The sequence below is a fragment of the Vigna unguiculata genome, chromosome 1 (assembly GCF_004118075.2).
Source record: "Vigna unguiculata cultivar IT97K-499-35 chromosome 1, ASM411807v1, whole genome shotgun sequence".
Taxonomy (NCBI): Eukaryota; Viridiplantae; Streptophyta; class Magnoliopsida; order Fabales; family Fabaceae; genus Vigna; species Vigna unguiculata.
Genome location: NC_040279.1, coordinates 25,557,084 through 25,701,262, shown reverse-complemented (window position 1 = coordinate 25,701,262; position 144,179 = coordinate 25,557,084). Strand labels below are relative to the sequence as shown.

At 30.5% G+C, this 144,179-nt stretch overlaps 9 protein-coding genes and 1 long non-coding RNA gene across 16 annotated transcripts; 4 read left to right on the top strand and 6 right to left on the bottom strand.

Moving 5' to 3' along the window:
* Nucleotides 1–29,806: 29,806 nt before the first annotated feature.
* LOC114195150 lies at nucleotides 29,807–31,005 on the bottom strand. The gene is made up of 3 exons (XM_028085543.1): nucleotides 30,768–31,005; nucleotides 30,619–30,671; nucleotides 29,807–30,259 (listed from the first exon to the last, which is right to left on the bottom strand). The coding sequence occupies exons 1-3, from the start codon at nucleotides 30,850–30,852 to the stop codon at nucleotides 30,116–30,118; spliced, it is 282 nt and encodes a 93-aa protein (XP_027941344.1). The 5' UTR covers nucleotides 30,853–31,005; the 3' UTR covers nucleotides 29,807–30,115.
* Nucleotides 31,006–44,483: 13,478 nt separating this feature from the next.
* On the top strand, nucleotides 44,484–45,534 carry LOC114194441. The gene is made up of 3 exons (XM_028084648.1): nucleotides 44,484–44,684; nucleotides 44,777–44,844; nucleotides 45,167–45,534. The coding sequence occupies exons 1-3, from the start codon at nucleotides 44,594–44,596 to the stop codon at nucleotides 45,314–45,316; spliced, it is 309 nt and encodes a 102-aa protein (XP_027940449.1). The 5' UTR covers nucleotides 44,484–44,593; the 3' UTR covers nucleotides 45,317–45,534.
* Nucleotides 45,535–50,596: 5,062 nt separating this feature from the next.
* Nucleotides 50,597–54,523, bottom strand: LOC114194935. 3 transcript variants are annotated; one of them, XM_028085349.1, is made up of 6 exons: nucleotides 54,497–54,523; nucleotides 53,655–53,857; nucleotides 53,388–53,507; nucleotides 52,310–52,402; nucleotides 51,712–51,765; nucleotides 50,597–50,928 (listed from the first exon to the last, which is right to left on the bottom strand). In XM_028085349.1, the coding sequence occupies exons 2-6, from the start codon at nucleotides 53,841–53,843 to the stop codon at nucleotides 50,893–50,895; spliced, it is 492 nt and encodes a 163-aa protein (XP_027941150.1). In that variant the 5' UTR covers nucleotides 53,844–53,857; nucleotides 54,497–54,523; the 3' UTR covers nucleotides 50,597–50,892. The 3 variants fall into 3 exon arrangements, with proteins under 3 accessions (XP_027941150.1, XP_027941146.1, XP_027941140.1); XM_028085345.1 differs by lacking the exon at nucleotides 54,497–54,523 and adding an exon at nucleotides 53,930–54,153; XM_028085339.1 differs by lacking the exon at nucleotides 54,497–54,523 and adding an exon at nucleotides 54,015–54,152.
* Nucleotides 54,524–57,589: 3,066 nt separating this feature from the next.
* LOC114194456 (transcription factor IIIB 90 kDa subunit) lies at nucleotides 57,590–74,889 on the bottom strand. Of its 4 annotated transcripts, XM_028084711.1 has the most exons (20): nucleotides 74,703–74,889; nucleotides 70,916–70,993; nucleotides 70,649–70,730; nucleotides 70,088–70,163; nucleotides 69,565–69,647; nucleotides 69,380–69,456; nucleotides 68,576–68,632; nucleotides 68,327–68,439; nucleotides 67,516–67,595; nucleotides 67,318–67,404; nucleotides 62,540–62,620; nucleotides 62,246–62,410; nucleotides 62,039–62,155; nucleotides 61,198–61,258; nucleotides 60,931–61,109; nucleotides 60,584–60,721; nucleotides 59,112–59,201; nucleotides 58,388–58,450; nucleotides 57,829–57,897; nucleotides 57,590–57,798 (listed from the first exon to the last, which is right to left on the bottom strand). In XM_028084711.1, the coding sequence occupies exons 2-20, from the start codon at nucleotides 70,975–70,977 to the stop codon at nucleotides 57,637–57,639; spliced, it is 1,842 nt and encodes a 613-aa protein (XP_027940512.1). In that variant the 5' UTR covers nucleotides 70,978–70,993; nucleotides 74,703–74,889; the 3' UTR covers nucleotides 57,590–57,636. The 4 variants fall into 4 exon arrangements, with proteins under 4 accessions (XP_027940512.1, XP_027940485.1, XP_027940494.1 ...); XM_028084684.1 differs by having other exon boundaries at nucleotides 57,590–57,897; XM_028084693.1 differs by lacking the exon at nucleotides 74,703–74,889 and adding an exon at nucleotides 71,651–72,074 and having other exon boundaries at nucleotides 57,590–57,897.
* A 5,645-nt stretch (nucleotides 74,890–80,534) lies between these two features.
* On the bottom strand, nucleotides 80,535–82,895 carry LOC114164679. 2 transcript variants are annotated; one of them, XR_003599682.1, is made up of 5 exons: nucleotides 82,741–82,895; nucleotides 82,569–82,590; nucleotides 82,407–82,467; nucleotides 81,157–81,208; nucleotides 80,535–80,942 (listed from the first exon to the last, which is right to left on the bottom strand). It is a non-coding gene; the product is annotated as an uncharacterized LOC114164679 (long non-coding RNA). The 2 variants fall into 2 exon arrangements; XR_003599694.1 differs by lacking the exon at nucleotides 82,569–82,590.
* A 2,961-nt stretch (nucleotides 82,896–85,856) lies between these two features.
* LOC114173539 (beta-glucuronosyltransferase GlcAT14A) lies at nucleotides 85,857–88,714 on the bottom strand. Its single transcript, XM_028058009.1, has 4 exons — nucleotides 88,228–88,714; nucleotides 87,992–88,067; nucleotides 87,776–87,891; nucleotides 85,857–86,461 (listed from the first exon to the last, which is right to left on the bottom strand). Exons 1-4 carry the CDS (start codon nucleotides 88,712–88,714, stop codon nucleotides 85,947–85,949), a joined length of 1,194 nt encoding a protein of 397 aa, XP_027913810.1. The 3' UTR covers nucleotides 85,857–85,946.
* Nucleotides 88,715–99,016: 10,302 nt separating this feature from the next.
* Nucleotides 99,017–101,295, top strand: LOC114177590. Its single transcript, XM_028062998.1, has 3 exons — nucleotides 99,017–99,509; nucleotides 99,757–100,905; nucleotides 100,989–101,295. Exons 1-3 carry the CDS (start codon nucleotides 99,408–99,410, stop codon nucleotides 101,151–101,153), a joined length of 1,416 nt encoding a protein of 471 aa, XP_027918799.1. The 5' UTR covers nucleotides 99,017–99,407; the 3' UTR covers nucleotides 101,154–101,295.
* Nucleotides 101,296–101,743: 448 nt separating this feature from the next.
* On the bottom strand, nucleotides 101,744–105,599 carry LOC114176159. Its single transcript, XM_028061104.1, has 3 exons — nucleotides 105,310–105,599; nucleotides 102,766–103,027; nucleotides 101,744–102,117 (listed from the first exon to the last, which is right to left on the bottom strand). The coding sequence occupies exons 1-3, from the start codon at nucleotides 105,493–105,495 to the stop codon at nucleotides 102,050–102,052; spliced, it is 516 nt and encodes a 171-aa protein (XP_027916905.1). The 5' UTR covers nucleotides 105,496–105,599; the 3' UTR covers nucleotides 101,744–102,049.
* Nucleotides 105,600–130,204: 24,605 nt separating this feature from the next.
* LOC114190257 lies at nucleotides 130,205–130,695 on the top strand. Its single transcript, XM_028079072.1, has 3 exons — nucleotides 130,205–130,354; nucleotides 130,456–130,617; nucleotides 130,672–130,695. Exons 1-3 carry the CDS (start codon nucleotides 130,205–130,207, stop codon nucleotides 130,693–130,695), a joined length of 336 nt encoding a protein of 111 aa, XP_027934873.1.
* A 4,369-nt stretch (nucleotides 130,696–135,064) lies between these two features.
* On the top strand, nucleotides 135,065–137,385 carry LOC114185496 (cation/calcium exchanger 2). The gene has a single exon (XM_028073247.1). It carries the CDS (start codon nucleotides 135,395–135,397, stop codon nucleotides 137,159–137,161), a length of 1,767 nt encoding a protein of 588 aa, XP_027929048.1. The 5' UTR covers nucleotides 135,065–135,394; the 3' UTR covers nucleotides 137,162–137,385.
* Nucleotides 137,386–144,179: the final 6,794 nt, after the last annotated feature.

The window sequence follows — 144,179 nt, the reverse complement described above, 5'->3', positions numbered from 1 at the left end:
CAATTTAAATCTTCATTTAATACTAAAACTAGTATATTGCAATTTTATTTATTAATTATTTAATTACTCATCCTATTGCGAAAATATATCATAGTTCAATTCACCATTCCTTTTGAACTCAACCCATCATTCTAAAAATTAATGTATTTTAAAATAAAAAGTGCTTGAAGAAGCATTTAAAGGTTAACCTTGTAATGAGCTTTTCATTTCATTAGCGTTTGTCGTTTAATGAATAAAATTACACTACAATATAATATTTGGGTATAAGGATAATGAATTGTCATTAAGTACTATATTCAATTGAAAAACTATTAGTAATATACTAATTATTAAAATAACAAATTATTGATAATTAACTCATTTATGTATGAAACAAAATATATGTCTTTTATAGTCACTCATATATATATATATATATATATATATATATATATATATATATATATATATATATATATATATATATATATATGCACACTTAGGTCTCAATCTTAGTGTTACTAGACTTTTGAATGGATTTAGACTCAAAAAATCCACAAGCACTAGTATAGTTTTTGGATTTAAAATCGCTTTATATATTTTGGTTCTTGCGGAAACGAAGCATATAAGGACACGATGATATTTTTGCAATTTTTGCAAACTTTTCTGACTCAGTTGCCAATATAACCGAAGCAGAACATGGTTTTTTGTCTCGGTTCCTAACGAATCAAGGCTTATAACCCTTTATGCTTCAATTTTAAAGGACTCGGGGTCTATAAGTTTATTCAAATTCCACGAAAATTGAAGCCAAAAGCCCTTTTATGCTTTGGGTTGTCTAAATCGAAGCCTAAAATTTGTTTAATATTTCAAAATTGTCACTGGCATCATCGTGTTTGACCTTGGTTACCAATTGAACCAAGTCAGATTATGCTTTCAGATTCAGTTAAAAATTGAACCAGGGCCATAGGCTTTTTTAGGGTTCAAAAAGTTAATTGTAGAGGCGTGGGCATTGTTCTTCTTCCTCAAAAACTCGTTTTCTTTTCCTCTCGCTTCCATTGTCTCTCCTTCCACGACCAACCACCTATGCGCTTCTTGCCCCCGCCAACCAGCTGCCATCGCATCGCCACCCTCCTCGCCTCGTGTGTGAGTTCAATAACACGTGTGTATGGGTTGAAAAATGCTGCTAGTTTCCTTTCTTTTGCGTTTTTTTTTTTGTGCAATTTGGGTGCTTTTTGTTTAAGTTTTTTATTGTTTTGGTTTGTTTTTGCTATTTTTTATGGTGTTTTTCTTTGTTGTGGTTACTTTTTTTTAGGTACTGTTGTAGTGTGGTGGGACTATTGCATCCTCTTCCATTGTCATTCGCTTTTGACGCTCCCAGGTTCCTATTTCTAATATGAGCCTATGATTTTATAGTATGTTGTTATTGGTTTTATGTTAGACATATGCGATTAATTATTTGCTTAAATATATTGTTTGATTTTCTTACATTGAGTTAGTCCTAGTTTCCCGTTTGAGATTCAATATGAAAATTATGCATTGTCTCCAAGCTTTGCTTTTGAAGTTGTATTTTGTAAAAATTAATATAAGAGGAGACAATACTAATAATTTATATGTATTGAATCTTGAATTGTTCGATTAAACAGTTTAAGAAGATTAATCACTTTTTCGTAGCTTATTAGTGCATGTATATTTTAATATACATATCTTAAAATTCATGAATATTTGTTAACTGTGTTTTGTATTGATCTTTGGGTGCTTATTTGATTGTGGTTGATAATCAATTTCATCTCGTATAACTTGAAGATCAATGCGAAATGCTGGAAAAATTTCATGAAATTTAAGATATGTCTTTTAAAACTAGTATGTACAAATAAAGAAAGAGTGAATCTTCTTAAATTGGATAGGGTCACACCTTAAATACAAAAGCGACATGATCGTTAATTCAGAGATTACTAAAATTGTGCACACAATTTTAGTATATATATATATATATATATATATATATATATATATATATATATATATATATATATATGTATTGAGATTTAATTCATTTACCATGCATCAGTGATGAGTATGAGAAAGGAGTTGAAGAATTTATACAATTTGTGCAACGTAATGAGAGTAAAAGTGATGATGAGGTGAAATTTAGATGTCCTTGTGTTAATTGTTTGAATGGGAGAATGTTGAATGCAAATGAAGTTAGGGAATATCTTATTTGTGATGGTTTTCATAGAAGTTATATAACATGGACATGGTACGATGAATTACTAGACTTCTCAATTGTTTCTCGAACTAAACATGTTGTCGATTCCACCAAGGAAGACCGACTAGAAGAAGACAAATTATTCCTCATTGTTCGTGCTCGTATTACAACTAGTTGGAAAGCAGTAATATATATTTGCATTGAAACAAATATTTTGCAACTTTGTCTTTCTATATACTAATTGAATTTAATTTAATTTTTTGTAGAAATTCAAGAATAGTGCACCAATTCCCGATAAGTCCATAACGTATGGTAGGATAACTTCTGCAAAATTTATAATTCAAATGTACAATAATATATACAATATTTACTTGTTGTAAGAGAAGACTTATAGTTGTATTTGGATTCTAGATGATTTTGGATTTCATAAAATGTATTATGTTGTTTTTGTTCTAGTTTGAAAATATGTGCAGGTTTAAAATGTGAGAGATCAAACCAAAACAGAAAAGGTATTTAAAAAAAGAATCCCACATTTGGCTTCAGTTGCTACATTAACCAAAGCATAAAATGAAACTTTGCCTCGGTCCATGTTACAACTGAAGCCAAATATCCCATCTTAATTTAAATTATTTATTTATTTTACTGATATATAGGTTCGATTTGTGCAACAATCGAAGCCAAATAGTGTTTTTTATTTGAATTGATTATTTAATTTTGAGGCCGTATAGACTTGGTTGAAAAGCAAATTAAGATAAATTTTAAGGCCCTATAGTCTCGTTTGTTTGTTGAACTGATAATTATCTAATATTAGTTAAATTGCATATTATTTAGATACTTATCTTGCATTAATTCAATGTAAAAATCATTAAAATAACCTTAATTTCATATAAATACAGAATGAGGAGAATATAAGTCATAAGTTGAATTTAATATATTTGTGCTATTTTTGTAGGTAAAATGAAGGAAATTGAGAAGTTTGAGCTAAACCCCAAAATTTGTAACTCTACTAGAAAGATGAATTGAGAAAATTCAAATTTGAAGTCTACGACTGAGCGACGACATTGGGACTAAGCCACATTTTAAGAAACATTTACTACAAGAAAACCCAAAGCTCCAGAATTGAAGCTTAGCATCAAGAGAAAACCTCCATGAGATGGAAAGTTCTATTACTGATCACCAAGGTGATTGCCCAAGTTTAGGACCAAACCCACTCATGAAGGAAACCTCCATGGATGATCTTCAAGGATGAAGCAACAATAGAAATTATATAAATATAAGGCATGTCTCTGTTATTTTCATGTTGATTTTGTAAATCATTTTAGAGAGAAACTCCATAGTTAGATTTGTTCTCATTGTACATCTTTTAAAACTATGGAGGGAGGAAGGCTACTCCATGTTCTCATTGTATATATCATCATGAGTAGTTAACTTCTTCTCTAGTTGAGATCAGGTGTAACTTCTAAACTCTTTGTACTGCACTTGATTATATATTTATTATGTTCTTGTTTTAGGTGTTGGTTACTTGATTTGTATTAATTGCTTTGGTGACTTGGCCAATCGTCATACCTCATCAGCACTAGATGTAAAGACATCTAGTCTAGTGTTTAGATCCAATCAAGTCTCCTAATGTTTGGCATATACCATACATGGATATGTGACTTTAGTTGGTTTAAAGAATCTTGTTCTTAATGCAAGGGTTCCTCCACATGGATGGGGACATCCTGCATCTGACACCCATAGGTTCTAACTCTCATGCATGAGGTTATATCTACAGCGTACTTCCAAGAACACTAAAATAAAGAACATAATTTATAGATAATTAAGGGCGGTGTAGTTGAGTAAAAGAAGCCAAGTTCAATCACAACGTCTTTAATCAACATCACTTCTCTCAATTTTCAAATATGTTTTTAAGTTATTAAACCAAACCTTTGCTATTATTTCATTGACAAACTTGAAGTAAATTATAGATTATTAATTTATTTATCAAATTGTTGTGGATACGACCTTGTTGTGCTACAATTGACCCAATACACTTGCTGGATAAGTTAAACCCTCAACTAGGCAACAACAAATTTTTGGCGCCATTGTTAGGGAGTTGTGCTAAGTAATCACCTTGAGTTTGTTGTATATTTTTGTAAACTTTCGCAGTAGTTAGTTATTTAATTCTATTTTGAAATATCACTTTGCTATGCTCACGTGATCTTGAGCTATTTTACATGCCAAGAAGAGAACAAAAAGAAATTCTGCTGTTTTGTCCAGAAATAAAGAAAATGGCAAGGAGAAAAACAACAAAAATAGAAAGAAGAAGTAGGCACAACTCGAGTAGCAACAACAACATATTGAAGAAAATTCACCTTCTTCTAACTTAATTCAGTATAATCAAGAGGAACAAAAGGCAGGACATACTGAACAAAGTAGATTATTCAGAAATTATGTGTAGCAGCAAGGGCCAAGGAGGTTTTCAAGCATAGTTAAACCTACCAAGGGTGTGGAAATGAAACCTACCTTGTTGTCACTTATAACAACATTCTATGAATTGTATGGCACCATGAGAATATTAGGAGAGAATGAGGAGGCACTTTATCTTAGATTGTTTCCCTTTCCTTAACTAGAAAAGCAAAAATTTGGTTGCAATCTCAACCAAAACAAAGTTTGGTGAACTAGAAAGATGTGGAAATGAAGTTCTTGACCAAATTTTTCCCACCATCAAGATAAGTAGGTAGGTGCTAAGTCAGCAATCACAACTTTTGCACAACTAATGGATGTGCCCTTATATGAATCATGGGAGATATACAAATCTCTTCTCAAAAAATGCTTTTGGATGCTTCTACAAGAGGATCTATGATGACTAAAGATGTGGTTGAAGCAACTGCAATCATAGAGTCCTTGTCAACTAGTGACCACCAAGTGCAACATGATAGGAGCCAACCAAATAAGAGAGTAATTATGGAATTAGACACATAAAGCGTAATCTTAGCCCATAACAAGTTGATTTCACAACAAATGGAAGAAATTAAAAAGCAAATGACTAATATGTAGGTTGGAACAAAAATTGGCACATCTCAGCAAGTTCTGAGGTGTGATTTTTGTACTGCTGATCACCCTAATGGCCAATGTTCAACAACAAAGTTGATTCAAGAATAGCAGGTCAATTTCATGAGTGGCTAAAAAAAACCAAAATTTTTTAACTTCCACACCAGAATTCAAATTGGAGGAATAATCAATACCATAATTCTGGATGGAAGCAAGAGGATAGAAATCCACAAAGACATAATCAACAAGCACCTTACCAAACCCAACAACCAGGACAAATTGGACGATGCTCTAACTCAATTAAACACAAGTGGTGCTATAAACACAAGCGGTGCTAGTGTTGTGTACGATGTTTTATAATCCATCTAATTGATGAATTGAAGGGATGTGTTTTGACCTTTTTGTGGTGGGTTACATTCAGTTCACTTATAGATCACTCTAAAAAAGAAGACTTTTGAAACCAATTTGTTGGTAAAGGCACGTTAATTTCACATGAAAAAAGATGGTAATTTTATTTTATAATAATTTGTTTTAAATAAAAATCTTGAACAAAAACAAAATAACAAATTGTAACCAAAACAAAATACCAAACTTCTTAAAAATTAGCACGAACTGGGTAATTAAAATAAATAATTTCTCAAAAACTAAATTAAATAGCAGGAAAAAAAATTGTTAAGCAAATTGATTGTCGATGCAAATTCATGCACATGTTTAACATATATCACTACTAGAAATTCTCATATTACATGAATTTTTTCTTGTAAATTTGTTAAAAAAAAAAAATTGTAAGAAAAGACTTTTTCTTCTACTATTTGTTCTAAGAGTATTAATTGGTAGGTAATTTCTTCATGAGTAATTATTTCCTACAAAATTATAAAATTTGCAAGTATTTTCTATAAAATTTGTTGCGAAAAGTGTTTTATATAAAATATTTTACAAAAAATTGATAATAATTTTTTGCAAATTTTTTTTTACAACAAAATTTGTAAGATTTCTTACGAAAAAATTTTCAAAATAAAATTAATAAAAAATATAATTTTTTTTAGTAGTGTATGAATCTTAATTATACTCGTGGGCTTGCTTTTCATTATATTTTTTACTACTACGAAATTTGACGAAACCGCGTAATAAAGATTATATAATACATTTTAGTGTCTATAGTTTTAACGGCTCGATTTTAGTCGATATTTAAAAAGTAAGAAATATTAATTAATTTTCCTTTTTTTTTAATAAATTCTGTTATGTAGCATCTAAAAAGTTAGGACATTTGTTATTCAGTTGAAAAGATTCTAAACTCCAATTGAATTCAATTGACTGAGATACGATCTTTAAGTTGAACTAGAAGTTTGACTATTTTAATTTAAAAACAAACATTTTTATCAATTTGTTTTGGATAGTGCTTTCTATATTTTGACATTATTTTTAATTTATTTAATAATAATTTATCTAATGTTTAATATTAAATTATTACATTTGTAAACATCGAATAATTGATCTGGCATATGGATGTTTGTGTGAGTTTATTATATGATCACATATATTAAAAATTTAGATGATAAACCGATGATATGGCTCGTTCTGATTCAAAACCGGACGATGAAAATTATTTGAACACAAATTATTCATTTTTTAAAATATACAAACTGAATTCCAGCCATTAAAATAATGAGAAGAAAAATTACTTGTCCATTAAGTTAAAGGAATCAAAAAGTACAATTGGACCCTAGCAAACTCAAATTAGAAGTTCCATATTTAAAGTATGCTTCATTAAATAAAAAAGTTATATACACAAACAAATTTAAAAACAAAAGGAAAATGAATCATTGTGAAAGTTGGTCCCCTGTACCTGAGTTAGAAACAGGCTTTTAAAAAATATAAAAAAGCCATGAGGAGGTTGGGTCCATCTACCCTTTTCAATGGTATAAACAATGACATTTGGGTGAATAATTTAGGAGAAATGGAATTTTTCTAAATAAAGAGTTGGTGATGGGTAAAAAAAATCAATTTTAAGTTCATCAAGTATATGTCTCAACACCTAAAAGTCTAAAGAAAAATTGAGAAAACAAAATAGATAATATTATTTCTTTTATAGTAGTATTTTATAAAATAATGAAGAAAGAAGTTCTTATACTTGTATTTATGAGGTGAAAAATAGTTTTACACTAACCTTTATTTTCTTAGTAAGAATTAATACGTGAGTAAATAATATTAATAATGTGAAGAAATATATTTATCTTGAGACAAATGAAGGATAAAATACAAGAGGTGATTTGGAAAATGTATAAGCATCACTAAATTGGTCATCAAATATTGAAAAAATAAAAAATAAAAATAGTCATTATAAATGGCGTTTCTTCAAACTCATAAGCTACCACTTATTTAGCATCTTGAGTACCTTGGCATGTGAATTTGAACCCTGTCCATTCCTCTTTTCATCTCCTTTCCATCCTCTTTGTCTTTTTCTAATACTTTATTCTCTTAATCATTTATCAAATTTTCACTTCCTTTTCTACTTCAATACATATATGTAATACAAAAGAAAAAGTTAAATTGTAATTTTTAGATTTTTGTAAATTATTTTCTTAAAAACAAAATGATGATATATTAAAATAGTTTTTTAAAGAGGGATAACAAAGTCAATGGACATAATATCATTATTGAATGGGGTAAATTTTTTAAAAATCTGTAATAGTGTATTTGGATGAGAAAATTTAAGAGACTAATTCATTTATTTGAAGAACTTGAAAATCTTTTAAGGAAAATGACATGTTTGGATGAAGAAATTAAAAAAAAATGAAATTGAGAAATTCTAAGAAGATACTTCAAAAACTAAAACAGTAAAATTTGAAAATCACCAAAAATTAAGTTCGAATCGGCTTGAGTCGACTTGAAGCAAAAATAAGACGAGTTGTACCAAATTGAAGGCCGAATTAAGTTAAGTTAGACTCAAAGGTAGAGTTGAGTTCGCGTAAAATATAAATTAAATTGTTTTATCCAAATGAGAAGATTGAAATATAAGATATTCAACTACTTCATCCAAACTAATTATTTAAGAAATGAAGATAATTCAATTATAACTATTTCAATTTCTTGAAATTTTTGAAATCCTTCATCCAAACACAAGGTAAATGTAAGAATATAAGGTTGGAAATTTTTTGAAAAATAAAAATAAAGATTGAAAGAGATAGTAAAAATGAAGTAACAAAAGTCTCCACTCTATAATCATAATTTTATGTTTATCAAATATTTATAGCAAATGACAAAATAGGGTATTAAAGGATTATAACGTTGATATTAAAGGTAGAGTGTCATCAAGGATTAGGAGAATTTATGTAGATGAAGTTGGAAGATTAAAAAAAAGAAGGCATGTGACATTGTCTCATGGAGGTTCCTATTATCTAGAAGGGTTGAGATTTCATGAAAGATGGGTGAATTGGATCAAAGAACATATAGGCTCATATTCTATATCTATTTATGTAGATGGAAGTTCTATAAGGATTTTAGGGTGTAGAAAGGAGTAAGACTAGAGATCTGCTAGCACATTTCTTATCATAACTGAAATAAAAGGATTTAGTGAAATGATGACAAGAGCAAGCAAAAAAGAGTTATACAAGAGTTAGAACATAAGTTATGGTAATGATAGATTTGATTTACCTCAATTCATTGATGATATAATAATTTTAGGCAAGACTTCCTCCAATAATACATTGGTTAGTAAAGGTATTTTGAGAAACTTTGAGCAAGCTTTGGCCTTAAAGTTAATTTTTCAAAAGTAGGTGTGAAGTTGTTGGGGGTGAAGAAATCATAATTAGTAACAATGGCCAGATCATTAAACTATAAGATGCTATTTATTTCCTTTGTGTATTTGTGAATACCTAATGAAAGTGATAAGTGTCAAGAATAAGTAAATTTTTTATTTGAAATTGACACTTATCATGTATCAAATGGTGCTATTTGTGTATAAAACAAACCTCTTTAGCTTAAGATACATAATGAGGTATTTAGAGTTGGAGTTTTATGAATTATAATGATATTTTACTGTTTTGCAGTGAATATAAAAGAAAGTATCAAGTATGCAGCTAAGCCACAATACAAGAGCTAAGCCATGGAAGTAGAAAAGACAAGACAACATATTTTGACTTTATGGCTAAGCACAACAAATGGAGTTGAGCCTCGTGAGGAAACCTTCTTTGCAAGGAAACCTGGAGCCCATATCCATGAAGTTGAGTAGCCAAGAAAACCATTCTAAGAAGGAAAGGTCAAGTGCTAAGCACCAGGACAAGAGGTTGAGCTGAGAAGGAAACCCATTTGTGAAGAAACTCTTATGGCTACCAAAAGTTGGGTTGAGCATCGCTCAAAATTTCCTATAAATAAAGACCTCATGTCTTCATTCTAGGCATTGAGTGGTGTAAGAAATGTAGCAGTAAGAGAGAATAGGGCCTATGAGGCACTAGGGAGATGCTCTTAGTGTAAATCTTATGTGTAGATGTTGTTGGAATTGCATTGTAATATTCTATGAGTAGTTGAACTCTCTCGTGTCCAGGTTTGATGTAATCAACTCTTGTTCTATTCATTTCTACTTCTTGGATATTTATCTTTTCTTTCATTCAATTGTTTGTGGTTTGATTTATGCTTAATGATGATTTGATCACTCATTTATTTAACTGGTTTGGATTGGGTTGGAAAAGCAGTCTCAAACTGTGGTCCAATCAAATCATCATACCTATATTATTGCTTATTTAAGTAGCTAGAGGGTATGCTAGATGAAAGGGTCCTACTCATGGCATATATTCATTTAACAAGTATTGCACATTAAAGCAAGAATTCATTCTACCAAGAGTTGAGGAATCACACTAGTTTGAAGTCCTTAGGTTCTAGTGTATCAAACTACCAATATACTTGATAAATCTTTGTGGATACGACATTTGTTGATACTGCAATGCACCAATGCACTTGTTGGGAAAAAATTGTCATGAAACAGTCATCAGGAAGCAACTCCATGGTGACTTGACAAAATCCACGCGAAGCCTCCAGATCTTCGATCCTTCAAAAAGGGTCAATGAATGCAGCGAAAAATATGAATCTCTCAGGGGAGGAAATGAGTCTCTCTTGTGTTCCAACAAAGGAACCTCACACTCACACAATTTCGGAAACCTTAGGAGATGAAAACCTTAACTATCAAGTGAGCTTTGAGAAAAGGGGATAAACCTCTCAATATATTCATCAAAGCTGAAATTATAGAAATGGCTTGCTTCTTTATATAGAAGTAGAAGCAACCTTTAATAAGGAAAACATGAATTAAGCCTAACAAGGGTGAATCCTCGTGTAAGAAATGAAAACCTTAACTTGTGGATTGTGGTTGAGCACCTAAGGGTCGAAGATGGTGTCAAGCTGCATGTATGAATCAATGAAAGGAACCCTAGTTGAGCTTTGCGCTCCTTCACATAATCATGTGGTGTGGGATGCTACAAAACAGGGTCCAAGACTTGTGTTGTTGGGCTGGACTTGAAATGTTGGTGCTTGTAGCCCAAAAAGAAATACAAGAAAAACATGGGCTTAATTCAATCCCAAGGAAAATGCTAATTACACCACACAAAAACACAACACCTATACACTTATTCTCTTAGGGTGATTTCCATCATGGTGGCACACAACATTAATGGACATCAATAAAACAAGAGGTTTCACATGGTCTCTTGGGTAAACTTAAGCAATGCATGCACTATAAGTTCATGTCTTCTTATTATAAGAAACTTTTATTGAAACTCCAATAGTTTCAACAAAGGGATTAAATGTTTTAAATGTTTGAGTTATGGACACATGGTTTAAAATATTCAATGAAAATAACTTTGATTCTTAAGGAAGGTGGACAAACGAAAAATGGTCATTTTAATCCTCCATACCCTCCCAGTTCATCTTCTTCATCCCCTTTCTTTCGTGGTAATGAAAATGAAGCCTTATGAAGATGATTTATTGATAGTTAGGAGCTTGCTTGGTCAAATCCAAAATAATTTATATGTTTCTCAAAGGGAAAACATTGTTTTCATACTAATAAAGACCCATTTTAGAGTTTAGCATTATATGGTGTTTTGGTGATTAAGAAAACCATGAAGATTTCCACTGGAAATTAAGATAGCAATGTTATCTGGTATGAAGGTGCACTTCAAGGAGCTTTAGAGAAGAAGAGAAGTTCAATTACCCAAGAATTATAAACAAGAAACAAAAACATAGTATATGCCGAATTGAAAGTGCATCAAAAGAGAAGAAAAGATGAACAAAAGATGGAAGTGAAGAAAGGGGGAAGGGAGCTCAAGGATGGCATGCCACTTACTTAGGGTTTAAGGCCTCCATTTTAGTCATGCTTCTTGTAACTCCCCTTACAAGGTCCTTTATGGCTTCGTGGCGAGTCATGGATTCATCACATACAATATGCTAATTTAATGAAAAATTATGCTATTGACGAAGGAAATCGTACTTATATGGTTAACATTAAAGTGATAGAAAAAATTGGTTTTTCTACTGTTCAACTTGCTAAGCCATATAAGTTACGATGGTTGTTTAAGGATGGAAAATATATGTAAACACAAGTTCTCATATTTCCAATAGCAAGTGAAAGGATGAGGTTGATAAGACACATGAAGTTGATATCAGTACTTGACATATTAGTTGTGCTATGAGCAAATAAGTCATTAGTATGAGTAATGACATTTTCCAATTATTACCAAATTGATCGACTAAGTGTTCGACTCATTTGGATTCATTAACCAAGTTGAGATTCAAGTTGGAAATTAATCATTGGTTTTAGTCAAACTCAACACGAGGTCCAAAAAATAATGGAATTACCGATGGAATTTTTCCAACGGATATATTTTAGTTGTTAAATTTGAATTATCGACAGATTTTACCGACCGATTTTCATATTTTAATTGTTGACAAAAAAATTCGTCAGTAACAGATTTCATTTATTGACAAAAAAATTCGTCGGTAATCTAAATTTTTTTACTGACGAATTTATCAATAGATAAATTCATCGGTAAAATTCGTCAGTACTTACATAACTTAAAATTCGTCAGTAAAATTTGTTGATAATTTAATTTTTTTTTATCAAAATCCGTCGGTAAATGAGTGGGAAATTTCCTGCCAAAGCTCACCTTAAAAGAAGATGAGAAGAAAGAGAAGGATAAAAAAGAAGAAGAAGAAGAAGAAGGAGAAGAAGGTGAAGAAAAAGGAGAAGAAGAAGAAGAAAGAGAAGAAGAAGGAGAAGGAGGAGAAGAAGAAGAAGAAGAGGAAAAAGAAGGAGAAGAAGAAAAAAGAGGAGAAGGGAGAAGAAGATGAAGACGACGATGGCAACAATGATGATGAAGAAGAAGACCAAAAAAATGAAAGAGGGAGGAGATGAACAGTGCACGTTATTTATCGATGAATTTTTTGGTAATAACCGACGAATTTTTTGATAATTACTGACAAAACATGATTTCCGTCGGTAAAATTTTATCGACAGATTTTTGATCGTCGATAATTATAGTTTAGCGACAAATTTTAACCATTACCGACAGAGTTTGATCGCTGGTAATATCAATTTTTCTTGTAGTGTTGACAAATTCAATTCTTCAAATTTGTGCCATCGGTCAAGATTTCTTCTATAGTTAATTTTGTTGCTAGCTCCATTACATGTGTTTTTGAATGAAGTTGTTAGAGTAATAACATCAATCAAAATGGTATCACTAGAGGGAGACTTTTAACTTATGTGTATAACATTTATTTGCTTCTTTGAAATTGGCCTTGACAATGACAATAATTATTAACGATGGAAAATTTCATCGTCATGTGAGATATGTAAACCATAACTATTAAGTTTACAAGTGCCAACTTAAATTAAAATATTTAAAATATATACGACCATGAAATTTTGACATGCTTCACTTGAATTATAGGTTGTTAGAAGATATATGAATCCTCTGGTTGATATTACCTACAAACTCGAGCAAATGTTTCCTATATGGCTCAACAAGTTTCATGGCATGTTAGGTTTTCCTTATCTCTTGTACCAAACACAACTATTTCTTACTTTATGTTATGTTTACTTTAAACAATTTAACACCAACTTGTGTTTGCTTGAGGAATTCTACAGCATGAATAGAGTGGTCAAAATCACGTTTCATCATGGTCATTACAGTGTATAATATAATATTTTGTATAAAAAATAGTTTATAATAATTTTTTATCTAATTGAATAAGAGAAAATAATAGTTAAAACATAAAAAAGCTGGGTGACAACGGATAAGTCAACAAATGTTTTTGCTCTCTTCTCTGCAAATCTTATACCTTCTTTCTATTTTCATGGATTCATGAAATTATATATAGTTATCACATTCAACATGTGGTGTTTGCTTTTCTTTCTGTTTTCTTCATTTGTTTTTAGTGTCAAAGATATGATGAACCTTATCTTATCTGTCTAACACACAGAATGAAAATAATGTTAGAATATACAACAACACATTTCTGTCTTCCCTTCAATCATAGTATGAGATAGATTTGTGTCCAACTTTATCAGCTTTCTATTATTGTTTTAAGAGATTGATTTAATTTAGGTAAAATTGATAAAAATCCAATAATAATTTTTAACTCGATATTTACAATGCATGAAAAACACTAGAAACTAGTTTTTTTTTTTTTTTAAACATGCGCATCAAATTTTTTTTATTAAAAGCATAAATTAAGAAATTTATATCATCATATATCTGCACCTTGTCCTTGTTGTGTAGATTGACTTCGGCATATTGTATTAGAAATGTATAATTGTACTGACATTTTTTATTGCTTACTATTAACATACTGATGCAATTTTTAAAGTACATGTGTTGATAGTATTTTAAAAAAATTAATTAATATCTTTTAGGATAAAAATGGTTTTTATGTATTTTTAAAAATTTTAAACTTTCATTTTGGTCTCTTTAAAAATAATATTTATTTTTCCCTAATTTTGGAATAAACTACTTTTTAGAGGTGAAACGGTATTAGATATGACCATTGATTCATAGAACTTTTGGATATAAAAGATGCATTTCAAAGTTGAAGATAAGAGAAAATCGACAAATTTATCACAAGCATATTTTTAATATTTAAACTAAAGCTTGCAAAATCTCTTTTCTCGTTCGTTTTTTTTTTCTTTTCAAAATCTTTTAACAAAACATACGCATTTTCTTGTTAAATTTTCCCAAAAATAACACAATAGGAATAAATTTTTATTGTATTATTTTATTTTTAAATTTACAATAACAGTGTTTTTAAACATTTATTTAGAATAAATCTAGTTTTTATTTTTCACAGATAAAACTAGTTTTGCCACAAAAAATTCTCAAAAGAAAAAAAACGAAACCAACATTTTTGGAGGGTTTAGTCACAATTGGAAAGGGTAACTTCTTCCTGTACTTTCATAATTTCAGCTTGTAATTCCATAAACTTTTTGTATTTTGAATTATAAATTTGAAATATAAATTTTATACTTCAGAACGTATAATACAAAATATACTTTTTATATATTTCAAAATAATAACACAAAATACAAAAACTATATTATAAATTGTACATCCAAAATATAAATATATTAAGAATTATACAATCTAAATGAGTTTTTTATTTCAGATTTCAGAATATACAATTTGAAATACAAAAAATTATATCCTAAATTTTGTATTTCGAAATAAAAAAATTTATAGGAATACAAATTGAAATATAGGAAGAAGCTATCATGGGAGAGACGCCCAAAGCAGCGCTCAGTCAACAATATCTTCAAGCCCAAAACAAAAGCAAAACGGCCCGTTTACTGAAGAAAATGACGATAACTATTCCTATGCATTATTTTCGCTAATTCTATTGTAGTTTTCTTTTTTTAACTTAACTATATTGAAACAAAAAGAAATCTATAATTTTTTATTCCAAATTTTTAATTTGAAAAATATACTAAATACCCGTTTAAAATTTATTTATAAAATCCACCGTTCTACAAATTACTTTCCTGTTATATATATATATATATATATATATATATATATATATATATATATATATATATATATATATATATATATATATATATATATATATATATATATATATATTAAAACTGTATTTGCAAATCAATCTTAGAAATTTAATTTCTAAGAGTAATATGTAGTTTGCTTTCAAGATTAAACAGAAATGATTTTGTAAACTCACTAAAGTCAATCTAGTGAAGACTTTGTAGAGATAAAGTCTCAGGCATAAAATATATTTTTAATGTTTGTATTTTATGCAAAAGTAGTTGAATAATAGTAAATAAAACAAATGGATAATGTTACAGAAAATACTTAGTTACATACATACACGCATATATTATATATATATATTATAGTTATATTTATTTTTACTACATCCCAAAATTACATCAGAGGGATATATTTTGTTTCCTTTCTTGAAATTTAAATAAAGGGTGGAAGGTATGGGTAGTGGGACAATTAACATGTTGGTATAACTGCTGTTGCACATGTTCTGATAACAAGGATGATATGAACTGTTGCAAAGGTAAAACCATGAATGACTAAAAGAAATAATATAATTGAAGAAAAGAAAATTTTTTATATTTCTTCTGGGTCAGAATCTATTTTTGTTTTCTTGCACATGCAGTGCTCAGATCTTCAAATGTGCAATATAAATTTACATGAAGCTAACTGAATAATAATAAACACACACGTGCGTGCAGAATCTGTCAGTATTATTTAATTTATTGGTTAAGTAAAACTCTGCTCCAAATAATCTTGATTTGTTTTTAAATTTAAGTTTTATATTGTTAAATCAGCCACCACATTGGTCATGCTAAATTAGTAAGAAGTGTAAACCTTGGAACATTTAAGCTTTATTTAACAAACTTCATACTAATTTCAATATCACATTTTTCTTAGACACTTATACATACCTGAAATCCTTGTGAAAAAAACTTTCGATACAATAATCATATTATACTTATTTAAGTTAGTTTTAACCATCGATTTTGATACCATTTGTTAGGATCGAACGTTTACCACTAGGTCAAAAGCTATACTCTTTAATCAGGGTACAACTTTTTTTACTTAAGAGTGTAACAGCAGCCCAAGTGCCACGATTGTGACTCAGCCCACTTGCCTCTGCCATGAGACAATTGATGTCACCTGCAACAACTTCCCCTTCAGCAATTGTGCTACTAGGAATACCACTCTTGGATTGTGACTTGGCCCACCTAGTCTCCGTCACGGGGCTATTGTGCAACCCTCAACAATTGTCCACAAGGAATTGAACTCGTGACTTTGGTTATGATACCACTATTGAGTCTTTCGAGAGAGGATCACCGGAAAGATATAACACCAATGAGACATGAGCTCAACCCACACATAAAGAATTTATACCACTCTTCATCCAAAGATTTTGAATTGAGAGTAGTGTCACAATACCTTATGTGGTTGAACTCAAATCTCATTGATATTGTATCTATCTGTGAACCTCATCCTCTTAAGCCTAACATGTTCTTCCACAAATATGCATTGTGTCAATCGGCTGGTTGGTAAATATTTTTTAAAATATTATAACAACCAATTTCATTAAAACACCACTACATATATTTCATTCAATTTTTATTAGTCTCCATTAAATTAATTTTTTTATCATGTTTTTTTTTCTTTTAATTTTAAAATCTCTAATAGCTTTATCTCTTTGGTTCCTTCATTTCTATCATATTATCCCATTTGTTAAAAATTAGGAGCAAAAGCGGAACTGAAAGCCACATAATCACTTTAATGACAAAAGAGTAACTTCAATTTAAAAACCGGACACCCTTCAATGATTAACTGAGTTTAATCAGGTGGTGGAGCTCTAATTAAACAATCATAGCAAACACTACTAATATTAAATATGATATTTTAGATTACTTTTTTGTGTTTATATGTTTCTTAAACCTTCGATTGTTTTCATTATTGCACAAAGTCAATCATAACATCCAAATTAATCCTATTAGGATTTGTTTTATCTTATCATAATTCATTTTGCAAGTGAAATTTGACTTGAATGTCTTTATATTTGATAAGCTACCCTTAAGGTTCCTTTGAACCAAAATACTCTAATAAGGAAATGCATTGTACTAAAGAAATTTGTGGGCTTTATTTACTATTTCTATTAGTTGAGTAAATTGTTTGAACTAATGCTACAGATGGTCAAAATCATTAGTTATTGAAGGGTTTTTTCTTTTACTAATCTAGGAGGTTTAGATCCAATAATACAAATGCATTTGAAATGATGTTTAGGATTAGGAGAAGGAATCCATTTACAATACGAGAACAAGAGACAAGAGAGTTCTACTTACAAAGATTTTGACACTCAAGATTTTCTTGGGAATCCAAGTGTGAGTTTAAGTCTCATATTGAATAAAATTGAGAAAATTGAGCACCATATAAGGATGAAGACTCATAAACCCATTGTCTTAAGGTTTTGAGTTGAAGGTAGTGTCAATCCCCTATGTGAGGTGGGTTCCGACTCAGATGGGTCCCATTATCAAAAGTCTTCTTAAAGGAAGGTCAAACAAGCATGTCCCGTTATGTGAACGACGGTATAAGTAATGTGTACTCGTGGCTTGAATGACTTGAAATGTTGTTGGGAATCTAAGTTTAAATCTCATATTGCCTTAAGTTTTGGGTTGAGAGTAGTGTTAATAACTTGTGTGGTTTCGGTTCATGTCTCATTAGTGTTGTATATTTCCGATCATCCTTTCTCGAATGACCCAACATATTGATGTCTACTTACCACATTTTTTATTTGTATAACTATTTAATTGAATCAATTGATTATTTAAACTTAGATCAAATTTTAATAAAAATGTGATAAGAAGAATTATTTGTTTCTTGAATTTTTGGATTTACCTTTCATCTTCTCTTTATTCATTTTTTTATTAGCAAAATAACATATACGAAAACACTTGGAGTTCTTCAACCTGTATTCATTGGTATACACCATACAAAGAGGGCATATAAAAAAGGATTAAATGTGTTTTTAATCTCTTAACTATAATACAAAGTTGGAATTGGTCCTAACTCAAAACTTTGATTCTATTTGGGTCTTTAATTTTAGAAAACAATGAATTTAGTCCATCCCAGCTATCGATATTAAATTTGTTAAATTTTGTCTGACGTGACAAACGACCTTCCACTAAGAAGAGTGACATGTTGACACATCACTTGACACGTATTATCTACGTGGAAAAATCTACTTTTTAAAAATTATTTTTTTTAAAAAATGTGTATATTTTGCTTAGGTGCTCCTCTTCCCGCATCCTTCCATTCTCCTTATTTTTCTCTATCTTTCACTCTCACTCTCTTTCGTTAATTCAACCTTCAAACATATTTGTTGTTGTTATGAGTGTTCATCAAGATCAGACATGTCCATTCTCATTCAAACCTTTTCTTTATTCTCTCTCAAATTTTTCCCCTTTTTGCTTATACTTCACTCACTCTCTGTTTTTCATAGGTTGAAGAAGTGGTGCCCACTATGAGAAGAAGAAACACCAAATTAAATGGTTAAAAGCGCAAGATGCACAACTTCTATTAACTCCATATTAAACACACCTGAGTGGAATGTCATTTGCCACATCAAACAAAATTTAACATTGTTAGGTGGGAGGGACTAAATCCATTGTTTTCTAAAGTTAGGGAGACGAAATCAAAATTTCGAGCAGAGACCAATTTCAATTTTTATGTTATAGTTAAGAGACAAAAAATATATTTAACCCTAAAACATTAGTAGTGAAATTAATCAAATGTTCACGCCCTTCAAAGTGATGATATTACACATGTTATCTCTTTAAGCAACCAATTCTCACACCCTATATATTCCAAAAAAGTTGTATATTGCTCCCCTTTAGACAATGCCAAAATCATTGCACAGTATTAATGTTACAATCTCATTTTGACAAGTTCTCTTAATTCATTTTTAATCATCATTGCATTTTAATTTTATTTTCAATCTATATTAATTTCTATAGGAAAAATATTAAAGATTGAATAGAATTGATATGTGTCCTTGTGAATTGTTTAAGATTATGCTTTGTTGCAAAGTTTTATAGAAACTTAGAATCTTTGTTTTCAAGATCTAGAAAAGTTATGACAAAAAGATACTCAAATGATTTCTTATATATGTATGCTTATTTGATCAAGGATGTACACATGCTTTCAATTTGACGACTTCACAATGAGTTTGTGTAGGATCTTATGTACTGACCTTCTTTTTTGGCATGGTTGTCTTGTCTTAATTTTCATCTAGTAAATTAATTTGTCTCATAGAAGTATCTATTGGGTTAAAGTGTCTAAAGACATAAAAGAAAGTTGTCTAGCAAATCAATATTCCACTACACTGTTTTTTACTTTTGACCACACTAAACTAGCCCACGTGTATGAAATTGTTGCTTAAACAAAGAAAAGGTAACAAATATATAATTGTGGCTTAAAACTATTAAAGGCCACATTTTACAAATCGTTGATTATTTAAGGCAACAATTTTTTTAAATGTTGCTCATAGAAAATGTAGACAAAACAATAAATTGTGGCCTCTTCATTGTATTATTTCCTTCTCAGTTATACTATACACTACTAACCTTCTTCATACATGTAGATTAGGCAACGGTGACATGACAACAACTGAAAAATCATTGCACAAAATAGGAATAACCTACAGTTTATTATTGTTGGTTATATAGCAAGTTTTATTTGCTTAAACCTAGAGTATAACAAAAATGTTACTTAAACCTAGGTAGGTCAAGTCACAATCCAATCATGACACTTTGGTTGCTACAATCTTAAGTAGAAAGAGTTGCATCCTAATTATTAGCGATAACTTTTGGCTTAGTGGTAAGCACTCAATCCAAGAATTTGTATCAGAGTCAAGGTCATGAGTTTGATTCCCAATGAGGCAATTGTTTAGGGAGAGATTAAATAATTATATTTTAAACGGAATCACAATAATTAAATAATCATTGTCTAAAGAATACAAAATATTAAGACAATGGTTTTCAAAACTTTCATAGTCATAGGAAAATAACTGTAGCTATACATTGGTAAGCTTATATTGAACTCCTGAGATTGGTGCTATAGACCTTGAAATAAGCCATTAAATATAATATTTAAAAAGTGAGCTAAGTCTTCATGGAGACCCTTATAACTCATGATATTGCTAAATAATTTTTAAAGGGATTGAGACATTGTAATTCTCGATGTTAGGACATTTTCACTTTGATGGAAGGGTAATGACCATGACCTTTAGGGTGAAAGGATGACATACATCAATGTTTCTTCTACACCACTCGTAGTAGTTGACAACTATTCTTAACAGAACCAGAGCATGGACCTTTGAATAGGTGGCAAGATCTGTGTATATTAGAGAATTCAGATGTATGCTCTTTGTTGTAATTAAGATGCAAAATAGTTTATTAATGGACAAAAACCAAGAAGGGGGTGAATTGGGTTCTTAATAAAAAAATTCCATTAAAACCTTTTACGAATATAAAAAATCAATTAAAAATCTTTCCTTTATTTTAATAACCACAATAAAATAAAGAGAGTAGGGAAGAGAAAAGACCCTAAGTCCAGTTGTTAATCTCTCAAAAGCGAGATTAACTCAATCACTAAAATAAACCACAAATACAATTTTAGATAATACAATTTAGGATTTAGAAAGCACCTCTCTTAAATTCACAAGAGATGAAGACACCTCCCTTGAAATCTACAAGGGATGAACACCTCTCTTGAATCACACAAGAACCATATTTATTGAATCACACAAGGAATGAACACCTCCTTTAAATCACACAAAGGATGATCGACTTCTCCTAGCAACAATAGCAACACTCAATCATTCAAGATCCCACTTGATGAAATTTATCGCTCTACCCACACTAGGTTTTTCAAAGCCTTTCCACAGAGAGTTCTCAAGTACACATACTTCTCTAACTTTTATATTTGATAATGAAAGTCTGCCACTTTATTTATATAAGCCTATTTAGAAATTTGGTTAAGAATATGAAAAGTTAAGTCACAACTATCATAGATAATTGATTATCATAAATGATAATCGATTATCACATAAACTTTTATAAAAACATTTTTCTCACTATGATAATCTAGTATCAACCAGGATAATCTATTATCAATAGATGATAATCAATTATCAGCAGTGATAATCGATTATCACATAGGTTTTTCACAAATATCTCTTTTAACTGAGATAATCGATTATCATTAAGAATAATCGATTATTCCAGTACATTTTGCGAATAAATAAAATTCTTTTAGTGCTCTACTACCTGGGTTATGCCTTTGGACTCTTGACATACTAATTTAACCATTTTAAATAACATACACAAATTACAAGACCTAAACAAATAAATCCCTAAGTCTTCAATGTATCTCTTGAATCCAAGCATTCTTTTAAGTCTTCAACATTTTTCCATGCATCATCATTAAGTCTTCCATACTTCTTCATAAGTCATCATCATCATCAAAACTCCTTATTTTAGGAAGTTGTCCATCTTTTTCTTTTTGTTAACACTCTTGAAGGTTGGAACATAACGGAAGATTCACCTGCAAAAGACTCTCTGATGCATAAGTTAGTAAGAGGTTTGAATCTTTCGAGTAAAAGAGAGTGAGAATGCGTGCAAAAATTTTATACATTAGCTACGAACAATTTCGTAGCTAATCCGTAGCTAAAACCTTTTGCGACAGATTACCTATCAAATTGCTAGGAAATTTTTCGTAACTAAATACAGGTAGCTAATTAGAGAGGGATATAATTCGTAGCTAATCCATAACTAATTCATAGCTAATCCCTCTCTATTACCTATCTAATTGAAATGAAAAAGTTTTAAAATTTCTAGTTAATTCGTAGCTAATCTGTTGTAATTATGTTGTCGCTAATCCGTAGTTAATATGTCGCAATTTCTTTGTCGCGAATCTATAGCTAATCTGTCACAATTTCGTTGTCATGAATCCGTAGTTAATCTGTCGCAATTTTGTTCTCGTTAATCCGTAGCTATTCTGTTGCAATTCTCTTCTCTCTAATCCGTAGCTAATTTGTCGCAATTCTCTTCTCGCTAATCTGTAGCTAATCTGTCACAATTTTTTTCTTGCTAATCCATAGCTGATCTGTCGCAATTTTTTTCTCGCTAATTTGTCGTAATTCTTTTATCACTAATTTGTATCACAATTGATTAGTTAATTTATTTCAATTCTATTAATCTCCTACAAATATTATTTTGTTAATTGCAATTACTTCATTGTTTTTCACTCTCTATTATGAGTCATGTCCATAAACATATGCTCATAATAAAAAAAAGAAGATGCAAAATATATAATATTCAACAAGAAAATGAGACTTCTAAATAACCAGCAACCATTTCAAGTGTCAGACAAGTAGTTTAAAACAAGCTTTTTTCTATTCCAACTACTAATAATATATAATATATCAGTAAGCAAACTTTCATGGGTAATTATTTCCTAAAAAATTATAAAATTTGCAAGTATTTTCTACAAAATTTGTTGCGAAAAGTGTTTTATACAAAATATTTTGCAAAAACATTGGTAGCAATTTCTTGCAAATTTTTTTTCACAACAAAATTTGCAAGTATTTCCTACGAAAAAATTTTCAAAACAAATTTGGTAGGAAATATAAGTTTTTTTAGTAGTGTGATCTTCTTTTGGGCACGTGTATCTTCAGATTCGATCATTTGCACAAACATTGTAGTTTAGTCTAATGTTATTTCCACATAAGGTTCAATATGATGTTATGTTGTCAAAAACTAAATGGAAGTCCACCTAAAGGGAACTCTTTATATAGACTTTTTGAGTTCTAATAAGATAAGTATAAGAAAATATATTTAATTTATTAAATCATATTTTATTACCATTTCTTAGAGTTAAGTATTTAGTAATTGAGTAAAGATATTTAAACAAATCAAAATAAACTTCAAATTCAAGTATATTCAAAGTGAATAACTCAATGATATAATTGTTGACATCTCAACGAAAAATATCAATGTTCTATTTGTTCATAAATAATGACACAATTTTGATTAATTCCTAACTCATCTCTAACATAATAATATGGTAAAGTAGACACATGGATAATATGACAATAAACTAGAGGATCACATAAAGGGCATAATTAACCAAGACTAACCGATCTTAGATGATTTAGTCTAGGACATTATTTTTTTCAGAAAAATGAATAGAGAATGAAGACTTACCCAGAAGAAAAATTTAGTCAAAACCTTTGAGAACTAAAATCAATCAAATACATAATGGGTGAGCAGAACATCACAGGGAGGAGGTTTGAAGTGCAAAAATTTTGTGCAAGAAATTTAAATTTCCAAGGCCATGTTGGGTTACATGGTATTATGAAACATTGTTGGACATAAGTACAGTATGAACATAGCAAAAGACAATGGACAATGAAGTAAGAACATTATGTAGGAAGATAGCTTGTGTAATTAATATGATATGAATAATTATGAATATCATTGTCATGACTGAAATATATAGAAAATGAATTTTTAGATTGCAAATGTAAGGTATTATCTTATATCATGGAGACAATATATTTGAGAAACATTGTACATGATTTTTTATATGGCTTGGAGCACCCAAGTGATCTCATATAAATATATATATATTTATACTTTGCTTATAAAAAAAATGGTAAAGTTCTTTTTCAATTTTCCACTTCAATTAATATTTGTAATGGTATGATTCAATAAACTCCATATCGGGATTTCATGGTTTTCTACTTCAATTTGCATTATATTCATTTCTGATTATCTTTTTCTGATTGTCTTCACGTCTTGTCATATTGCTCAAGCTATTCCAACTAATCGGATGATATTAGGTTTCACCCAATAAAATCAACTACTTAATTTAGCAACGTATGCATCTCAAAAGGGTAAACCTTTTTCTAAGAGAAAAAAAAAAACTGGATAGAGAGATCGCAGACCTATATAATTTCAAACTTTATAAGAAGATATAAAAATATGTTAGGAAATTTTCCATGTTATCAATGAAAAATAAGAAAAAATGTTAAATGGAATTTTCCATAAATTTAAATTATTCTATGTTTAAGTTAATTTGTAAAAATATGTTCATATATAAACTTTTAATTTTAATTTTTAATTTATGTACAAACTAATTTTAAGTTATTTATACATTTATTTTCTTTTTCTCTTCTCAGAATACTGTGGACAAATTTGTAAAACGTTTATAAGGTAAAAAAAAAAAAAAACAGAGAGACAAGATTGTTGCCATTTCATAATAATTCCTTGGTTAGACTAATTGCTAGTATATAATCATTGCAAGTATGCTTATAGACCTTATAATAATCTCACATGATTAACATATCTAATTCAATTAACGCAATTATTAAGAGCCCCTCTTTCAAACGTGTTTCCATGTCACAGGACTTCTAAAAAGAATGTTCCAAAAATCAAAGTAGAGATTTCATTTATGTTTCGTAAGATTTTTATGTTGGGATTTAGTTACATGAATGATTTCATTCAATATTTTTTTTTTTAAATTTAAGTCAACACTATAAACTAATGTTAAATATAAATACTTTCTCCTTTTGTTTTTAATATATATGCACACATTATTTTGATCATATGTAAAATCCTTAATATACTTTCTAAATGCAAATAAATATATGTTAAAGTGAGCTGATTGGCTTACACGGATTGATTCACTATGAGGCAGGTTGAAAATGAGTGAACTCAACCCAATTCATTTTATGGTGAGTCAGAAATTTTGCAATCCGGCTCAATCCACCATGGGTTGGTGGGTTAAGTGGATTGACTTACCAACCCATATAAAAAAATTATTTATTCATTTTTAAGTATTCAAATATTTAAATAATTTTTTAAGCAACCTTTGAGATGACAATTACCGTGAAATCAAGAACTTATGAGATGACAATTACCGTAAAATCAAGAACTTATGTCTTCATCATGCTCACCAACGACCAGTATATGATGAGTTATTTTCAAGGAAGTATTCATATAGTCCAAGAAAACTGACTAATATTACACATTTTCTATCATGCTATTTAGTAAAATATAAAAAAAAAAACTACACATTTTTGTCATGCTAATTTAAAAAAATTTGTTTATAAGACGATTGCTTGAGTAATTTACTATAAAGATTATAGTTAAAATTAAAGTATCAACATATATAACCTGATAATCAAATTAATTAAACATTCAAACTATTCAAATATTATTGAATAATATTCTAGCATTTAAAAATATGAAATTGTGAACATATATAATTAGGAGTAGTAAATAATTATTAAAAAAATAAAAAAAATTGTAAAAGAATGTTGGTGGGTTAAGTGGGTCAACCCACCTTCAATCCAGCTCAAACTCGTTTAGCCTATGGATTAAGTGAGCCAGGTTGAGTTCAACATACTCTTGAAAAAAAACTAAATTTTTCTCAATCAAATACAACTCAAACTCATGTTGAGTCAACACAGGTTAAAACTCATTTTGACATCTCTGATCTTAAATAAAAGTTTACTATATTTCATATTTATAAGAGATCTAATCTTAGTCTAATAACTCAAATAACAATATATTTCATATTTATAAGAGAAATATTTAACAAAAATAACAAAAATAATGAACAATTGGGAATGAAGAAAAATAATGAAAATTGAAACTAAATTGAATATAAATCACGATACATTGACACAAAACTATTACTGTTTAATTTTCATTAATAATTTAAACAACACATAAAAAAGAACTAAATCGATCATAATTTACAAAAATTAGAATTTTTTAAAAAGAAGGACTAAAATGAACAAAGTTTATGAAAATTGATACCTGATATTTATTAAGACTATTATGTACCGGTATCAAAATGTTGTTGGACCCTCTCAAATATTTAATCGCATTAAATATTTCCATTCTTCGACAAAAGAAAATGTGTTAAAAATCTAAACTTTGATAGCATTATTTATATCAGTGTATAAACGAGATTTCCCCTTACTAGTAATTATCTGTAATTATCCATTATGTTAGTTTATAAAATATTTATACATTATGATATAGTGAAGTATCAAAACCTTTGGTAGATGGAAGAGTTACTAAGAGAGGAATGAAGTTTTGAAGCATTACCTTGGAAATGACATTGCATAGTGATATTAAAGGTTTGTTTACAGAAACTAAGACATAATCATGTCTGGTACTCTGAAATGGTCCTACCGAGTGAATGTGAAAAGCATTACCTACTCTCATTAACAAGGTTCCAAATCATGTACAAGTACTTCGTTTTGGGTCCATTAAATTTTATATTCGTAGTTGAGTTTAACAGAGCCATTATTGGACACATGAGATATGTTAATTTAAGACACCATCATTATCATCATTAATTGTCAAACTCTTTGAACTACCTATTAAAGAACCACACTTTATGATCACAAATTGATTCCGATTCATTTTTAACTATTCATTCACTCACTAATATCAAATTTGTAGTGCACTTGTTGCAAGAAATTGTTTTATAAATGTCACCAGTTGTCTCTTGTATGTTCAAAGCAATCTCAAATGAAAGCTTTCCTTAACTTTAGCCCTAGACCCTACGCTGGCTTAGCATCCTCTAGCTTTCCATTAAAAGATATGAGCATAGTGAATACGACAATGAACTAAAATCAATAATATAGTATTTGTAATAATCGTTTTCAAGAGACTAACACATGGAGAGTTCTTTTTATACCATTTTCCAATTTATTTATTATTTTTAGGGTTTCTAGACATGAAATACGAGTCATGTTCTCATAACTTGTTTTTTTATTATTTTATTTTCAATTAGAATTTACGAAAAGAGGAGAGATTAAATTACCTTATGTGAGATATTTGTTGTTTAATAAATTTATTACGTTATATGTTATCGAAAGATTTGTTACTTATTATATCTATCGTATCACTCGTATCACTTGTTATCAAACTACTTATTAATTTATAGTCTCATGTTTAAGATGAATTTCTTAAGAATAACTTTAATAGTACTTTCTTAAAATAAAAGTTTAGTATTTTTTGAAAATAACTTGATCCTTCTTAATACAATAAAAAATATAGTAAAAAAGAATTCCTTTATTTATATATATATATATATATATATATATATATATATATATATATATATATATATATTAAATGGTTATTTTTCATAAGTTAAGAGTTTTTATAAATTAGTTTGTATATTATGAGATAAATTTATTAAAATGGTATCCAAAAATACATGACTTGTACATGTAGATGCAAAAACTTGGCATCATAGCCACAACAAAACAAAAAACCAACAAATTCAAATGATTACAAACTTAAGTATCGTATATGCAAATCATAACAAGAAGCTCTAGATGTAACTCTGTGAACTAGGTCGAGAATGTTCTCCTTACATTTTGTCTTTGATGAGTTGAGAAGGAAATTTGTTCCTGATTTTATTTCCCTAAAATACGAGACCGGAACATATATATATATAATTGTTGTGAATTTTAATGTTATTAATTTATATATAACCTTTGTTATATTTAATGTTATTAATGTTTGTCATTTTCATTGTAGAATAGGAACATGACTAATGATCAAAGTCCTCCCAAGAGATCTGGTAGAAGAGCTACAAGATTACAGGATTTTACTATAAGGTTAGCTAGTAATGAAAGGACATCGTTGACGGTTGATGTTTACACTAGTAAAGCCATTGGGCCATATGCAAACAATTTTAGCACTTATCTCGGAGTTGTTATTTGAGCAGGAGAAAAACATCATTTGGTAAGATATATTTGTAAGAAATTGTTCCAATTTTTTGCCTTACTTTGATTACTAAGGAGATGTACTAATGTTTATTTTTGTCCTTATGTAGATAGATTTTTATATCCCTAATGTGGGGAAGCTGAAGTAGAAGGTTCTTTCTTTGATCGCAATCAAATAGTGTCAATTTAAATCAAAATTGACCATAACTTATGTATATATGCTTCAAGAAAAGATGAAAGTCCTTATGCCAAGTACAGCTACATTGATGAAGAAACTTGGAAACAATTTGTACAAATTTGAGAAAGTGAGAAATGGGAGATTAGTATTAAGATATATATATATATATATATTTCTTAATTACATATAATATACATTACTAATTAAATTTCATTTCAATATGTTCGGAAAAAATCACAAGACATTTAAACACATAATAAGACTCACCACTTACTTTCCCAGAGTGGTTATCAAAAGCTGAAGTAGAAGATGATCAAAGAAAAGTTTAAAGCATGTTCTGCATCTAGCGATTATCATGGTATTGCACATTCAATTCAACCTCCATCTCTATAATAAGAAATGGAAGCAAACCCATCTTAAAAGGTCGGGAACATGGACTTATGAAGAACCACAATGGGTAGCTGAGAGGATTGTAGGTAAGGATTGCTCAATGAAGTAGTGGAAAATAAACATATTAAATAATATTTGTCAGGGATTCAACACCCTTGGACTGAATACCAACACTTTCAACAATAAATATTTCTAATCTAACTAGGAATTTTGCATTCAATAAATCAAATATATATGTAACTAATAAAATTAATCAAATATATCTAAATCATATAACTTATAAATAACAAATACTAATCAAATTCAAAAGTCAAATAAAAACAAAGCAAACTTACTTGGAATTGGAATGGAGAGTAGCACTAGGAGGAAAGCCAATATATATTACTGTCTGTGTCAAATATTGAATATGATGAGATAACAGGCTTGTTATTCAGTTTATATCAAACATTTGCTTCAATTAAAGTTTGTTTTGCGTATATTTTTTATTTATATATCCTATTATATCTAACCACCAAACGATTCTATCTTTTGAAGTGAATATAACCCAATGGTTATGTAAAGTTATTTTCTAACTCATTTAATGGTTAGCAACATTAAGAATCACTCTTATAACAACTTCAGCCATCATGCAAAAACACACAATCATGCAAGAAATAAAACAAAACACCTAAGCATTATTATTTCTAAACATATTATTATGGTACATGATGGAAAATAGCAAAGCTTGGACATGGACATTTAGCCATGAGCATCTGAATGTGGTACTACCTGTTAGTATGGTACTAACAGTATTTTGTAAGCTTTAACAACTTCGAAGAATCCATGATAAAATGTGCAAGAAATGAGGCTTTTTCCTAGACAGTTGGGAAAAAAAATTGCCTAATGGCAAAAAGGTTCATAAGAAAAAACATTAATTTTGTAAATTGTTCTTATACTTTCAAAACGTTTTTAAAAAATGTTCTGATATATGTTTCAAATACGCCATATTACCGTGAAACTTGATTATGCGACAGACACTCTTAAAAATCTAAGGGTTTTCTGTTTGTTATAATAACATGTTTCTTCGTTAGAGTGTGCCACATGTTTCTTAAATTTTCCTTTTGCCCTAATTATCTGGATATGCATATGTTGTGCAGTAACCCTTTGTAAGATAGATCAATAGCTTCACATGTAAATTGTCACACTAAACATAATCAGCTTTTTCACATTTCAGTAGGGAAATCAAGGTTACAAGCCTCAGATTGAAGTCTTACTCCTTTTCATATATCTTACAACAAACCTTTTGACTCATATATATGTGGAATACCAAATCACTTATGAGCTAAAACAACAGCTTAATTAACTATCATGGATCTTACATCAGAGACTTTTCATACAGACAAACACATTTTGAAGATTGCAAGCCAGGACAAACCCAAACCATATCTCATGACACTTCTAGTCTAACTAAATAACTACTCAAAACCCTGATTTCCAAGATTAAGTTAAGGTTTTCCAGGAGATTTTGGATCATGAGCTGGATTTGGTCTTGTTCCAGGGTAGTCAACTATATCCCTCAGCATTCTGCTCTCACCAATCTCTTCCTTCATGTCTTCCTCGTTATAACTTAACCCCATAACTGGATCCACCTGCAGGTTCAAAACTATCACTACTATATTACCATATCACATTCACAACCATATAATTTGGGTTATAATCTGTTTAATTGGATTTTACCAGCGAAATCAGAGCTTGTTCTTGTTGCTGTTATATATGAACTTTTCCTTTTTATTTTTTCTTAAGATAAACATTTCAACTAGTTCAGACAAAAACGGTTTTTGTCATGCTGTTAGGGCACAAGAGACATGTCCCCTTCGAGGTTTATTGTCTTTATATCTTGATATTTTTGGGATTTTTGGGATATATATGTGTCAGAAATATCTGTCAAGAGAGGGAGAGAAAGAAAAAAAGAAAAAGAAAAAGAAAAAGAAAGAGCGAGAGAGAGGACCTTAGCCAGATGATCTTGCACTAAAGGATTCATTTTCCCAATCATGGTGCTTCCTGTATATAATTCACAATTTAACACGATGAATCAGATGAATAGTCCAAATTTAATGCAGATTAAGGCAACGAATAAATCAAACCCTTGAAACTTACTTGTTGCAGGAACTGCAGCAGCAAATACAACACAGGAAAGAATCAGAAGAATAACAAGAAGCCTAGAGAGGGGTTTGTTCTCCATGATATCAAATATGATAAGTAATTCAGAGAAAAGAGAAGAACAAGGGTTTGTGAGATGATGACCTAGAGAAGCGCCAAGAGGGTCCTTTTATGGAGGAGCAAGGCTACCACTCTTGAATAAAATATCAACCAAAGAATATACACAACCCTTCCATTTGCATTACAACAAACATATATAAATATGTGTACGGAATACTTAAATACTTTTCTCTATTCCCTGCCTTTTGGCCACTCCAAAGAATACCTTTAATTTGTAATGTTTTTATCAAGATAAACTAAACAGGTACTTAGCTGTAATCAAAGGCATCAGTGATAATTGATAATTGACATTGAGTTGTTAATAACAAAATGATTAATGCATAACATTTATCTTTCTGTTATCTATAATACACGTTCTGAAGCATAACCCTCCACTTAAGAAGGTCGTTGGCAAAAGCTACTACAGAATACAAGTTTCTTTGCATTGAACAATTATCAGCCAAAATATCATTTCATATCAGACTTTGTCAACATTGAGTTAGCAAAAGTCAGCTATGCGCATGATACACACAAATGCTTTTCACCACGCATGTTTGTGAATGGCACACTAGTGTTTCTGGCATATTTACCACCTACAAATGTTATTGGGAGAATCAGAGAACGTGCATATACCATTTTGAGCACAAAATATCAATACTTTCAAACGTTATATATGATTGGCATAAAATTAACTATATCCAAGTTCATTATTCTGAACAACACCAAAGTCAGAAAAAACAAACTCTTGCTATATAACATGTGAACATAGGAAAGATTAATTAGGTAGAACCCCTCAAAGAGAATAAAAACCTGCATAATTGACTTCCCCACACTGCATAAACAATTTGGCCCAGATACCAAATCATCTAGTACTTGTTTCATTCCCACTTTAGCTAACTTTAACATGGTTATGATGGTTCTCATAAATGTTCCACGTCTAGATGAGATTCTGTAAGAATAATAAAGAGTGAAGGGTTTTAGGAGGGTGTGATGGGGTTATTATAAGTTTCAATAATTGGCACCTGTGAGAGTGACACGAAGGGGTTAGATGTATATATATATTGCAATAAACAAAGTATCTTTAAGAAGTGCAGGTTCACCAAAAAAAAACAATAGTGGTGTGTTGAATGCAAGAAGTGCAATCTATTATCCCAGGTGTGAGGTTTTCCTTTTTGAAAAGATGGATGAGTGCGTTGGTAGGTAGGTGTTAAGCACCCTTGTTGGTATCATCATCTTGGGAAACAGCACAGACATGGATTGTTGGTAATGGAGGTATCATACATCAGTATCTACCATGAATAAATATGAATCTGAGTCATTCCCTTAATTAGGTCACTCGTTTCAAGAATCTCATTATGCTACGTATTTACCATTCCACACTCAAAATATCTGTATTCTATTGGACCTACCCTCGGGCTTTCCACCTGCCCAATTTGTTTTCTCTACTAGTTGTGGCATAAAGTACGTCTTTGAATTAGATTTAATTTTTGGTTAAATATATTTTTTATTCTATAACTATAGAATTAGAATTCATCTCTTGAAACTTTGATTTTGTTAGGTTCCTTAGCTTTAGGGATGATCGAATATAGTCCCTTCCACTTAATGATTTAAATTTTCTATTATTTATCAAATCTCTTCTACTAATTTAAATTTTCTGTTAGGTGTCAAATTCCTCTTACTTAATCATTTAATTTTTTTCTAATGTGTCGAACGGTAGTTCATTGTGACACTTAAAAGAACTAAATTCACATACTTCTAAAGTTGAGGGACTAAATTGAATCAAAATTTCAATGAGAAACTAATTTTATACTTAATATTTTTTATATTATAATTATTAAAAATGTTACTATAAATCAAATCTATAAATTATAGTAATGTATTTTAAATAAATATTATTATAATTCATATTTTAAATAGATGTTATTATAAAATATTAAATTATAATTATAACTATTAATATTTTTCAAATAAATATCATTATTTTAATAAAATTAATTTATTATATTATCATTTTAATAAAATATTAAATATTAATATTTTTAAAAACATATTTTTATTTATTTTTATAATATGATTAAATTTTTATTTCATCAAACTATTGTTTTTTTTAAATAGGATAAAAGCAAGTAATTGAATAATGAAAAAAATTAAACTTATTATGTATTATTCTTAAAATCAAAACTCACATGATTTTAAAAAAACAAAAAATAAAGTTCGTTCTGTTGGCATACTCGAACTTTTCAAAACAAGACAAACTTTCTGCGTGCAAAACAAAAACGCTCGATCTTCATAAAAGCGGAACACACTTATGTGATAAAGGGTTACAAGTTTATTATTGAGAGACAAACACAAAACTTTAGATTAATGGTTATTTCATCGACTATTAGGTTTGAAAATAAAGATGATTAAAATCCTGAAGTAGAAAATGTTACCTACTTTGGAGTTTTGAAAGATATAATATAATTAGATTATTATGGACACTCTAAATTTGTGTTATTTAAATGTGATTGGTTTGAAAGTAAGCAAGACCATTTTGGTTTAACACTTGTAAATTTTGGCTAGTTGATTTCCAAAAGTGACCCTTTCATATTTGTAACTCAAGTAAAGTAAGTATATTATACAAAAGATCCAGTTGATATTGGCACGTTGTCACTAAAATCACCCCTAGAGATTTGTTTGATCTCTATGGAGATTTGGAAAACTACTTGGGAGATGAATTAAAGAGTCCATTTTTGTATCAATGTGTGATTGATGAAGATGAATGTGAGGATGTTAATTGGTTTAGGAATGATGTGCCTAGAACAACAATTGATACGCGTACTGGATAATCATTGAACATAATATTAATGTTTCTATATGCATTATTTTTGTTGTGTTGTTTTAATAAACCAATTTCTATGCATATTCTTTTTTATTGGTTGGTTATTTGAACATAAAATTTCAAAGCCAAATAGATTTATGGCTAGTGATGAGAAATAAAAACCACCCTTGTTGGCCAAGAATGTTAAATTGTCATTTCCAAATGGTTTTATGGTTAAAATCCTTGATGAGTTGGAAGAAATTGCATCAAGACCTAGTCAAACTCCAACATTCCACCACATTGGTTAGTTATTTATATTTGTTCATGCAAATATGTAATACTTTATAATATATGTAATAATATCTTATTTCCTAATTTTATACATAATTACTACTAAGAGAAAAAGATGTCCTACCAAATGTCTCAAGACTCATGGCTTGAGATATGAAAAGCGTTTGTCAGTTAAACTTAATTTCCTTAACCAACCTGTTGGCACTTATCGAGCTACATTGAGCAATTATTTGAGAACATTAGCTAAAAATGCACATTTAGCTCCTCTAACTTTTACTAGGTGGAAAAGATTGAAAGAAAATTGGGATGACAGGTGGAAAATAATCTTGGTAATTCATTTCACTAACCTTTATCTTTGATTAATATATATTACCTAAATTCGAATACTTATTCATTGATTATGAAACGCAGTCAAAATTTGATACTGAAGAATGTGCTAAAAAGTGGGTTTTAGGAGGCATGTGCTCAAGTTGGAGGAACCATAAATGTTGGTTGAAGACGAAATATTTTGTTCCAAATATGCCAGATGATTTTCAAAAGTCAACCCCAAATGTTCCACTTGAGAAGTAAAAAATTCTTGTTAAATTTTTGAAATTTGACATAACTAAAGTCATTTGATTATTTAAATTGTATTATATGTGTATTTGTACTTGTATACCTCCATTGCTTATATCTTTTCTCATTTCATATTTTTATTATAAAGGTTCGTTGTGAGTTGCTTATATCTTTTCTCATTTCATATTTTTATTATAATGGTTCATTGTGAGAAGAACAAAACAAGTAGATCAATGTATTAATGGTTAAATCAATATGATGAAATACGATATGAAGAGGTAGATGATGAAAAATATTAACGGAATAGAGTCATCTCATGCAAAAATGTTCATCATGACACATAAGTCTAAAAATGAGGAAACCAAAGAAATTATTGTATGATGATCTCATTCATTATATATATATTTTTATAATTAATAGTTTTGTTTGAATAACAAGTTTAACTTTGATTTTTTTTTCTTTCCTTTCTTAGTCAAAGTTTGAGGACACAATTTCTTCTCATTCAATAGAACCAAAGAAAAACTCAACTCGAGTTGATGTATTTTCCCAAGTCTTTTGAACAGATCGACATGACTATGTGCGCACATATGGAAAAGGGGTTACACCTTCATATCTATGGGGATCCAACTCTCAATTTGGAATACACAAATTAATTGATGAAAGTGGAAACCAAGCTAAAAGAGCAACTAGAAGCAATGAAAGTTAAGCTTCTAAACAACTTCAAACTCGCTTCAACCTCAAACTCCAAGCTATCCTCCAAAGGTAATGGTTTCAAATTTGAAAATTATTCAAGATCTAAAAAAAGAGGAGGTGGTTGTTCAGGTATTACATTTCTCTTGTCATCTAATTTTTTGTCAGTTGTATGGAACTGGTTATCTAATTGTTGATGTTTACATTAATTTTCACTATTCATTAGACATTTTAATAGGTATTGAGACAGAGTGTACGATCCATGATACTACTATGTTATTACAACGATTTCGCGAGGAATAAGAAGCATCGGTTGTCGCCAATTGAAGAGCATTTTCATAGACAAATTCTACCTTATTCTTTGCACTAAGAGTTGTGATCGTTGATCTGCTCCATAGGGTTCTTAGGATCAAAGACAAGAGAAACAAGTTGTGTCTTCTTGTTGGGATGGATATAAAGAAAGCTTTGCATTGGTTATTTGTGAGCAATAACAAGTGTTTCTTGCATTGTTTGACTCATGCTGAAAGCAAGTAGAAAAGATAAACCAAGAAAAAAGAAAAGAAAGACAAAGAACAGAAAAAAAATAGTGAGTGTGCAACATAACTCTTCATGAAGAGCTCTAATACCATATTATAAAATACAACATACATGTATGATGAAGAAAGAGGTGTTGACTTACGTAAAACAAACTAATGTGAAGATAATAGAATAGAGTTGAACGTAAAACAAAAGAACAATATTATTAAATTGTGCATTTTTACATGTGTATGCTAAGACTTATAAGAAACATTTATAAAGACCAAAGAAAGCGTATAACTACATGATAGAAAGGAAGATGAATATGTTTAAGTTTTAATTTGTAAATGAGAAAAATGATATTTATAATGGGAAAAAGGTATTTATAATTAAAATAAATAAATAATGTGACGTGGATAAATTTATTTCCTACAAGTTATCGTTTATTTTGAATAGAAAGTATAAAACAAAAATTATTAAATATTCAAGTGCTAAATTAGCAATTGGACTTTTGATAAAAATTAGGCCTTAACAACGTTTGCACGTCCAAATGATAAGTTATGTTTCAATTTGATTCCAGTGTCAGATCTGGGCAGGCTTGTCTTTGTCTTTGACCTGAGATAACTTGGTTAAACTTTTAATTCAAGTTGAAGGTATTCTTCTTAAGAGTTAATTAAAACATTGTAATAGGACCAAATGCACCTTGACCTTAACCTTAACCCACTTGGGAGAGGGATTGAGATTTTTTTTTGCTCTCTCATTTGGTGACTCCTAAAAAGAAGCTTATTCAATGGTGGGTTAGAGTTTTCCATGGGTCACAACAAATAGTAAACAATCTTATGAACACTCAAAAGTATAAGCAATTAGTGTTCTTCAACTCTGCTTAATTTTATGGTAACCACACTAATCCCAAAGCCTCTAATCACCCAAATTTGTACAATCTAAACACAAACACCATGCTATAGAAGAAAGAAATTTTCTTTCATTTTGTTAAACCATGAGATTAGTCCTTGTATTAAGAGTCATTAAACAAATAGATAAGAAGGGTGTAACAGACAGCCTTAATAATGGTTTGTTATGAAGGTTTCGATGTCACACTACCTGTCATATTGATGGCAATGCAATATATAAGGCTTTTGCATGTTAAAGGCTTAAAACGAGCAACTATTTTCGTAATGCTTAATGCTCCCCAACACCAAGTGGGTTGGTGGGTGGGTTTCAAGTTTCCTTTCCACACATGTACACAAAAATTTTCTTAATTTTTCATCATGCACAACTTAATTATCACGTTTGTGGCTTTGAATCCAATGAGTTGTTGTTTTTGAAGCAAAAGAAGAAAAGACATGTTAGCCTGTTTAGTTTCTTGTACGATGTATTAATCTTATCATATTTCTTGTCAGTTGTTAGACATAATCATATCATGTTTAATTATTTACCCTAAAAACATCTCCCATTTAAGGATCTTAATTTAAAGTAACAAAAATAGAATCTCCCCTTACTCATCATCACTTTCTATAGTACAACTCTTTAATTAGGAAGTGTAGAGGGTCCCTTTTATATTGCTTTGTACGAACTGTTTAATACATCATTAGTTACAAAAACTAGTTTTAATTTTATGAGCAATGGTGCTGGTTTCACTTTTCTTTAATAATTTTGACAGCTCACTCAACTCGCATAGTTTAAGGGATATAATTATTTATTTTTCTTATTCTATATCGTGGGAAATAGTTACAAAAATTAAATTCTAAGTACCTTTGTTAATTTGGGAATTTTAATTAATTTTTTATTGAAAAGTTCTGTTTTAAAATACTTTTTCTTTTTATCTTTTGTCAAAATATTTTGTTGTTTGATTTTGTCATCTGATTTATGTGGACATTGTTTTTTATTTGTGTCTCCAACTCGTCAATCAATGTAGACACATAGTTATTGTTTCTTTTTTTTCTTATCTAATTCATTGATTAATGTTGTACGATTGACAAGTATATTCATTATTATTTATAATAATAAAAATATTGTTCATAGAAATTAAATTATTGAATATTATAGTTTGTTGAATATTAAGTTTGCAATTCAAGATAACAATTATTAGTTGTGAAAGTAACAAAATTAAAAAATACCTAATCCTGTGGAGAACAAATTGAATCACTCTAAAAATAATTAGAGAATCGATTTCATATATTTTCTCATATGTTGTTATCTTTTATTTCAATTACCCATTGTGTTAAAAGTAGTTTACTCTTAATTCCTTAGATAGTAAATTTGTTTAAAGAATCCTAAATCCCCAGTCTCTTAGTTAACTTAAGAAATTCAATATAACTATTAAAATTAATAATAATCTCAAATTTAAATTAATTAGACATGCCCAATTTTTTAATTATGATAATTTATTCAAATATGAAATATATATATATATATATATATATATATATATAATATTAAAAGAAAATCAAAACATATAATTTAGATCATTACATCAATTATTATCTAAATAGAGAATACTTAGCACTGCATAATGTGAAAAATATAATCCTAGGTAAAACAATTGGATGGAAGAGAGTAGCTTTGACTAGCTTTGACATATATGGTCTTTCTTCCCTTATGTCTAGTTCGTTTCCAAGAAAAAAAAAAAGAATCCGCATGTTCTTTTATGTTAAGAGTCATTATGGATTGTAGGTTAAGGTGAGTCATCTCGGACTGAAGGTCAAGGTGATTCAGTCTAAGATAAAGATTAAAGCAAGGTTAGTCCTGGTCAAAGATCAAGATAAGTTAGTCTATAAAAGATCGAGACAAATCATCATGGGTTGTAGGTTGTCATGAGTCAATCCAAACCTAAGATGAAGAGGAGTCCACCTTGGTCGAAGGTCAAAAGTTGACATTGGCCAAAAGTTGAGCTAAATCGTCTTTGGCCAAAGGTCGAATCGAGAAGGGTCGAGCCAAGTTGGCACAGGATGAAAGTCTTGCTTTGTTTAAATGGATGAGGCTTTAGACGACTCGGCTCAAACTCGTATTTGAGACGAGTTAGCTCGACCCATAGTTGAGCCAAGTTGTCTTGGACCAAAAGTTGAGATGAGTTGATCCTAGTTGAAGGTTGAGCCGAGTCGACCTAAGCCAAAGGTCGATAAGAGTTACCCTTGATCAAAGGTCTTCGGTCAAGACCAACTCGTCTTGACCGAAGATCAACTTAAGTTAATTCGAGTTGTAGGTCAAGCAAACTCAGCATGGACCAATGATTGAGCTAAGTTGGCTCGGTACGAAGGTTGAAACTTGTTAGCCTAGGTTCAAGGTCGAGACTTATCGATCAAGGACCAAAGTCAAACTGAGTTGACTGAGCCAAAGGTCGAGATGAGTTGCCCCTATAGCCAATGGTCAAGTCGAGTTAGCTTGGGCCAAAGATTGAGTTAAGTTAGCACAAGGCGCAAGTCCACATAAGTTGACCTAGGTTGAAGGTTGAAACGAGTTGATCCAAGCTAAATGTTGAGATGAGTAGGTCAAGGTCAAAGGTCATTACAAGCCGGCTCGAGCCAAAGGTTGATAAACCTCGACTCAAGCCAAAGGTCGAGACAAGTAAGCTTGACACAAAGGTCGAGGTGAGTCATATCGATCCACGAGTCAAGTCGAGTTATTTTTGGATGAAGGTTGAGACAAGTCGATTTGGAAGAAGGTCAAACTGAGTTAGTCGACTGATGGTCAAGCCAGATCGGAAGATCAAGGCAAGTTGACCCAGCCTAAACTCAAGACAAGTCGAGCCAAGCCCAAAGTTGAGACGAGTGGAGTCAAGCTTAGAGTTGAGACGAGTTGGTCCTAATTGAAGATTGATTCGAGCCAACTTGGGTTGAGAATTGATTCGAGCCAACTTGGGTTGAGGATTGATTCGAGTTGGTCCTGACTAAAAGTTGATCCAAGTCTATTCAAACCGAATGTTGATTTCAGTCAACTCGAATTGAAGGATCAAACAGAATCAACTCGAATCGAAAGGTCAAGAAAACTTGAGTTAAACGGTCGAGCCTAATTGTCTCATATTAAAGGATAGAGCTTAATCATCCTAACCAATCCAACCCTAGCTAAACCGGGAAATACAAACCGAACCATGTTTGACCATGACCCGTGTAGCTTTTAGTACTATTTGATCCATTGAGCTTTTTGTCGCATAGACTCTTTTCTTTCTTAAGCCGTATGGACCAAAGCTAAATGTGGCTAAACCAAATTAACATATCTAGTCATATTAAATTAAATATTATTTATTTATTTATTCATACCTATGGTTTTATCTAACATTAAATATCCTTTATGAAACATTTCACGAGCCTCTTTGACCATCCATAACCACCTTGTGAATTATTTTCACTTTTGTCTTTTTCTATTTCAAATTTAATGTTTATCTTCCTTCCAAACCATTTTTCTCCTAAAACATTCATTTAAAGGAAACGACACAAAACCAAACAAGTGTAATATAAATTAAAAGAAAGTAAATCAAATAACGCAATTATGTATGCAATTGAACTAAATTCAACATGCATGAGAATCATTTAAATATACATAAATCAACTTACGTCATTTCTCTCAAATATTCTCTCCACTCATAACTCAAATCACAATTTAAAAGGAAAGAAAAATAAATCAGTGAATTAATACACGATTTGAAAATGATAAGATAAATGTATTGATCCTTGTCATCCCGTTAAGAAGAAAAAAAAACAAATAATATAATATTTAAACAAAAATAAGAGAATATTTTAAACACAAGAAGTTATAATCAAAATTTAATTAAAAGTATTTAAAATTTTGAAGTATTTACCAGACTTCAATTAAACCTAAAATTAAAACATATAAAAAGTAATTTACTAAAATTGTGTAAGATATGTTTTAAAATAAATATTCATACACAAGTATGGTCTCTTCAAGTCACTCAGATGTGTCGACAAATGAGATTAATCCTAAACTTGTGTTTGGATGAAGCATTTCAACAATGTTGAGAAATTGAAATGTATTTTACTTGAATTGCTTGCAATTAAATTTCTTTCATTTTCTAAATAACTTGTTTGGATAAAGAAATTAAAATACCTTACATTTCAATTTCTTGTTTGGATAAAATAATTGAATTTCTTGTGAGATAAAATTTCACTTTATAGATATTTATTTTAGGCTTAATTATGTTTTGAGTTCATGATAAATTTGGAAACGGGTCGGTCAGGCTTGTCGGGTCAACAAGTCGGTCGGGTCGTTGGGCCTGCCCGACACATTTGGGTCGTTAGGCCCGCCCGACACCTCTAGGGTGTTTGGCTCGCCAAACCCGTGTGGGCGTCGGGCTCGCTTGTCTTGCTTGGGCCATCGAACCTGCTGACCCGTCTTGGTTGTGGGTTGTCGGGCTTGACCAACCTGTTTGAGTTGTCAAGCCCGCCCGACCCTTATGTGTCATCAAGTCACCCCATCCGTTTGGGTCGTCGGGCCCGCTGACCGTCTGGGTGGACCCATCTGATCCATCTGGGTCGTCAGGCATGCCTAATCTATTTGGGTCGTCGGGCTTGCTCGACCCGTTTGTGTTGTCAGGTCGGTCTGATCCGTCTGGATTATCTAGCTAATCCAATCTGTCATGGTTGTCGGGGGGTTTGCCGGGTCTGTTTGGGATTGAATCCAGAGTGTGAGGTTGAGTGAGAAGAATTTCAAATTCCACCTTTTTTTAGGGTATTTGAATTTCTTCTAATTTAGTTAATTGAAATACTTCAAAAAAAAATACATGCATTTTAAATGCTTTTTAATTTCTCTATCCAAACAAAGCATTTCATTGCAAAGAATTTCAAATTCTCCAAATAAATGAATCACCCTCTTGAATTACCTCATCCAAACACACCATGAAGGCCTAGAAATTCCTTTTAACGTTTTCTTCATTCAATAAATTACTCTTCATTTTTCCACTTCTCATGGCTTTGCCAAAAGCACAATGGTTTGAGATAAAACTCAATTTAGAATGCGTCTAGCACCAAGGCGATTCAGCTGCAACATTTTATCTTTTACACATTTTCAAGGAAGTGCAGGGAAAAATCATGGGAGTGCAAAAAGGAATCCCCATTTTCTCTAAAAACATTAGACTTGGCCCAAACTCTCATTTTTTTTTTTAATATTTTTTCCCTTTTGTATTTGTTAGGCTTACCCCGATTATATCACTTTTTCTTTTTATTTTAACTGGACTAAACGTTTTACAATTGTTCTTTACTAATGTCTGTCTGTCGCTACCTTTTAGAACGTGTAGAAATTCTAACGCATTTCGAAAAAAAAAAAAGTGGAATGTGATGAAATTTATCACATTGCGGAAAATATTATGTGGAAATATTTCAAACTTTACTATATTTTAGAAAACATTTATTGGAGAAACTTAAAAAAAAGAAGATATCAATTGCTTTTAGTTGTTGTGTTCGTCATGTATTCATATATGTTTACTTTTTATGGATGTATAAACATTCTAATCACTTTGACAAATATTTCAAGTGAAATAATCATTGATATCGTTTGTTAGTGATGTCATTAACTGAAACGCCTTTTGTTTTTTAAATATTTGATTGAATCCTAATTTTGTATTTAAATTCGAGATTTCAATAATTTTAAAAAATTGAAACGCATTATAATTACTTGCAATTAAATATTTTTTAGATAGAATAATTAAGATATTTTATATTTCATTTTGGGTAAAGTAATTAATTTTTTCTTCTAACAAAAGTTTATTTTGATATGTAATTTCAAAAAAAAAAGCCAACTTAAAATATTAAAATGATATTTAATAATTCTATTTTAAATGTTGAATAATTCAATATTTAGTATTTAATAATATTTGATAAATTTAAATATATATATATATATATATATATATATATAATTAGTAATATACTTTATATTAATATTGATTAATTTGACATAAGAAATATAATATTATTCTCTAATTACTTCATTTAACAACAATAAAATCATTTAATCATAAAAATTACTATTTTAAGATATAACATAAAGCAAAATTATAATTGTAATTGACTTTTCAATCATAACACAAACATTTTATTATTAAAAAATAATTTTAATCTACAATTATAACAAACATTTAAATCAAAATCAAATCATTCTTTCTTATTTAATACATATATTTTTATAATTTGTCATCATCTAACAAGTTTGTCAAGATCTTGTTTGTGTTTTCTTTAATATTTATCAAATCATTCTTTCTTATTTAATACATATTCAATGCTAATGTATCTCGAGTTCTTGTCCACTCTCTGGTGGCTTGAATGGTTTCAATTTCATCTGCAATATTGTTTTCTCTTTCCCTTAACTAGGTTAACTCTTCATCAACAGTAGTTAAAAGATCCAAGTCTTGAATTTCTAAAAGCTAATTAGTTTGGCCAGCATTTATGATGACATATTATGTAAAACAAAATTGATAATCTTTATTTGTTTTTTATATAAAAAATGAAAGATTCTTAATAAACCACATCACTTTTTAAACATCCAAATGATCTTTCTAATGTATTTCATGCTTTTGCACGATGAGGATTAAACAACTTCTTGTATATTTGAGGGGTATTCCCAATCCACTTATTGATATGATATCTAGTCCACGGTATATGCTAAATTTGAGACTATTTTGATCTTGTGAACTTTTTTTTATGTAAGTTTTTTGGTCCTATGGACTTTTTTTTTTTTTACTTTGAGCTATGTAGGTTGGTGACAAATTGACATGTGTAGTTAATGGATAATGATATTTTAACTTATCGTTTTTGAGTCACTACTTCAATCATAATTAAATCATTTATTTTAATTCTTTTTAATCATATGATATAATGATCTAATAGTGATTGAAATGGTATGATAAAAGTGAGTAAAAAAAGGGTAGATTAAAATATTACTGATACAACTTAATATGAAAGTTGAATCGTATGGAAATAATACAAAAGATAAGCATACCTCGAAATCTGCCCGAGAGACGTGCATGGAGCAACCAACACCAATATGACAACATTGTGGAGTGGACAACGTAGTAATGCGAAGCGAAGTGTGAAAGAAAGAGAATCTTGTGAGCAGAAGAATAAAGACAAAGGGTGCAGTGCAACGGTTCAAATGGAAAAGTGGAAGAACAAATATATAGAGTTTGAAATGAAAGGCAATGAATACACATATTAGGAATTTAATGTGACTCCAAAGTTTGAGATCAAGTAAAAATCAATAAGATTAACAATATATAAATAAAAAAATTTATAAATTTATTACTTTAAGATTTTAAATTAAAACTAATATTTTAGTCTTTGATACAAGTTTGTTCACGTTTCTGAGCCTTCTTTTTAAAAAAAAAAAAAAAAAAAAACTTAATATAGTGGTATCAAAAGTTGAATATCTACATAGATCTTGGATTATTTGACATGATGGACTATAGATCCATTCTATGTCATAATTAACATGCCATAATGAATATCTATGTGAAGGTATGATGGTTCATGATAGTGTATGCTATTTTTCCTATTCTCGTGTCTTGGCCTAGAAATTAAACCGATTTGGCTTAACCAAACCGCAACAACAGTACTCAATTAAAAGCAATAAACAAAATCTCAAAACACTGTGTTCGATTCAGTGTGCTATAGAGATTTTTTACAATCTCTATGATCTTTATCAAATAGATTATGATAAGTAAATAAATGGAGTTAGGTCTGTGGGGGCAGAGAATAGAAAATAAAATGAACAAGTTGACTTTTTTGGCTTATGTGGTACATTAATTAGTGCATTGAAGTGTCTTTATTGTGGCACCTATTTAAGCACAAAGCTTTGTGCTCCCTCTCTCATCTTCTTCAAGTGCTTTCCTTGTCATCAGCTACTATTGCTGTTCATATCCTCTAAGATGCAGAGAAGCCTCATGAAGCTGCTACTGCTCCTCATAATCTTTTTCTACTTCTCATCTCTTCTTTCTGCCTCTGCTGTTCCTGTAACAAGTCAGATTTTCATTCCGTTCTTCACTTTCCTTTTAGGTTTCTCTGTAAATTTTAAAATACATGATGAATTTCATTGATTTGTTTGGTTACAGGAACCCAAAATTTGAAAGGTGATGAAGAAGAAGAACAAGAATTTTCGGCCATTCCTTCTTTAACTAGGGTTAGTGCTCCTTACTTTATAATCTCTCTCATAAGCTATGAATATCTTCCTCTTATAACACTGTTCTGGAGTTAAGAATCATTAGCAGAGTTTATACGGCTAGTTAACTTTATTAGGAAATTTTAAAGAAAGTAGTAGTTTATGTGAAAAGGATAAAATTGTTCAACAAAATACTTGCACCAAATAAGAACATTATCCCTTTTACCGAAAGCTATTCTCCTTTTGATGATAGGTTTTGAGTTCATTAATTGAGAATATTATAAAATATTACATAGTTTTTCTCCTTTTGATGAATACGTTTTTATTATAATGTATTTTGTAGTTGGAGCATGGCCTTGGAAATGGTGATGAAGTGGTGGTTGATATGAAGGAAGGAGAATTCACAGAGAGAAGGGTTTATTTGGAAACTCAAGACTATGAAGGAACTGGAGCAAATAGAGATCATGATCCAAAATCCCCAGGAGGGGTTTAATCCCAAAAACCACTATAAATATTTGCATGAAGTTAGTTGCACCCAGAAATGTATAAGACAATTAATTAATTTACATATATTTGGTTTTTCTACTTGTATAATCAAATACGAATTATTTTCCTTTGTTTGTTCATAAATTTATGTTTTCTTGTTCAACGTGACTGATGGTGTATTATTCAGAAGTTATATATATAATATGGTTATGGTTACAGCCATAATATATATGCAAAACAAGTATATTTTAATCTCCTCCTTCATTGTGTCCTAATTGATCAATATACTCATTACAATAATTTAATACATTTTTCTCTCTTGTTTCTTATCTCTTCCTCCAACTAAGATAACTGTTAATTTGAAGTATTGTTTCAAATAAATAACAAGATTATTGAAAAATAAATAGTATTGTTATTGAGCATTCTCAAAATATTAGTTGTAGATGCCTTTGGCTTGAATGTGATCCGGTTTCACTTTGTCATGTTTTTTCCTCTAGTGTTGTTTTCTTGAATTATTAATATATAAAGATATGTCAAATTATGGTAGTGTACGAGTTATTGCAATGTTCTTTATGAAAAATGTTTCATTACATCTATAAGTCGTCGAAGTCAAACGTAGTTAAAATACTTTTTCTCTACTGAGCCGTCTTTTAAGAATAAAATCATAACGAAATTTTAATGTTCCAGAATGGACAATACCTTAAGAACGTGGTGGTAACGATGGTTGCCGGACCGACTTAGATCGGATCAGAACATTGGTGTCCACTATGGGGATCGACAACTTCCCTTCAACTCCTCTTGCCCTCAATTAGAAGACTGTTCCGGTACACTCAATAAGTTTCATATTGTTTAGGAGTCGAGGTCAAGTACAATTTAAATGCGATGGTTGTTCTTAGTAATGTTGCCAGATGAAATTGGGTTGGATCGGAAAAAAAAAATTATGTAGATAAATTAAGTAATATGGAGATTGATAATAAGTTAGATTTTAAATGATATTTTTTTTATCCCTCTTGGTATAGATTCCTTTTTATATTTTTTTTGTTGTTTCTTACATGAGTTTGGTGTGTTCTTCATAATTGAGTATCTCTTTTCTATTTTTTTTTTCTTTTACGTTATATTCGTATGATAATAAATGATTGATGTTTTAGAATTTTGACCTGGCTGAAATGTAAAATTTCATCATGACACTCAGCATTTGTTAAAAGGAATTAATGTTAATACTTTGAAAAGAAAAATTATAGTAAAACGACGCTTAAACCACGACAAGACGAAGAAAAAAAATTTGTCCCATTATATGTGTTGGTTAAATTCTTTATTATTCTTTAGGGATTCGATGGTTCACGTTATACTCAACATCTTCAAAGTGATTCTTATTTATAAAGTATTAATTAATTGCACATCCAACTTCATTGCATTTCGATTTCACGTGTTGGTCAACGTAGGAATTAGAAGACAATTGGCATAACTCATTTGTCAAATTCTTCCAACTACATTTCTTACTTCAATAGGTCTTGTTTTATAAGAATTTAGTTTGTATTAAAAGTCAAATACTATTGATGTCTTGTATTTAATTGTTTTTTTTTTTCTCTCACCGTATTTTGCTAATATTCGACTTAAGAAACTTGTTATTTTAACCTCTGTTTATTTTTTAAAAATATTTATACACTTTTTGGTTGACTCCTTTAAAGTGGTATATTTGATTTTTTTTTCTTCACAATTTAAAATCATATATAGACTTGTAACTAATTATGATTATTATACTTTAGAGAGTAAATTAGATTAATACTACACGCCTTTATATTTTCTCAAATTACACTCATATTTATAAACATGATTAAAAACACTAAATGTGTAATCTTTTATACCATAGTTTGGCATAGCCATCACAATTCCATAACTGAAATTTGGTGCCACATGTGGGTTGTTTCAATTGTTCTCACAAAAGTAGAAGGAGGCAAGTCATTTCAAAAAGTCAAAATTTTGCATCATTTCATTCAACAATAAGTTGGCACCATTACTCATTTATGGACCCATAATTTTCATAATGGAATCCCACCTGTGTCACTAATACATTGGATACCATAATTTATCATCAAACTTGTGTAGGGGGTAAAATATTAATAGGGTTACCATTTTTAATCATATAATAATATATCCAAAAAAAAAACATGAAGAGATCAAATCAAAGTCATCTCAAGAAATCAAAACAAACTGTGTCCAAAAACTATACATAACAAAATTTAGGAAGTTGAAACTTATAATGGAATAAATTCGAAAACTAATAAATGTTTTCATCAAAGTCATGCTATAAATTTGATTTTTTTTTTTTATGTTTAAACTTTCTTAAATTCCTTTAAATTGAAAATTTTGGGATTGTTCCAAGATTTTATGAAGTGGGGAGACTATAATGTTTACCCAATAGAACAATAACTTTTACTTTTCAACTTCATTTTACTATTATGTCTTAATTTATTTTTCATTTCATTTTAATTTATTATCAATTAGTATTTATATTTCATATCTTTTATTTTTTTAATAACTTATTTAACGTATTTAATAATGAGGGTTAATGAGTTGTGTATAAGAAAATGAATTTAGATAAAGTGTGTTAGGATAATTATAGTTATGATGAATGAAAAGTTGCAAGCATGATGCAACTTTAGATATAACATGGCTCGTAAAATTGTTTTCCCAGTTTTCTATGTTGTTTTCAATGGGATTGTACCAACCAATTCTCTCAAAACTATAGTGGCTGTCACACTCTTGTAGAGTTTTTTTATAACTATTTAGGTTTAATTCTTAAAAGTTCTAACCCTGGGATTTGCGTCTTTCATTTCATAAAGGATATCCTCCTAGACTTATGTACCTTCACTTGTTTCTCATTATATTATATCTTCATGAGAAAAAGGTTTTTTTATATGATTTGACAATCGTTTAACAATTTTTATAAAAATAAAATAGTTTTAATATAAATTAATTTTTATATCTTTAAAAGAAAGAGAAAATAACTAATTACAAAAGAAAATAATAAAAATAAATATGGTATCAAAATATCAGTGTTCAAACTTCTTATAAAAGTAACTAACAAAAACATCTTTCTAAACAAATATTTAAAAATTTATAATCTTTAATTATTATTAAACACAATCTTTATTGTGTCAATAGATGATACCTTAGTGAATTTACGTATATCTACTAAAATTGTTGTTTCTCCCATATAAAGCCTAGAGTGTGAAATAGAAAGTGTTATGGATCATTTGCTCAAAGCAAATATATTAAAACCCTGCTACAATTCATATTCATACTAAAATAATATGAAAATCGGATAAAGATATGAATTGCATGCGTGAGTGGCAAAAAAGAAGGGAGAGAAAGAATATTATATATTTATATTGGCAGAATAGTTATCCATATTTTACTTTTACGAACTTTGGATAACAAGGCATTAAAATTTTAAAAACCATCAACTATACGATTTATCATTTTGAAGAAATAAAATTAGTTTATAAATTTAAAAGTGAGGACGGAAGGAATTATGGTATCAATTCTTTCACTAATAAAATTTACCAAACTAACATTTCGATAAAAAAAAAATATCATCTATTAGGTCAATAATTAAAAAAATTGTGGAAGGCCTTTTAATTTAATTAATATTGGATGAAATCATTTCAACGAAGTGTGAACTCCTTCACGGTAAAGCCTAATATAAAAACAATTCTGTAAGACCTTTTAATTTAATTTAACTAATATTTTATTAAAAATAAAGTTACATGAAAAACTTGGATGAAATAAGTGTGAAGTCCTATGAGATTAATTTTCTATTAACAACTATAGTGTTTTAATAATATATATATATATATATATATATATATATATATATATATATATATATATATATATATATATATATAATATTAGGTCAATAACTAAAAATTATTGTATGACTAGAAAAAACAAATATTATGCATTTTTAAATATGCTAAAATTTGAATAACACATCGTGTATGTCAAAATACGAATATGATTAAAATGTTAAATTATCAATTTATTATTCAACTTCTCAAAGTTTTTACTTAATTTTATGAACTTGTTAAAATATTCCAATTTGTCGAACAATAAAAGTTTTATCATCATAAGATTTAAAAAATAAAAAATATATAGACAGACTGGCCCACAGACCCACACTTATATGGATGGGCCAAAATTTTCAGCCCACTTTGAAAATGTGGGACAAACTAGCCCAACCTACATTTTACAAACCAAGTGCGAACTGGACCTAAACGAGCAAATCCAGCTCACATTGCGACCCTTATTTATTTTCATTAGTGTTTATCAAAGTTTCAAGGTATAGCGATATGATCCAATAATTTTAAAACAAAACCTGCCAAAAAGTTATAAAACACTATATCATATTTGGAAAATTATTCTTTATTATTTTTCAACACCTTCCTTCATTTTGAATTTATTGCGTATGAGTGAATGCAGATTTTTATTTTATAAATTCTTATCAAAATACTAAAGAATGTTCCATAATATGGTAGGAGTTTGAAGTCTCCTACATACCATGGGGTGAGGGTTTTCTTGAAGTGAGTGTGTTTTCTTAAAGTCTAAAAGATGAGAACCAAACATTTTTGTTGAACAAAGCTTCATATCATGTGGAAGCAGGTAAAATGGTTAATGGAAAATAGAACCAAATTACTTTGGACCCTTATGCAGCACCTTGCCCGATCTATAATAGCATTCATTAGCAATGTAAAGAAGATCACTAATAAATATAGGCCTGCACAAATCCTTGATTTGTAAAGAAAAATATCTTAAATGAAGGGAATCTACCAGACCAATTGTGACCAGATTTGTACTTTCCTATCTAACATTAAATTGCACTAAACAATGAAAGAATGCTTAGTTTTATATTCACATAGGAAGAATGAGCCATTTGTCCTCATGCTACATGAAGTTTGGCTAAGCAAGTGATGAAACTAGTGTTGAGTGATGGTAGACTTTGGAAATTTCAACTTGAAAAAGTTCTAAGGCTTATGATGGGGATTTAGAACCAGTCATGCCATAAATGTGTCTGTTGTGTTTTCATGTTATTGATTTTGTTTTATGTATACATGTGCTATGTTTTATTATTGATCATAATCTTATGATTCTCAGATTCCATTTGGAATTCAAAAAATAGGATTTCCGATTGTGTGTTATGTTTTCTTGTCTTTGCCTCTGGAAAAAATAAATACTAAAAGCAATATTAGGAAGAATCATAGCAGAAACTTTTAGATACTCTACCTTTGTCACGTTTAAAAAAAATGTATAGAAAATAAGTAGACTTTTGATATGAAACACAACCAAACCCTTGCTTTGTGTCAAAACAGAGTGATGCTGATAAACCTAGCTAACAATATCCTGGTAAAAAAAACTTCCAAATTTGGGCAAATGCATGTGATGAGTGCTTAGAAAATAGGAGGAAAAACTCAGCCTTCAAAAGATTTCAGTCTCTGGTAATCTTCTGTTCAACTGCCACCCATGTTGAATTCCAATTGCAAACAACAGATAATAAAAGCAGAAAGGGCACTTAGTAACTTTTCAGTAATCATCCGCTGATCCCATCTCATCCTCCTCCTGTGTTATAATATAATAATATTGAAAAAACATTTAAATTGGAGAAAAGTCCAATGCCTTGATTTTAAGAATAACATAGGTTAATTGTCAGAAGATATCTATCTAGTAAATCAAGAATGAAATGTCAGCCATATAAAGCAAAATCATCTGATGGATGTAAAGAAAATTACAAATTACATAAAACCTCTCTACCAACCTAGACTACTCAGACGTATATGTCAAAACAAGTTTCCACTCATAACTTTCAAAACTTAATAAAAGAGAAGAAAGAAATTACTTTATCAAACATATATAATCAAAACAACTTTCCACTCACAACTTTGCAAAAGCTTCAATTGACTGTTATAATGTCAATGAAACTTTTAATACGAGAAAGGAAACAGTAACAGATTATTGAGTGATCTATGCTTTAAGTATCTTTAAGAAATGAGATTCGTAATTTGAATAATGATAGTATGAAACAAAAGATACAGACAAGCTGAATATTAAGAAACACTTACAAGAAAGAAAAAAGGTTAAAGTTCCCTCATGAACTAAAATTAACATACACACAAGTCAATCAACTTTTGAAATTAAACAAGTTAAACGGAAGAACTTACATAAACTAACATATGTATAAACTATTCTAATTTGAGAAATTTGATCTATTTAATCTTTTTTATCTTTTGCCTCTTATAAAAGAGTTTATTAAGACCTTAATATCAAATATTTTTTCTTATTGGTGGAACTAAAAGTGTATCAATATTACGTGTAAAAAAGTAAAACAGCTCTAAAGAGAATTACCATATCATTGAATAATTCCTCCAGGCGATCTAAATTGACTTTAGAATTGAGACTCTGCAAATAAAACAATGAAACAAGTATTGTTAGTATAAATAAACAATTTCTGAAGATCTTATGTTGACAACTAAAATAACCAAAATTAATCATATATTGATCAAGAAAAGTGCACACACATAGTAAAACAAACTAAATCATAGAGAATTGCAGATGTTACTCCATCTCTATCCCAAAAAGATGCCAACAAAAAAGTCTTGAAAGTTAAATTCGAATGCTCAATGAACTAGGGAATCCAATCTCAAAACAACTATAGGCACTCCCCACACAACTCATTGCTTAGATAGATATATTGTCTTTTGTTTACAATGCTTTTTACAAGCATATATTTTCCTTTCAGTTTTTACCTCTAAGGTTATTTCATCACATAATATATTTTAGAAAAAAAAATGAAGAAATGACCAGAAAAATTACAATTAACAGCACTGATGCCTGATGAACACCACTAAAACCCTCTCACGGCAAAATTACTCAGTCAAAAACAACACAAGCCAAAAACTTGCGCAGGTTAAAGAAAATGCACTTTTGTTATTGAATAAATTACCTTTTTTTCGTTAGACATTTGGCCGAAGGCCTCTGCAGCAGATTGAGTTGGCGCAATGCTTTTTGCTTCATGGGCTCGTTTCTGCTTCATTCCCTAGAATAGTAATTTAAGAAACTAAGACAATGTAAGGCTCGATGTTTTGCATTAGTTTATGCAGTACTATACTATGTTGAAAAATAAACATCCAGAATTATTGGACCACCTACTAGCACACCCGCTAAAATGTTATACCGAGGAGTATAATCAATTTGAAATTAACAATTAAAAATACTCTATGTTAATGAAAATTGAATTCGATGCATTTGCCGGACTCACCAACTTCCTAGAATTACTCCTACAAGAGTTCCCATGCTTCTCAGACTTCCATTTCATTGTCCTCTTGTTTAGATACTAGTAAATAGTACATACTATAGAATGACAAACCAGAAATTCTTCATATCTCAATAGTTTTATCTGTTTTTATATTCAAATTAGGTTCAACTCCAACATACTACACTCTTGGATCATGTTATATTTTCGGCTAGGATTGTCAAAATATGGGGGACACAGAAATCATGTTACCCATTCACAGACCTTGGATCCTCTAAACAACTAATACCAACTCTTCCTGGCATATGCACTGCAATAATAACCTCTCACTTGACAACAGCATTGCCAACTTCAATTGCAGATACAGAGCAACAATGGAGAGCTGATAGAATACCCAAGAACGGCAAGGGTACATCAGTACCAGTACAAGAAATTGAAAAACTTCAACCTTTGAGTAACTTATTATGTGATCTTCACCGATCTAACCATTGAATTGAGAAAAAATAATAGTTCATGCTAATCAAATTTCAAATAAGCTAAAATCTAGCATCCAATAGTTTATTATATATATCACTGAAATCATATTTTAAATGAGAAATGTTGTATAATAAAGCCTAGGTTAAAATAAAAATGACTTGATACTTCTTCATATGATTTATGTAATGAGGGCTAAAACTCTTAGCAGTACATTCATGAAATGTTTTCTCAATTCTTAAGTTACTTGTGGTGTACTTTCAAAAGAAGAACCTCAAAAAAGTTCAGAAAGTACCTTTCTGGATTTTGCCGCAGCTGCAGCTCTTGCTGCTAGGAAATCCTCTGAAGAGTTTCCAAACTTTCCCTCAAAAGCTTTCTTATTAGCTGTTGTAACTGCTTCTTTGGCTGCCTGTTCCTGAAATAAAAGGTCAAGCTAAAATAGTACACGCATCCTCTTCTGAATTTGAACTTCAGATCATGATAAAAAGTGAAAAAACTTGTACATACAAACAACTTTCTAGCACTACAAAAACTAGAAAACAGCAGATAAAATATGATGTACCATAACATACACTCGGTTAACTCTTTCCCACAGCATCTTCTTGATATTCTTCTCCTCCTCATTGTGAATATACGCATCAACATCACAATCATCAATATCAGACAAACTTTCTGATTCATCTTCACTTAGTGAATCATCATATTCACCATCTTCAGTGGCCTCATTCTCAACGTTAGCCCCTGGAAGCATTTTTTATTCAAAAGCTGCAACGCAAATCAGAGAATGGTCAACGAAGCGGAACCTAATATAAGAAAAAAAAAAAATTAAGGCTCAACTAAAACATCAATTCGAATTTAGGTCTTTCCAAGTGAAGAAGCAAATCAATCAACAACTACTCTATGAAGAACATCAATGCCATACATTCCTCCATAATAAGACCATTTCTCTCTTCAATAGAAAAAAATGCACAAACGCAAACAGAATTCAACATTAAACTCCCAAATCATATTTTAATAACCCTAGTTGTATAAACTTCTTAAGTAGAAGAAAATAAGAAATAAGTTTGTTTATTTTCTTATAAACTAAACACCATTTACACTACATTGAAAGCTTTAAAAATATGACAAACAAAAGAAATAAGTAAAATTGTAAAAACTACCGAACTCACCAATTGATTGGTTCAATAACAAGTCTAATAAAAGTATGGGTCAATTATTTTAAAGGATCAGTACCTAGAGTTTTTCATTAAAAGAAAAGAAAAGAGAAAGAACATAATTTGTTAGTATCAACATTATTAATTTTGTAAATGATAGAACAAACAAATGCAAATGATTATAACAGAACAAAGAAGAAGAGAATGGAGAATGTGTTTTGGTGAAAAGAAAGAGATTAAGAATACAGACCCTAAATGTTTGGAAGACAGAAGAATATGTGAATACAGCTCTCACTGAAATGCTCTGGTTATATATAACATTTTCTCACAGACTCTTTTAGATTAATTTATTAAATGGGCTAAATTATAGAATTCACTCTTGTTATTCATTATTTTTTACAGTTTTAGAAAGATTTTCGGATATATGTTAATATTTATATACACTAAATATGTGTATGTTTCATATTTTTATTAAAATAATATAACTTTTAAGAAATAAAAATATATAGTTATAAGAAAATATTTAAAATTAAATGATTATTTTTTAATCGTAGTATACATGGTATATTTATTTATTTATTTTATTAAGTAATAAAAATATTTTAATTTAATAAAAATTAAAGTAATTTTATTAAAAATTAATATAAAGGGTTACAACAAGTTATATTCTCTTCTTATAAATATTAATAGTTTAATTTAAAATATTACAAAACAGTTATTTTTTAAATAATTAAATTAAAAAAATATAGAAAAATACACTTCTTTTTAGTTTTGGAAATATAGACCATTTTTAATACTTTAAAATATATATAACTAAATTATCATTTTTTTTAAAGATAGAAACCAAATTTTAATAAAAAAAAAAAATAATAACTACTTCTATAAATATGGAAGAAAATATAACACTAACCATTTTTTATGATTTTTGTTAGAATCAACACTTACTACTTAACCAAAAACTATAGTTATTAGTTAGGACGCAACTTTTTTTTATTTAAAAATATAACGGTCCATAGAAAAATACACATTTTTTATAGTTTTGAAAATATAGACCATTTTTAATACTTTAAAATATATAGAACTAAATTATCATTTTTTTTAAAGATAGAAACCAAATTTTAATAAAAAAATAATAATAACTACTTCCATAAATATGGAAGAAAATATAACACTAACCATTTTTTATGATTTTTGTTAGGATCGAGCGCTTAGTATTTGGTCAAAAACTATAGTTATTAGTTAGGACTCAACTTTTTTTTATTTAAAAGTGTAATAATCTAAATACCACGATTCGATTGTGACCCGGTCCACTTAGTCTCTGCTAGAAGAAAATTCATGTCACATGCAAGAATTTTCAATTCATTTGAATCAATAGAAAAATTGACAGAGTATATGTATTAGAAAATAAAGTATCAGTTGGAAGAATCGCTCAATGGAAAACATTAATATTACATGTTTTGTTACTTAATATTTATGTGAAATTTCATTGTGTAATATTGGTATGCAATATTTGTTTCCAATATTGTTTGTGTGAACTTTTAAAAGGTTTGATTTTGTTTATTAGAACGAACAAGTTCTGTTTGACCTCATTGTTATAAATCTTGAAATTACTGTATTTGAAGAGAAACCAATTGAAAGAACACGACTCAATTAAAAAGCAATACTTTAGCATCTTTTGAAGATCTCATACTCTCTGTAAGTATAGTAATACTTTCCTAATTGTTTGCCAATTTAAATTTAATTTTATATTAAAATAAATTATTGCAATTACTAAATTGCAATATTCAATGAAGTTTGAGATTTAGTTAAACATAAAACTGACATGGCATTTTTTATGCCTATGTCACTGATAATAGAGATGTAACAGCAGCAATATGCAAATTTACCTGATAGATTCTATTACACTCTATTTTTTACTAAACACCATATAAAATATATTTTTTAATAATAATTTTATATAGTTTCATTTTTTAACTTTTCTTTTCTTGTAATCTCTCCTTTCTTTCTTATTTCATCTCTTATTTTGTATACCTTTCTTGTTTATCTTATTATTCAAAAGATAGATATTCATTTTAAAACATGTAAAAGCATCACTTTACTTTTTTAAAATGAAGCATTACTTTCTATAAATGTGCAAATCCGGTTTTTTTTCATCTAAATATTTCCTATATAAAGTTTTATTTATAGTAGTATTTTTTTTTTTGAAACATGTATTATTTTGTGTCATTCATCTTATTAAAGAAATTTGAGGATGAACTATACTATTAAAAGATTTAAAGATTTTGTTAAGATAAAATAAATATTATTTTAAAATTGAATATTTTTTTCTTCCACTATAGAATTATAGTTTTGTACCTCATGTTCAATTCATATAATTGCCCTTTTAGCATTGTGTTTTTCTGAACTATTAATCCAAATTTGTACTCAAAATGTAATTCATCATAATTTGTTATACTAAATATATAAACTTAATTTACATACATAACATAAATTATTACACTACTTAATTGTGCATGTGTGTTATACATGTATATGATAGCTATCACCTGATTTAATCTCTGATTTCCCAATTAACAATTATATGTCCTTCATTCGAAAATATTTACAATAAAATAGCCAAATTGAGTGGCTTCACATCGAGAGGAATGAAGTTTTAGAATCACAATTGCATTGATGAATTGTTTGGAATTTCATCTTCTCGAATGAGTGGTAGTGAATGTGAATCAGTTAAAAAACGACAAACATACTAAAAATTTTATCCAAATTTTTCTCAGAAATATCCTCTTGGAAAATTATTAAACATTGTCAAACACTAAATATAGGTAAAAGTTCAAACTATATTAGCCTTTTAATGAGGAACTAGTCTCTTATGCTTCATCCACATTCTCTCATAAGCTCATAAGTGATTGTCTTTTACACTTTTATAATAATAATAATAATAATAATAATAATAATAATAATTAAAAGAAAAAATGTTTGAGGATTTTGGTTCGTCTATGTCAGGGAGAAACAACAGAAAGCAATACTAGGAAGACTCAACATAATTTTACATTCAAAACATATATAACCAATTTAACTTTTGTCGTGTTAAAAAGAAATGGTTGGAAATAAGTAGATTTTAATTTTAAACACAATCTAACCCTAAACATAGAGATGTCGGTAAAACCTAGCTAACAATTTTCTACTATAATTCAAGAGCTTTCTTTGAAAGCATATGGGATGATTAAAAAGAGGGACAAAACTCATTAGAGATACTTGCTAGTCAGATGGCAACTTAGGTTTCAAAGAATTTTGTCTGACAACTTTGGTTACACTGCTGCCAGCCACCGTGGATACCAATGACTAAAAAAATCAGATAATCAAATCAGAAAGATCATCTGTCATCTTTCATTAATAATCATAATCGTTATAGCCATATCCATCATCCTCAGGGAAATATGTATCTGCAATATTCTCAGTAGACAACCCACTTTGATACATCTCTCCCATATCATCTTCAAATTCATCCACCGATCCAATCTCGTCGTCATTTTTGTACTCAAATGACTTTATCTTGTCATCATTATGCTCAAATGACTTTATCTTGTCATCATTATCTAGGAGTGAATCAAATCGTGCTTTCTTCTCTTTCTTGGGATCATCCGTTTTTTCCTGTTTGATAATATTAGAAAAGAAGTTAGATTCAAGGAAAGTTCAATGTCTTGATTTAAAGAATAGTAAAGGTTAATTGTTAGAAAACATCTTTCCAAATTTGTCTTTTGAACATGTTGACATAAAGAAGTAAATCAAGAATGGAAACAGGCAGATAAGAAAAAGCATGTAGACCTGATTGGAAAGGGTTTTCAATAAACATGTATAGAAGAAAAATATTGAAGTAAACTTCTCTTACAAACAAAATTTGACTTTTTAGCAAGTTAAAATTAGGCTTTATAGAAGACAAAATTCAAATGTATTTTACAGTATGCATAAGCTAATTTTAAACATAATTCATTTTACTTTTGTATTTTCTTCTTTTGTCAATGTCTACTGAGAAGTTTATCAAAATCATGTTTTAATACGGAATATTTTCGGGTGCAAGTGGAACTCAAAGTGTATCAATATTACATGTGATATGAAGCAAATCAGTTCTAGAGAGAAGTACCAGTTCATTAAATAATTCTCCCAGTCGATCAAAATTGACTTTAGATTTCAGACTCTGCAATTGCTACACAAGCAAACAAGTAGTTTTAGTTATATATAAACAATTTCAGAAAGTAATAAGTTGATAATTAAAAAAAGTCATATATATTGCTCCAGGATTTGATCAATAAAGCTGCATGCACATAATAAAACAAACAAAACTGTTGAGAATTGACACATTAGCTCATCTCTATCCGAAAAAGTACAACAAAAGACCTAAATCCAAATGCTCAATGAGCACGAGAAACAAGGTCAAAGCAACAGCAACAGCGAGTACTCCAACACTACTCAATGCTTCGAAAGACCTTGCTTTTTTCTTTCCTATCGCATCTTCTTTTGTTTTTACCCCTAAAAGATTTATACTTACTTGACTTGAGTACACGTGGAGACAAGAAATAATTTTATTGATAGTGATCATATGAATTACATTCCGGATTCCTCATTTTAAAACAATCAATCCCTCTATAATAAAGAAACAATATATGCATGAATAAATAAGATTATAAAGATATCTTTTTTGAAGATATTTTTATCCTACAAAACCGTAATTTGTAAACCCCCACCCCACACCCCCCCCCCCCCCTCCCTATATAGTTTCCTGTTATTTTTATACAAATATACGATGGAAATGAGACTGTAACAATATATAGAGAAAAATGCATGTTTTTTGTTGAATAGACAAATACCCTTTTTTTAGACATTTGGCCGAAGGCCTCTGCAGCAGATTGAGCTGGCCCCATATTTTTTGCCTCATTGGCTCGTCTCTGTTTCATTTCCTGAAATAGTGTATTTAACAAACCAAAAAGAAAATATAAGCTTGAAGTCTTGCAGCATGAATCGTACAGTGTATACAAAATACAATGCATAACTATTGGATCCACTCTACAACCATTAAAATGTATATTGATAGCATACTCAAATTGAAAGTAAAACAACTACAAAATTATTTGCAAATCAAAAATTGAATCAATTCATTTGCCAAAACTAACTAACTTCCTAGTGCGGCTGCTTTAAATTTTCCAATTTCCAATGCATCTCAGGCTTCCATTTCATTAGTCTCTTAGTTTATATACAAGTAAATAGGTGATTTTAACTAATGCATAGTCATAACCTTCTTATTTACTTTCTATTCCGAGATAAATTTATTCAAACAAGGTCACACTATACAATTCCAAGGCCAGAAATTCTTCATATTTGAATTGATTCCAACTCAACAAAGTAAACTCATTAGGCAGGGGCATCGGGCCTATGGGCGTTAGAAATCAAATTCTCCCTTCATCAACCCTTGGATCTCTAAACAACAAATAGCAACTCATTCCCGACATTAGCACTGCAGAAATGACAACCTCTCACTAAACAAGCACAGAAATTGCAAACAACAAATAAATGCACACCAACATTGGGAAGCTGATAGAACACCCAACGCCCAATTAATGAACACCAACAAATAAAAGAGCTTAAGTTTCAATAAAAACAATTCTAGATCTTGCAGCTCCTCAGAGACTCAGAATAGAGCTCCCTTTCAAACCACAATTCAAACAATGCATATAAACCTACGACCTTGAAAACATGGCTGAGGGTAAATTTGTTGCCTTCCCCCTTCTAAATTAAACCTTCCAGACCATGGAACTATCTGGAGAAAGTTTTACATGTAAAATCAATATACGGTGTCTTTCCTAATATTCTTAGCAGTGTCCATGCTTCCCCGATTCGAATTTAGAAAACTGATTTTCAATTGTAATGACCACTTTCCCAAACTTTTATAAGATAGCTTTTACTCATTCCAAGCTAAGGCCAAAACACGCGCAACATACTAGTACTATCCACCCTACACGAATAAACAATTGTAACACTAGGAGAATTATGTAACTTATTATAGATGATCAATCTAACTGATGAATTGTGAGAAATACAGTGCTCGTGAACATCAAATTTCAAAGAAATTCGCTACTGATAAGCCAAAATCTAGAAGACAATAGTTTTACGGAAAGCATGTTTTATGTTCATTAAACATCGAATGAAGTAACAAAGCATAGATTAAAATCAAACTGATATGACTTGACAGAGTTTATGTAATGAGATAAAAATCTAACATATTTCATGAATTTGTGGTATAATTTAACAGTAACAATGTCTCAAAAAAATATTCAGAAAGAACCTTTCTGGATTTTGCCACGGCTTCAGAAGCAGATGCAGCGAGTTCTCTTGCCGCAAGTAAATCCTCTGAACAGTTTTCAAAATTTGCCTCAAAAGCTTTCTTATTAGCTGCTGCAATTGCTTCCTTGGCTGCCTGCTCCTGAAAGTAACGATAAAACTTGAGTGAGATCCAGTGCAGATTAAGCCTCCAAGTAAAGTTAAACAGAAAACCAAGGACAGGAAGAAGTACAAGTAACAACACCCACTTCTGAGTTTGACTTCAAATCATGATTCAAAGAGAAAAGAAACTAAGATACAAATTTATCAAGCACAACTAGAACTAAAAAATAGTAGATACCATTTCTTTACCTCAAGATACTCCCGATTTGCTGCTTCCCATAGTATCTTCTTGATCTTCCTCCCCTCCTCATCATGAATGTATAAATCAACGTCTTCGTCATCAATATCAGATAAAGTTTCTGATTCATCTTCTCTAAATGAATCATCATATTCACCATCTTTAGTGGACTCATGCGCAACATTAGCCCCTAAAAGCATTTTTGTGCAAATAGGAATGAATACAGAAGAAATCTAACATGCTAGCAGAGTGAATGAAATAAGAGCACCCAGCAATACCTTCTGGCACAGGCAAATCTTCTCTATGGCTCTTAAACTGATCATTTGATGCATTCGCCAACTAACCAAAAGTACCAGAAAAAAAATAAAGATTTAGAAGTCGTGCATGCTTATGGGTCACATCTAAAATTTGAGTCAAGTTATTCGCAAAAACATACAGCTGTCTGGAAATTGAAAATTAATTTCAGATGACCATATCTCTGCATCACTGCTTGAAGAAAGGTTTCATATAAGATAAAGAACTAAATGATAGTTAAAGTTTCTACATGGCCACATTTTTGTAAATGCTGCTGTTCTCAGGAGTATTCTTGCTAATGAGGGGTTACAATATCATGATATCAACTAGACAGTGTGTGAACATGCGCAAGTAAAAATTACTATTTTGCTGGATATCTACTACATCTCGTACTCTTCAGCGTGATGCATTCAGGTACAAGTAGAATAGTAATTTGATCTGATCAGTCCTATGTAAGGAAATTAAAGTATGGGTTTGGTGTTCCGTTATGATATTTGGCACCAGTATGTTTGTCTCTAGAGTGAGTTGGTGGACGTAGATTCTCTTTTCTCTTCAAAGATGAAACTCAAATTTTAAGAAAATATTATGAATATAGACCTTATTTAGTTCGTGAATTCTTAAACTCTTCCAATTATATCAATTCTTTAGCAATTTAACCATGAAGAAATACAAATAATTTTGCTTCTTTTTGTACAAGCAAGCCCTAGTGAATATTATGAATCTTTTAATGCAAAAAGTTAAAACAGAGAAAAGGAAAAATTAAAAAGAAAACCTGTGAATAAAAAGCAAACTACCACACACAATACCAAGTCAAGGAAAACTTACATCACATGCTTCATCAACACTCTCTTCGAGAAGTGCTCTTTTCTCTCTTTCCCTCTCAGCACGCTGGAACGCAGGAGGATCCAAACCACCACCAAGTCCACCAGAGAGCTTATCGAACTGTGAGCATATCAATCGATTAAATAGTCAATGCCAAAAGGCAAAGTGGCTTCGAAAGGAAACCATCTTGACGATAAAGAAAGTACTCACATCCTTATAGCATGCTTCACACAATCCAAGCGCAAAATGGGAAGCCCCACTGTCCTTGTGCTCACACAGCAGATCTTTCGACGAAATACCCGCTTTCAATTCACCTTCTGGCATTACTGTTGGATTATTTTCTTGCTCCTTTGCCATGGTATCCAACTCCTCAACCTATAACCATAAAAGGTTCATGGAAAATGCTTACTCACTGTCAAATCTAAGATAGTGAACTTAACCACTGGTATTAAAACACAGCAGTATCGTAATAGACCATGGCATTAAAAGGAAGTAGAAACATACTGTCAAGCTAGAACATTTCGTATTCTCAAATTCCACCAATCGTTTGGTCAATGTTGCTTCACATACATGGACGATTCTAAGCTGCATTGAAAATTAGAAAATCAACGGACAATTTAATATAAAATAAAATATTAAGGCTCAACCAACATCCTTGAAATTTAGATGAATAGTCAAGTGAAGAAACAATTACATCAGAAAATGTGTAACTAGTCTATGCAGAGGATTGTGAAATATGTTACTGCTAAAATGACCATTCTCTTCAAGAATAGATATTCTTAAACATAAATAGGATGTAAAATGTAATACTAAAATACAAAGGAAAATTTGACTTGAGAAAAATATAAAGGAATTAGAATAAATTTGAGGGTGAATGTCCCTCTCTTAGGATCTCATTTATAATGTCTTTGTATACATCAGATATAATGTATGAGAGGGAAGAGAAGAGAATATGAAAATATATATCTTGGAACTAAGTACAACACAAAGCACACAACACCTTTACAATAAATTCTGCTTAAGACTATTTACTCTAACAATTTTATGACTTTTACAATTATACTAGACACATGATACACAAGGATAAATCAAACTTAGCACAAATAATAGGAATTGTTGTAAGCTTGGTAGATGACTCTCAAGTGAAAGTTTAAGGCATTAGCAAACTCATCCCTTTCCTAACCTTTACTTGGATTTAACGCTTAATGTTATTGGCTGTCATATAACTTAGCATCCATTAGAAAGCTAACATGCACTCTTGATTATTCTATTCTTTTTGTTAATAACTTTGTTCTAGTCCAAGATTGTTTCGCATGATGGTGTATTGCATAAATTGATGCACTGGTACTTTAATTTGTATCATGCATATGTGTCTAGCATGTATCCAATACTTTAGGATACTTTACCGATACTTTTCGATGAAATATCTAATCTATAAAGTAGTAATACTTTTATGATAATAATAACTTATAAATGCTCAATACATTTTATTTTAATTTTAATTCACACAATAGCAATCATATATTTATTATGCTTTTAAGAATTTTTAAGCATTTTTAAAGATGCATATATATCATGTATCGTATCCTATTATTTTCAAAATAAGCTTATCGTCATATCATATACATATCGTGTCCAACAAGTATATGATACTTTAGGATATTTTACCAATACTTATCAATAAAGTATCTCATCTATAAAGCAGTAGTACTTTTATGATAACAATAACTTATAATTTTTTATTTTGAAAATACTCAATACATTTGATTTTAATTTGAATTCACACAATAGCAAACACATATTTATTTTGTTTTTAAGAGTTTTTATACATTTTTAAATATGCATATATCATGTATCGTATCCTATTATTTTCAAAATAAGCTTATCGCCATATCAAATACGTATCATATCTATGCATCATAAGACATAAGTCAAAAGAATTATATCAACTTCCACCACTAATCTTCTCCAAAATTTTGTCTCTTGATTGACTCTGGTCAGTTAGGAAAACATGCTTGTTGTATTCATAGTCATCTAGCCAATAAAAGTGCTTAACATTTGTGCTTTGGTTCACATTTAGAGTTCAAGTTGCTTTCTTTCAACGTTAGGCTACTATTATTTTGTCACTGTCATGGATGATAGGCAAAGGAAAAAGGAGAGGGTCTTGAAGGTATACTATAGGAAGAAAAATAAAAACATAAACAGTTAACTAGTTAACAATTAGGTATTATCTGATATGGATGAATACCTTTTGTAAGAGTCTATATATCATCATGTTAGGGAGAATTAGGGGAGTCTATTTTGAATTGATGTTTGTGATAGGGAGAACCCTGTATGAGAGGAAAGCGATTTTCCTTCGTAAGCTTTGGTTTTTATAGTGTAAAGTGAATAATACAGTTCAAGACTTTATCTTTGCTTCTTTTTTAGTCTTATTTTTTCATCATTGTTTCTAGGCTCCTAACAATTTGATCCGACTTGTCGTATCTGAAAAGGGAGAGTTATGGAGAACATATTGAGTGCTTTAGAGAAATGGGCTAGTGAGCAAGGTAAGGTGCTTATAGAAATGAAGGCAAATTTGTCTATTATTAAAGATACCCTACAAGACAAGAAGGAGACTAAAGATCTTCAAGATAACATCAACAAAGGAGAGGAACTTTCAGATGGAAGAGAAAATTCAATCAATCGGGATGCAAAAAGAGAAGAGGATGACATTGCCAGTACTGAGTTTAATAAAGAACAGGACAAATTACTTTGCCCTTGGGTTAAAAGGGTGGAGTTGCCCACATTTGAAGGGAATGGCCCTTAAGGTCAAACAACAAGGGCAACAAACGTTTTTGAGATTCGGAACATCAAAGGATCAACAAAAGTACACCAACCTTGATTAGCATGGAAGAAAATGCAGTCCAGTTGCTCAAAATATCAAGAATCCTTCTTGGGAAGATTTTTCTAAAGCACTATGTAGGAGTTTCAGGGGTAGAGAACACAACACCATTTTTGATAACTTTGGGGCAGAGAACACAACACCATTGTTGAAAAAATGGGCACCAATTAGACAACAAGAAAGGGTGGAAGATTACATTCAATAATTTGAGGTAGGAAGGAACAGTTAGGGTGAATTTGGTTCTGTTGTGGATGTGCCCCCCAGTAATAATGCAACATGATGGTTTATTGGACATTGATCCATTCTATATCAATAAAGGTATTGGCATTGTTGAGGATGGTGGGTTTGATTTGTTGGTGTCGACTGCTTGCAAGCCGGTTTTGTGAAATTGAGTTAGGCTAAAAATCCACTTCTTAACACAAGAAAAACCACAAGAGCTACCACAACAAGTGTTGGTGCAATGGTAGGGGGCAGGTTCGAAGCATCCATGTGGGAAGATATTTCAGCAATGCATGACTGGTTTCCTGAGTTCAACCTTGAGGACAAGGTTGTTTCAGAGGCAGCAAGTAATGATAGGCAAGGGAGAAAGGAGGGGGTCTTGGAAGTATACTATAAGAAGAAAAATAAAAACATAAGTAGTTAATTGGTTAACAGTTAGTTGTTATCTAATATGAGATGAAGACTTTTCGTAAAAGTCTATATATTGTCATGCCAGGGAGAGTTAGGGGAGTCTTTTTTGAATTGATGTTTGTGGCAGGGAGAACCCTGGGAGAAAAAGGAATGCAATTTTCCTTTGTAAGCTTTGGTTTTTATAGTCTAAAGTGAATAATACGGTGCAAGACTTTTGCTTCTTTTTCTGTCTTGTTCTTTCATCACCGTTTCTAGGCTCCTATGAGATAGTACCGCCACAAGCTTCATCCCCTCCGGTTACTACTTGGCATGTCGTTACCAAGTCCTTGAGGTAACCAAGAATTGACTACATATGTAACAAACTAGGTGTATACGGTTTGTATGTTTTAGCTTGAGGAGGAGTGTTGAAAATAAAAGTAATATATTTTGTATTTATTGTAATAGTAGTAGTTTATAAGCATGAAATCTTTTTTAGAGGAAACAAAATAGCATCTATTTAGTATAGTCAATCTAAGAAGTCAAGACTTGCATCCTTTGTGTAATCAAAGGTGCAATTTCAGCCTAGGACCCCAAAACAATCGTTTCATTAGAGTACCCAAATTACGATTATAGAAGAGTCTTGCTGGAGGCTATGGTAAACAATCATATAATGTCTCTTACAGTGGGAAACAAATTTTGAACCATTGGATATATTATTTCTAAATGAATGGTTATAAGATTTTTTTTTTTTTCGCTTTTTCTATCTTTACAGCATATTTTAGTTATAATGACCCTCCACGCACTCAACAACACTTGATTTTCAGTTGATGCTAGTTTATGTGGGAGTTCAATGTTTTACAATCAACCAATACAGGACTCTGTTTTTTTCATTTTTCTGTTTCTGAACTTCACTTCCACAAAAACATTTTCCACATCCTTTGGGGCCAGCAAATATATGCCTGTTAAAATTACCCAAGGATAACAACAGCACCAGAAGAAATCAAGATATGTAGTCAAGTGCGTTTGTTGGTCATAAAAGATCCCATTCCACCTAACAATCTCAACATAGCAAATATAGTTGTGTTCCATGTGACTTGAGAGATCATCAAATCCTAAAGATTCACACTGATAACACCATAAAAGTCGGAATTCATGTATGCTTCAGCTATAACCAGCTGAACAAGCTTAAAACTTGATTTTGCATTTTTGGGACAAATCTCCTGATAATCAGCAACCAAGCACAGTATTCTGAATTTGGAATGATGTTCTAGATATTCAACGAATATAAATTCCAAAATCCAAATCTAGTGTATCCTATAATGTGGCAAAAGTAATCTATTGTGTTAATATATTTAATATGAAATTGCGGCAATTATAAGAATTGCAATACAGCACATATGTCTATGTCCACTATTCATAGAAATGGTGTAATTTAACGTTACTTTCCACAAGTTCCTGAAACAGGTGGTATTAATCCTAAAATTCTTGTTCACTAATTCTATTAATTGCGGCTCAGACCAGGACAGAACTAATGCCAATATTTAAATGAGCAAGAAAAGTGAGTAAATAATAACAATGAAACATATATCAGAGGGGAGACGAAAGAGCATCTGTAATCAAGCATGCCAATGAATTTCAAAAAAGAAATCAATAAATTATGAATAAAGCATTTCCTGATTATCTTCAACACTTATGAGGAACTGTATATGTTGTAAGAAAATACCCAGCAAGCACCATATGACAATAATAATAAAAAAAAAATTACAAGGTAGAAAACTTTATCATTACTTACAATATCGGGTTTAGAGCATTTAATTCCATGTGCAAGAGCAGAAATGTATAATGCCGCACCGCATAGACCACTAGGTTTCCTCCCTGTCTGTTTTCTAGCATTAGCAATTCAACATCCTCGTAATAAAAAATGTTTATACTTCACACATCCCAAATTAAGGCTTCCTAACTAAACAATACTAGAACAAGGTTAAGATACCTGCATCCAGTCTCGTTTCATACTTGCAACAATGGTCAGAGCAGTATCAGAGACTGCCTTACTCCCTCGCTTAATCAAATCTACATGACATGACATGACATGACATGACATTAATATATTATTTCTCCTAGCTCAAAGAAAATAAACTGAATAAAATTTAAAATAAAAAATATATTAAATGAAACCAGGTTAACATTTTCCCAAAAAAATATGAATGTGTTTTTACACTAAAACATGCAAGTTTGCTCATCTGAATTATTTATAGTCTTATCAACAGAAGTAAAAAGCATAAAATATGGAAGGAAATTCTCACTCCATATCACAGGAGTTTAATTTCATATTCAAATAAACATAAACCAACATACAATTCCTTCTATATTCTCAATTTATTTATTGCAGTATCATAGGTCCAGAGGAATCTTTGAAGGTTAGAATATCAGAAAGGAACTAGAATAAATTATTGCAAGTGAAAACTCTCAAAGAATACAAAGGAGAGTATTTATTTTCTAACAATCATAAAGCTTAGAATCCTGTAGCGGGAAGTACATCATTACAGGGTGTGCAGGATTGGTGCATCATACATCAAAAATACATTTAATACTCATGCCTATTAATGTCCAAAAAGTTGAACCACTCATTATAATCAGAGATAGTCTCCACTAGGTCTACAGGTTTATAAAGAGTTCTCATTGTCTAAATTCTCTCTAAATGATTTGTTCTCTCTCTCTCTCTCTTTAAATTCACCACACACAACCAACAAAATGTTTTAGTTATCTGCTTATACAAACTGAGATGAAAAGAAAACACTTACTTTTAGTAAATCTATGAATAAAAAGACTAGGATCAATAGGCTTTTGAACAATTGGGTGCTCTCCAAGCCTCAGCACTTCACAAAGCTGCAAGAAAACCGATCCTAGAACATAGCTGCACATCGAATACGTGAACAGGAGCAAAGCAAGAATCAGAAACACATAAAACAGGGATACATTGACAAAACATTAACTAAAATATGGGAGAAATATAACCAGTAGACTCCAATAACAAAGAAAACCATACTCACACATCTATTCTTAAATAATTTGAAAAATCAATAAGAAGGTACGGCTTGTTGTTGTGACTGCAAGAAAAGGAAAAACAATTTCAGCACAAAAAAATAAAATGTTGCAATACGACCAGTATACCAGACTCATTATGATAAATCAAAGGTGAAAAATACAATGCATTGAACTCATTGCTCTTCAACCAAAGTCGTAGAGCACTATTCTCTGACAATTAAATGCTCAAAAACAAACATCATTAACACAGTATTACCTGCAAAATAATATCATTATATTCTCATACACAAGTGCATTTGTTATAGAATTTACAAAAGAGAATGAACTTAAGAATTACAGGGTAATGCTAAATTCTCCGAGATATTTAAGAAGATTTGGAAGATTGCTATAGCAGTCTTGGGTCAATCAAAAGGTTGTGTCAAGATAAGGTGTTAGAACAAATAGTGTTAAATAGAATGATAAAATCTATTCAAGAAAAAGAAAAACAAGTGTAACCCAGTGACCAGAAGGCCCCTCACTTTTCAAAGGTATGTGTAAGGCTCATTGTGCGCACTCTTACATTTGCATGTGCTAAGAGACTTTTCTTATTAAGCCTCATGGCCAATCAGTCACCAAGGCCAATTTTCTGCTTTTAGGGCTCAACGAGAAGTGAACAAAAAAATGCTTTGAGGTTTACATTAAAATTATTATCTGAACAGCTTTAAACAAGGGAACTTAAAAATCTCCGCATCACATGATTACTCATGGGAACTATAAAATGATAATGGTATGAAGAATCATCCAAAACTCATGCACAATAGAACTCATACCGAAATGCAATATAAAGACAAGCAGCCTGTACTTGCTCTGATTTACGTCCACGAGTGAAGTTTCGCTCAAGCGCTATCTTCAATAGGAAAATTCAAGGATTAGTTAAATGAAAAAAAAAATTCCAAAAGTGTATCAATAAAATAAAAGCAAGTTTAAAATGAGTTCAGTCAAAAATGTGACATACTTTATAAAAGGTCAGTGCTTGGTCAGCCATATGTTCATCCTGAACTCCAAGGCCCAAACTTAGATATTTAATCTCATCATGAGCTGTGAACACAAAATAAAATGACACATAGGAATACAAAATAATTACAAGCATGAAATTATTAACAGTAATCAAACTGATAATCATATAAGAAATAAGCACTGAGAACAACTATCCAAATTTCTCCTCTAGACATGGTTTCCCCATAAGGGTCCAATATCAATTGATTGCATTGGCTGTGTGAACATAAAGATTACTAGATTTTCTTATCATTGAATAAAGATTAAACATTAAATTAAAATTTACTATTGGACTGCAACTTTGAAAGGATTGAGGAACAACCAGAAGAAAATAGCAGAACTGGACAGATTTAGGACCAACATAGTAACATGTTTGACAATTCTCCAATTTGAGATGTGGTATTTTATGCAAATAAGAGGATTAATTAATCAAAATACAGCGTGAAAACAGCGTGAGACACTGAGATTTAAGAAAGGTGTACCTCTATCTAAAGTCCTTTGACGTGACTCAGAGAACTCGCTTTGAACTGTTCTTACGTAATTACCTGATAATTTACTCTACAGACACAAATCAGGAAACCATGAGAAACGAAAACAAGTGTAGAATTACAGGTAAAACAATTGCTCGTGGATAGAAAAATTAAACTTCAATATCCCAGAAACTTCACTAGTTTGATTAATGTCTTCTATAATGCTCTCCATTGATTGAAGATGCAAATAATGAATGCTCATGCACCACAACAATATTTTTGGCACGTTTGAGAAAAGTGATACATGTGACCTTATGAGAGTTTAGATCCTCTACTTTTCCTTAAGATAAGGACAGGGTCAAACTCTGCAAAAGAAAAAAAAGACACTTGCAGGTTTGGAATATAGAACTGCATGGTGGGATCCACCTGCTTTTCCTTTCTCTCACAAACAATACTTGCAATCAAACTTAAAAATCAAGCCTCTCTCTCTGTAACATGATCTTGTAATTTAAGTCGGTCAATCCTAAAATTGTCTGCCCAAAGAACCACAACAGCCTGTCAAGCTTCAATTACCTGCCCTGCCGCATTCTTGACAAATGTAGGCTCCTCAGCAAAAAAGTAATCTTCCAACACCCTCCCACAGCTTCCACAACATCTGAGAAGTAAAATTAATAAAAGAAAATAAACATTTAATAACATTGGAGGTTTCCTCTACACATTCCTATATCAATAATTAAATAAAATAAACAGTTCCAAATTCAATCTGCATAGCATAATGCACAAACTTTACTAGAAAAACGTCATTCCGAGAATTACTGTGAAATCACCAAAGATACTCACAAGAAACCGTCATCCAGTCGCTCCCCAGCTACATTTTTGGCACAGTGACTGCAGTACACCATTGTGGTTGATACAAATCTGCAAAGTCAGTGAGATGAAGGCATTGAAAATGATAGCAAAACTCAAGTGATATAAGAGGGAGTTGAAATGTTTTAGAGAATTGGAATAAAAGTTTAATTTAATTAGGGTTTATCATTTAGAGGGAAAAGTAGCAAAATCTGCCAAATAAATAAATTAGTAATTAAAAGTTAAAGAATTAAAATAATAAAAAATTATAATTACCTCACTCGTAAATCAGTTGATAGAAACTATTCTATCTAAATCAGAGATTTTAATCAACTATTGGAAACTGTTTTAATTTAATTAAGTCCTAATCCTGGAGAGTATAGCATGCAGTATGATTACTTCATTAATGCAACAAAAGGAAGAAGTTAAGAGTTTTAGTGCGGGTTTGGTATCATTTCTATCTGACGCAGAATTGATTTAAATGCCAAAAAAGTCACGTCCACCAACAATCTCCATCCCCTGAATCAATTCAACCACAGAATCAATTTTCAAAAGCATAACCAAACACACCTTAGGCTTTCTTATGCTCTAATACATAGTCATTTTTTACCAGCCCAACTTCGTTCCTACCAAACAATACCTAAGAATGCAATGGTTGTGTTTCAGGGCCAAATTTTATTTATATGACAAAATGCAATGTTATGGTGACCATGGTAGTAAGTATCGTACACGATACGATATGATTCTCCTCCTCCACGATACGAATCGCTTGAAAACTATCATCCGAATCGCATGAATCTCTTCGAATCACACCGAATCGTGGGTTGAATCGTAGCATCCATGGGCAGTGTTGTTAAAATCGAGTAAGATCTCACGTCGCACTCACCAGCGATTGCCGCCTTCGCTGTCACCGGCACTCACCGCACTCGCAGTCACCAGTGGTCACCGCCTCGCAGTCACTGGCGCTCCCGGACCCTCGCAATCAATTGTGCTCACTGCCCTCGCAGTCGCCGACGAACACTCGCCGCCGTCGCACTCTTCGGCGCTTGCCGCCCTCACAATCGCCGGAGGTTACACTTTGTGTTCTGATCTTCTTTGTTTTCCTGGCAGCTTTCCTGTTGTTGTTTGCGTGTGGTTATTTTGTGTTATGGATTGAATTAGGAATTGCTGTTCAAATTGAAAATTTTTTATTTTTGTTAAAATTTACTATTGTTTACTAAACATTGTTATCTTTATATTATCTTTAATGATACATATTCTAATGAATATAATTTTTACCACATATATATATATATATATATATATATATATATATATATATATATATTATGTTTATCACGTATATCCATTTTATCTTATCTTATAATAATTAATAAAAAAATTATTCTTCTAACAAATAAAGAAAAATATTATTAAATTTTTAACAAATGTATTGTAAAAATATAATGATAATTATAACAAAATAATTACAAAATTTAAAGAATAAAATAATTAACGAAATATTGAAAGTAGAGCTGTCAAAATAGGTTGGAACTACGAGTCAACCCGGCTCATCACGGGTTTGGACCAGGTTCGGTTGAAATTTTTTTACAAATTTTAATACGGGTTAATTTTTTACCTGGCTCACCCGGATTGAACCGTGGTGAGCCAGATTAGCTCACCAAATAAAGGGTCACACAAGCCTTTTTTGTTAAATTGAACTTTGTATTTGGGTCAGATTAGGTTGTTTTTTTTAACCAAAACATATATAATTTGTATTTTTATTATTTTAGTTTGTATTTGAATTGTATTAAAATTTATTTAGATTTTAATTAGAATTATAATCTAGTTTTGACTCAAAAATAAAATAAATAAAATTGTATTATTTTTTTAATTAAGTGAGTTCATGAATCAACCTGTTTAACCCACCAACCCACAGTGGACCAGGTCGGGTTAAAATTTTTTTGGTTCGCTAATTTGTGATGGATTGAGCCGGATCGGATCAGGTTACCCGATTTTGACGGCTCTCATTATTGAAAGTGAAATGTGTAAACAAAAAATGGTAATTTATCAGTTACTAAAAATATAGTTATAATCATAGATATGGATATAATTATAAAAAGTAATTACAAGATTTAAAAAATAAAATAATTAATAAAATCGTTTACATTGTACATGAAAGTGGGATGTGTACACAAATAAAGTTAATTAAGAGTTATTAAAAACAATCTCCTTTATTAATAGCTATAAATAGATTATAAATTAATAGTTATAGATTATATATATCATCTTTCTTTTTTAATATCTTTGAATCAAATATTTATCAATCCATTTTATTTTCATTTAACAAAAGACTAGATCATTCAACCTAACTCAATTCAACCATTATAATATTAACTTAATTTTTTCAATAAACAATCACTAGTTATAATATTAACTTAATTTGCCCGCTATATAACTATTTTTTTAATGTGATTGTTATTATTAATTATATTTTTATATGTTTATAAATCTTATAATTCACTGTATGGGACATGTTTACAACTATTCATGAATAGACAAAATCCCCTTTAAGTAACTGAATCTAACATCAACCTTTATTTTCATATGGGTCTCTAACTATTTTTTTTTAATTAATTATTATGTAAGAGTTTTTTTTTAATAGTATTTTAATGATAATAATAATTTATATTTTTTATATTAACAATTTTAATATATATAATTTTAATTTAAATTAGATTTATATAATAATAATTTTATATTTATTATATTTTTTAAAATTATTATATATTTTTTAATATTCATATATTACATATCACTTATCTTATTTTATTATTTTTAAAACAATTATATCAAAAATATATACAATGATATGACTCTCATACAAAATCTCTGACGATAATATTTACACCACCAAAAGAAAAGTAACACTTAAACGTCCATCAGATCACCCAGTATTTCATCTTCAACTTTTTCTTTTTCTTTTGTGCAAACAAACTACTATATAAATACACTAGCCCTAACATAAAGTGATACTTATACATCTCACTGATAGGACAAATTCAACCAAAAAATGTTGGAATTGAATGATGGAAAGAACCAAAAATACTAAATATGACATCGCTATTGAGGTTCTATCTACAATACCCAGTTCCCAAAATGAGAGTTTTGAATTTAAAACCAAAGCTTTAGAATGTGCATCTCTTGCTTTTCATCATCCTATGTTCTTTGACACCTAAGGTATTCCTGATTGAGCTCAACAACTAACTATGGTTCCAGCTTCTATTTAGACAGTCTTATAAAAACTTGAAATTGTCACAGTTTAGTAGGTGTCTGATTCATGTTCTGGTGTGTTATTTCTTTCTTGACTCTGGTTAGCTGCAGAAAATAAAAAAGTTGAGAGAATCTCAAATTCAAAAATGGGAAGGGTACATTTACTAGACTGAACCCAGCTACCAAAAATTTTGAAGGATTTTTATTTTTCTCTTCCTACTTATCCATAAAGGGGAACTTGAACAGTTCCAATTTTGCTTCAAAAACTGGAAAATTGAGTGAGTGAGGGTTCGTGACACTAGTAAGCTTTAAACTGCTGTCACAGTCTCGTGACACTCCTTGAATTGTCACAAATTATAGACAAATCCAACAGACGCAAGTTGTGGTTGCAAACGCCACAAAAGTTAGAAATTGTACCTATAATCGCGGTCGCACACACGTTCTAAGAACCTCTGGACTATAATTTCATTATCGTCCATGGATTTCATTTGATAAACAAACATACTACGAAAAGAGAGGGAAAACGGACCTGTTAGACGCAGCCTGCGGCTACTCCGGTGGAGGCCAAGGCAGCAGTTTCCGGTGCCGACGGAGTACGATAAGGTGACCGGAACGAAATCAAATTAGAAGACAAAAGACGTTAAAGGAAAGAGAGAGAGAAAGGTGAATGGGGGAAGAAAGGATTGCAAAGGTTAAAACCTGACACACACGATGAAGACCCGGGTGAGAGAAGGGCGCGCACGTTTTATTATATTATTATAAATTATAAACTAGCATGAGACCCGTGCGTACCCACGGGCCGTGTTTTTGATTTTTAAAAATTTTGTTTAGAAAACATATTTTAATATTATTATTGATAAATTAATAATTTAATTTAAAAGTTATAAATATTATAATTGTTAATTTAAATATATTCAAACGATAAATTTATTTAACAATGATATAATTATATATTTATGTATAATTAATTATTATTATGTATTATGTGTTATATGTTATGTGTTTTTGAATAATTTGAAATAATCAATTTGTGATGACATAAATTGTTATTTTGTTTAGATTAAAAAATGTCAGTATTATGTTTTTTAAGAATTTAATTACAGAACATGTTTGTGATAATAAGTTTAGAGTTTTAGTCAAGATTAAAAAATATTTGTTTTGGATTTTCTTGTTAGATTTCAAAGTTATTTAAAATATATTTAAAATAACTGAGTCATGTTTTTTTTATATTTTTAATATTTAAAACAGATTTTATTGTTAATATATATAAATTAGTGATTTGAATAATTATTATTGTTATTGGTTTAATTATTTAATGATTAATTTTATTGTTTAAATATATTATTAATTTATTTAATTATAACAATTTGTAATAGTAATAAGTCGTTGTGAAAGTAAAATATAAGTATATTATGTAATATGGTCATGTATAAATTAAATATAATATAAAATTGATGTTAAAACTTTAAAAGAATATATTATATGTTATATCTATAACAATATATAAAGAGAATTCTCTCTTTTGTGTCCACATTTTAAAATACCAATTTTACTCTTTAAAATATAATTATTTATTAAATTTTTAAAAATTGACCGTTATTTTTACAAACATTTTTATAAAATTGTCTATCTCTAGTCTTTTATTTTTTCTATTTCTCAACAATTATTCTCTCATATTTTCTAATATATTTCACTTTATTTTTAATAAATATAATTTTATTTTATATATTTAACTTAATAATATTACATTACCACCTACTAATATAATATAACGTATATTTAAAAAATGTGTCGCGCCTGTGTGTACGCTAGTATTAAAATAAGATGTATACTTTGTATGATATATTATAATAAAATATGTATAAAATTTAGGCATATGGTATTATATGGTCATGTACAAAATATATACAATGTGAAATAATGTTAAATTAGTGTTAAAATTTTTAAATAGAAATATATGTAGATATAAACACATGTATATTATAATAGAATAAAATATAGATATATTATGTTATATGGTCTCGTACAAAATATATATAAGATAAAATTTATGTTAAAATTTTTAAATAGAGACACATATAAACACATGTATATTATGTTAAAATATAATGTGTATTCATAGGTCCTTGTTAAAGTAAAATGTAGGGGTATTATGTAATAATGTCCCATATAAAATAATACAACATGAAATTTTATTAACATTTTTAAATAGAAACACATGTATATATAAACACTTGTATATTATATTAAAATAATATACATATGCACGGGTCGTTGCTAAAGTAAAATGTAATATAGTCCCATAGAAAATAAATATAATATGAAATTGATATTAACATATTTAAATAGAAACAAATGTAGAAACAAACACATGTATATTACATTAAAAGGAAATGCATATGCATGAGTTGTTGTTAAAGTAATATTTAGGCATAATGTGTAATATGGTCCTATATAAAATAAATACATGGTGAAATTGAAGATAAAATTTTAAAATAGAAACACAGATGTACATAAAAACTCTTGAATGTTATATTTAAATTAAATATGTATGCACAGGTTGCTACTAAAATAAAATGTTGTCATATTATGTAATATGGTCAAATAAAAAAAAATAACATGAATTTGATGTTAACATCTTTAAATAGAAATACGTGTAGATACAAACACATGTATATTACATTAGAATGAAATGCATATGCACGTGTTGTTGTTCAAATAAAATTTAGGCATAATATGTAATATGGTCCTGTATAAAATAAATACAACGTGAAATTGATAATAATTTTTTTAAATAGAATTATATTAAAATGAAATGTGTATGCACAGGTAGCTGCTAAAGTAAAATGTAGACATATTGTATAATATGATCCAAAACAAAAATAAAATATCATAAATCTTTCCAATCTTCAATAAATACAGAATCAACCTCCATTGAGTATTAAAACAATAGTTTAATAAATAAAGAAATAAATTAAAAAAAGTTGAACATTTCATCATAATTATAATAACAAATAATAATAATACAAATAACATTAATAATTGAACAAAAATATTAAAATGAAATAAAATTATAATATCATTAATAATAATGTTAAATATATTGCAAATTAAGAAAAACATTGTAAACATAATTAAATATATTGAAAAAATATAATTCTACTAATAGTTTTTGAAATGCATATGTTGTTAAAGTAAAACTTATACATACGTGTAATATAGTCCCATATAAAATAAATAAACGTGAAATTGATGATAAATTTTTTAAATAAAATTATATTAAAATGAAATGCGTATGAGGTATAATGTAAGCATATTTTATAATATGTTACTGTACAAAAATAAAATATAATAAATCTTTCCGATCTTCAATAAATACAAATTCAATTTCCACTAAGTATTAAAATAATAGTATTAATAAATAAAGAAATAAATTAAAAAATATTCATTATATTTATAATAACAAATAATAATAATAAAAGTAACATTATTAATTGAACAAAAATATTAAAATGAAATAAAATTATTGAATAAAATTATAATACCAATAATAGTAATAATAAATATATTGCAAATTAAGAAAGATAATGTATATATAATTAAATATATTGACAAAATATAATTCTACCAATAGTTTTTGGATATCGTTAAAGAAATTTAAAATATTTAAATAAATCAACAAATAAGAACGTATGAATTCAAAATCTTGATTCACAATCAAAGAAATTTAAAATAATTAAGGAAATTTACTAATCGATAAAAAATCTTTATAAATTAAATATGTAATTATTAATTATAAATATATAAATTTAAAAGATTTCAAAACCTATGAAATAAAAAATAATTAATCCGTAGTTAGAAAATTAAAAACATTTAATAAAACTAATTGGTCAATTAATAAAAAAATTTAGAAATAGATCATATAAATCGATTGTAAAAATAAATGTTTTAATCCTTCAAATATTCTCAATCCCATTTAAAAATAAATTAATTACCACTTTCAAAAGGTTAAATTGATACAAATTTAAAATAGAAATAACTAAATACAGCTTTATCATTTTGGTAATATGAACAGCAAGAAATCATAAAAGTAAAAGTGGAATCGACCAATATTTTTGCAATAAACCCAATATTTATAAAAGAGTAAGATAGCCTATTACCATATAACACTCTGGATATGTTAACATTCTATATCCTGATTTTACTTGTTACCATATAATACTCCCTTGAACCACAAATTTTGGCCAAATCTTGAAAAAATAGCTTATTCACACAGTAAAATGCTTATTATACAAATAACGTTGTAAAATAATATTAAAACTGACATTGTAAATAAAATATAATAAATATATTCAATACATATTGATTCAAAATTTATTGAGTAATAATTAAAGTAATAATTTATAATAAAATATATTTATCGATTCAAATAATAATAACAAAATAGATATTGTAATATTGTTATTTTAAATGCATAAATTATTTTTTGCAATATTATGATTGATATATTGTAAATGTATTCAATATATATGAAATTCAATAAAACTAATAAATCTATTATACAGTTATGAGAATAATAATTTAACTTGTGTACTTATTGATTTGGATATTCATGTAAAGTGATAAATATATTATGTAAATAATTATTTGGGTTATTGATAATAATAAATTTATATTAGCTAAATTATTCAATATAATCAATAACAATAACGTGATTAAGTAAATATGACATTGTAATATGTTTTTGTTATAATATTTGTTAGTTATTTTTTATATTATATTTGTGTTAATTGAAAATAATCGGTTTATATTAGAAAAAATATTTTTTCTATAATTACGATGAAATGATATATTTTTGTTAGTTATTTTTTATATTTAATGTAGATTTGTGTTGATTGAAAATAATCAGTTTATATTAGAAAAAATATATTTCGTATAATTAACATGAAATGATATATTAGTTATTTTGTATTGTATAATTGATGATTAATTGTTATTATTTGACAACATTTAACTATTAATTATTCCAATATATTATTAATATAATTCATATTTCACACAACTTAAATAAGTTTTGTGAAGTAAATTTATTCCACAGTGGTCAAATCATTATATTTTCAGAATTAATAAGACGGATTTGATTTTGGCGGCAAACAATACTTATTAGGTGTCTTTTCAATACTCTGCAGTTTGATTTGGTGGAGGCCCTTTAGATTTAGTAAATCAGTTTTCTAATACTATACTCAGTATGTCTATTAACTTGGTTCAGTATGTCTATTAATTTGGTTCAATGATAGTCTAATATTTTGTGTTAATTTGTTTACTGTAGGTAGGTTATTTCATTGAAGTAGTTTTTTTTTTCGTTCCATTATAAAGTATTGTGAAATTAATTGAAATTAATTATAAATAGTTATTTTCATGATAACGTATGGTCAAATCAATTATAAATCTTTCTATTCAAATTTGACATTATTTATTATGAAGTGTCACTATGATTAACTATAATAAACTTATTTTACTTTGAATGCTTAAATTATATTTCTATGATATTATGATTGATTTAATAGTTATAAAAATAATAATTTACCTAGCATAAGATTAACTATTATAAAAAATTCCATTAATAAAAGAAATGTATTATACAGTTATTAAAACGATTATTAGGTATAATTATAAAATGTATAATATTTTTTATTATAGAAATATCAATTAATTAAAGATTTGAAAAAGAAACATTTTTTAATAATTATTTAAATTAAATAGTCATTTACTTTGTATAATATAATATTACTTATTATAGAAGGATCGATTAATAAGATAAATGTACTCTACATTTAATAGCACAATTATTATAAATAATAATAAAATTAAGAGTTATATACTATATTAAAATAAATTGTATATTTTTTGTTATTTTTATAGTTAATCGTATATATCTTGTGCAATATGACCCGTAAACAATATATGATAAGTTGTTTTTATGTTTTTTGAAATCCTATTGTGATTCCATTGTAAACAATAATAATGGACCTTTTGTTTTAATTTGTTGTATTATTTTTATTGTATTTATTTGTAGTTATATAAGATAGCGGTTTTAGTTTTTTTTCAATAATTGAATCTATTTCTTTTAATTTGCAATAAGAAAATTGATATAACAATAATAACAACAATAATAATAACAATAACTTGTATAATATGAAAGTTTTTAAAGATATGAAAGATTTTGAATATAAATATTTATTATGTTTAACATAATTACAACAGAAATAAAATAAGAATTTAATGGTACATTTATTTAGCATATGATGAATTAAAATTCAATGTAACCATGTAAGTATACAATCAACCAAGACATCAAAGATAGCATTATCTCATACACCTTTGTTACTCAAACCACAATCTAAAATGTCTTCAACTGCCTTTAACCGTTTAGGTACCAAATTCAATCAATCGAAGGTAAATTCAACTCCTAGAACTATCGGTTGCAACAACCAATGAACACAAACACTTAAGTGACTATAAACACTAAAGAAGCATTACAAACCATAAATCATATAATGCCATTTTTAGGAAAAAAGTAACACGATAGCCAAAAAAAATTTAAAAATTGAACTACATGGATTGAGATTTAGTGTGGGAAACAATGATAATTGTTGTAGTGATCAAAATCATGTTGGCCACAATCAACAACATCAGCCTCACCCACAATTATTTCATCAAGATTTAAACAAATGATATCAGTCCAAGAAGCTGCAAAACATGAAAAATCCTGAAAAATACACAATAAAATTTCGTCACCTAAACACATGCCAGAAATATTCAAAAACCATCTCCCAAAGAGGTTTTACACTTCCCGTGCATGAAAGCCATCAAACAGAAAGAAGAAAAGAAGAACAACCAAGAAGCAACTAAAAAGTTAATAAATTAAATAAATAGAAAGAAAAGTACATTCATCAAATGAAACAATAAATTGTAACATGTACCTTCTATGTGTTATTTTAACAACAAACACCATCTCCCCAGCATTTCAAACGGCTGCAAAAAAAGAAATATAAGCACACAGATAAATGAAACGCCTTTTCTTGAAGAGACATAAAAAAAAGGTTTTCTGCAAAGATCAAACATTTGAAAGCAAAATACATAAAACCCAAACCAAGATATGATATAGCTGTAAAATGGTAAGGACAGAATTGGGAGACATGAAGCATAGAGAACAACACCATCAAGAAAAACATGTACAAAAATCAAGACAGAAACATAGACATCTTCATTTCAGTCATACTTTTTCTTCAATCCACAACCATACACATTACAAAAAATCTTACCCTTTATTCAATCTACAACCATAGACATCGAAAAAGCAACTAAACACACAATAATGATATTAAAAACAAAAAATAGTAAATATACTTCATGAAAACAAAAGGTTGCTTTTCTTCAAAACAATGAAAAAAGAAGAAGTAGAAAACAAAAGTAGAAGAAGACCATGAAGGAGGAGAAAGAAAACTCAAGCTACTGACTTTAACCAACTATTAAAACGTACTAATCCAGAGGACACCATCTTCATCACAAAAAACCACAACAAAATTAAACCTTTCATGATAAAAAGAAGAAGGAACACATAAGAATTAAAAGAAAAATAAATAACACCATAAAAAACAACAGAGAAATCTGAACATAACTTTCAATAAATACTAACCCACTGCTACAACATATTTAACAGAAAAAAAATTACAAAAACATAACCTTTTATAAAGAAGAAGGACCACAAAAGAATAACACAATGAAGAACAACAAACAAATCTCAACAACAAACCACAAATAGACGAAAAAAAGAAAAGAAAAGAAGACCACCAACAATAACATCATCATCCTCACTCATTCTTTTTGTTCAAAAATACTTTCTAAAAACGAAAAGTTGAACCTTTTCTTCAACCCACAGTAATAGATGTATCAAGTATAAAAAAATAAATACAACAACACCATCAACAACAACAAAACATGTTCAAGATTTTGTTAAAAAATACCTTCTAAAAATAAAAACATCAGCGTTTTTTTCAAAACGAAACACATTGCAAAAATTAAATCTTTCACGAAGTAAAAAAAAAAATAACAGAAAACAACAACAACAACAAACAGAACAAAAAAAAACTTAAGTTGGTATGAGGAAGAAGAAAGAAGAAGGATTGAAGAAGAAGAATAAGGAATACGAAAGAAGAAAAAAAGAAATTACCTCGACGAAGTTGATTGCCTTGAAGAAGAAGATCCTATCGATTGCCTTGCAAAAATTAAATCTTTCACAAAGTAAAAAAAAATAACAGAGTAAGAAGAAGAAAGAAAAAAGATCCTTGAAGAAAAAAGAATAAATTAAGAAATAGAAGAAAAAATGACCTACACCAACCAAAACTTCTGTCAACCTTCAACAAAAATAAATAGAAAAAAAAAACTTAAGTTGGTATGAGGAAGAAGAAGGATTGAAGAAGAAGAAGAAGGAAAACAGAAGAAGAAGGAAAACAGAAGAAGAAGAAGAAGGAAAACAGAAAACGAAAGAAGAAAAAAAAAATTACCTCGACGAAGTTGATTGCTTGGGAGAAGAAAACCCACTGTCAACGTTCAACAACAATAAACCGGAAATTAAAAAAAAAAAACGAAAACCTAACTTGATATGAAAAAGAAGAAAGAAGAAGAAAAAAAGCGAGAAAAGTGATTGCCTTGGAGAAGAAGGATGCTGCTGACAACGTCAATCAATATTTAAAAAAGACACTGGAGCCGTGAAAACACAACCACATCAAAAAGACAAAAATATTCTCAATTTTAACCACGTGTCAATAAATTAAAATGTCTATTTCAGTAATTTACCTACACTAAGAATTTCTTAGATATATAGTAGAAGTGAAAATGTAAGTTACTGCTGTATAAATCATATTATTCTTAAATTAAATAATTGTCATACTCTTCTTCAGGAGGAAGTCTTGTCGATTTGAAATAAAATTATATGTTCAAACTCAGACTGGATTATAATAATTAAACTAAAACATGTGGATAAAATAATCAACAGCTTGTTAGAAAAGATAATATACATATGTTGGTATGATGTAAAATATAAATTGTCTTTTTCTTTTGCTTTAATTGCATACAGATTATATTAAAAAAGTAAATTGATATAAATAATTACCTCAGATGTAAAACTAAAACTTATGTTAGTGTGTTTTAATTTACTTAAAACTTTTGTATTCTTGCACCAAATTTGAATAATTTGAATTTTAAAAAATGGGAAAATTATCTTTTAACAAACTTAACAAAATTTTTAAAAATAGAATTAAAGTACATTAATTTTTTATTTTTTAATTAAAATAAAGTAATAAAATAATATTTTTTACCTAAATATATTTATTTTTACCTAAATAAAAAAGTTTGTCAAAACTTTGTTAAAACAACTTTGTCAACCTATAAATGCTCTAAAAATATTGTAACAAGAAACACTCCATGTCTTCCCTTAGTAGTCTAAATACTAGCGTCAAAAATGTAAAAACAAAATAAATATATTATTAGAAAACGTGTGAAAATTAAATAATATTTTTAAGTTGAGAAGTTACTCAATATTTTTAATAAAAACCATTATTAAAAGGTTTTTAATAATAAAGAGGTAATGGTTTTTATTAAAAATATTGATAAAAACCATTATAATTATGCATTTATATCTTTTTGTACAAAAATGATAAAAGATAAAACAATGTTTTCACAATAAAAATAATAATAAAATTATTATAAAAAAAATATAAACAATTTTTAAGAATAAAAAAATATTTTTATTTTTTATTTATTTTATATATAATTTTTATTATAAATAGTTAATTTAGTTTTAAAAAATTATTAAAGTTTTAAAAAACAGTAAAATAAATAAATTATTTAAAAGATAAAATTAAGAAACTAATTACTTTAATTTAAAAAACAGTTCCTAGAAGGCAAAATTAGAAAAGAAAATATGGATACTGGATGAATTTTCGGTATATAATATATAGTATAAATTTATGTAATGGTATAGATACATATTATACCATATCATGGTATATAATATATAGTATAAATTTATGTAATGGTATATAATATATATAGTATAAATTTATGTAATGTTATAGATACATATTATGCCAAATCATATCAAATTAAACTTATTATTCGAAACATATCTTATCTATGATAACAGTTATTCCAAAAAATATGGTAATAACGGAAATTAATAAATTTTGAAAATATGTATCACAAGTTTACCGGATAATCCGGTCCAATATTTAATGAGACACTAATAAATCTTCTAAAATTTAAGGGATTGAGTTGATAAACTTTTTGATAAATATTTATAAAAGAAAAAGGTAATATATTTCCTTCTTAAGTTCAAAATAATTTACATACATTAAAATTTAAAAAAAGTAATATAAAAATAATTTTATGAACTGATTTTAAATAAAGATAATTTAACTTTATATTAAATTTTATTTTATTGTTTTTCTAAGAAATGTTTATTAAAAAGTTTTAATCAAATGATGGCTTTACCAACGCAAAGATCCAAACACAGAAACAACTCTCATGCATGTTATTATAATGATACAAATTCTCTGAAGGTTGAGAAAGTCTTATTAAGCCAGTATTATTTTGACATTCATAATTATATATTCAATTTGTTCATCGTATTTTTTATTTTATTTTTTATTTGTTAAATTTATGATCACAATTATCTAAAAGTATTTTGATTCTTTATTTAATTTTTCTTTTTAATTTAGTACTTTAATTCTTTAAAACAATCTAATTTTGTCTTTTTCGATTTGAGACCAAATTAATAACTAAATTTAATTATAACTTGATAAAATAATATTTTTTTGAATTTATACATCAAATCATTACACCTAAATATTCAAATTATTTTACTTTTTACAAATGTAAAAAATTTTATGTGTAAAAAATTACAAAAATAAAAAATATAAAAAATAAAATAATTATAAGTATATAGGTGAAATGATTTGATGTATATACTAAAAAAAATTATTGTAACATGAATATATAAATTGTAATTATACTTATTTACTTATTTGGTCTCAAATTGGAAAGTGAGATTGGATCATGTTAAAAAATTAGAATACTAAATTGAACCAAAAATTTAAATAGAAGACTAAATTGAAAACAATTATTACCACTGCCACGTGTCATGATTGTAAACTGTCATGTGGCACAATGGTAAACTGACACGTGGTAGTTTATAAATTTTTACAAAAAAATTAAAAAGAATTTTTAAAAAAAATTAAATTAAATTAAAATTTCACAACTTGACACGTGTCCGGTACGGACACGATCTTAACTCCAACCTAACGGAAAAGATCAAATTACATCTTTTTAGATAATGGGATACTAGATTGAACAAACCAATATAGAAACTAAATTAAACTTTACCCAAAAAATTGACATACCAAATTAGTAATTATACCTTTTAATTCTTTTCTTTCTTTTAAATTTTTAAATGATCAAAATACTCCTTCCTAAAGTAGATAGGTTGTCAAATGGTACATATAATGTAAAAAAAAAAAAAATCCTTCTTATTAAACTTTGTCATGATTATTTTCACCACTATCATGTATTCATGTTTTCGATAAAATAAATTAATTAAACCACATAAAACTCCAAGTTGAAATGACAAAGAAGAAAGTGATCCAATATATTATAACCAAAATTTCAATAGTCTTTACAAGTGATAAAGATGAACGAAGATCATATATGGTTATTACCTGCACTGTTGTTTGTGAAAGAATTTATCAGAGAGAAGTTTTGTTAGCAGATTTTTGAGCCTTCTTGAAGCTGGACCAGGGTTAAGCACACCATAATTCTCAGTTCTGAAACCTGAGCATGCTCTGTGTTTTCCACCCTGAGAGCACCACCCTCCAGAGGAAAATTGTCCATGGTACCTCTTGAGAAGCTCTCTATCAATTTTATCAAGAACTGGATCATTTCTCTTGAATTTTCTGGCAAATGGACGGCTACTAAGAACCATTTTTCTGTAGTCCTTGAGTCCCAGAGACCTAGGGTGCTGTTTTGGAGGGTTGTCCCAGGTAATGTAGTGAAGATCATGGTTAACAGTGGTGTTCTTGTAGTCTTCAGAGTTGCATATAACGGTTTGGAAATATCCTTCTGGGGATGACACAAAGTTGGTGTAGTATAGTAGAAGGGTCCTTGGCAAATTTTCCCATCCCACTATGCAATATTCTGCAAAAGATCTTGATAGTATTGTCCATGCTGAACCTGATGAATTTTTGGGACATTCAGAATCATACAATGTTAGCTGATGAAAAATGTTTATAAAGATTGTGTTCAAATGCATATTTTGATTCAATTTAATAATTCAAAATCATATTAAACACACCAGTTAATGTGATTTTATATAAATGCTGGCATGTTTTGTTCTATGTTCAGAAATTGATTCTGGGTCGAAAACATGTATGTTTCTGAAATTGAGACTGACACAGTCTTGAAAAGATAAACAAAGCACAATAATAATAGTAGAAAAGATGTTATTAATGAAGACATACATCCACCGTCTAAGTACTTACTATCCTCCACCAGCAAGGAATCACATGCATTGTTAGAATCGACAACTTATGACACTTGTATTTTCCACCAAATACAATCTAGTTTCCAAAATTTCACCGAATCTCTCTGCACAAAACGACAAAATCTACCTGGTATAATCCTTGCATTTCTGTTATATAATACCATGGTGATTTGTAATTAGTGAAAACTGACACTTTTGTTTTCCAAGACCCTTTATTCAATTTGATAATTTAGAAACTGTTCTGAGTACTTTTCTGTATTGTCTTTTTTTTTTCATGTTCACCAAAATTCAGAGGCATGTGAGAATTAATCAGAATGGTGTGATGGCTAAAGAAGAGGTTGTGGAGTTTCACTCATCTGACATTGGTAGGTAAAGTTCTTGAAGCCACATTAACATCCATGCCAATCCACCACCAACCATTCAATTACCTTCCGTGACTTATGGGCTGTAATTTGAAAAGGACGTTGATAATGGTTTACTCCTAAAAAATCTCTAGATCCAACCACAAAATATAGTTCTGATTGCTTATAGATTCTGAAGTTTGGTTTGGGTTACTTCATAAATTTGACCTTTCACCATATGAAAAAGGCACTTTTTCTAGAAATGTTCTGATACAAGAATTCTATTACCTGAGTAGTACACACATATTAAACACTTAAATTAATCTACAAACTAATCTACACCAATGAGTGATTACACTAGGGGGAATAGAAAACTAAGATAAGATCTCATATAAAGATGAAATTTTGGCAGTGACCGACAACAATAAATTATGACATTGATGTATGCACCATATTTTATGGGACAACGCATGGTCACTGTACACGTACTTCAGAGTATCACATGGTCCACATACATGCCATTCGATTACCAAGGGAAAATGTCTAATAATACATACACATGCGTGTGATGAAGGGAATCACAGAGGATAAACTTAAACTTGTGTACAGTAACATAACAGCACAATCTAGATAGAACATAGAACAAAGAGGAGAAAAGAATACCTGTGTAGAGCTTAAAAGATGTTGGTAAACTCCTCTGCTTAATAACCCACCAAATTTCTGATTTATTCAGGCTATAAAGCCCCGGATCTATTATTATTGGCTTCCCTCTCTTATTCCTAAAAAGGGTATTCAGAACATTAAGATATCATAACTTTAAACAAATCATAAGGCTTAAAGTAGAAAAATCAAATAAAGGAGCAATGCCATGCCACTCACAGTTTCCAACCCAGTTGACTGCTATGTTGTATGAAATTGATATCCCTTGGCAACTCAGAAAACACTTGTATCAGATCTGAAAGATTAAAATGGTTCACACGCCAATCAACACTAGTAAGATAATTGCACACAGTTAAAGAAAGTGTGAGTGGAGAAAATAAACGGACAAAACATAAATGTTGTTTGTTATATGTTTGTGGTGTTCTAAAGGAATAGCATAAGGCCACTCACCATACCATCTTGTGTAACTAAGGGATAATCAGAGGCACTGAGATTAATAAACCAGTCCCATTGGCAGGTCCTAAGAAGCATTGCCATGGCATGGAGAGTGGTAGCAAGCATGGTTGGTCCTCTATATGTCACCAAATTAGGCTTTCCCACAACCCAAACATTCCCCACTTGACCAAACACAGGATCAGCAGCCACATATTGTGCCACTTCCCTGTGTTCAGCCTCTGGAGCCCCATAATCTACATGAATCAGATAGTAGTTCCCTGGATGATAAAGCACCCTCATCAATCTTTTGAGCTTCCCAACATCTCCTTTTGATGCAGAGATCAAGTAAGCAAAAGTAACCGGATAGGCCTTGCTGTTGTTCTTTGGGGCACTCATGTAGTTAGGCCTGAGGCTGGAGAGTTGTAGGGTCAATCTTGTGGGAATGAAGATGAGAAAGAACAGGATTGAGGATACCATGAAGGAAGCCATGAATATTTTGAGCCCCATTTGGGAGAAAAATGCAAAGAGAACATAAAAAATGAAACTTGTTTGAGAAAGATAAGGTGGGAGGAGAAGCTAGGTACATAAGAGGGAAAGAGGTTGTTCAGTGGTTAATGTTGTTGGATGGTGAAGACATCATAATATGGTGGAATTTGTGAAACTTGGAATAGTGTGGTTTACATCACATATTCTGGTTCTTTTCTTCGAACTCAAGGCCATCGTTTGTCAGTGAATTGTCGGTTGAGATTAGAAAAAGTGGATTCCAGTGAGTGATCACTTTATACTTAACATCACTGTTCTAACTTCCTTGTCAAAAAAGTGTACAACTCCTATTCTGTGATATTTCATGTGTAAAGTGTTTGTGTTCATTCAATTGTAGTATATTAAGCAATACAATACTAACTAATTACTATTTAATAGTGTAAAATTGTACAAGTGAGCATGATATTTATCAATACACAATTAGTGAGAATTTATATTATTAGCCCTCCAATTCATTGCAAATTGGGCTAAAGAGGGAGCAAGATCTACTTCTCCGTTATCCCTTCTAAATTTGTGTCCACCAATTGTTTGTCCTATTGTGCTAGCTGAAGTATGGGCACATATTATATTAGACCATAGTTTTTGTTTTCGGTTTACTCTTTTCATAAGCATAGAAAAAGGTATAGCGTAGCTGCTATCGTCTTTTTAGGGTTAATTTACTGAACTGTCTAATTTTGCATTCAATTTATCATAAAAATTTGAAATTCTTATGGAAATGGATAAATTATATTTAGAAGCATGACTTTAAGATAACGTACTTTAAAACACGAATTTGCCTTTGGTCAATTTTCCTGCTTTTACTATTTTTTATGCATAAATGGGAGTGTAGAAGCAATCGTTTAATTCTTTTTTGTTTCTTTAATTGTGTCCATAGGTATGATTTTATTTGTAAGCTTTTCTATTTATTTATAAACTGTGCGAACATTTAATTGTAAAGTTTTTTTTTTCCTTTTTAAATTGTCTATCAAGCATATTTTAAAGTTTTTTTTACTTTTTTTTGCAATTATTTATATTTTTCTATGTTTTTTTCTTTTCTTTTTAACTTAAACATTTATTATTTTTTTTAATTTAAAATTGTTCTTACCGGACCTTGAAGCGAGTCTTTGATCCAGATGGCTTTGACAGACCTTAAGGCAAGTCTTCGATCTGGATGACTTTGATAAACCTTGATGGAGTGCTTCCAAGACTTGAGACACATGGGAAGATCCACCTGCAAAAGACTTTTTGACGCTCAAGTCAACAAGAAGGTAAGGATCTTTTTGTAAGAGAGAATGAGTGTATGAGAATGTGTATTTCTTGGAGAATACTAGATGTATTTATAGGGCCTTTTGAGAATTGGATCCATGTGATAAAACAAGTAATGTAATTTTAAGCAATATTAGTAAAATAACGACTTACCTCAAATAAAAAGTAATAGTAATAATAATAATGATAATAACGTGACACCTTGCCTGATAAACAGAATATCCTTTAAATATTTGGTATTAAGGAATATCAAGATGTAATCGAACTATCGATATTTGTCATAATTACTGTTAATATGATAGTATTTGCCCCAATATATGTATCTTAAAATATTTTGTGGTCTTTTTGTGATGATGCTAATTGGACCTTATTGGGTCGCATTACCTAGTATCATCTATTGGGTCGGGTAGGTACATAAGCCCCCTAGTCTTGGGAGTTTGATTGGTGTGTAAGGCATGCTTGTTGCGGCGTTAATTGACCTCTTGGTCGAGTTGTGGCTGAATTTTACGATGTTGTAGGTGGATGAGCTGCTTTGGGCTATTGTTTTCAACAAAGTTTGATACTACTTTTCTGAGCGAGCTTTATACTATCGATCTGGGCATATTTTAGTGTGTGTTGTCGACTTAGGCAAGCTTTAGTACGTGCTGCCAAGTTGGACAGGCTTTGGTATGTGTTGTCGAGTTGGGCTTAATTTTTGTTACCGTCTCGGTAACTCGTTTGCCACCTTTGTGAGCTTTTGTTACTGTCAAAATAACTTATTGCCTTGTTTGAGGGCTTTGCTTAGGTTATTGTCTATGTAACTCAGTGCCTCGTTTGAGGGCTTTCACTTATGTTATTGGCTAAGTAACTACTTGATGCCTTGCTAGGAGGGGCTTTATTTTTACTACTTTCATTAACTTGGTGCCTCACTAGGAGCACTTTAGTGTTGCTTCTCTCAGTAACTCGGTGTCTTGCTAAGAGAGCTTTAATGTTATTATCCTCCATAATTTGGTGCCTCGCTAAAAGGGCTTTGATGTTACTACTTTTAGTAACTCGGTGCCTCACTGGAAGTAGGGGCGGACCATCATGTAGACAGAGGGAGCCATGGCTCCCCTAACAATTTTTACTTTTATTATATTTTATATATTTTAAAAAAAAAATATTTATATTTTATTATTTTATTTATATTAATTTAGTTTTAAAAAATTTTAAAATTTTAAAATCATATTTTCTTTCTCTATTATAATTTCTTTTACTTTTTTATTTGATATCTCTCTCTTTCGTGTCATTATCTCTTTCTCTTCTTCCATTTCTATCTCAATTGAACAATTTCTTCTTTTGAGTAAGTTTCATTTTTTACCATTTTTTTTCGAACCAGTATGTTTTTCTCTTGTTTGTGACTTTTCTACGCTCTAGGCATATTTTTATCTCTTTCTCTTATTCTATTTCTATCTCAATTTTCACCATCAATTTTTTATTATTTTCAAAATCAAATTGTACCATGACAAAATTGAGAAGTGGAGGAACATTTTAGATTAAACAATTTATTTTTTTGAGTAAGTTCATTTTTTACCATTTTTTTTCGAACCAGTATGTTTTCCTCTTATTTGTGACTTTTCTACGCTCTAGGCATATTTTTATCTGTCAGAGATCATAAAATCATAAAATCATGCTCTGATTGTTGATCAAACTCCTCTTTGTGTAAATAAAGTTATTTTAGGTTTTGAAATTGTGTAAGGGAAAAACAATATCAGGAATCTACTATAAGGTAAGGGAAACTAATAATTTAGAAGCTTAGTTTTCTTAAAATATTGAGTCTTAATTTTAAGATTTAATTTGGGGTATTCATAATTTTGTCTTTTCCTAAATATGTGAGAGGTGACAAATTTATATTAGAAAAATTATGGGTAAAGAGAAAAAAAAAATTCTTTTTTCAAGAGGAGGATTTGTGATGAAGATGAAAAAAAATGCATCTACGTCATTAGTGGCGGAACTTGAACAAAAAATTCTACATCTACAACCGAAAAATCTATAGCTAAAGATATTTTTCTGCAATGAAAATAATCAGGTTGAGAAATAAGATGGAGGCTAGATTTTTAGCAATCACTATGATAATCTATATTGAAAGGATATTGCACCAAACTTTAGTTCTAATTCAATTATTGAAAATAATTTATATATAACAAATATAATTTGACCCCCCTAAAATTTTTGCTCAAGTTTCGCCACTAGCTAGAAGGGCTTTGATGTTACTACTCTTAGTAACTCGGTGCCTCGCTAGGAGGCTTTATTGTTACTGCACTCAATAACTCGATGCCTCGCTTGGAGGGTTTTATTGTTATTGCTCTCAATAACTCAATGCCTTGTTAGGAAGTCTTTATTGTTATTGCTCTCAGTAACTCGGTGTCTCGCTATGAGGGTTTTAATGTCACCGGTCTTAGTAACTCGGTGCCTCACTGGGAGGGCTTTGATGTTACTACTTTTAGTAACTTAGTGCCTCTCTAGGAGGGCTTAATTTTTATTGCTCTCAGTACCTGTGTGCCTCACTGGGAGGGCTTTGATATTATTACTCTTAGTAACTTAGTGCCCCGCTATGAGGGTTTTATTGTTACTGCTCTAAGTAACTTGGTGTCTCGTTAGGAGGGCATTATTGTTATTGCTCTCAATAACTCAATGCCTCGCTGAGAGGGCTTTGATGTTACTACTCTTAATAACTCGGTGCCTTGCTAGGAGGACTTTATTGTTATTGCTCTCAATAACTCAATGCCTCGCTGGGAGAGCTTTGATGTTACTACTCTTAGTACTCGGTGCCTCACTAGGAGCGCTTTATTGTTACTACTGTTAGTAACTTAGTGCCTTGCTAGGAAAACTTTATTGTTACTACTCTAAATAACTCGGTGCCTTGCCGAGAGGGCTTTATTGTTACCGCTCTCTTATGCGGGCTTCTTTCTGGATTTCGTGAATGAGATCTAAATCACCTCAAAGTTTTTCTTGGTTGTGCTCTTCATCAAAGTGTTGTATTTGATTACGATATCATTACCTTATTTTTAGCCTTGACATTGTCAATCTGTTTCAATCTAGTTTTATTACCTTGGATATGTGTTTTATGTATATATACATTATTCTGAGTGGATTCCTATCATAAATAAGTTTGACTTTTCTTCCTCTATTCAATTACAAAGTTATTAGAAACTCAAAAGATAATGAAAGAGAAAATAAAAATATCTTAATAATTTTTTTTCTTTATTACATTTGATTTTATGTTTTATTATTTATTAACATTAAATGTTATACTTTATAAAAAAATATCCAATTTAATTTCTATTATTTTTTCAATATAGTACTGCCTAATTTAAAAAATACATATAATTTAAAAAATTTAAAGTTACATATAATTTAAAAAAATTCAAAACACATATAATTTTAAAAAATTCATAAAGTTAGGTGGTCCTTCAATCATCCGCACAGCTGATTTGAGAATTATGAGGTTGATTTGAAGGGTTTAAAAAGGAAGTGTCTCCACTCACATTTAGAAGTTAAAAGATCGGTTTGAAACGACGGAAGATGTTGTCAAATTCAAGTTTTCTCCACTAACAAAATTTTAATAACTTATATTTGTCAATAAAAAAAATATTTTGGGATAAAAGAAAAGTGTATTTTATCATATGGTAATGAATTGATATATATTTTATGAATGACCCTCTACGGTTTCTGTTTGACAATCTTTTAAGTTTTATTACTTTATGTTTAGTTTTAATATCTCTATCTCTTTCAAAAGGAAAGGACAATTGGGTGGTTATATTCGAACTTTCTTTAGCAGAGAAGAAACGTAAGCTTTATTTAACGGGAATCAAATCTTTTTTGGTGGCAAGTCAAAGCAAATAAAAGAGGATTCTACGAATTGCCAATTTTATATTATTCACATTTAAATTGATATCATTCAATGATGGACATGATTGTTAATAATTTGTGCCTTTTAATCAAGTGATTCAGAATTTGAAGCTTCTTTTATCATCTAATTTTGAGTATGCAATAAAACATATTGAGGAAATCAATATTATTTCATATACTCTCAAGGTTTAAAAAATTATAAATACCATTAATGCCGTAGAAAAATTGATATAATTTAACCTCAATTAGTTATTGATAAAAAAAATAGTAACTTATATATTTTTATCACACCATATTTATGGATTTTGTTAATAATGAAAGATTTTGCTGCTTATTTTTAGTGAATTTTTTTTTAATCACATTTTTTCTATCTATTGAATTATCTGAATTATATAAACAAATAGAAAGTAAAATGAAAACCCTATGGAATTTCCAAATTGCCGTGAAAGAAATTTAAAATATTGTTTTAAGAGTATCCTCCTCTTAGTCACTTTCTTTACACTTTACTTAATCCAATCCAATGATTGTTCAATAAACTTTCTTATTGCACCTTCCTTTTCATATCCAAGTTCCAAAATTCCAATTCATCGATATTGAGGTATGGTGCAATTAATCATTGCAATTACTTTAAATTATTATTATTTAAAAAAGCTTTTAAACAGTTGGTACGTTGTCATTTTAGCGTGAGATGTTTATACCCAACCATCTTTGAAGTAAGTAAATCTAAAAATCTTATGCGCAATGTACCTAGTTAAAATCATGAAAATAATATTTACATTTGACTTATAGAGACTAATAGTTTAAAGTCAGTACCTTTCTTTTTTCTTTTTCTTTTTTATGTTTTGGTATGCATTCATGTTTACAAAATCCTAAGAAGAGGTGATTTTTTCTTCTCAAATAAAATAAAAGTGGGTGTTAAGGAAATGGAGACAGATGTGGAGAAATAGTGAGAAATGTAACTCGTGATTTCCGGACATAGATCAAAGAACATTAATTCTTACAAAAAACTTCGCAAAAAATTCCAAAGAATAAACACAGTTTTTTTTTTTTTCTTTTTTTATCAGCCAAGAAAGAATAAGTACATGTAAAGCTTAAAACAAAGAGTTACATTAAATTATCTGTGTTGTAGTTTTTTCTATTATGTTTGGTTATCAAACAACTTTATATTTATATAGGTTTTCTGATATACAATAGTTGTTGCATAATTTTCGTGAAATACAATATGTGATATTGATAATGTAATTTTTTAAATCTTTGTATAGATATATTCTTGATTTGCATTACTTATATGATCAAAGTCTTTTCATGAAAGATCAAGTTTTCTTCTAAGTTTTTGCGCTGTAAATTGGGAAATAGTGCAAACATATATGATAGATAGATATTTTGATTAATTTGTAATTTGACATTGTTTACACTTGTGATTGATTTTAACATCTATATAGTGTTCTATAGTGTTGTTGAAATCATTTGTTTCTTCGTATAAAATTATGTATATAGGACATTGTTTTTCTGCATTTATGTTAATTTGAGTAATTTCATCCTACTATGTATTTATTTTAAATAGGAAAATTAATTTGGTACAACTTTGATTACGTGTTAGTTACGATTAATTGTTTACAAATAAATATAGATAATTTAGATATAGTTATGGTATTATAAAGTATTCTATACATAATAGCCCTTTAATAGTGATTTTCGTATACGACCATTTCATACAGTAACGGGATACGTTTGTCCAAATTTTCTTTTAGGAAAATTTTGGATATAAGGAATCATTGTATCTAAGATTCTTTACTTAAACTGGATTCATCTAAGTCGGCGAATAATTAATTTTGATCCACCTATGAGTATTTCAAGAAGAATTTACTGGATGACTATTAAGTAACTTAAAAGAGTGTTTCATTTATTTGAAGAAGTAAGTATGTTTTCACTTCCTGAACTTATATGTAAAATTGGAATTCGTTCTTATTTCAAACTTTGATACATTTTATTTCTCAAACTTTAAAATAAATTAATATAGTCCTTTTAATCTAATAATATTAATTTTTTTGGACTTGTTAACGTTATTCTAGACTGACATTTGAGTTTGAACGTGTCAAAATGTGGCAAACAACTTAAACGTTATCCTAAAACGCGGTTAACACGTCAAAAAAGTTAACCATTTGAAGAATTTAATTTTCTTTTACAATAAAATGACTTGTTTGGATAAATAATTAGAAAGAAATTGTGGAAGGTATTTTAAATGAATAAAATGGAAGAATTTCAAATACTCTAAAAAAATATAACAAATTTGAAATTTCACTACTCTAACTCTATTAACAAAGGTCAAGTAGAGTCGGCCCAAACTAAAGGCTCAGTTGAATCAGCTCAAGCAAAAGTTCAATTTAGTCGACTTAGATTAAAGTTCAAGTCAAGTTGGCCTGGACAAAAGACGACCTAAGTTGGTTTGGACGGTCAAGATGGGTTGCCTCAGATTGAAGTTCAATCCAGGTTGGTCAGTATTGAAGGTCTTGCCATGTTGGCCTAGGTTGCAGGTCTAGCCAGGTCGGTCGGGACAAAGGTCGAGATGAGTCGACCCGAAATGGTTGAGGCAAGTCACCATGAATTGAGTGTTGAGATGAGTCGACTCAGATTGAAGGATGAGAAAATTTTCCATGTATCAAAGGATGAGAGAATTCAGCCTAGGCCGAAGGTGAGCTTGGACTGAATGTCAAACCAATTTGGTTCGAGCCGAAGGTTGACCCAATTCTGCTTGGGATGAAGATCGAGCTGATTCATTCTTGCATGAAGTTTAAGCAAATTCGGCTCGAGCCAAAAGTCAAGCGAATTCAACATAGGTTAAAGGTTAGGCTCATTCAGCTTGGGTCGAATGTTAAGTTGATTCAATTGAAGGTCGAGCCTAATCGGGTCTGGATGATTTGGTTTGGGCCAAATATTAGGTGGATTCGGCCTAGGCCAAAGGTTGGGCAAATTCGGCATGCATCGAAGTTCGTGCTGATACGACCCAAATCTAAAGTGGAGCGGATTCGTCCTGGGACAAAGGTTGAACCGATTCAGCTTAAGACAAAAGTCGAGTCAATTTGGCTTGGGATGAAAATCCTATTTGGTATGTGGCGAAGGTTGAGTTGCTTTGATTCAAGCCAAAGGTCAAAGGCGATTCGTTCTAGGCCGAAGGTCGAGGTGATTCGGCCCGAACAAAAGGTTGAGACTACTCATTCCAGGATAAAGGTCGAGTTGATTCAGCCTGAAACAAAGGTTGAGCCAATTTAGCTTGAGTAAAAGGGCAAGTCGATTTGGCCCAAGCCAAAGGTTGAATAAATTTTGCTAGGATTGAAGGTCGGGCAGATTTTGCCCGATTAGAAGGTCATGATTAAATGGCTCGAGACAAAGATTGATGCTTGTTAGGTCAAAGGTCATCACTAGTCGGCACGGGACGAAAGTTGTGACGAGTCGGCCTAGGACGGAGGTCATGATGATTTGAATTGGGTCAAAGGTCAAAACGAGTCAACTTGGATCGTAGGTCGTGATGACTAGACCCAAATCAAAGGTCGAGACATCTCGATTTGCGTCGAAGGTAAAGTCAACTCATCCCAAGTCAAAGGTCTAGACAAGTTGTTCTAAGTCCAAGATCAAGTGAAGTCAACCTAAGTTGAAGGTCGAAATGACTTGTCCCAATCTCGTGGTCTAGAAGACTCGAGATAAGTGAGTATAAATTGAAAGTCAAGTTAAATCGACTTAGAATGAAGGATAGAGTCATGTTATCTAAATAATTTTATAATAGAATTGTCTTAAAATATAAGTTAAATTACTTTATCTAAAAATAAAAATTTATAATATTTCAATTACTTTATCCAAACAAGTTATTTGAGAAATGAAAAGAATTTAATTGTAAGAATTTCAAATTCCATATATTTTATTTTCTTATAACCATTAAAATTCTTTATCCAAACATAAAATAAAATAATGAGTCTTTATCCTTATATCTCATATATATATATATATATATATATATATATATATATATATATTACTTAAATTCATAAATTTTTAATAATTAAAATCTCATAAATAATATAAAGATTGAAATAATTAATTCATAATACATGTGTCGGTACATGTAGATAACAATGTCACCCTATTAAGCATTGAAACATAACTTTAAGAGGTTTTGCTACTCATTTAAAGGTCATACAGAAAATTATTTATATTTGCTTTTAACTCAAGCAAAAAATAATTGCCATTTCATAGAAGTTAAGTTCAATACAAATAGTTCTTTTTGAGATTTCTAAAAAATAGTTAACTATAATTTTTTTTATAAAAATGATAGTGAGTCTAATAAAAGTATATTTCATTTTAATAATTTTGCAAGCATATAAATTATTTTATCTATATTTTATTTGAACAAATTTTAAAAACTTCAATAATTGAAAGTTGATTTTTTTTTTAAAAAAAAATAGTCTATATTAATTTTTAAAAATTTAGTTTTTAGTGGAAAATAATTTAAAACTGCTCCCCCCTAAATTGAACGCACTAGAATAAATGCCAACCGAACAAGCTGAGTTACTAAAAGCATTAAGCCACATTAAGTCTTTCATGGTTGGACACTAATCATTAATGATTAGAAAGTAATGTTATTTGTCATCATTCCCACACAAGTATCTGATTTTCATCTCCTACCCCCACTGAAGAACAAATAAATAATAACAATCCTAATAATATAATTATGTCATATATCCATACCTGAAATTATCTGCATAAACAAGTTTCTTCTCCTATTTTTCCTTATTTATAAAATGCTTAAATCAAATTTATGGAAAGCAAAAGAGTATGGTCATTCTTTATAGGAGAATAAAATGAGATATTTAACAAAGTAAAGGTTTTGACTAGATTCAAAGTAACCTGAAATGAATTTGACAAAAATAAAAAACTGTCAAATTCAAAGTCAAACAACCTAAATGTCAGATTTGAAATATATACTTTTGGATAAGATTGGTTTGATATCTTAGAACTTGTTTTCAAAATCAGGTGACACTTTTGTTCAAACAAGAAATATTCAGTGTATCACCCATTGATCAAATTAGTTAAGACTAGTAGGTGAACTGAACAAACAATCACTCCCTTTAAAAAAGCAGTTATCTTCATTTCACTCTTTGTTTTCTTCTTATGAGACACTATTTTTCAGGAAATATGGTAGCGTGGACCATAAACCTGCACTAGGATTCCACATCACCGTACCACGTCATCAATTGCATCTGCACTACCCCATTACTCCATTCAAAGAATTTGTATACATAAATTGAAGGAAGAACGAGGACAGAGTCAATTGCTTGTGTAGCAAGTGTGTGTGAATGAGAGCAACAATACAAAATTTGAGCCATATCTTATGGTTTCTTCCACAAGAATTGAGATTTTTCATCTGGGTTGGTTCATTCTTGGGGGGGGGGGGCCAAGAAAGTGAAAGAAAATTCAAAAACACTCTTTGGGGTATTGAACTGTGATTTTGTGAATGCGTTTCATATGCAATAATATATAGCAAGTCAACATGGCCATGTTGAACAATTCTAATCCCACCACACAATCACAGAGCATCCAAATCCAAGCACAACTTCCACAGCAGAGGCTTCCGTTCACAGTCCCCATCAAGGTTTTGTGTCTCTCTTTGTTCCGTTAATCTTTTGTTCTTTATCTTATCTTTAACTTCCTTTTGCCCCTTTCTTCTTCTTTTGGTGTTTCTTCTCTCAATCACGTTTATCTGCTGCCGACACATCCATTTCTTATAGAACTCTGAGTTTGTACCATTGCTTGTTAATCAACAGAATTTACAGGCACTGCATTTGTGACATATCACTTGGTTGAAAAACCTAAAGTCAACTTGATCATTTCTGTTGCAGGCACAAGATTCAAACTTTCCCAATAGAACAACAGTGGCGGGTCAAACAGCAAGAAGGGTTTTCCAGATTCTGTTCTACTTGTATTTGTTCTTGGTTTCAGTCTTGGTGATTTTCCTTGTCATATATGGTCTGGTCTCTGACGCTCACACCCACCATTTCCACCCTCAGAAATGGTACCCCCCACTTCTAGCTTCAACAGCATGTGCTGGAATTGTTGGTTTCACATGGCAACGCATCACTGCACGCCACTCCACAAGGGTAGTCAGGTTAGCATTTTGGCTGAGTCCCCTGCTAACATGCGCAATGGGAATTATGTTCATATGCATTGGCACTGCCGTGAGTCTTGCAGTTGGTGTAATTGCTTTGGTTTCTGCATTGATCCAATCCCTCTATGGTTGTTGGGCCAGTCCCAGATTTGAATATGGCACCAGAATCTTGTCAGTTTCAATAGCCTTTCCTCCTAACAAAACCCAAGGGCTAACCCTTTATTCAATCCTCATTGGCATTCTTTACTGCTGTTTCCTTGTGGCTGGGATTGGAGGAGCAAGAGCCATTGAAAACAGAACCAAACTATCACCCTTTTTCATCTTCTTGATCTTGCTGAGCCTAGGATGGACTATGCAGTTTCTGAAGAATGCAATGTATGTCACTATTTCAAGGGTCAAGTATATGGCTTTTTCAGGAGGAGTTGACATGGACACTAGAATTGCATTTTGTGACACAATCAAACACTTAACTGGATGTGTTTCCATAGGGTCCATCTTGGTTCCCATCATCGTGCTCTTCCGGGGTTTTGCACGAGCCACGAGTCTGGTTGGAGGAGATACAGATGAGTTCATGTTTTCCTGTGTGAGTTGCTATACGGGGATTGCATCTCTTCTTGTGATCCGTGGGAACCGATGGGGTTTAGTGCACGTTGGAGTTTATAACAAGGGGTTTGTGCAAGCATCTTCTGATACTTGGGAGATGTTCAATAGAGTTGGATTGGTGGAACTCATAGACTTGGATCTCACTGGAGTATTCTGTTTCCTTAGTGGGGTTGGCACTGGTGCAATATGTAGTCTAGTGGGTGGAATTTGGAGTCTTGTAACGCACAAGAGCTATGCCACAGAAGTGTCCATTTATGCTTTCCTCATTGGCTATTTCATGGTAAGAACTAAATAATCGATTGCAATATCATGTACTAATTATCTTCTACCTCACCCTTACCAAAATGCTATTGTTTTATGCAGTGTCGATTGGCCATAGCATGGGCACAAGCTTGTGTTGCAGCTTACTATGTTGCCTACGCAGAAAATCCACAGAGCACTCATTTTGACTCCACTATTCCAGTACGCTTGGAGCAGCTTAACAGATCTCAAGCTCTGCAAATATTTGGAGCTAATAATTTCAGCTGAGGCTAAATACTGAAGTGTAACAGTAAACCAAGTTAGCTCATTAAACCCCAAGAATTGGAAGGGAAATTTTGTATTGTATAGAATGATTTCATTTGATTGTAGTCTTGAATTACGAAAGTCATAACTGATGGTTCTTTATACATATGCAATGATCATAAGTTCCATTTAGTTAGTACTGATACGATAATCATAACTGATAGAGAACAACTGAAACAACAAAAACCATGTATCCACGTAAGAAAAATATGTTTTTAATCCTTGTATTTTTATTTTGTGAAACATAATTTTGGTCCGTATATTTTTAAATTGATAAATTGTTTTTTTGAATTTTTGAAAATATTTGAACTTATTTTGATTCATAGACGTAGTTCATATATCATCCCAAAGCTTATAGCGAAGGATTAATCTTGCTGGCACTCGAAAGAATCTAACTCAACCTCTAAATCGGTCCCTGTATACCTATTTGAATATGTAAAGAATCAAAACCAAGTTTGATGAGAAAATATAAAACCCAAAAACAAGTTTTTCCCTGAAAACGAATCCATGCACAACAGGATTAATATCTGTAATAAAGTAGCTCCACACAATTCTACAAATCAAAAGGGACACAATTTTCCTTAAAGAAATAAATCAACTGTCTGTAACTTTCATGTAAAAGTATTATTACAAGTACTTCGAGGAATCACATAATTAAGAATAAATATGACAGCCATCTGATCTGATTACAAGCTCATGCTTTAGAAATAGCAGAGAATTTTGTAAATATCTTATTTTTTTTTCAGGCATGACGACTCCTTGATTTACAAAACAATAAAAATAAAATGGTTACATGCAATATCAGCCAAAAAGACTACATATTGGTTGTACAACAAAATTCAAAAACGTGAAGACTTTGATCATTTAGGTCCCAGATGACCTCGTCCGCCACATTCTGCACACATTATATTGCCTGTTCCCCCACAGCCTGCATGGTCATAGTTGTAAAATAAAAACATATTAAAAAACAAGATCCTAATCATCAACACTAGAAAACAGTAATACAACTGCATAAGAAAATACACTTTTTCATGTAAAATAATAAGAACATGATTCCCCAATCTGCAGTGTAGGATCATAGTTGCACGTGGTGCAGAAAGCCCACTGCAGCAGAAAATGTTTGCACCAATAGAGATGCTATGCATCTTACATTTAGATTATTATGATTGGGATTTGAGCAAATGCACCCCGTTTAATCTAGCAATTAGTAGTGTTACACCAAATTTGAGTTATCAAAAAAATCTCGTTTTAGTTTGAGCTATACTAATTCTATACATGCCAAAAAGATCTAAAAATTTGCAAACTTGTTTCATTCAAAGTCCTCATAGAAGACCAAGCTCCAGTTGTTCATCTAGGCAAGCCATAAAAAGGGTTAAGCTAAAATTGTCCAACCAAAAAAAGAATGAAGTTCCATCAGAGAACAGCTTCGACGCATAAGTGACAAACACAAAAATGTTAGGTAACAATACTACATAACAAAAGTGCAGCAAATACAGTTTAAACGTGAGTGAGGTGTAGGAGGTCCTGCAGCAAGCACGAACTAAAGAAGGTTGCTAGAACAGGAAGAGGAATATACCTAAGCAACGAACTTTAACAATTATGCCCTGGCTTTCCAATATGGAATCAACGTATAGACCAGAACCAGCACAAGTGACACAAAGCACAGCACCTTTGGCCTCGCAATCAGTGCATCTGGAATTGTTACCAATAGATTTTTCTTCCAAAGATAGCCCAACAGGCTTCTCAATTATTTCTTCTGGAATGGCTTTATCATAACAAAACAGAGATTCAAGATTACTTCTGCGTTTGTTATCATCTGCTTTCAAACTTGATACAGACTGAAATATAAGGAAGGAAATAGTTAGCTGAGACATCCATTCAACACCAAACTATAAGTCCAGTTTGTCAGTAGAGAAGGATGCACAGATTCTACTAAACAAAAGGAACAAAGTATTTTACAAAAAGATATTCCCTTCCCCTATAACAACGTAAAAACATTGATAGAACCACAGAAAATAATTCCAAAACAATTAAAATACTACAGTTGTCTACAAGGTAAAACCAAATATTAGGGGGCCGTTTATAAAAAAATTGAACAATCACCAACTAATCAGTAATATGCAACACACTCAATTCCAAGCTTCAATCCAATAAATCTCCAAATTACTCAACTTATTACATATACAATTTATTGCCAAGTGGTATCTAAATTATTTAAGGCTACCTAAATATGCAAACTGGATAGATCATTCCCTTAAACTTTCTTACCATCTATGACAAATACAATGTTGTCAAGATCGACATCCTACCCAAGATTGGAAGAGTGAGTCAAACAAATATGTGAGATTGTAATATGCCACTTAATATAATGTGCAAGGCAAATACTCAAGTACAATTTATAGTATATATGACAAATTTTTAATAGATAACACCATTGGATGATATCACCACAAAACAAAGACACAAAACAAAGCCCAAAAACCATTGGACCACTGAATAAAAATACAAAGCAAATTAGAAACAAGCAAGCAGCAAAACACAAAACCTGAAGAGAAGCACAAAAAACCAAAGCAGAAACAAAGGCACGGAAGGACAAACCATCACCCATCCTCCCTTTCTTGACCATTACCCAAAGTTACGGCGGGTAGCAACCACAAATCAAAGCTCAAGTAGTGTGAAAAGGTAATAGGGAAGGGTTGAATGAATGACATAAAAATTGTAGGGCTCAAGGTCTTAAGGTTTCAAGTGGGCAAGGACTTGGAAATCATTTTTCAGAATTGGTTGATTCGATCACCATAATGGGATCTTCCACCACAACAATTCCATGATCAATTTCAGCAATCCCAAACTAGCACACGAAATTGTGTTTGAGGGTGTAATTGTTGAATCCTTACAATGTTACTGCAGAGAATATTAGATATTGTCTGAGCTCTGACAGAATAAAAATCAACTTCTAATCATGTTTGAACCACTTACATATCTATCCTTCGAATGTGCAAATTGTGCACTAAACACCTATTTGGATAAACTTTCTGATAAACCCAATAAGAATCAATGAGGAAAAGTGAATCAAATTTCTCTAATATCAACTTATAAACCTCATTTTTTCAAAAGCTTCCTTAACTTTTCTACAAGTTAAGGTGATAAGTTGATTTCAACTTAAGATCTTGATTCATTTTACTTTTACCTTAAAGTCATTTTATTTTTCCTCCTGTATGTACTCATAGAGATTTTCTCTAAATTGACTCCATAATATGCAATGCCAGCAGCTCAACATAATGAAACGACCTGATCAAGGTGCTGTCAATGATGAGGACCGTGTATATCTGAATTTCAAATACGGAAAACTCCAAGAAAGTGTTCTGATCTTAGGTTACTGAAGCAACACTTGTTTTTGTTCCCTTTTTTGGTCAAAATTAAAGCAACATTATGAATCACATCACACGCAAACTCAGAAAGTGATTGAAAATATCAACTACAACAGAGAAGGAAAACAATTGTTCTCAAAGTAGAAATAGATCAAGACATGACATGACATGACACAACTAACTAACTAGTAATTTAATCAGCATGCATTCGGCAACATACAAAAAGGAAAATACTAAAAACTTTCAAAAGCGAGAAATAAATAAAAAAGTGCAAAGGAATAAGCAATTTTAAAAAATAAATAAATGCACACAACCAAATGTGAAGAAAGTCTTTTGCTTAGTAACACTAAGACACAAAAATAAAATTTTCTACCTAAGGGAAATGTAGCAAGGGATAACCGTTAACCAATGCATATAATAACAATACTACGGCCATTATTCCCAGTCATTAAGATCTTAAAACCAAACCAATAAAGAAAAAAAAAAAACTAACATCTGTTCTATCCTAAAGTCATCGTCAATCAAAAAACCATTCATGTCTTTCATGCATCAATATTTTTTTCAATAAACATTTTATCATTACAAAGTATCACTGGATTTAAGGATACAGAAAGAAAGTTAACATCATTGTCAAGTTTTGTAAACAACTCTCAAACAAAATTCATGTAAAACATAACTAACTGAAAGGAAATTCATTACCACTCGATCAACAAAAAATTGCTTGAGAATAAAAAAAAAAAAAGATGACCGACCCGACGCGAAGAGGAGCTAGAGACAGAGCCATTTGAGGAAACGACATGGATTTTGGTTTCACATCCTTTGAATTTGGACCTGAAATTGACGGTGGCAATCTTCTTGGAACCTGCAACCTTAGCCGCTGAAGCATTGGGGCAAAGAACAAATTTTGAGGTTGCTACTTGCATAGAAGCTGAATCCATCGGTGCCCAATGAACATGCAAAACTCAGATGGTTCAAGCAACACACTTCATCGTACAAATCGCTTGTTTCTCCAACTGACTCTCGTAGTTCACGATGCGGGTCCATGGGTCGTCGAATATCCGAATTCTATGTCCGAGCTTGAATTCGGATTCAGATCACCGAGTTAGTGAGGCCCGTTTGTTTTACAAATAACGGGCTTCGAGCCCAGTCGTTAAGAAAATTGAAGGAGTTTTCTTCCAGCACTTCAACAATTACTAACTGTATCCCCATATTACAAGCAAGAAGAAAAAGACTAAAATATTACATCTCTAATTACACCTTTCTCCATCTCCACTTCAATCTTTAGGAGGAAGAAGAAGAAGAGAGTTAGAAAGTAAATTGATGGGTTTGGTGGAAAGTTTGTTCTGAAAAACTCGTTTTCGAAAGTATTATATATGTGTTCGAATTTTTTTTTCTTGAAATTTCATACTGTAAAGCATCTCATATATCTTGGAAAACTTGCTTTGAAAATTTTATTTTGAAGAAATTTTGTTCCATAAATTATATTACGAAAATCATATTTTGAAGGTCATTTTAAAAATTAAGAGGGTAGAGTTAAATATTATGGAAGTAGAAAAAAACAAACATTTGTTTATAGATAATGGGCTTGTAGCCCAGTTACTAAGAAAATTGATTGTCTTCTCAATTTCACGGTAAATTTTCTGAGTTAAATATTTGGGTTAAATATGTTTTTAGTCCTTTCACTTTCACTTAAAATTAAATTAGTTTCTCATCGAAATTTTATATCAATTTAGTCATTTATCTTTAAAAACTGTATAAATTTAGTCTTTTTAACACTTTTAACAAAATTTTGTTAAGTTTATTTAATGTTTTATACGCATTTTTTAGCCAACATTGAAGCAAAAATGAGTTAAACAATATAAACAATTCACATACTATCATGAGATGCGTTTGAAACGTCAAATAAACTTTACAAAAATTAATTGAAAGGACTAAATACATACATATCTAAAGTTGAAGGACTAAATTAGTCTAAAATTTTGAGGAGAGATCATTTCTAATTTTCACTGAAAATTAAAGAATAAAAACATATTTAACCCTAAATATTTTTTAGTGTATGTAAAATCAACCTATTTTTTATTCTGGTGTATGTAATTTTTTGTTGTTGTACTCCTAGCATTAAAAATCATTATTTCTTATTTATAATATTATGTGACTCTCATTATTGACTCATATATTAAACAAAAGATCAGTTGATTCCTAAAATAATATCTAGCTGTAAACAAATTTTAAAGAATATAAAATAATGCTAATTATTTATCTCAAAATAAATATTAGAAGTTAAAAACAATTATTTGAAATTTTTGGAATAATAACATTTGAAGAAAAATAATTTTCATATTCAAGTAAAACTTTAAACAAACAAAACGAGTGAAACCTCACAAGGAAAGAAAATTTTCAAAATTGTTGATACGGAAGTATGAGTGAGTCCTACTTATACAAATGGACTTACTTCGGAATGAATTAAAAATAAAACAATCCAATTTAACTTAACATAAAATCATAAATTTTGTAATCTAATTATACTTATTACATATTATTGAATCAAATGAATGATATCATTTAAACATATTTTATTCTTCTAATCCTACTCAACGTTAATCAGACATAAAAAAATAATAATAAGTAAAAATTTAAATATTAACTTACAAAAATGAACAAACAATTAAATAAAAGGCCAAAATCACTTACAGTGTTATTAAATATCATTTTAATCTAAAAAAAATTAATTTACATAATTAACTAAAAATACAATAAACATTTGTTTAAATTTGTAATTGTTTAAGTCTATATATTGTGAGACCCCTCCTTTTATAAAACTTCTCTCCTTGCTCTCTCTGTGATAATGACCCAAAAGAGCCAGCCACCTTCACTTTCCCTTCAACTCTAAACACTTTCAAAATGCTGCTTTCTTAACCAATTCCTCACCAGTTCCTTGCTCTGTGATCAGATTTTGGAAGCAACAGTCCAACAGAACCCTCTGCTGCATCCTCCCTCCACTCCTTGCCTCCTAGGTATGCTCTTTTTCTGTTCTGGCTCAATTCCAGCTCAAAATTACCGTTTAATCTCTGAATTCTGAGTCTGATTGCGAAATTCTCCCTTCTCTACGTCTTGGTGATAAATCCTCTAGGTCAAATTGAGGTTTCTGCCCCCTTGCAACTAGTTGTCTCCACCAAAGTCAAGTTTCTTAGCAAAAAGGTAAGGGAAGCTCATGGTGGCCCCGCTCTCTATTAAAGAATTCCATGCTTTAGTAGAGAAGGCACGAGTAATAGAGAAGCTTAAGGCTGAAATTGAAACACAGCAGCGATCCCAGCAGAAGATGGGAGGACCATCTGGGTCCGCAAGCAGACATGAAGAGAGGAGAAAGCCATACTCCAGGCCTTAGCCTCAGGGGCCTAGGAGATTCTCACACCCATCTCAGTAGTTTCAGCCTCATAGGGCGCAATGTTTTCTCTGTGGAGGGCCCCATATGAAGAATGCTTGCCCTCAGCTCTCTAGCAGGAGGAGGTGTCACGGTTGTGGCAAGGAGGGTCATTTCATCAGAGATTGCCCTACTAGTAGGAGTGCAGTACCGAGACCTTCAGCACAGTCTCAGCCACCACAGTCCAGGGGAGGCGCAAGGCCTCAGGCAACCGGTCGGGTGTATACCATGACGGCTACAGAGGCGGTCAGATCAGGTAACCTCGTTATTGGATCATATTTGATTGTTGGTAAGAGTCTATGCATTCTATATGATTCGGGGGCTACACACTCCTTCGTTTCGGAGTCTAAAGTAGTTGAGTTGGGTCTTCTAGTGAGGGAGCTCTAGTTTGATCTGGTAGTGTCCATGCCTGCTTTTGGGATGGTTAGAACATCGACACTTTGTGCTAGGTGTTTGATCGAGGTTGAGGGGCGCTGGTATAGGGTAAACCTTATTTGTTTACCTCTGGAGGGATTAGATTTGATCTTAGGAATGGATTGACTGTCTGCTAATCACATCCTAATCGACGGTAACGAGAAGAAAGTGGTGTTTCCCAGTTTGGATGAAGGAGATCAGTTGTTATCATCTCAACAGGTGGACTAGGCAATCAGGGAGGGATCTCAGTGTTTCCTAATTCTAACTCATTTATCAATCGAGAAGGGAGGTGGAAATACTGAGACACCTATAGTAAGAGACTTCTCAGACGTGTTTCCTAAGGATGTACCTAGTTTACCCCCTCATAGAGAAATAAAGTTCTCTATTGATCTGGTGCCAAGAGCAGGGCCCGTATCAATGACACCCTACAGGATGGCTCCTGCTGAGCTAGAGGAACTAAAGAAGCAAATCGAAGAGCTGCTAGAGAAACAGTTCATTAGATCGAGCGTGTCACCGTGGGGAGCACCAGTGTTACTGGTTAAGAAGAAAGATGATAGCTCTAGACTTTGTGTGGATAACAGGCAGTTAAATAAGCTAACCATCAAGAATAAGTACCCTCTGCCAAGGATAGACGACTTGATGGATCAACTGCATGGAGCCACCGTGTTTTCTAAGATCGATCTGAGATCAGGATACCATCAGAGTCAAGTCAAGTCTGATGATATTCAGAAAACAGCTTTTCAGGTCCAGGTACGGGCATTACGAGTACGTAGTAATGCCTTTTGGAGTAACTAATGCCCCTGCCATGTTCATGGACTATATGAACAGAATCTTCAGGCCATTCTTGGACAAATTCGTGGTGGTTTTCATCGATAACATCTTAGTATACTCTAGGAGTCTTAAGGAGCACGCAGAGCATTTGAGGACAATTTTGGGCATATTGAGAGAGAAACAATTGTATGTGAAACTGTCGAAGTGTGAGTTTTGGATGACCACAGTCCAATTCTTAGGGCATACAACCTCAGCTCAGGGCATATCAGTAGATCCATCAAAAGTGGAAGCAGTGTTAAAATGGGAACGTCCTAAAACGGTGACTGAATTAAGGAGCTTCGTAGGGTTGGCTGGCTACTATAGGAGGTTCATTGAAGGATTTTCTAAAATAGTGTCACCCCTGACACAGTTGACTCGAAAGGACCAGCCTTTCGCTTGGACTGACCGGTGTGAAGAAAGTTTCCTTGAGTCAAACAAAAGTTGACTAGTGCCCTTGTGTTGGTGATCCCTGATGCCAGCAAACCCTTTGAGGTTTACTACGATGCTTCCCATCAGGGATTAGGATGCGTTTTGATGCAAGACAAAAGGGTGGTTGCCTATGCCTCGAGACAACTGAAAAACTATGAAAAGAACTATCCCACACATGACTTGGAACTGGCCGTTGTGGTATTTCCTTTGAAGATCTGAAGACATTATTTGTATGGCGCGCAGTTCCAGGTTTTCAGTGACCACAAGAGTCTGAAGTACCTGTTTGACCAGAGAGAGTTAAACATGAGGCAGAGACGGTGGATGGAGTTTCTGAAGGACTTTGACTTCGAACTGTTATACCACCCGGGGAAAGCAAATGTGGTGGCCGACACTTTGAGTAGAAAAACAGTTCATGCGACTCATATGATGATTAAGGAGTTGGACTTGGTGGAACAGTTCAGAGACATGAAGTTACAGGTGATTTTAGGAGAGAGTGTCATTAGATGCAACCATCTAACCGTATCTAATGATTTCCTTGTCTTGATCAAAGTGAAGCAACTATTTGATCCAAGGCTGCAAAAGACAATGGAGTTACTTGGTACAGAAAAAGCCAAGGACTTTGCATTGCATTAGGAGGTGATGGGGTTTTGAGATTCAAAGGCAGAGTATGTGTACCTGAAGACGTAGAGGTGAAAGGTATGATCCTTGAGGAGGGGCACAAAAGTCATTTTAGTATGCATCCAGGCATGACTAAAATGTACCAAGACTTGAAAGAATATTTCTGGTGGTCGGGCATGAAGCAGGTTGTTGCCCATTTTGTATCCTCTTGTTTGACCTGTCAGAAGGCTAAGGCCGAGCATCAGAGGCATGAGGGAATGCTGCAACAAATGGAGATACCAGAATGGAAGTGAGATAACATTGTCATGGATTTTGTTACCCACTTGTCGCGGACTGTGAGAGGCCACGATGCCATCTGGGTTATAGTGGACTACCTAACTAAGAGCGCCCACTTTCTGGCTGTGAATCTGAGGATGTCCATGGCTAAGCTGGTGCAATTATACATCAGTGAGATCGTGAGGTTGCACGGGGTGCCGTCGAGTATAGTCTCAGACAAGGATCCACGTTTTACTTCCCGTTTCTGGCAGACCTTGCAGAGCGCCTTGGGTAGTAGATTGGCCATGAGCTCAGCTTACCACCCCCAAACGGATGGTCAGTCTGAGAAGACCATCCATCCCTTGAAGATCTCTTGAGGACATGCGTAGTTGACCATAGGGGTGCCTGGGATGAGATACTGCCCTTAGTGTAGTTCACCTATAATAACAGCTTCCATGCAAGCATTGACATGGCACCTTACGAAGCTCTCTATGGCAAAAGATGCGGGACTCCCCTGTGCTGGTACCAAGATGGGGAGTCAATGGTAGTAGGACCAGAGTTGCTGAGGCAGACTACTGAGAAGGTCAAGCTGATACAAGAGAGAATGAAGGCATCTCAGAGTCGACAAAAATCTTATGCCGATCAGAGGAAAAGGCCTTTAGAATTTGCATCTGGAGACCACGTCTTCTTGAGAGTTACCCCGACTACGGGTGTGGGAAGGGCGATTCGCTCTAGGAAGTTATCTCCTAAGTTCATTGGTCCCTGTCAAATCCTGAGAAGGATTGGACCAGTGGCTTATGAAATCACTCTACCTCCTCAGTTGGCCAACCTTCACCCAGTGTTTCACGTCTCGCAGCTCAGAAAGTATGTGCCCGACCCCTCCCATGTACTTGAGGCAGAAGAATTGCAAATTAGAGGGGATCTGTCTATAGAAGCTCAACCAGTTGGTCTTGGTGATATCCAGACAAGACAACTCAGAGGGAAGTCCATCAGCCTAGTTTAGGTCATATGGGATAAGAGAACGGGCGATTCCACTTGGGAAGTTGAGGAAGACGTGAGAAAATCATATCCTCACATGTTCTCGGGTAAGCATCAATTTTCGGGTTGAAAATTTTTGTTGTAGGGGAGAATGTGAGACCCCTCCTTTTATAAAACTTCTCTCCTTGCTCTCTTTGTGATAATGACCCAAAAGAGCCAGCCACCTTCACTTTCCCTTCAACTCTAAACACTTTCAAAATGTTGCTTTCTTAACCAATTCCTCACCAGTTCCTTGCTCTGTGATCAGATTTTGGAAGCAACAGTCCAACAGAACCCTCTGCTACATCCTCCCTCCACTCCTTGCCTCCTAGGTATGCTCTTTTTCTGTTCTGGCTCAATTCCAGCTCAAAATTACCGTTTAATCTCTGAATTTTGAGTCTGATTGCGAAATTCTCCCTTCTCTACGTCTTGGTGATAAATCCTCTAGGTCAAATTGAGATTTCTGCCCCCTTGCAACTAGTTGTCTCCACCAAAGTCAAGTTTCTTAGCAAAAAGGTAAGGGAAGCTAATCTTAAATTAAAATTCGAGTGTTTAGTATCATTGGGTGCTTGAATGGTATGATCCTTGTTTAAATTGTTGTTTGAGAATTTCTTGTTGGTTGGAATTGGATTTTTACATGATTTTCATAGCTCTGCATGTGAAAAACAGTGTGAAATCCTGATACTCTCGCCTAGGCGAGTAGCTCTCGCCTGAGCGAAAGTATTAGAGAGTTACCCCTGATACTGCGTGAGGTCTCGCCTAGGCGAGCTGGGGTCGCTTGAGCGAGATATCTTCTCGTCTAAGCGGACCAGTTTAGCCTGAGCGAGAACTCGCCCAAAATTTTGAGTTGCCCACTGTATGGGGTCTCGCCCAGGCGAGAGTAGTTCGCCTAAGCGAGACTACTCCCTAGCCTAGGCGAGATTCTCTAGCTTAAGCGACTTTCCCTGCATAGTTTACATTCTTTCGCTGTTATAGATGTTCAAAAGCCTGATTTTTGGTGAGATAATGTGATGTTTGCTTATGGTATGCTGGATAACTATGATTGGTGATGTAAGCATGTAATTGTATAATGAAAGCTTGAGAAATGGAAATGTGAAGGAGTGGTGGAACTAGGATTTCAAGGGAAATTCTAGGAGAAGTATGTAGTGTATGTGTAAGCACTTAAGGACTCAGATTTGGTTGGCATCCTGACGCTCCAATAGTCCATTAAGACTCATGTAGAGTATGATGGACTATGTCGTGAGGAGTAGCAGGAGGTCCTAGTCTATGGACCCGATCAGTCATGGACGCGAAGGGGACTTACCTTGGGAGTGGTTGGGTGATAACCCCTTGAGCCCAAACTCTGCAGAGTTTGGGAACCTTCACAAGTGCAAGCTACCAAGAGATCCAAAGTGGCTTACATAATCCGGATGTCGCGTCTAAAGTTATGTGTCTATATTGTATTGTGTTGGTCATTTAAATATCTGTGATAAAATGAAAATTTTCTTACTGAGACTTTTAATTAAATTGCTTGAATTATATTGTTAGCTTACCCTTCTTGTCCTGGTTTGCCTTCTTTGTGTATGTTCTCTTTGCGATGATCACCTACGTTGCGGTGTGAGCAGGAAAGGATCAAGAAAAGGACACTCCCCTTCAGGATCACAGTTGACCGCTACTATGAGGTGTTTTGTAGACTTATGTTTTGTGTAACCTTGGGATAAGTCCTCATTTTGATTTCATACTCTATCTTTCTCTTGTATAGACCATACTTACGCTTGAAGGTTCATATAGTTACTTGGATTATTGTATTAAACTCGTGTATGGTTTATTCCAACCATATGCTTGTTAAATCATGATATAATGTTCTGTTTTAGTAGTTTGACACTATTAAAATGGGGTGTTACATATCCCGTCTAAATTTGTATTTAGAAAAAAAAATTATTAGATCAATAATTTTGTGACTTTATATTTTATTACATTTTATTTTATATATATATAGAAAGAAAAAATTATATAAATAAAATAAAATAACAAGTTCATCTTATAATATATATTTTATATCTATTATATATCTTGTATCTCTTTTATATTTACGATTTCTAAAAAACTCATAATATTTTTTATTGTAATTATATGATCTTAATATCTTATATTATAATATAATTTTTAAAATTTTATAAGTTCATATATCAAATTCTCAATATCAAAATAAGAACTTAAATAAACATTTACTACGGTGAATGAATAAAACAAAGGTTAAAATATTTCCTTCATCCATGTTTTTGTTGAAAAATCTCAAATAGGTCATAAGATTTTTTTTTAGTCTCAATTAGGTCCATATTTTTGAAAATGTGTAACAATTAGGCTCATTTCGTTAGTATGATGTTAACGGTATATGCCACGTGTCAACTCCACATTTTTTTGATTTTTTTTAAATTTTTTTAAATTTTTTAAAATTTTTTTTTAAAATTTTAACTTTTTTTTAAATTATTCATGCCATGTGTCACGTCAATATTGTGCCACGTGTCACGTCAGTAAGGTGACACGTGTCAAATTATTGTCTGAATCTCAATTTGGTCCATATATTTGTTATTTTTATTATATTTCAGTCCATTTTTTTAAAATTTTTTAAATATACTTATTTTAACCTTTTACAAAATTGTTTTAAAATTTTATATTTAAATTTATAAAATTGTTATTTTTAAACCAACTATAACATTTGTATATAAATTATTTAAAACAATTTTGAAACAAGTTAAAATAAATATTTTAAAATTTTAAAACAAAATATAAAATAAACTTAATATTATTAAAATTGTTTAATAAAAATATCATTATAAAATTTATATAAAAGTTAAATTTGATCTCAATTTGGAGAAGATGAAATTGAAAATAAAAAAAAATGGAGTAAAATATAATTAAAATAACAAATATATGGACCAAATTGAGATTCAAACAATGACTTGACACATGTCACCTTACTGACTTGACACGTGGCACAATATTGATGTGACACGTGGCATGAATAATTTTCAAAAAAAAATTAAAAAAATTAAAAAAAATTAAAAATTTTTAAAAAAAAATTAAAAATTAAAAATTTAAAATTTAAAAAAATGAGGAGCTGACACGTGGTATGTCCTCCGTTAACATCATACTAACGGAATGGGCCTAATTATTACATATTTTCAAAAATATGGACCTAATTAAGACTAAAAAAAATCTTAGAACCTATTTGAGATTTTTCAATAAAATTACGGATGAATGAGTATTTTAACCTAAAACAAATTATTGTTATGGTTGTGGATCAATCCATTTCCGTCATAATTCAAATCCACTTAATTTTTTTTCGTTCTCCCCTCCCCTTCTCACCTCCCTCCTTCAATTCTTTACATCCATCTACTCGTTTTAGAATTTCTTTTTTATATTTTAAATTAAATATTTCAGAATATAAAGAAAATATTCTGAAAGAGATATTCTTTAAAGATTTTTGAATTCCAATGTCTTTCAAACTATCGTTTCGAAAAAAAATTTCTTATATTTTGAATTGAGTTTACTTTTTTGAATCTAAAAATATTTTCTGGAACATGCAAAAAAAAAAAAGTGGAACTGTCATTAGATAAATTATATTAATTTGTTTTACATTAAAAAAAAACAATATTCTTTCGTACTAATGGTGTTGTGTTTGTGTGTGATGAAGTCACGCGTTGCGTTTGCGCGTTGCATTTGGTTACAGGATTAGGACGTGGTTCAACAGAGCCGTTTGGGAAACCGCGTTTTTGACTTTTCCTACAAAACGGAAGCGTAGTCCCCAAACGCACCCACTGCTCTATTATTTTATTTATTGTTGTGTGTGATCATAATAATGCAAGTATTTTATATTTATTTCATATTATTGAATTTAAATTAATTGTTCCTATTTCTTCAACTTCAAATGCTTTATGAAAAAGTTGATTCGAAAGGAAGAAAAAGAAAGTGAAAGAAAGAGTGGTGACAGTGAGAAACAAACGACTTTCTTTCTTAGCTGCTACGTTTTTCCTGCATCTTCATTAATTATCATGTCAACGATAACTCACCCTTCATACAATATCGTTGCATTATTCGCATCATCTTTTAATGAATAATAATAATGATAATTTAATGTATCATTAAATTTTTTTTAAAATAATAATAATGCTTATTTCATGGAAAAGCATTTATTTTGTTGTTCACAAATACCATCACTAAGCCGAATATAAATACTTGTTAAAATATTTTTGAAGTGATTGAAGTTTAAATATTTTGAGTTGAGAAACTTGAAAAATTATATTGTATTTGACAACTGTATTAGATTATTCAAGTCGTAAAATATTAGTGGATTTTTAAACCATAGAGCTAAAATAAGAAGCAAATACTACTAAAAATTTAAAGTTTGGATGAATAATAAATATGATAGGTTTAGATTTCACTAAACAATATTTTATATTTAACTTGATACTTAATTAAATATTTCATTTCAACAATAAAATTAATCATCAAACTCATATCAAACCCTTAGTTGAAAAGACTCAAAATTCCTTTATTAAGTTATAATATCTTGTGTATGTTATTAAAGTAACTTGTTTTAAATTCAATGACTAAAAAAATTAACTAATAGACTATGACTCTGTTATAAAAAAAATACACAAACTCACTAAGATTCTCTTCTAAAATTAGTATCAGACTTCCACACTTGACCTTAGAAAATAAACACTTAGCCTAACATATGCTAAAAATGTTCAGACTAAGCCTCGACATGTTAACACTTAAAAATAATAAATTTGACTTTGAAAACTTAAAATTTATTTACTGTTATCTTTCAATTTCTTTTTTCAATTCTTCCTCTTTTTCAATAAAAAAAAGTAATATATAGTAATATATTCACGGAGTTAAAGCATTAAATATACTCCTCGTTAATAGTTAAATTAACATAATATATTTTATAACAAAATACTAAGTTGTGTTTATGTCACTCGTGCAAACTGTGAAAAGTAGGTTGGTCATAAAACAATAAACTAACCCGTGAACTAACAAAATAAACTCATGAATGTGCCCTTTATTTTAAGCAATTTTCTTCCATTTTGAAACTAAATATCTTGACAGTTGAAGTTGTACTTTTAGAACTAGGTAGGTTCGTTTTAGTTTCATTGATTTAACTCATTTTAGTTTCATAGGTATTAAAATGGGTTAAAAATCTTGACTCCTGTTAATAGACAAGTCAATTCACCATTTTTTTTATATTTAAAAAATTTGATTATAAATATTTTTTAAATTTTTAATTGATTAATTAATACTTTTAATTAGATAAATTAAAATAATTATTACATTTATATCTTGAATTATTTTACTATAATTAATAATTAAAATTTAATTTGTAAATATTAATGATTTAAATTACAATAATATTGCATATTTACATTCTTGAAGTAATATAATATATACTTTTTTTTTTTAAAGTGAACCAAGAGATTAAACTATCTGATCTATTTTTGTTCGCTAATTTTATAAATTAGACAAAACATACAAAAATGGACTAATAAGTTAAAAATTTCAACTCAATCAACCAAATTTAACAAACAAATAAACTAACAATTATGACCCACACCGGCTCAAAAATCAAATTTTACATTGGTTATAGAAACGATGTAAATCTAATTGTTGTAATAAGTTTGAGATATTTTACATCGTTTATTGAACAACCAATGTATAATTTTGGTAATTTAAGAAAAAAAAAACTGATAGGACCGCTGGTTGCCACTTGGAGCACACCATAACGTAGTACCAAGAGTCTGTTGCATATGTGGATGCATTTGCCTTTGCATCTACACATTAACATCAATCATGAATCATGAATCAATCTACCTTAAACAAAAGGGCAAAGGAGCATTCAAATCCAGCTAAAACCCAAAATCATATTCATTTGCAACTATGAATGATTATGTTTTGTTAATATATGTTAGTTTATCTTGTCTTGTTGGATGTGATTTTCATTTGCTATGATTATGTTCGACACGAAAGCAAATGATTGTGCAGGTGAGAGTGCTCAGTAGTGAGCAACTGAGAGTTGTCTAAAATTTTGTGTAGATCTATATGTATATAATGTGTTAACATTTTTCTTTATGGTTGTAATTTTTATATTTTGAAAACTTGTATGAAGAGGATGACTATAATCATAATTATAACTATATAAATTATCTAAATGTTATGAGATGATTAGTTGAAGTAATTTGTAGTAATGTGAATGCTATATAAAGGTGTTGCATTTTGTAGTCTTTTTTTGTTAAAAGGTACAAGTTTTATGGTACTATAATGACATGATATTTTGGAGATATGATAATAGATAACTAAATTTTAAACTCCCTCTTTGTAGTTAGTAACTGACAATAACTTATTTATGAGATATCCTAGTTATATTACAAGTATAATGATTCCACGTAAGAACATAAATCCTCCAAGTGTAGAGTTTGAGTAGGTGGAAATTTGTTAAATTAATACATTAAACAAGGATAAAGAGATTTGAATAACGTTTAAGTAATTAATTTGTTTAATATAATTTAACGTGAAGTTGGACTTCTAGTAACTTATTATGATGTTAGTTAAAATATATGTATATATAAAGTTGTCACTAAAGCACTTTTATTTGAGTTCATTTGGTCTTATATGCTATCATTTATTATTAGTTTGTGAGGTAGCAAGAATGAATGTTTTTAAAAATATGGTTTTATAGATTTGAATTTTTTTTATTAACAAAGAATTTTAATTAAATGAAGTATTTTGGATGTTCCAACCCATATACAATGTATTAAGAGCTAATGCCCAAACCTCAATATTTTGCATTACATCCCTCTCAATATGAAATACTTTATACAATAGCTTAAGCACAAAAAAAAAACAATTTTAATTAAACTTCCTTTGTAAGAGATAGCTTGCTACTAGTGCAACTATCATGAGATTTGTAGATTTCAAGTATGATTGAAATCTATATATGTTGTATTAGATTAACCCAATTGCCCACTAATGATTTTCTTATCAATAATTGGCTATTTGTCCTTCCTTTATTTCACTCGCACAAGTGACATATAAATTTTAAAATTCTACGTCTCTCCATTTTTCCATCATTTAGCATGACTATGGTCTTTATTTTGTTAAGACAAAAGTTTGATACTATAAGCACCCTAACATCCATACCTGCTACATAAGAACATAGCCACTTTAGACTAAAGAGTTTCAGAAAAAGTTAGAAATTTCCAAAACTATATGATTTTCATAAACATTTTTCTACAATAGCAACAACCTTGTTTACCTTTGCTACTGTACACCTTTTGTGGTCCTCTCACCTAAAATACTAACCCTCGGCTCGTCTCGTTTATATTACTTTATCAACGTTCCTATACAATAAAAAGACATAGACACCAATCAGAGTATGAAAAGTTCACATGAGCTTTTACATTTTAACCATACACATACTCTCATTTGACCCATGCAAAAGATCTCTTCAGCACCAACCTTTGCATTCCTAAACACTACGTCATTCTTATGGTTACATAGGCCCCAAATTACAGCTATCCAATCCCCGTACCAAATTATGTTCTCTTTGTGTTTAAGTTTCAATAGGTGAAAGTGTTAAAAGTGTTCACTAGTCTAGTTGTGATGTACATTCATGATCCCTATCCATCTATCGTACATGTTCCACATTTTTACCGCCACTTTACACATATAAAATAAAGAATTATTGTTTATTCCTTCTCACCAAATGTAGGACACATGTCATTTGCAAGTACTATTCAACTACTTTTTAGGTTATCCTTTATGGTCAAACCTTCTATCACAACCCACTAAACATAAACTTGTGCATAAGAGATAACTTTGACATGTCACAATTTCTTGAACGAACATATATTCATAATCAATATTCTATTTATATGCAAAATGTTGAGTTATCAACTTAATGTTTACTTTTGTTAAGGTTGTCTTAAAAAATTTCATGTTTCTTAGAAAATAAGTGGAAATGTTCAATCTTTGAGGTGTGTTGTTTCTTTTTGAAGCATTTTCCTTTTTTGCATATAAACAATGCCTTTATCCTTTTATATTCCTACATTATTTTTGCAGAGGCATATTTTCTATGAGAATAATGCTTTTTTCTAAAGGATTTCATCAAGTCTTTTAGTCGGTCATCCTACTTTTTCTTCCACTTTAATGTATTTTGCCTCAATCTTGTATCTATCTTCCTTTATAATATCTAAAGAATTTATTTTAGAAATACAAAGAAAGTTAAATATATAGTTAAAATACATGAGATCTTCAATTAGATCTTGAACTCTGATGCATTTTTTTATTATATGCCCAATACTTTGATCTAATATGCAATGTTCATCTAATCAACATAGTCAAGAGATTCTTGAACTATTACTTCTTGGCTAGCAAAGAATATATTCATCTAATAAATATATGCTCTTGTGAAGAATTTTGTAACCTTATTTTAGTCAAGCCATAAACATCTTGAGTTTTGTTAAATTTAATCATTAAATAATTATAATTTATCTGTTACTAATAATTGGTGTGTAAGATGTTTCAGTTATTCCGGAAGTTCTTAAAAGAAGAAATTGCAGCATACACTTACATAGAATAGATTGGAGAAAAAAAAATAATAGTGATAATATGTTCAAAATTTTCGGAATTTATAATTTTATTAAGTCGGTCTCAGTTTTGGTATATATCACCACGGGAGTAAATAGCACTTTAAAAAAAAAAAAAGAAGAGGGATGAAACAGTAAATTGAGATAATTAATTACTCACCACAAATTATTGTACTATTGGCAAGCGATAGTTGTTGATCAATATCAACCCTAATTTAAATTCTTGTAAAGTTAACAAATAACGAAAAACAAAAAATTGAACCTTAAAAAAATGTTTCAAATCACAATCAACTAAAGTTCAAAAACGCAGCCCCAAACAGCAAATACCATAATTTTCATGCTGTTTATATAACTTAAAATAAAGTTTTTAATGCAATCATGAAAACTATTAATGGGAATTATTACTTCCTATTTCTAGAAAATTTGTGAATTATGCAAAGGAATCTTTAAGAACAGCGTGATTTATACGTATTTTCATCTTCTATGGCACTTTGACGATTTGTGACTCTTCGTCTTCTGCAAGTGATAAATGTGAAGGTTATCCAAAATAAGTGATTAGAAAAGATCGACAAAAATTAAAGATAATTAAAATGAAAATCAAATTACGAGACTTTAACTTGCGATGATTGGTATAACCAAGTTTTATCCTAAAATTATTGATTTGTTAAAATGGATGAGAGGACTGAATAAGAGATTGAAGCAATGACTTACCCCCATAATAAGCTTAATAACATTGATTATTGATTAACGTAATTAATTTATATTAATGCACAAGACTAAAAGACGTTACAAAACACACTCAACTAAAAATGACTTCAAATATGAATCACAACCCTATTCTGGGTTTAAAGAAAGACAAGTGTTAAATAAAAAGTGCAAGTTGCAACTTAAAATAATATACCGGAATATTTTGATTTAGAAATGGTAAAAATAACATAATTGTCTTTCCAATTAAAATATAAAAGAATATAGGATTAAATATGCTATTGTTTCTTTAATTTTGAGTGAAAATTAGAATTAGTCATTCTTTGGAATCTTGAACCAAATTAGTCATTTCTTTTGATAAATGCGTGAATTTAGTTATTTGAACTCTCACTTTTTAAGTTTATTTGATATTTTAGACGTGTTTCTCAGTTAACATCGAAGTGAACACATGTCAAACGGTATAAACAAACTAAAATACTATAATGAAATGTGTTGGAATGTGTTTATAAACTTAATACAATTTGGTTAAAATAACTAAATTCAGGCATTTACATAGTTAAGGGACTAAATTAGTTCAATATTTCTTAGAAAGTTTAATTTCAATTTTCACTAAAAGTTGAAAGATAAAAACATATTTAACCCAAGAATATAATACTTTTCTAGAAATAATATATATATATATATATATATATATATATATATATATATATATATATATATATATACTTAAAAAAATTGAAAAAAAAAACTCACCCACCAAATTACAACTTCATACTCTGAATGTGATTAGTAATTAATAATTAATACCATGAATTATAAATTAATCACGACATTTTTTTATTTATTAACAGTTTTCAATAGCATGCTATTATTAATTAATGCATTGAATGAAAAAAAATTGTTATATAGTACTTCACGTATTTTCTATTTTGGGAAGATACTATTGCATCACTATGGTTGATTGCATCTTCTTCTGAATAATTTGTAAAATACAAATTATTATAATGAATGAAAAAATGTCTAAGAAAGAACCAAACATATTTGTGAGGAAGGAGTTGTCACCATCTCTACGATAAAGGACAAATGTGATTATGAAATATGAAAGTGATCATCTACCCAAATCATTTGTATCACGTTTTTTCAGTTTAAATTTAAAACTATTATATATGTAAGAAAATTTGTAAGTAAATAAACTTTTCTCAAACTATAATTTAAAGAGAAGTATCATACTACTTATCTTTTAGAATTATTATAAAAGACGAGATAAACAAGAGATAAATAAAAGATATAATAAAACAAATGGAGCGATAAAAAACAATAAAACTATAAGTTTAATATTGGCTAATTAATTAAAAGTCATCAAATATTTTTTAAATTGGTTATTACAAATATCAATCATTATATTATATTAAAAATATTATAAAACTGATTTATGAATAAAATAATATAAAGAGTTTAGATAAGTTTTATTTTGTTCTATCCTAATTAAGTAGTGGCATATCCTCTAAAAGTATTATTATAATTATTATTTGTTTTTATTGGATTTTGTCGAAACTTGTTCGAAATGGAATGAGATTTTTAAGAACTAAATTATTACTTCTTGTTAAGAAAGCTCAAAATTTTGAAAAAAAAAACAAAAAAATCACTTACAAAAGATTGTACGATGTTTAAATAAGCTTAAATCAGTAAATGAGAATAAAAAATGTTTAGTTTCAATTAAGTATTAAATTCTGATCGAATATTATAAGATAATATACTTATAGACTTCTTATACTATATGTAAACATGTATAATTTAAAAAAAATTGTTATTTAAATATAAGAAATTATTATATATTAAAAATTTTAGATAATTAATGATTATATCGTAATATTTTAAAAATATTAAATAATTAATTACAATATCACAATACTTTTTAAAATGTAATAAAAGATGGTAACAAATTATTATATTATAAAATATTAATTATACATATCTTAAAGATATTTTTAATATTTAAAAAATGTTAAATCCTAGAAAATGGTATTTTAAGAATTGTAGTTGTTTAACGATAATGGGATTTAATTATTTTAATATTAAAATGTTTTAATATAAATAGAATTGTTATAAAACACAACATCTCTTTATAAATCACTTTTTTAGAGTCATCTGACTTCTCTATAAGAGTTATGTTCTTTTGGTCATCTGATCGAATAACTAAGACCGTATAATTGATCCTCTCGGCGAGCTCTTCAAGTTGGACCGATCAGTTTCTCCGTTCTTATAAGTTGAGTTTCTGCCTTCTTTTTTGTCTATTTCTATTTTCTGTTGCATGTGAGATCTCTTCCGCTTGCATGCATCGTTTTATTCATCAGTATGAGTCTTTACTGATCAGCTATCATAACGATATGTTCTTATTATTCTTGTGATGTTTCTATGTGTACATAGAGCATCATGTGGGATTAGAGGTGTTTAACGTCATATAACTGTTTAAACAAGATATTAGGTAAGGGAAGCTAATTTCCCTGTTTTAATTCTTAAACCTGTTAGGAATGCATATTATATGATTATTTTTTGATTGATTGATGTATCTACTATGTGGTATTGCTTGTGATGTTTGAAAGCATGAAGATTTATGTTTTCCTTGTTATTCGAGAAATAATTGTTGTGTTATAGGTGGTTTGAGTTCAATTGGTGTGAATGTTTTGATAAAATTGATGTTTGATACTTGAATGGTCTCTACAAAGGTTTTGGAGTTGGCTGGACTAGCTGAATATGCATAATTATGTTTAGATCAGTTTCTGCAGAATTTTGTAGACTCCTTGGACAAGTGAATTGATCTACAAAATTATGCAGATTCGTAGACTCATTGAACGAGTCATTACTTGCTAGGAGAATTTCCAAGTTATGGACTTCTAGACTTGGGAAGTCGTTAGGCAATTAATTCTCGTTGGGGGCTTTATGCGAATATTTTTCCACTACAACTCCAGTGACAAATTCGTTGGGCGAGCCATTGGTCGCTAGTCGAGAAGGGGGAACTTTCACCTCTCACCCAACGAGAAGTTGTGCTCGCTAGGCGAGTAAATCAGGACCTGAAACTTGTATTCTTGAGTTAAAATGGATGGTACTTTAGTTATTATAGAAGCTTTGTAACAATTATGAATGATGAGTATATGATATGAGATTATTTATACGAGATTGAGTTGAGATCGGTTAAATGCTAATCCAAGGAGGATTAACAGTGGTTGTGGTAGTGTATGCATTCAAGTAGGGATTGTCTTGGCAATTATCCTAACGCTCTAATAACCATTTACATTCTCAATTAGAGAGGAATATGGTATGTGGTGAGAGGAGCAAGAGGTTATAGCTTAGGGGTTTTTCCTTGATCATAGGTGATAGACTAGGGATGGCAACGGGGCGGGGCGGGGACGGATTTTACTATCTCATACCCATCCCCGTAAAAAAATTCATCCCCATCCCCATACCCAAACCCAACGGGTATCAAACTTTTGTCCCATCCCCATCCCCACCGGGTAACGGGTATAATCTCGTACCCATACCCATATCCATTTTTTTACTACTTTAATATTAATTTTAATTAATTTTTATAAAATAATAAAAAATTACGGTAAAAGAAACATAATATTATCAAATATTCAATATTAGGAGTATGGTTGTTTCTTCGATATCAAATACTTTGAAATAAATTATAATTGTTTACATTTTTATATTAGAATACCAAATAAAATTTAATGAGAACCAAAACATTTATTAAATTTGCAAACATTAATGAAACCTAGTTGATAAATTTTAAAAATATTTTTAAAAAAATATAAAAGGAAAAAATATTTAAATTAAAATATAGGTTTAATTAAAATAACATTTATACAAATAATAGATTTGGTCTTGAATTTGACATAAACAATATTGTTTTACTTTGAAAAAAAAGAGTAGATGATTATATTGTTCTATTAGTATAACATTTTTTGTACAACTAAATTTTAATATAAATATTAGAGTACTTAATGTTGTAAAAATATTTATACTTAATTACTTTTAATCTTATAAAAAAAATGACTTAAAAAATCTTCTTCAATTATTAAAAAAATTGGGATAAAATTGAACCAAAGGCACAAAAAATGGGGACTAAATTGAAACAATCAGGTATATATGGGTACTAAATTGAGATCAACAGTTGTCACACGTGACATTATCCTGTCACGTGGCAACACAAAAAATTTGCAAAAAGAATTTAAAAAATTAAAAGAAAAATTAAAAAAAATTAAAAAAACGTGAGAGTGACACGTGGCATGCCGTTAACGACGTCAATTATTTTTTTCTGAAAGGGACCTTGATGCACTTTTTCAAAAGTGGGGACGCAATTGACAATTTTTTTTCTGGCGGGTACCAAATTGACACCCTTCTACCAAAGTGGGTACCATCCGAGTAATTAAACCTAAAATATATTTTAAATGTTTGTTTACTTCAATTTTTTAAATTATAATGAATCTATTTTTTATACACTAATAAAAAATATAATACATCACTTGATCAATGATGCAAAGAACAAATAATAAACATAATAATAAAATTTTAACATAGATCTTGTATCTTTTGGACCACAATATATGTTGGATGGTGGTAAAAAAATATTCATGGCAATTACATTAAATTTTTATATTGTAGTAAATAAAAATTATTTATACAATTATAGTGAAAAAAAATTAAAGTATGATTGTAATGAGTTAGAAAATAAAAAATAATTAGATATATTCTACATGATGAAAATAAACAAAAAATAAAAATATTAAAAAATTAACAAATGTGTGTCTTATAAACAATTTGGAGACTATTGGAAGGAATCACACAAAGGAAAACAAATATATTATTAAGGGTATGATAAGATGATAAATATCCTACAGATCTAAGAAATCTTTTCAAATATCAACATATATACTCAATGGTTGATACAAAAATGACGCAAAGAACAAATAATAAACATAATAAAAGTTTATCATAGATCTTGTATCTTTTAAACTCTAATATATGTTGGATGGTGATAAAAAAAATATTCATGGTAATTATATTAAATTTTTATATTGTAGTAAATAAAAATTATTTATACAATTATAGTGAAAAAATTAAAGTATGATTGTAATGAGTTAGAAAATAAAAAATAATTAGATAAAATTTATCGAAATAGTATTCTACATGATGAAAATAAACAAAAAAAATATTAAAAAATTAACAAATGTGTGTCTTATAAACAATTTGAAGACTATTGGAAGGAATTGCACAAAGAAAAACAAATGTATAATTAAGGGTATGATAAGACGAAAAATATCTTAGAGATCTAAGAAAACTTTTCAAATATCAACATATATACTCAATGGTTGAAAAATAACAAAAATTGTTTTAGCGAAATAAAATAGTTCTTCAAATGAAACAAAAATTAATAATAATAAGTAAAGATTTTTTTTATATTACCTAGTAAATGAAATGTTTATGCTATTAAACACTTAAATTAAGAGTATTAAACATTCTCATGTGAAAGGAAAATATACAATAAATAAAAATATTAAAAAATAATAGAAATATTCAAATGTTAGACATAAAATTTTTTTAATTGACATACATCATTTTAACATAGTTACATAAAAATTATGATAAGATAAAAAATATATTGGAGATGCGAATGAGTTTCATGACAAACCAAATATTTAGAAGAAATAAAAAATAGAAAGAATATATATATATAGGGTTACTTAATTAATTATGAATATTTTAATGATTTAAATGATGATGGAGATATGGCGGGGACGGGTATTATGGCGGGTATATATTCATCCCCATCCCCATCCCCATCCCCATCCCCATCCCCATCCCCAATTGAAAAAATCAGGGATTCCCTATACCCATACCCAGTCAATGCGGGGATTTCTCATCAAAACGGGGACGGATTCGGACAATACCCATGGGGACGGGTTTATTTTCCATCTCTATGATAGACCTTGTATGTGGTAGAGTTTTCACTTTTAATTTGTCGCTCTACAAAGCATGAGATGCCACTAAAAGTGCAAAACTGACCGGATCCAACCTCAATGCATGTATATGGGTTAATTGAGTCGTAGTTTATATATATATATATATACATATATGTATATATATATATATACATATATGTATATATATGTATATATATATATATATATATATGTATATACATATATATACATATATATATATATATATATATGTATATATATATATATATATATATATTATATGGTTTGGGAAAATTCTTTGGAAGTCATTAGCTTACCCTTGTTCCGTGTTTTTGTCTTGTGTTGTTTGTTTTCCTTTTGCGATGATTACCTATTCGGTGGGAGCAATGGTGGTTGCAGTTTCAGATACACCTCTAGAGGGTGAGGAGCCATCCTTTAAGTCAGAAGAAGATTTCAAAGGGAAGTTGTTGTAAGTGGTTAGTCGTGTCTAGAAGTAAAAAATGTTTGGTTTATATATATATATATATATATATATATATATATATATATATATATATATATATATATATATAGTCCTATCATTTGTAATATTGTATTAATATACTTTATACATTTGTTTATATGTTTTGAACACTAAAGTGAAATATCCTATTTTATTAGTTTTAAGCGGCTAAAATTGAAATATAACATAATTATTATATCATAAGATATTATTTGATAACTATATCAAATATATTTTATAATATTCTAAAGATAAATTTATTATTATTATTATTAGTGTAAACATAAACATTATTACATTTATATGTATGCATTTTTTAATATATATATATATATATATATATATATATATATATATATTATATTAGTAGGTGATAATATTGTAATATTATTGAATTGATATATGAAGTAAATCTATGTTTACTAAAAATAAAATGGAATAAATAGAAAAAAGTTGAAAAAATTATTATTAATAAATGAAAAGAAAAAAAATAACTATTAAAATATTTTATAAAAAATTTATAAGAATTGTTGTGACTATAAGGCCCACTATTTTATTCTGTCCTAATTTAAAGGGGCTGCCCCAAATCAGTTGGGCCTAGAGCTGGTCCATAGGGTGTCCAAAGCCCCTAAGACAATTTAACCCCTCTCATTTCTGCCACACTTCGCAAAAATGGTGCTTTTACCCTCTCTTTTCCTTCCAACAGAAGCTCTAGGGTTTGGACATTTCCCTCTTCGAACTCGCTCAACTCCATTGTTTCTGCTCACCTCTTGAAGCTACTCCTTGAGCTACTTTGCTCCATGGTTTAGGTGTCGAAGCTCTTAGCCAGCACTTTCCAGGTAAGGAAAGTTAGGGTTCACTCGTTTCTTACGTTTTCCTGCTTGCCTAGCTACTATTGTATGATTTTATGGTTTGTATGCTACTGTGAGTTGATGAAAATGCCTTTTGAGTCGTTAGGATTGCGTTTGTGTGACTGTTGCACGAGGGAACAGTGGTGGGCACTAGTTTTCTCGCCCAAGCGAGTGTGCCTCACCTAGGCGAGACTGACAAAGCCTGAGCGAGACCTTTCTGCCTGAGTGAGGAGCTAGGCGAGAAGTGGGCTTGTTTTGTGGTTCCTTTGTTGTTGGATGTTGGCCATATGTTTGGACTGATTATACATTTTAAAGCATGAATTGAGTGATTATGTATGGGTAAGATGAATCATAGTCTGTGATTGATGAGTTTAACATGATTTGGGTATGATGCATGTATGGAATGAATTATGGGTTTAAAATGATGGGTTTGGTATGGTTTAGTATGAAATATGAATGAAAGTTGGTTATAAATGTTGGCATGAGATTTGTATGCATGACCAGTACATATTGGATGGTGAAACATGATTGGTATGTGGTTAGGGTGTAATTCCACGATAGTTTCGTGGTGGTGCCTCATTAGTTAGGGCGTAATTCCATGAGCCTCTAGGTGAGACTTCCTGGTGGTGTCTCAATTAGTCGCGACGTAATTCCATGACCCATGTTAGTGGGAGTTCATGGTGGTGCCCCATCTATATAATTTAGTAAGGATTCAAGGTAAAGTTGCCTCCTGACACTCTAAAGAGTCGAGTCAGTTAGTCTCACATAGAGCGTACTGACTCTAGTGGTGAGAGTAGCAGAGGCCTGGAACCCATTGAGGGCTAACCTTGTGTGTTGGAGGATGAGACATTGTAACAATTAGCTCGGTAGAGCAGGGAAGTCCACCACAAGTGCAAGTATCTGCTGAATCCGACTAATTATATGTATCCTGATGAGTCGCGTCTGAGTCTTAGTGTATTGAGTGCAAGTCATAACATGATTGGTTGACATTTGCATCTTGGGCTGTAAAATTATATGTAACTGTATGATAAATTGTTTTCGACTCTAGCTTACCCTTTTGTTTGTTGTATGTTATGTTTGTGTGTTTTTCTCTTTTTGCGATGATCATCAACTTATTGATGTGAGCAGATGAGAGAAATCCTCATGGTCAACAGGGAAATGGTATCCTCTCTGGGTTAGATTCCAGCTTTCATGTAGGACTAAGGCCCATGTATTGTCTTGTTTTGGGATTTATTTGAATTACTGTCAATTTCTTACTTCACTTTATATCTGGCATCGTGATGTGCCTTAAATCTTTTCCTAGATTTCTTTTGGGATAACTATAAGGAATAGTGGTTATACTCCATGACTAGTTTCTTATATTATTTTGTATGACGTTGCATTTATTTAAAGTTAATATTTGAATGGGACGTTACACTGACTTTTGAAGAATAAATAAATAATTTTACTGTAAAAAATAACTTAGAAATGATTATAAACATAAAAAACTATATTTATATATAATTATAATATATAATTACAGATAATAATAATAATATTATTATTATTATGTAAATAAGTTGTGATATATGATAGAAACTTTTTCATATTTCGCGCTGAAGGAATTAAATAAAAAATAAAAAAATTTTAAAATAAAAGGTAATTTCTTTAAAGGTATAAATACTGATTTGGTACCCAAACTTTTTCGAAATGTTCATTTTGGTACCCGAACTTTCTGAATGTTCAATTTAGTACCCAAACTTTTTAAAGAGGATTATTTTAGTACCTTCCGTTAAATACACTTTGACGCCGTTTGGGACCTGTTGAGCTGGCAGTGTGCAACAGATACGTGGCAGAAATAAGGGTTCGCATAAAATGACTTGGATTGTATTTATTTGTGATCAAATTAAAGTGCCCCTTTTGTTGTGGAGATTGACCTAATTTTAGTTTTCTCGTCTTCTGGTTTTTCTGAAAGGGTGAAGAGATGTCAAGGGTTCAATCCTCTTCTTCTTGCTCTCACAATTCACGGGTGATGCGAAATCAAAGCTCATGCTGTAGTAGTGGTGGCTATAGAGGCTTGGGTGAAGCACCCACATGCAATTGTGGAGTGGCAACTGTGCTGAGAACAGCTAGAACAATCAAGAATGGTGGGAGACAGTTTTGGGGATGCCCTAATTTCAAGGTTAGTCATATGGTGTTATTTTTTTGGGTAAGTTTATGTTTGTGTTTGGAGATAGTTGCATAGTAAAGTAATTTTTTGTTGTGTTGTTTTTTGAAGAACAGGGTGGAAGTGAAGGTTGTTATGGGTGCAATTTCTTTAAATGGTGCATTAAAGATGGTGATGACAAAAAAGATGCAATTATTCTGAGGCAAAGGCGAAAGATTTATATTCTAGAGAAAGAAGTTAAGGGATGGAGAAAGTGGGTGAACTTGTTAATTGGATTGGTGTGTCTATTGGTTGTAGTGAATCTGATTTTAGTATCCATGATGTTGATGTAGATTGATATTGTAGTGAAAGATTAGCTGTTTAAAATTGTGTAGTGAAAGATTAACTGTTTAAAGTTGTTTGACTTTAGGTGTGTGGAACGTTATTTTGTAATATGAAATTTAATGAAATGAATTAAAGTTCAGAGTTATGAAAAATGTGAACCATCTTTTAAAGTTCTGCATTTATTTTTCTGGTATTTGAAATGTTACATGGGCTGAAATAACAAGAAAGAAATTTAAATTTGAACAAAAGCAGGATAAGTTGCCACAAATTCATTGAATATCAAATATGATATAACAAAAGGACATTGTTCATAGGTATGGATAACAAACATCCGACAAAAGTATTGGTAACACAATACCAATCCAAAATAACATAATACATATGAAATACTTCAAGTGAAGTTGCAGACTTAAAGTCATTACAAAAAGTGCGGCCTGAATTCTTAAAACTAATCCTAAAGTCATGGTTTCCATACAACGCCTCTCCTATGCTGGAGTTTTTGCCTTGAAAAAGGTCTACCACGTGTTGGTTGAGGAATGAGATTTTGGTGGACTGGTTGGGATGATTCTGTTCCATGAGTTATCTGTGTTGCTTGTTCATGTGTTGTAGAAGGTGGTGGAGGTCCATTCTGTGTTGCAGACTGTGATGCGGTTGCAGGTGCAGGCTGTGTTGCAGATGCAGGTGCAGGTAATTCAGATGCAGATGCAGGGTGTGTTACAAATTCTGGTGTAGTTGCAAGTGCAGAGTCTGGTACAGAAGCTGGTGTAGGTGTAGTAGCAGATTCTGGTGCAGAATCTGGTGTAGGTGCAGTAGCAGATTTTGGTGCAGAATGTGGTGCAGGTTCAGGTCCATATTCTTTAGGCCGTAGGGGGCAAGTTTTTCTGAAGTGGCCAATTTGCATACATATGCCACATTTTTTTCTTACACCTGATCTATTCACAGATATAACATTTTTATCTTTCTTCTTTAACTCCCAAGCTTCTAGACGTCTTTTCTTCTTTGGCCTGCCTGGTAGGATTCTTTTTGGTGGAGGTAAAACATCTGAATATTCTGTGACATCCCACTGGTGTTGTCCATTGGTTGGGTATATTATTGGCTGGTAAGTCTCCTCATATGTTGACATCTTGAAGCATAAAGGTATGAAGTCTTCTTCATCCAAATTCAGGAATTTCATTGCAGCCAATGAGTGATAGCAAGGGAGCCCTGTGATACTCCATTTCCTACAGCTGCAGTCCCTGGTATCTAGGTTGACAACATATTTCTCCCCATTGAATGTGTGCCTAACCTCAAAAATTTTTTCTGCAGACCACCTGCCATGATAAAAGCAAAGTTGTTGATACAAAGTTGACCACTTAAAATGTATATATACAATACCAAATAGCAAATAGCAAATACCTTGGTAACCAGTTTTTGGTTTCTTTAGATTCCTGTTTCATTCTTGATTTAATTTTCGGGCAGATTGGCCCTTCTGCAGCAGTCACCTTTGAGAAAACACCCATCCAAACCAATAATAGGTCGACAACAAAAAAAACTATCCTTGCAGGCTTTAAGACACATATAAAATCTCATAAAGTATGTTTTCCCTTCAATTGTATCCACTTTAACCTTTGCAGTTGATCCCGGATTAGATCTCAGAATTTCATGGGCATAATCATATATTCTTTTAAATTGTTCTTTAAAAGAACCTTCAACTTCCTCATTGTCCAATGCCCTTGCCCTACGTGACACTGACTTACTCACATTCACGTTCCACTTTCTTGATATCTTCTTACGAATATCCACAGCCCTAGTCCTTGGATTATCTCTAATTGTGTTTTTCATCTGCCCACTTAGCCACTTTGCATTTATTAAATTCACATTGAACTCTCTACTACATGTGTGTTTGTCAACTACTTTCCTTAGTTGCCAAATGTTTTTAGCAGGAACATATCCACAATATGCAAACCATTTACATTTTCCCTTAGCTCCTAAACAAATAACTCTAAGTCTGCGGTTATCATTTCTTTGAATTTTCAATTTCAAACCAGAATGCACACCGTACGTCCTAATTGCATCTACAAATTGGGCCTTATCTATGAAATATGTACCAATTTCCCATTGATAATCTTCCATGTTTATTGGCATCCGAAAGTTCATGAAGCTTGACTTAGTGTTTTCTTCTTTCCCCACTGTGTCCTCACTTTCTTCACCACTGTCCAAGTGGTCTGACACCCATTCGTTATCAGATAATCCCATTTCACTTTCCTGACTTCCCTCACTGAAATACAGATCTACTTCAACACTGCCCTCACACAAGTTATGGTCATGTGTAGCATCTCCATCATAAGCAACATTGACATCAACTAAACCTTCTAATTCCTGATCCCCTGTAGCATCAGCAATATCAGGTTCTGATTCAATCCAACTGTGGACTTCAACATCATCAACTCCCTCATCATGACGTCCCTCCATATCACCCTGCACATCATCATCCATTCTATCTTTATCACCTCCATCCACCTTATCATAACCAACTTCATCCGGGTTATTACCATCATCCTCCATCCCATCTTTGCATGTCTCATTATTAGCATCATCCTGTAATTCAGGATCCACAACCTTATCACCTCCATCGGGCTGTTCAGAGTGAACTTCTTTGTCATTATTACCACCATCCTGCAATTCAGCCTCCCCATTATTGCCACCTACACAAGCACTATCACAATCCATCTGCCCCTGTACCTTAACATTTCCATGACCAGTTTCTACATTGTCATCACTTAAGGGGTAGTATTCCAAAAAGTTATCAACTACTTCAACCTCAGAAACTGTGTGTACTACAAACAAGTGCACATTCCCATTTCTTCGAGCAATATCTGCCATGTGCAATGCTCCCTTATCATCACACAACAACTTCAACTTATTTTGTAACACTGACCCTTTTCCAACTTTATACCACAATTCCTTCACAGCATGATAACCCATCTCTTTCAGTTTCCCTTTAATCTCAAAAAAACTCCACCAATCCGGGTCACATACCCATGTAGCTGTTAACCCATCACTATAAGTTAACCTACCAGTTTGTATAAAATGGCCACCATGGTGGAGTACAACTTCAAAACAATCATCAGACATCACAACCAATATAGTAAAACCACTTACCCTGTCAAATAAGAATACCCAAAAAAACGCCACAAATTACAATCATACCACAAAAAAAACAGTATAAAGTCATAAAGAGAACCACAAGCCACCCACCCACTGCATACTTTACTTTACACTTCACAGAAACTCACACAATTTATCAAATAAATCACTAATTCCAAACACACAAGGACCCCCACAACACAACCCCCCACAACAGAACCCCCCCCCCCCCCACAACATTTATGCAATATAATACAAACCCCAAAACGAGTACAGCTTCGAAAATATAAAACAACACCACGCATTCATCAACACACATTCATCAGCACGAAGACAAAAAGCACAAAAGAAAACTCACCTTCCACGACTACCAAAGATTCTCCTTCGTCGTCTTCCACTACCGAACCTTCTTCTTCCCAACTTCGCCCTCTCCAACGAACGGAACCACAATCTCCCTGCTTCTTCGCCGATCGTCGAACCACAATCCCAATTTTCGCTTTTCGCTTTCTGCCCTAATTTTTCCTTCTCCACCCAATTTCATGTGTTGTGCCCTAATTCTCTCTAATGTGTTGTGCCCTAATTCTCTCTCAACGTAATATTTTCCCCAATTCACTCAGTAAATACAAACCAAAAATTTTTACTTACACAATTATTACTTAATTCCTTTTTTTTACATCTTAATCCACGTGCACACCCACTGATTCTGCCACGTATCTGTTCCACTGTGCCAGCTCAACAGGTCCCAAACGACGTTAAATGGTATTTAACGGAAGGTACTAAAATTAACCCGTTTAAAAAGTTTGGATACTAAATTGAACATTCCGAAAGTTCAGGTACCAAAATGAACATTCCGAAAAAGTTTGGGTATCAAATCAATATTTATACCTTTTTTAAATTTCATGTAAAAACTTAATTTGATGAACTTGAATATAGATATTTTTTAGGTTAATTTATTGTTTTAAAACATTCTAACAAACAAAACTAAATAGAACTAAAGAAATAAACTCAGATTTTGATGAAATTAAAAATCAAATGAACTTCAATACTATTATAATTTATATTTAGAGATAATGGACTCAAATTGGATTCAAACTTAAAACTTCTTTTTAGAAACAGAAACACACAGTTTCTAGTTGCATTAGCCACAGTCACCATGGATGGAAGTTGTGTTCCCACGACACGTGTGTGTCCTTTTCTTGGTTTCATGATTCTCAAACTGAAATGAACCTTCTTCTCATAACCATAGCCCAAACCCCAACACCACACACTAGACGTGTGTGGCAGCGACTCGGTTCCTGTCTCTTTCATCTCAATCTTATTTTAATTCCAACTTTCTCTACAAAAATCAATTCCTCGTGCTTCCTTTTCCCAACTTCTCTATCTCCCTTTCTTAATCTCTCCTGCAAAAGCAATTTCACAAACACAAAGTATACTTAAGCACCAAAACTTTGTGTTTCAGGTCAGCCCCTTTTTTGGTCCACTGTATTATTTTCAAACAAAGTTTGGGTTTTTACCCCATCTGGGTTGGTGTGCTGGTTTTCTTCGCCATCAAGTTTCAATCTTTCCATGATCATGGAAGTGGGTTTTGGTTTATAATATCTCAACATGTTCTCCACCGCCACAGTTTCTGTCCCCAAACGCATGGGGTTCAGAGTCGGTGTCACTTTGTTCCTGAATATCTCCTTCCTCATGATCGTGTTTTGTGTTTCTCTTATTGCCCACTTCCATTCTTCGGATCATGTTGTTCTGAGGAGAAACCTGTTAGGCTTGAGGGGGGTTGAAAAAGATTGCAAAAGTTTCCACAAATTGAAAGACTCAAAAGCCAAGTGTTTTTACTTGAAATCCAATGATCCGTGTGTTTCTCAGGGTTATGTCGACTACCTTTACATTTTCTATTGCAAAGTGGGGGATTTCCCTCTTTTGGGTCATAGTCTTTTGTTTCTTTGGCTTTTGGTTCTGTTCTACCTGTTGGCCAACACAGCCTCCGAATACTTTTGTCCTTCTCTTGAGAATTTGTCCAAATTGCTGAGGCTCTCTCCCACAATTGCTGGGGTGACTCTTCTCTCTCTTGGAAATGGTGCTAATGATGTTTTTGCCACCCTTGTCTCTTTTAAGGGTAGTGGGACCCAGGACATTGGTTTCAACACTGTGCTTGGAGGTGCATCCTTTGTTTCTTGTGTTGTGGTTGGAATAGTAAGCATTTCAATTAGGCAAAGGGGGATTCGGGTCAAGAAGTGGGCCTTGGTGAGAGATGTCTGTTTCCTTCTCCTGGTTCTTTTCTGTTTGTTGATCATTTTGATCACAGGTGAAATCAGTGTTCCTGGGGCAATTGGTTTTTGCTTGATGTATGTGGTGTATGTGGTGGTTGTTTATGTCTCATCTAAACGAGGGAACAAAGGTGTATGTGACGATGCTGATACTGAAAGTGATGGTGATTTGAGTCATGGTGGTGGCAATGATTTAGGTGTGCCTTTGCTTATTGGGATGGAGAAAGGACTTGCAGATACAACTCTGGAATTTGAAGTGAAAACAGGGAGGAAATGTTGCTGTTTAAAATCTTCAATTTGTAGAATGTTACTTTGTGTCATGGAGATGCCACTTTACTTGCCTAGGAGATTGACAATTCCTGTTGTTTGTGAAGAAAGATGGTCCAAAGGGTATGCAGTTTGTTCAGCTATGCTAGCACCACTTCTACTGTCTTTCTTGTGGGTACCAAACAAGGAAAACAACTTCAACCCAAACCTTATTGTTTGTGGAATTGCATTGTTGGTTGGGATTACACTAGGGGTAACAGCATTTTTCACAACCAATGTGTCAAGCCCTCCAAGGAAGTACTTGTTTCCTTGGCTTGCAGGAGGGTTTGTGATGAGTGTGACTTGGAGCTACATTTCAGCTCAAGAATTGGTGGGGTTGCTGGTTTCACTTGGTTACATATGTGGGGTCAGTCCTTCAATTCTGGGGCTAACAGTTCTTGCATGGGGGAATTCACTTGGGGATTTGGTGACAAATTTGACAATGGCTTTGTATGGTGGATCAGAAGGTGCTCAGATTGCAATATCAGGGTGTTATGCTGGTCCTATCTTCAATATAGTGGTTGGATTAGGCTTATCTCTTGTGAGCACTACTTGGTCAGAGTACCCATTTTCTGTTGTGATTCCTAAAGATCCATATCTTTGGGAGACATTAGCACTTTTGGCAGTTGGATTGGTTTGGGCTCTTGTTGTGTTGATTAGAAGAGATATGAAACTTGATGCAGTATTGGGAGTAGGACTCTTGGTTATTTACTTCATTTCTCTGTTTCTGAGGCTGATTCAGACACTTGGGTCACTCCAATTTCAGAATATGATAAACTCACTCTTCATAACATCATAAGAGTTTTGAATTTCTCATAGTTATTAGTCACTCACACCACTTTCTGTATAAAGTTCTACATAGATAGGTTTTGCTTTAGTCTTTTGTTTGGCTAACTAAAGATGCCATTTCTTTGTATATTAAGATCACAGAGTTACGTATAGTGGGAGAAGTATCAATTTGCTCTCCCTACAAGTGTTTGATAAAGTTTTTGTTTTCATAAAAGTAAAATTTGATTGATTTAATTGTTCAATATTTAAATACTAAAGCAATAATTTTGTCTAACTCTGTTGGTCTGTCAAAAACGTTATAGTGAGGGTGAGAATGTGAAATCCTTAAACTGAAAAAAAAAAAAAAAGCATGGTAACGTTGGTTGAACCAATCACATCTACCATGGATGCATTTGTCGTGATTCAATGTACTCCAACTTTATTGAGATGAATGTTTGAAAGACATAAATGTTGAAGGAAACGTCAAAATAGTAGCATTAGATACTGATGTCGATTGGAGGAATTGTGGTACACGGAACCAATTGTAATTGACGGCATAGGGCAATAGATTAAGACCATTTTTGTTGTGGTAGGTTCCAAAATGTGAAATTGAAGAGTTTGTGTTGGGAAACTTTGTCGGTGTGATAGATGATAAGGTTGTGTTGCTCTATTCACTTGTTATGTGATTGAATGGGCCAAACTACTAATAATGGAGGTTGTTCTTTTGGTCCAATGCCAACACCACAATCAATACTCTTTTATCAAAGTTGTCTTAAAGATCAAATATAGCCTAATTTTGGGTGCAAGCTACCAACATTTACTTTTTAGATTAGAGTGGAAAAGAAAAACAGAAAAGAAAAGGAATTCAAAGTTAAATTGTTTGGATTGAAGAAAGTAAAATGAAATGAATGTTTGATTGATATGAAAAAAATGATTTTTATATTTATATAATTAGAAAATGATTTATATTATAATTATGAAATAATTTAATTTATTTATTATTTTAGTTATTAGTTTTTATTATAGTTTAACAATATAAATAATAATAATAATAATTAATTATATTAAAATAATAATCAATTATGTAAAAGAGATAATTGATTATCTCCTATGTACAGTGCTTTTCTGCAAATCATGTAAGATTGTAAAAATGTTTAAGGTGCTAAAACATTTTAGTTTTATGTGTTTTAATATGTTTCTAATCTTCAATTTTCGCATTTTCTTCACAATTCTTTCTTTATTATCTTTTCACATTTTTTTTATCAATATTATATTGTTTTACAGACATGCATTCAGTTTTAATTTAACAATAAAGAATTTTAAGAAATCTACTGTATCTTTTGGTTAGTTATATTTCGCATAAATTTTAGTTGAACTTTTTTCTATTTTACTTGAGAGTTTGTACTTTTTCTACTTTACCGAAACTATTTTTATATCATAAATTTTCTTAACTTAAAGAAATTGAGTGTACAATATTTAATGATAAATTTATTTAATATTTAACTCTTCAAATCAAGACATTCATTAAAAAACCACAACTGGGTAGTAATGATATCACAAAAGGTGTTTCACTAATATATTTTTAACTTAATATTTTAGTTCAACTGGAGAACAAAAATTGTGTTATGTTAATTATCTCTAATATTTACAACTCGAATGGAAATTTAAAATATCTTTTTTATATTGATTACATGTTATGTTTACTTTTGAATTCCAAAATTATAAGATAAAGTAAATTTTTTTTTTCTCTTTTCCCGTGTATTGTAAATTAAATAGTAAGGAATTATTTACTTGTTTAAATTAGTTCATATAGTAGTAAACTTGATCTTATGGTTCTTATACTTATAGATGATCCACTTTAATCCTTACAAATAAATAACAGTTTTATCATTTCAAAATAACAGTTTTATCATTTCATATTGTTTTTAATCTTTACCATTCAAAATCATAAGTATTAGCAGAGATTGAAAATAGTATTATAAGAATTAAATATATATATTTAAGTGCAGAAACAGAAAAACAATAAAAAAATATAAAGTTTGTTTAACTATAGAAACTAAATGATCAAACTCTTTTTCTTCTCTTTAACTATCATTTCCATCTTATTTTCTTCTTTCAAAAATATTAAAAAAAAATCTAATATCATATTAAAATAATAAATTTTAAGTTTAAATAATAAAATTTAAGTTTAATACAAATTTATAATATTATTTAGTAAAGTAAGATTTATATATAGTTATATATTATAATTTGATTAAAATTTTAAGGGTTAAATATGTTTTTGATCCTTTAACTTTCAGTACAAATTGAAATTCGTCCATCTTTAAAGCTTTTATCTAATTTAGTCCCCCAACTACGAAAATATGTGGATTTAGTCATTTTAACCAAATTTTGTTAAATTTAAAACGCGTTTCATCATAACATTTGAGTTGTTCATACCTTTGACACATTTTTGCTTCAATGTAAATTGAAAAAATGTATTTGAAACGTCAAATAAGCTTAACAAAACCGAGTAAAAGGACTAAATTCATGCTTAAAAGGACTAAATCCAGACATTTATGAAATTGAGGGACTAAATTGTGTTCGAAATATTTTAATATAATTTAAAAATAAATAATTAAAATAAAATTCTATGGTTACACATCTTATGAACTAATGTGTTTGTTATAATTATATTAAATCAGTCTCAAATAAGTCTAAAAATTTGTGTGTATAATTGTTTCTATTTCTATTGGTAACAATAAATGAAATTATGGATAAATAAGATTTTGGCTCAGTGAATAATTTTTTGTGATGTCTAAAGCTAATGTTTTCCCTATTATATTAATTTATGATTTAATATCTTATACTCTTTCAATTGATAGAGATATTCTAGATCATGAATATATTTTAAGTGTTTTGTATGAAAACAATTATAAAATGTTTGTCGTACTAAAACTATTATTGAGTTATAAAATTATGCTTGTGTAAGGAAAACAATTATCTTGATATTTATATAAAAAAATGACTGATAACAAATATTTTTATTAGATTTATGAATTTAAAAACATTGTTTATGACATGAAATTAAAATGAATTATTTTATTTGGTATCATACTTATGATTGTGCGCATAAAAAACAAAACCTCATCCTCATATTGGAATTGAGGAGATGATCAAGTAAAATTAAACTTGTCTTCTAGATTATTTTTTTAAAATAAGAAGTTTTTCATGTTTCTGAATTTAGAAACTTCCTTGCTACTCTACAAGGTTATGAAATGGTTTTCAAGTGCAATAGGATTATTATTTCTAGACATGTGTTTTGATTGGTAAATAATATATTTGTGATGGTTTATTTGAGTTAAGTACATTTATCTTATAATAAAATATTTAACAGTTCTTCTTTGATTATCACATATGTTGAAAGTATTGATATATGACATGCTATTATTATAATTGTTGAGAAGTTTGGTTAGAGATCATTCAAATTATAAAATTTTAAGGTACAAAATTAATTAAAAAAAGGAAGTGATGAATATATGTCTTTAGAAATGAGAATACATGTATTTATAGATGAGTGTTTTTTTGTGAAACTCATAGTATTGTTCATTAAGTAACATATTCATATGTGCTAATCTAATGGTGCAGCGAAAGAAAAAAAAATTCTTTGATCTGGTAAATGTTATTCTGCAAGTTCTAGCTTGCCTAACATTATATTAGTGAAATTTTATATCCTGCTTATCATATTTTGAACACAAAAGATTGTGATAAAGTGATAAAACTTGTTATGAGTTATGAAAGAAAAAAGAACCACATTTAAAATATTTCAAAGTATGAGAGTGTCTTGTAAAGGTTAATATATCTCTTAATGATAAAAAAAATCCTTGGTTATTTACACTGATAAATTTCTAGAGATGTTTCTTTCATATGATATATTAACTAAATTTGTTTGTGATACCTCTGAAAGTGTTTTGCCATCTAGTGATAATATTATTTATGTTTCTTCTAGTTATGACAATATGTCTAATTTCTTGAGATGATTGATGAATATATTAATATAAATTAGATATTGATTCTCGTGACAACCACTTACTATGGTTATGTTTTAACCTTGGATGGAGGTGCACTATCATGGAATTGTGTTAAAAAGTTGTTCTATCATGATCTACTATGCAAGCATAAATTATTCCTATTTTGAATGCATTGTGACAATCAAATTGTTATATTTAAAGTTTTTAGTAAAAATGTCAATGAAATTGACATATAAGAATGAGAGATAAATATATTAGAAACTTAATTACTCATGGTATTGTCTATCTTGACTTTGTCAGGTCAGAAATAAATTATGCATATCTGTTTATCAAAGGGTTGATGCATCAACAAGAATTTGAGTCGTCGAGAGGAATGAGATTAAAGGCAATAAATAAGTTGCAACAACGGAAACCCAACTCCACATGAATGTCGATGTCATGGAATGAAGTTCAATGGGTAACAATGAAGTAGTTGTTGACTAAAGTACACCAAACAATTTCATTAAATTTTATGACTCATTCGTATGGCGAGGTGTACTATAAATTGTAACAATAATTAGATTGAGGTATATGCATTATTATGCTTATATATATTATTTTTAAAATATCTCTTAATAAACCCAATGATAACGATTGTAGGGTGTGAGTCACAAACTACCCTATAAGGGTTTATCTAGTGAGTGTGATGGTGGGGTCTCCATTGTGAGACATGAGCAAGTCTCTAAGTCACACTCATGAAACAAGAAGATACATGCACAAGGTCGTAACGTGCATCCAATGATTAGAACCTATAATGAACACCGATATTGTATGCGTTATTTACTAAAACCCGACCATAAGGAATATAGCTCAAGACAATTAAGTCTCTACATTTTCTCAGGTAGAAGTTTATAAGCACTAGGTGTAAGGCTAAAACCCGAAAGGTTCCTTACGCTGAAATACAATATTTAGTTTTATTTTATCTTTTAAATTATGTGGGGATTGTTGGAAATATTTTAATATAATTTAAAAATAAATAATTAAAATAACATTCTATTGTTACTAATTTTTTCATGGACTTTTAATCTTATGGGTTAATGTTGTTTATGGTTAATGACTATATTTCTTATTACAATTTACTACAATTTACTACAATTTACTCTTGTATTTCCTTTTTTACCTATAAATACCACCTAGGTGCATGGGGGAAACACACAACAAAGACACAATAAAGACAACAAACACAAAAACCACTAGCTTTTTCCCAAAAGTGTTCTTCAAACAGTGGTGTTCATAAGGTTTGGAGATCCTTTGTTGCATTTGATCAATCTAACGGGTTATTGTTTCTTGGGAGAGAAGTGAATATGCTTTTGTTTTACCCTGTGCAGTAAGGGTGTTTTCTCTCTAAGGATAATGCTATGCGTGCCTCAACCCAGACTTTCTTTATCCTTTTCTCATTTATTTTTATCTCTTATTGTTATTATAATTGTTGGGTCTCTGATTAATATTCTTTGATTCATATACATATTAATATTATTATTGCTCTAATAATTATTAATATAATAATTTTATTATTAATAGTTTTATGTGTTTAATCACTTTTTAACAAATTGGACCAAAATTTCAAAGATAGATTAATCCTAATTTTTATTAAAAATTAAAAGATAAAAACATATTTAACTGAACTTTTAATTGATGTGAGATCGCTAACCACCTTTTCATGAAAAATCATTAAAGTAAAAATAGGGAAGACGAATGAACACAATAAGATAAACTATTTTTGATTCAAATAAACTTTTAATAATTATAATATCATATCAAAATAAAATAAAATAGTTTATTGGACCAAAATATGTTTGATTTCCATAAAAGAAAAAAAGTTATATATTATAACAAACATACTACTAAGTTATAGTTAAAAAAAAGCAACTAATTATATATTATCTATATATTTATAACATTTAATTATATTTAACACTAATAAAAAGAATCATTTTGCTACTCTCAACCTAACGATCTCTTAAAGCTAATATTAATTAGCCTTACAAATTTTAATTAATGATAAAAATTAATGATATTATGGATATGGTGAATGAAATCAATTTCACAAGACCTGTGTTATTGATATACATAGACTAACAAGTTCTTTTATATAATTTTTTTTATTTTTTATTTTTAATTTGTGCATAAATTAACGTTAGTTTACATATATATATATATATATATATATATATATATATATATATATATATTTATATTTATCTTTTACATTTTTTTAATTAAAAGTATGTAGATTTTATATGTGGTGAGTAAGGTATTGCAAAATAAAACAAGTGTTAAAGGTGGTGAGTTTAATTGCTTCACCATCAGTTGCCGCGAATCATGGGGTATCCAAACTACTCAAACAATTCCATCTTTCAACGATTCACGCACGAAATTTTATCTTCTCCTTCTAACAATGCATAGGAGAGAGAGAGAGAGCTTCAGCCGCAAGCTGTGGCACCTTATCCACAATTACAGATCTATTATTCAACTTTAGAAGCTTCATGAGAATCGGTTTTTGAACTTCGCGCTCCTTCTCCGCAAGTTAAGGAATGGTGGTTCCTCCGTGGGTCTATAAATAAAATGCTCACTTTCCTTCGGAAACTCACTTCACTATTTCACTCTTCTTCTCTGGAGCTCTCTTTTCTCTTCTTTTTCTTTTAGTTTGAGTTTATTTATTACTCTCCAAGAGTTTCTGGGACTTATAAGCTCACGGGATGGACAACAACAACTCTACACCAGAGAAGTCAAAAAATGCACCAGTGTGTTGCTACAAGGGTTGGAGCATTATCTGCTAAAGCATATGTGATAGAAGACAAGGAAACTCTCAAAAAGTATGAGAAAAAGATGTGATCATAAGAGTAAAGTTATTTTAAAAAATTTATGTTCCAAGGGATCTAATTCCACTTTTAAGTAAAATTCAGTTAGGAAGAACAATCCTCTCGTGACATAGTTGAAGAAGAAGATATAATTATTGTTGTCACTTTCCAAATAAATCTTGTGACAAATGTGAACACA

What these genes read in the sequence shown, in the direction of transcription:
- LOC114185496 (XM_028073247.1), top strand. Translation starts at nt 135,395, where the DNA reads ATGTTCTCCACCGCCACAGTTTCTGTCCCCAAACGCATGGGGTTCAGA.
- LOC114194441 (XM_028084648.1), top strand. Translation starts at nt 44,594, where the DNA reads ATGCAGAGAAGCCTCATGAAGCTGCTACTGCTCCTCATAATCTTTTTC. An exon ending in CTCTGCTGTTCCTGTAACAA is followed by an intron (nt 44,685 to 44,776) that starts GTCAGATTTTCA and finishes GTTTGGTTACAG; the next exon opens with GAACCCAAAATTTGAAAGGT. An exon ending in CCATTCCTTCTTTAACTAGG is followed by an intron (nt 44,845 to 45,166) that starts GTTAGTGCTCCT and finishes TGTATTTTGTAG; the next exon opens with TTGGAGCATGGCCTTGGAAA.
- LOC114195150 (XM_028085543.1), bottom strand. Translation starts at nt 30,852, where the DNA reads ATGGAGAACAAACCCCTCTCTAGGCTTCTTGTTATTCTTCTGATTCTT. An exon ending in TGCTGCAGTTCCTGCAACAA is followed by an intron (nt 30,672 to 30,767) that starts GTAAGTTTCAAG and finishes AATTATATACAG; the next exon opens with GAAGCACCATGATTGGGAAA. An exon ending in TGCAAGATCATCTGGCTAAG is followed by an intron (nt 30,260 to 30,618) that starts GTCCTCTCTCTC and finishes TTGAACCTGCAG; the next exon opens with GTGGATCCAGTTATGGGGTT.
- LOC114176159 (XM_028061104.1), bottom strand. Translation starts at nt 105,495, where the DNA reads ATGGATTCAGCTTCTATGCAAGTAGCAACCTCAAAATTTGTTCTTTGC. An exon ending in CTAGCTCCTCTTCGCGTCGG is followed by an intron (nt 103,028 to 105,309) that starts GTCGGTCATCTT and finishes CTTATATTTCAG; the next exon opens with TCTGTATCAAGTTTGAAAGC. An exon ending in TGTTAAAGTTCGTTGCTTAG is followed by an intron (nt 102,118 to 102,765) that starts GTATATTCCTCT and finishes ATGACCATGCAG; the next exon opens with GCTGTGGGGGAACAGGCAAT.
- LOC114173539 (XM_028058009.1), bottom strand. Translation starts at nt 88,714, where the DNA reads ATGGGGCTCAAAATATTCATGGCTTCCTTCATGGTATCCTCAATCCTG. An exon ending in TCCCTTAGTTACACAAGATG is followed by an intron (nt 88,068 to 88,227) that starts GTATGGTGAGTG and finishes TTAATCTTTCAG; the next exon opens with ATCTGATACAAGTGTTTTCT. An exon ending in ATCTTTTAAGCTCTACACAG is followed by an intron (nt 86,462 to 87,775) that starts GTATTCTTTTCT and finishes AAAATTCATCAG; the next exon opens with GTTCAGCATGGACAATACTA.
- LOC114194935 (XM_028085349.1), bottom strand. Translation starts at nt 53,843, where the DNA reads ATGCTTCCAGGGGCTAACGTTGAGAATGAGGCCACTGAAGATGGTGAA. An exon ending in AAATGTCTAACGAAAAAAAG is followed by an intron (nt 51,766 to 52,309) that starts GTAATTTATTCA and finishes TTTTATTTGCAG; the next exon opens with AGTCTCAATTCTAAAGTCAA. An exon ending in AGGAATTATTCAATGATATG is followed by an intron (nt 50,929 to 51,711) that starts GTAATTCTCTTT and finishes ATTATAACACAG; the next exon opens with GAGGAGGATGAGATGGGATC.
- LOC114194456 (XM_028084684.1), bottom strand. Translation starts at nt 70,977, where the DNA reads ATGGTGTACTGCAGTCACTGTGCCAAAAATGTAGCTGGGGAGCGACTG. An exon ending in TCAAGAATGCGGCAGGGCAG is followed by an intron (nt 70,164 to 70,648) that starts GTAATTGAAGCT and finishes TTGTGTCTGTAG; the next exon opens with AGTAAATTATCAGGTAATTA. An exon ending in AGATTTGCCTGTGCCAGAAG is followed by an intron (nt 61,110 to 61,197) that starts GTATTGCTGGGT and finishes AAATGCTTTTAG; the next exon opens with GGGCTAATGTTGCGCATGAG.
- LOC114177590 (XM_028062998.1), top strand. Translation starts at nt 99,408, where the DNA reads ATGGCCATGTTGAACAATTCTAATCCCACCACACAATCACAGAGCATC. An exon ending in CGTTCACAGTCCCCATCAAG is followed by an intron (nt 99,510 to 99,756) that starts GTTTTGTGTCTC and finishes TTTCTGTTGCAG; the next exon opens with GCACAAGATTCAAACTTTCC. An exon ending in TCCTCATTGGCTATTTCATG is followed by an intron (nt 100,906 to 100,988) that starts GTAAGAACTAAA and finishes TGTTTTATGCAG; the next exon opens with TGTCGATTGGCCATAGCATG.
- LOC114190257 (XM_028079072.1), top strand. Translation starts at nt 130,205, where the DNA reads ATGCGAAATCAAAGCTCATGCTGTAGTAGTGGTGGCTATAGAGGCTTG. An exon ending in GGGGATGCCCTAATTTCAAG is followed by an intron (nt 130,355 to 130,455) that starts GTTAGTCATATG and finishes TTTGAAGAACAG; the next exon opens with GGTGGAAGTGAAGGTTGTTA. An exon ending in TGAACTTGTTAATTGGATTG is followed by an intron (nt 130,618 to 130,671) that starts GTGTGTCTATTG and finishes ATGTTGATGTAG; the next exon opens with ATTGATATTGTAGTGAAAGA.